Source organism: Amaranthus tricolor, chromosome 1 (assembly GCF_026212465.1).
Source record: "Amaranthus tricolor cultivar Red isolate AtriRed21 chromosome 1, ASM2621246v1, whole genome shotgun sequence".
Classification (NCBI taxonomy): Eukaryota; Viridiplantae; Streptophyta; class Magnoliopsida; order Caryophyllales; family Amaranthaceae; genus Amaranthus; species Amaranthus tricolor.
Genome location: NC_080047.1, coordinates 37,824,460 through 37,938,484, shown reverse-complemented (window position 1 = coordinate 37,938,484; position 114,025 = coordinate 37,824,460). Strand labels below are relative to the sequence as shown.

The following is a 114,025-nucleotide window of genomic DNA, read 5'->3' as shown; positions in this document are numbered from 1 at the left end:
TAAAGGCAATGGATAATTTTTATTTATTATATTAAGAGATAAATTGTTTGCGATTTTTTAAAATGAGTCCTTAAAGACAAAATATGTTGTAATATTATATTACTTCAAATAAAAAAGGATTTATAAATAAATCACTAAAAAAAGTGTAGCTCAAACTCAAAGCTAAATAACACTATTTAATATTAAGACCCTTTATTTTTAAGAGGACCTAGACGATTGGCTATCTCAAATAGCCTAAAAAATAAAAACCTACCCTTGGAGAGAGTATAAAATATCAAGTGCTCTATTTACTTTGTTTTTCAATAAATTCATATCCTATGTGAAAAAAATCTTTAAAACTTAACCTTTTAAGGTGGGAAATTTAGATTATTTTAGCATTACCTTAAACAAAAAATGACTTTTTTTGGGAATGGCACATTAGAATTCATGAAAAAATAAAAGAATATCCATTGGGAAGTTGGGCAACCACAGCTTGAGAATTGAGATCCCTTTGAACGGCCTTCATAATGCATTCATGTAAAGGAGAGTGGACACGTACACATAACACATGCTTCACCAAAAAGTTAAATGCGTCCTCCCTCGATTTTACGTATGAAGTAATTTGTATTTTGATCCGTTTTATTGATTTTGTATTATTTTTATTTTAATATATAATATTATTATTTTTAATTTATTTATTTATTGTGTTTTTTAAAGTTTTTAAATAACTCTCATTTTATTTATTTATAGTAATACTCAATTGTTTAATTTTTGTATTATTTATTATAAATGGGACAAAATAAAAAGGACTAAAGGACTAAGAAGGGATAAGATGATTCTAGAATGAGAAATTTGAAAATGATGTGAACATAAATCATTTCTTTATTGCATAGTAAATACTTCTCTACCAAGCAAAGAATCCGGTGATAAATTTAGTAGGAAAAGTTATATTTAAAAACATTTAATTTTGGGAGTTAGATCGTAATTTTGAGGATATTTTATTTTTAAAATACATATGTCCTTTCTCTTTTAAATTACTTTTTTGGCATTAAATATATTGCACTATTTATTTATTATTTTTAATTTGTGATATTTTTACTTTATAAGTTAGAATATAATCAAACGAGATCTTATTTGATTCGTTCCAATGAAAAAATTATTAATTTTAAATTTTTATAATTTTTATCATATATACTTAAAAATAGTAAAGATTGAATTAGTCTGGTGAACAGCGTAAAAAAGCAAACGTTGCAAGTATTTTAGGATGGAGCAATTATATATATTAGGAGTATAGTAAAAACAAACATGACATGATTATATTGGTTCATAAATATTTTTCTTTTATTTTTATTAGAATTATAAAATAATACTAAAGCTAAGATTTTTAAAATAAATTGCCTTCAAAAATTAACATATTTAAATAATATTTTAAAGTTAATTTTTTTTGATTATAGAGTAGAAAGAAAAATACTATAGTTATTTAGTTGAGATTGGATACCATGACTTCGATGATTTCATTTATTTACGTAAAGACTTTAAACAAAAAATAATAATATTTACTCCGACTATGACAAAATATTTAATGAATTTGAATGTTAACAAATTTGAGATTTTTCATATTTAAAAAAGAAAAAACAAAAGTTGAGATTTATTATTTATTTATCCAACACTTAGGATTTTGGACGACCAACTTCTGCAGACGCCAGTCGGCATGAAATGAATGTTTGAAAATTCTTGCAATTCCAAGTAAACCGAAAAACCCCTAATTCCAAATCAATTTTAATTGTTCTTCTTTGTTTCTTCGATTCAAAATCCGATTTGAATTCATTGAAATTGTGGCGTGATGGTTCAAAATTTCTCAAAATCAACATCTTTAGCACCAGGTTTTCGATTTCATCCCACCGATGAAGAGCTTGTTTGGTACTATTTAAAGCGTAAGGTTTCCGGCAAGCCTTTCCGTGTTGATGCTATTTCTGAAATCGATATTTACAAAGTTGAACCTTCTGATCTTCCAGGTATTGTGTTGCCTTTCTAAAGACTGATCATTATTTGATTTTTTCTTTATCATGCTCAGAGTTTTCAGTTGAAGTTTTTGTTTTTCATATTTTAATGGAAATTAGGCTTTTAGTAGTAACTTGTTAGAAGGATAGCCAAATTTTTGACTTTTTGTAGTACTTTTGTACATGATTGCAGCTGCAAGGAGAAACTGTTTGGTTTTGATTGAAATCTTTAAATATTATGTGGTTGGATTGAATGATTGATTTATTTAGGTTTATCAAAGCTGAAAACTAGAGACCAAGAGTGGTATTTTTTCAGCGCCCTGGATAGGAAATATGGAAATGGCTCAAGAACTAACCGAGCAACAAATGAGGGATACTGGAAAACAACTGGGAAGGATAGGCCAGTTTACCATAGGTCTCAGGTTGTTGGGATGAAAAAGACTCTCGTCTACCATAAAGGTCGAGCTCCACGTGGTGAGCGGAGCAATTGGGTGATGCATGAATACAAACTCAATGATGATGTGCTGGGAGATGCAGGTTTTTCTCCGGTGAGAATATGTATTTGTTTTGATTTGATTTAGGTGTATATTCTTAGTGAAACACTATGGGGGTATAAAGGTTATGCTGTTACTGAAATGATGTCTGCCACTGTGGTAGGATGGATTTGTTTTGTGTAGAGTGTTTCAGAAAAGTGGGACAGGGCCAAAGAATGGAGAGCAATATGGAGCACCACTGGTGGAGGAGGAGTGGGAAGATTCCGAAGAAGTTGTGGTGCCCAGTGAGGTGTCTTTTGAAGATCCATATGTTGATGATGATGCATACATTGAACAAAACGATTTGAATCAGGTTTGCTTCTCATATCCTAGTTGGTCTTTTGTGCATTATCAGTGAAGTAGACTAGAGTTTTTTCAGGAAGAAATGTTGTTACGGTACATTGCAAGATTTGGGGCTTAAGGTATGGGACTAAATTCCCTCAAGTCATGTCATATGGAGGTTGATGCTTGAATTGCACATCATTACATCAATGTTGGGATTTATATAGGATAAGGGGCTCTCCTCCCCTTAAGCTAGCTTTTGGGGTATCACTCCAATTGTCCTCTGACATATTAAAATGCTAATGGCCTAAGGCTAAAACAAGAAATAGATATCTTTTTGTAGTCTATGCCCAGTTGGATCTTATCTTTACTATGAATGGATTTCTACTGTGGTAAAGAAAAAGAGGTATGAAAATCATCGAGGATATTTTTTCTGAATATCTCATCCATTATGATTAAAGAAATACTACACTATGTTATCAATAATCAATTGAATCCTTTATCGTTTACTGATTTCTAGAGTACTCTTAAGTTGTTTATATTAATTGTCAATACTAATCTTCCATTGTTCAAAATCTTAAGAATCTATATTGGGCAAACATAACATAGGACTTCATGTAAATACGACAAACATGACATGGGGAAACACATCTAGTATAAACATGGAAATCTTAATAAGTGAAGTATATATTAAGATTCGATTACTGCTATTATTAGTTGCAAGTGAAACTACTGTGTAACCTTTGATTGTGCTAATGAAATGGTGACAATGCAAAACAACCGTGTGACCTTCTAATGTGCCGATGAAAAAGACGCAGATTTTGTTGCAATTGCGGTTATGGTTGCGATGTCACTAACGCAACACCTTGGCTCATTTCGCGTCATCATCGTGATGTAAATTTTGAACTAGAAAAATACTCATTCTATATAATAGTTTAAGTTTTCTAAAACACAGATTTAGATTGAAGCTTATATAACTTTTAGATTCTAATAAATATCTAAAAAGATTATAATTGCTAATATATATTACTAACTTATTTTGGTTGTTAGTCCATGATTATTATGTAACATGGTTTCACCAGATGGCAAGCTTAAATCCTTTATAAACTGACCTTTATTAAACAGAATGACATCATTTTTATTCTATGAATGGCTGTAGAACTTGATGTTAAAGTTTAATTATTTCCTCTAAAAAATAAGTTACTTTTACAAATTTTTATTTTAATATTGAATAATTTAAGTTTTATTATTTACTCCCTCTGTTGTTTTTTGTTCTTCTCGTTTTCTTTTTGCACATTTTTCAAGAAAATTTCAAACCTCGATATCTCTAAATATGCATAATAAAAAATTTTAAAAATACATAAGAAAAAGTATTCATTAAAACGAATCTAACAAGTTCTCACATGGATATATTTTATCTTTTAAATATGTGCCTAAAACATTAATAAATTTTTCTCTCCTTAAGGTGGAATATTCCAAATAGGAAGAACATTAGAGAACGGAGGGAGTACAATCTTTGCACTATAATTAATATTTCCTAAAATTGTATTCCCCGATAATCGTAACGGAAAAACAAGATTGCATTGTATCGTATCAGTTGCGCTGTTAAGGTTTTTAAATTTAGCGAACTGATAGTACCTGCATCATAAAAGGAGTTAAAAAATCGCGTTTTAGGCTGCTTTAAGGGATATTGGTTGGTGACCTATGTTACTCGGACTCTTCATTTTGCTTCACGTATCCATGTCCGATCCTTGATTCTCAGACATTGGTATGACACTTCGACACTTCATTTTAGGCGTAAAATTGAATATTTAGACGTATCCGACACTTGGACACGTACCAGTACCTAACATCAGTACCCGAGTCCAAGTAACATAGTTGGTGACAACCGCAACACCTCCATTAATGCATTACCGTATTATCGGAATCGTGACCATTTCTGGATTTTTGCATTGCCTATAGTCCCTGTCAATTCTCATAGGATACTTTCAACTCATCTTAAGATAGTTCTTTTCTCTAAAATTTAGACATCAAGCATTGCCCTATGACATACTTGATTTTCTTTATTTTTAAACAGAAATGTGGTGACATTTATTTATATGTTGTGCAAACAAAACCTATGGTGGGCTAGTGGGTATATCCATTCCTTATATAGCCAAAAATTTATAGTTTTTTTATTTTAGATTATAAATTATGTTAAATTGACTCATTAAATCATTTACAATTCTTACATATGTGAAGTCGCACTCAATACATCTTATTCCATAAACCCTTGCCTTATTGGGTGCCACTTAATCGCATTGGGGTAGTTATTTTTTGGTGGGCTAATGGGGTATTGAGTGACCGTATGGAATAAAATTGATGTCATTATTACATAATGAACTTTTTATAATGGGTTGAGTTTGCCGTTGTGCAAAGGCATGTTACGTAACTAGTGAGTTAATAATCATTATAAGTTGTTCTAACATATTAGTAAATATAATCTTTATTTACTATATATTAGGCTCTAAAAGGTCTATCATTCAAGTTAACAACTGATAATTTGCAATTACTGCGGAACGAGTCGTTGCACCGCAAGGTGCCCATCTATGATATTGCGACCGTGCCGCAATTGCAACGAAGTCTGCGACTTTTTATATGAGTAATAATCATGGAACTTGTAACTGCTTGCTTCTTGCACATTTTTGTTTGACATATGATTACTGCCAGGTCTCCCTACTCTCGGAAAATGTTCCTTTACCTGTCAGCTTTGATCATGCTGACATCAACAACTGTCTTGAAGGTTCCCAGCATATGCCTACAAATGATCTACAGTCTGTAGAAGAATTTGAAGACAAGTATAGCTTGGAGGCTTTGGATGATCAGAAGTTTTATGTTGATATGCATGATGGAAGCAATGCATTTGTTGTGAAGAATGAGCACATGGTTCAACCAAATGACTCGAGTAATGAGGATCCTGTCAATTTGCATACCCTTGATGAGCTGCTCTTTGATGCTACAAATGCAGACTCAGATAATGGACTATACTTTGATACTAATCTTCCTGATTTTGACTTATTTGAATCAAATTTTGATAATTCAGATTTTGATATTGCACCTTATCTGAATGATTCTCTTTTTGGAGTCATGGATGATAAGGTTGATGAAGTTTTCTTTACCAAGCAGGTTGCAATTATTTTCAGATTTGCTTAAATTTACTCTTAGATTACCAGTTTCAACCTTTAATAGATATATCATTATTAATATTAATATTAATATTCTACAGGATTTGATTGATGAAACCTCGCAAATGTCTGCAATTCAGAAACCACCTGTAATTGGTGATGATGGTAGTACATCCTCATCCTGTCGATTCATGGACGTTTCAAAGGTTAAGCCGTCTAAGAATGGTATGTATGCCTGGATCTTACTGCACATAACCCAATTTTACTATTTGATTTTTGCATTTTAGTAATATTTCTGCTCCTCTCCTTCAGATTCTTTTGCTCGAAATTTCTATATTTTTTTTTTTGCAGATATGCAAACTCCTTGTCTCTCTCAAGCAAACTGTTTCTTGAAGGACATCCCAGCTCCTTCTGCATTTGCTTCAGAGTTGCCATCCAAGGACGTGACTGCACGTCTGAATGCCGCTGTGCATTCTTCGAGCTCTGTTCATTTACCTGTCGGTATGATCAGAATCTGGGACATGCCTTCAGGGGTCAACGGAAGTGGAGTGCAGTTGTCATTCGATAAAACTGGTTCCCTCAATGTTCTCCTTTCTTTCGATCTTCCTCACTCTATTTATCCTCTGGGACTGGAGTCGTTGACTGGTATGTTAAGCAAGATGTCCGCAGCTGCTTCTCGGAGATGGCTATGTTTTACCTTCTTTCTAGTCTTTCTTTTTGGCTTGAGCAGCAAAATTGGGACATACATCTATGCAAAGTGACTTGATTATTTGCAATGAACCAAAGGAGATATAACGGTATATGTGAAGTATATGCTCGTTACAAAGTCCCGTTACATACCCAAGGATTTATGTACTAATTGCATCAATGTAGACTAAGGATTGCTACTTGGTTGGATTGTTTAGACATTCTTCTCGTATCGTCCAGTCACTAGTCGTGATGGTGGAAGAAATTGGGTGGTAATTTGCTGTTTCATTCAGCAATTGTTACGGTATCCCCAGGAACATGTCTAGTGAGCCTGCAATGCTGTTATTCTATTATTATGTGATATCAGTCTTAGTATCTAACAATACAGATAGCTCGAGCAGGAACTATATATTTTCTAACTTGAAGTCTCCTTTGTGTTTTGATTTCTGTTTAGCCAATTAATGTTGCATGCCAAAATTGTTTATGAGAATCCTTTTGTGCACTGTCGGTCAAAAGCTCTACAGGATAAAGGTCAAGTTTCAGATTCCGTTAAGCGGTAGTATTTAACAATCACAAAGACAAACCTCGTGTAAGATAATTTTTGACATAAAATTCAATTTGTTAGGTAGTTTTTCATAAAAGTGTGCCCCATTGAGTTTGATACTAAAGGTAATATTTAACCTTTTAATATATTATTTTTAGTAGTAAATCTAAAAGGACAAAGGAATAACTTTTTAAAAAATTATTTTCTATTCTAAAGTATTTCTAGTTTGTTTGTTTTGGTTGTATGGAATAAAATGAAGGATGTGGAAGGGAAAGAATTTGGAGGATGAAGTATTTTTTGTTTCGATAACAAAATGTGAAAAGGGCTATACAATCTGGAGAGCCTTATTTATAGATTTGGCTTTTATCCTCTAACGGCTATACAATCAAGAAAAGGGCGCCTAAATTCTAACGGTCATAACAGACGTCTTAAAATAGAACGTGCTAGTTCTTCTGTCAGAATTTGGGAACACCAAGTTGTTCCTTATTATTATGTATGCGTATTTGGGAACACCAAGTTGTTCCTTATTATTTGGGAACACCGAGCTGTTCCTTATTCTTCCTTTTCCATTGGACTATGTATGCTTTCCTCAAGGCTGGAGCATGTATGTTCATAGTATTGAGTAATTGTTCCTTAGCTTCATTTGCTTGGGCTGGGCTGGGTTCAGTCCTCTGTTCCCTAATACTTAAGTCTTCATTGTTCCCAACATCATCCTTGTGCTGATCATATGCAGAAGGTGTACTTGTTCCATTCCCTCCTCCTTCTTCAGTTCGAATTGTCCCCAATTCAGAATCAGTATAGTATGCGCAGATCCCCTATGTTGAATATGGGAGAGACTCCATGTCGATCAGGAAGACCTACTTTGAACACATTATCTCCATATTTCTCAGTAATCTGGAATGGTCCATCAGCTCGTGGCATTAGTTTTTTTCCTCTACTTTGGGAACCTTTCCTTCCTCAAATGGATCCATACCCAGTCCCCAATCTGAAATTTTGGTGTAGCTGTGTTGTGCTTATTTTTCTTTTGTTGATACTTTGCAGTAGCTTCCTCTATATTCCTCTGTGTTTGCTTATGAATGTGCATCATATTTTCAGCGTGTTGCTTAGCATCCCCATGTGTCCTGTAATGTAAAGGAAGATCAATTAGTGAAGCAGGTACTATGGGATTCATTCCATACACACATTCAAAAGAGGAGATCTTAGTATCTACCTTACTATCCTCCTGCTTTACTTCCTTACTAAACAAGAGAAAGGCTTATCCTTCTCCCCTGATCTCCTTAATACTCACCTTTCTGTTTATCAAGGACACACTACCTACAGGTCTTTGTGGAGGTAAAATGCCTACTGACTTTTGTGAAGGTGAAGTGAAGTCACTGCCTGCTGGTTCTTGTGGAGGCAAGTTTCTGTGAGGTGGCAGGGGCATAAGGTCCTTAAGTTTTCCCTCATGTCTCAGGCTATAAACATTAGTGTAGCCATCATGTAAGGTCCTTCTGTCATGCTGCCAGGGTCTGCCTAAGAGCACATGACAGGCAGTCATGTCTAACACATCACGAAGCACTTTATCCTTGAATGTTCCTATAGCAAACTGAATCAAGCATCTCTTCTTCACGTAACCACTAGCTTTGCTATCCAACCACTTTAGTTTATAAAGGTGTGGATGTGGTTTAGTGTCTAAGTCCAAGGTTTGAACTAGATCCTTACTAACACAATTAGTTTCACTCCCCCATCTATGATTAAATCACAAATTTTGCTCTTGATTTTGCATTTGGTTTGGAATATGTTTTCTCTTTGATCATTTGGTTTGATCCTTGGGGTAGCATGGAAGTTCCTTCTAATCAACAAATTTTGCATATCTGGTTCAGGGTAGACTTCCTCTCTGTCCCCTTCTTCCTCACTGTCCTCAGTACCCTCAAAAGTCTCCAAGACTCCTTCATCATTCACAAAGTATGAGCCATCAGGATCTTCCTTAGATGTTGAAGGCCAAACTACCTCTTCCCTACCGTTCCTGCTAACCAACATGGCCCTAGGTCTACCTACTTCTCTGATCTCTACCCACTCCTGCACAATGAAGGCTCTAGCATTGGGACACTCATTCTTACTGTGACCATGTCCATGACATTTAAAGCAAACAACCCCCTTCAAGTCCCTGGGGTTTCTGTCCTTAGTGATATCAGTCATTGGTGGAATCCTATCTGGTGCAATGGTCTGAGTCACAGTGGGTGTTGGTGTTGCAGCATTTTTTGGGTTATAATTCCTTACTAGTCTGCTATATGTGCTGCCTATGCTTGGTTTCTTCTTGGAGTACTTCTCTAAGGTAAGAGCATTGCTACAAGCTAGGCTAAAGGTAAGATTTGGGGTCAACTCTAACTTTCTCCTCAAATCTTCCCTTAGACCACCTATGAATTTCCCAACCTTCATCTCCTCAGTTTCATTAGTGTCACAAACAACAGACAACCGCTCCCATTCTTGAATATACTCTGACACAGTCCTATTCTTTTGTCTCAATGTTCCCCATTGTATACATAGTTGTTGCCTATAATTGCGTGGAACATACTTCCTCCTTAAGTGTTTCCTTAACTTTTTCCATGTACTGATTCTGCACTCCTTCTTTGCTTCCGCACTCCATCTAACCATACTGCAGCAAGCTTGGTCAGTTTAATCTTAGCTAGTTTAAACTGTTGTTCAGGTGTGGTTTCCTTAAAGTCAAAATACCTTTCCATGTTAGCCTCCCAATCTAAATACACCTCTGGGTCTGGGGAGTGTCCATCAAAGTTTGGTAAATCAATTTTCAAGGTTTTATCCTCACTGGTTCTATGGTGTTGAAGGTACTGTTGTGGTCTTTCCCCTGGATTTCCCATATTGTTGGCCACTGTCAAGGCTAATTGTTGTACTATATTGGTAAGAGTCTCTAATTTTTCATCCACATTCATCTTTTTCAAAGATTCACACACAAACAACACACGGATTTGAAAACAATCAAACAAGAACCTGCAAGAAAATTTCCAATAGCTAACTCCCAGCACACAACAATGAATATATAGATACCAAACCTTAATTTCACAGAACAATCTTCAAGAATCAGATTGTATATACCAAATTTTTCAAAAGGAAACGTAAAGTTTAGAAATTTGTAAGCAAATGCTGTTAAATTCCTATTAGTGATCACAATCAAAACAATCAAGAATTGAATGATATAAGTCAATTTATGCGAAAACTCAATAATTCGATCACCAGACAACAATTTGATACGCATGCAATGATATTAGAATTAGATTTCAGAAATCCTTTTCCACAATCAAATTCATATAATGATAAATCAAATACTACAACCCTTAACACATAAATTAATAACAAGGAAGAATTGAATTTATACCTGTGATCGCCAATTGAAACAAAATGCGTACAATACCTGATTTTCTGATTACTTTTCTCAGGAAACGCAAAATTGCCTATTACCTTGCTTCCCTTGTATCCTATCTTCGTGTCCTTTATCAGAACACGACTCTGATACCAAGTTGGACCAAGTTTGCAGCGGAAGATGTCGTTTATTACCATTATTCTCACGAACACTGTACAGGCGATCAAGACAAGAAGGTTTCTTGATCAATTGGTTTGATTTCTAAGTAATCTTGATTGACTACTTATCCTGGAAGAAGACATTGATTCCCCTAAGGAATGCAAGGCCTTAATCCTCACAATTCTCTCAATGATCAACGTGATATTTACAATTCTCTAAGGTAATGATATTTACAATTCTTAGGGTTGTACATAAAAATTAACAAAATTTTTTATTATCAATAATTTTAACTTTTTAGGAGAATCTAATCTAGAAATTGAAAAAAAAATTAATATTTTAAATAGTTATTTTAACTTTTCAAGAAAGAATAAATGGTAAACTAATAAAGTATAACTAAATTCTTATGTTTTCAAAACAAAAATAATTTAGAATCATTCTTTCTTATATATCATTTTCCTATCTTTATATTAAAAAGTCCAATTCTAACCTTGAAAAAGATGAATATAAAAGTTGATGAGGTATATGATAAGAAAAAGTGGGAGCAAAATATACATTTGCATAATTATTTTTTGCGAAAAATAATAATATAGCAAGTAATTTAAAACAAATTAAAAAGAAAAATATAATAAGTATAATGAAACAAAGAAGATATCTACTATTTTTTTATTTGTAATATAATACTTATGTGAAAAATGAATATTACTATTGACTTTTCGTCGATTATAGGTTAGGTTGAACCGCTAAAGAAAGGAAAAAACTAGATTAGAATTGAACCCATGATCTTATTCTTATCTAAGAAAACTATATCACAAGGATAAATTGGGCAAAAAGTAAATTAAACTAAGATTTTATTTAGTTCAACTGATTGTATCTAATTTAACTAATTTTTATTGATTGAAAATTAATTTTACTAATTGTAATTGATTTTTAATGATTGATACTGATTTTAACCATTAAAATTGATTTTTACCAATCATAACTAATTTTTAATTATAAATTATAATTGAGTTTTACTAATTAAAACAAATTTTATTGATTGAAACTTATATTTAATACTGCAATGAATTTTTATTGATTCCAACTTATTTTTTCCGATCAAAATTAATTTTTATTGAATAAATTTTTGTTAGTGATTACTTATTAGAAAAGGCAAATTAAACATGAAAAGTATATCATCAAATATATATATATATATATATATATATATATATATATATATATATATATATATATATATATATATATAAAATTTGATCTTGCATTATTTTTGGAAAAAGTACAAGATAGTGGACCGACCAAGTCCTCGATTACGGGACTTCCATTTCTGCAACTCATTCCATCAAAAATCCCAAACCACTTCCTCTGTAATCGTCGGTAGATCTTCGTCTGCCAATGGGTTGCTCTTCCTCAGTACCTGGTACTTCTTCTCTCATTCTCCTTTTTTCTGTTAAATTCATTCTAGGGTTCATATTACTTGATCTGATTGATTCAGCTTCTCAATTTGGTGGCAGATAGAACTACTAGAGGACGGATTGGTCTTAATCCTGGCACTGAGCCTGCATCTGATGCCAAAAACTTAAAAGTTAAGGTATTTCTTCAGCGAATCAATGTTTTTCGTCGTTTATATTTCTTTTTTTTTTTGTTGAATTTGATTGAATTGAGGTTTTCAGCTTGTGCTTCTTGGAGATTCTGGTGTTGGAAAAAGCTGTATTGTTCTTCGTTTTGTGCGTGGTCAGTTTGATCCTACTTCCAAGGTTGGAGTATTGATCTTTTCAAAATTTTTCAACAACTTATTTGATTGTGATCGGGAGGTTGTGAGCATGTTGAACACGTTCCACCGCACAGTCCCTGGAAAATTGGAAGCCTTAATATCAAATTTTAAAGATACAAAATTATTAGAAAAATATCATAATTTTTGAAATTACACAAGACCTTCATAGAACTTTTCAATTTTTGCTCTCCCCGATTGTGATTTGTGATTTGTAATTTAAATTGATTGAAACTTTTAGGTGACTGTTGGAGCATCTTTTCTCTCTCAAACAATAGCATTACAGGATTCAACTACTGTTAAATTTGAAATATGGGATACTGCTGGTCAAGAGAGGTACTGAAGTTTTCTATTTATTTGAATCTTTGTTTTTGCTTGGTTTATTCTGCTATTACTTCAATTTAATGGTGGTGTTGATAGGTATGCTGCGCTTGCTCCCCTTTATTATCGAGGAGCTGCAGTTGCAGTTATTGTATATGATATAACAAGTCCTGAATCTTTTACAAAAGCGCAATATTGGGTAAAGGTGCGCCTTTATTCCTTCCTTTTTGGACTAATTCTTTTAATCAATGCATGAATTTTGCTTCATTTTGTTATTAGGCTGTATCTTGGGTGAGGAATTAAAAATTGGAAGTCGTCTGGCCATGTTTAGATTTCTAGTAATTGTGTGTTTTTAGTGGCTTTGGTAATTACCTATTTGGGGGTTGTAAAGTGCAATAGTAGTATGGCATTCTGAACTGTGAAGAAATGTTAGTTTGGAATGAGGAAATTCAACCATTAGGTTTTATATTTTGTCTTCCATTCCTGAGATAACATTGAGACAAATTATAAGAATGTATATTTTGCTGCCCATAGCATAGATTTGGGTATATAGAGTATTATAAAGATTTAGCATAGCAATCCAGAGGGCATCATCATATTGGATTTCATATGCGTAAGCATCACTAAAACTTAGTACTCGGGACTCAAGAAAAAGTTGCTTTTGAGCTATCCTGTACCGTTTGAAGTATTATTACTCATTTGACCTTTGCAAAAGTATTGCAAGCATGAAGATCTATTCTTACTAAATGACATTTCATTTTCTTGCCATTAGTTCGCCTTGGCTCAAGGAATATTATCTCCGGGTCTAAATTTTGGTTCACACTTCATCCGTATCCAAAAATAAAGCATTCATTGATAAGATAATCCAAATTTGGTTTATAATGGATCATTTTGTGCACGAAAATGGTCTAAGAGTAAGTTCACACTATGAACTTATGAAAAAAGTTGGCCAAAAGCCAAAAACACTAATTTGGACATGTTTTGGTTGGTCAAAAGCACAAAGTCAAACCTGCTGAATATTTAGAATTCATGCAATAAAGTTTTCCTATCTTGTAATCATGTAAGGGGTTGAAAAATCATCAAATATAAGAATGAATAAGCAAATTGTTGAAAAGGCACATTCAATCAATATCATTAATTATAGTAATAGGAGTCGGCAGACTCTTCATTTCAGCTACTCTTTGTTTCAGCACCCGTTGTTAGCTAATGTATCTGTCCTAATGTTTTAGCTTTGCTATATTTCTCTTAATAGATAGGTTAGAGTGGAGGAATATCAACAAGTGAGTTTATTAATCCAAATCAGTTCTCCATTGTGGAATTGTTTTTAGTGAAAGCATACGTGACAATGTTCCTCTGACAATACATCTTGGTGTTTGTTGTTCTGATTATTAAGAGATTAATCTACTTGAGTTTTTATCAATCTAGATCTTTTCTTAGATATGACTTTGTGTTTGCCTAAAAAATAGTTTTCTTGTCTAAATCATTCCAAATTAACCTAATACACTTCCAAGTCTCACACCAATCTTTTTCATACTTGATCTTTATCCTGATTCATCTTTTTAACATTAGAGGCCTGAAAATTCAGATTAGTTCAGGATGATGCTTCAAGTCTATCTTGAACTTGATTTTCTCCAGCTTAGATGCCCGAGACAAACGTATAATGTGTTCTTCAAATTCTCTTCACGTGGCTAAGGTTACACTTTTGCTTCCTAAGTGGATATTCTTTGTGATTGTAAGGCTGAGGGAACTACTCGTCATAAGAAATAAGTTTGTGCTGCTTATGATATTCATGCTTCACATGTTTCTTATTTATTTTATTTGCTCCTAGAAATCTCATACATCGATTGTTTTAGGAACGTGAGAGATCAAGATGTCTGTGGTTATTTATACCTAAGAACTTAAGAGCGTTACTAGTGAGGATTTTCATAATACTCCTTGAAAAAAGTATTATCAGAACTGAGAAGCAGGTACAGGGACAGTTCACTGAAATTCTTATTCCTCATGCAGTATATGTGAATACCCACAGATTGCGATTTTTATTTATTAGGTGTTGGACATTTTTTGGTCCTTGAATTTTAGAGGCTCAAAAGCTTCTTGTGTTCTTTTCTTAGTTGTGGCCTGTGGGTTCCTATGTTATTCATCATACCGGAATTCGGAACTAGTTCTTGGCATGGATTTTTTTTACACTGGCATCTTTGGTAACTTCAACCATTATAAATTTCCAGTACCTCTGTTTGTGTACATGAATATTTTATAGTCCATCACCCCAGGAATTGCAAAAATTTGGAGCTGTGTGATCTTGCATCAAATAATCAATACGATACAATTTTTTTGAATGTTATATGCATTGGAATTGGTTTCTTGACATGGATTTTTTTAAATATTCACCCCTTCATGACTTCAACCAGTACATATTGCTAGTACCTTTGTTTGTATACATGGTGATTTCTCATCCATCACCACAGGAATTGCAAAAGCATGGGAGTCCTGACATAGTCATGGCTTTGGTTGGAAACAAAGCTGATCTTCATGAACGCAGAGATGTACCTACGCAGGTGAGATTTTTAATACATGACATATACAATGCATTTTGTAATTATAATTTTTAATTTTTATATATATGTATATATTAAATGGATTTTCTACAATGATTTTAGGAGGGGATTGAATATGCAGAAAAGAATGGAATGTTTTTTATTGAGACCTCCGCAAAGACTGCTGATAACATAAATCAATTGTTTGAGGTACATATTTCAACATGATTCTTTATCTTAATAGTTTTTATTCAGTTAATATCTTATTGTAAAGGTACAGTGTTGAGGTACTAAAGCTCTGGAGAAGGGAGAATAGAATTGTATTCTCTGTCCTGTTATGACTTATGACAGAGTATTCCTTTTGATTGGATACATATATGTATGCATGCACACACTCTATGTTTATGTGTCTATTCTAATTTTTTGTTGCTGCACTGCTCATTTCCATGCAATCTAATGCTTTATTTTAAGCCTGCAGATCTAAAGATTTCAGAAAGTTGATATGTCCACGTTTAGATTAGTATGGTTTCATTCTCGCATGTACTTGCAAAACACCCTCAAACAAATGATAAACAAGTTCGTCTATAGTTTTAGAGCTTGCACTCATGCAATGTGGTGCAACACAACTAAAATGGTTACCTTTATTCCAAATTATGGGGTTGGGTACATGAACCAAATTAAACATGTTGCTTTAAATTTTATTCAACTCTTAACACTATATTTACATGAACTAAAAAGTCAATCTAAATGGTCATCCAAATATATTTTCCTCTTTGTTTCATTCTTATTTGCAATTACATGTCCTAGATTGCAGTCCCTCACATCATTCTTTGGCCTACATCATCCTTTTCCAAGATCTCCAAAATTTTAGCTTTCCATCTTTCTAAATGTGCTGGTTGTCTTTGCACATGACCATACAAACGTTAGTGGTTCTCTTTTATTGTCTTTTCAACTCCAAGATTCTTTCTTATGTCCTGATTCGAATGCTTTCCTTAAGTTTATGTCCACTCATGTATGTTAGCATCCATGTCTCAAATAACTACATCCTAGTACAATCGTTTTTAAAAACTCAACACTCACAACCATATAGAATGTTTGTCAAATGGATGTCTGCTAGATTTTCCCTATAATTACCCAATAAAGGTACATATAAAGATAAGGATGAGAAGGTTTTTCAATGTGGCTTATTGAGTCGAAGATCTGCCAGCTATTTGAATATTTAGCTAATTAATGCTTTTGATTGGACTTTGAAACTCAAATTATCGAGAGAAATTGCTGAACATTTCAAGAATACTAGATAATAACGCTCGTATGTTTGCATTTGGGTTGCTTTTGAGCTTGGCTTTTACTGACACCAAGGCCAAACCAACATTTTAACCCATATAGTCCAGTGCAGGCGTGATTTTTGTCAAGTCGAGCAGAATCTTCAACTTAACTTTAGTGGTTAACCTCTTAGTACACATCTCTCCGTTCTACCCTCACTAAACCTTATACTTTACATATAGATCAAATATCTTCGTTCTCGTGAAAATTTATCCATGGTACTTTTAACATTCACTTAAATGGAGTCCTTTTGTATCTAACTTCACTACACCTTTGCGCTAGTCATCAATTCCAAAACAACATTCTACAATCTATGTTTTTTTTAGATTTGCTATGGCTTAGTTTAAATCCTTTTAATATGCCAAGAAAATTATTTGCCATGTAGAATTTGCTATACGGGTATTTTTTTATTTCAGGGTATAGAACTATACAATGCCAAATCCTTAAGCCCGACTTCATCAACTAAAATAAATCAATGGAAGAGATCTCCAATAACAAAGATTATAATTTGTTTGACCCTATTTAAGTCTAATCTACAACTAAAAAATCAATTCCAATGATAACCACATATATTCTCCTTCATTCATTCCACTTTATTTTCATGTACTCTTGTAAATTCTAATTGTTCATGTCATTCTTCACACACGAACTCATCTTCGGCCTGCTTCTTTATAGTCCAAGCTCCACAACTTTTTGGTATTCCATTTTTCTAACTAGTGCATTTTTCGGTCTTTGCATGTTCTCTCATTTTATGTTCAATATCTGCAACTTTAAGACCCTTTCTTAGGTCTTTAATTTGATTTTCTCTTTAGCGTATGTTTATTTATCCATCTTGACATATACTTGTCAGGTACTCTTATTTTCCTACTATGATCACTTCTGAAAGCTTAACGATCTAACCCACATAATAGTGTTGGTACAAAGTAACTCTTAGAATTCTCCTTTTATCTTTTGTGATATGGGACGTGATTTTCCATTTGAGCCACCCCCATTAAATCATATGAGTTGCATCATATGATTGATACCTTTCTTGTGAGAATAGTATCCAAGACATTTTAAGCACTCACTTGAAAATTGCTCGTTCCTATCTAACTTTACAACACCTCCGCTATGATCATGAGTTCTTAAAAGCGTACAATGCTAAAACTGGAATTCTGGCTCAAAGTAACGCTTTAGTTAACCAGATTTCCCACGCTAGTCACCTTTTTTATTTTCCTAATATGCTGTCTTCGGCTGAATGGTATTTGAATATTTGTTTTTTGAGGATCAGTAAGCTAATAGAACCGCTGACATTGTGTTAAAATTTTGATTTTCGAATATCTCCTATGTGGCTGTGGAGTGGAAATTTCAAAAACGACTCTAAAATTAGGAATTTTGTTTTTTTGAGCACTACTCTAAAATACATTTATATCTTGTATGTGTGACTTTGAGATTTAAGTCGACCGACTTATGTGGTTGTGCACTTTTGCTGCAGGAAATTGCCAAACGACTACCCCGGCCTGATTCGTCATAATAAGTGGAGCTCCCTTCCTGCAAACTGTTAAATTTCAGAATGCCACCCTGTATAAAGGTCAATTCTAGCTTGTTTCTAGTTTAAATGTATGTTTAAGTTGCTTTTGGTATAATTTACTATTGGGATAATGATTTATGTACCCAAAAGCGATTGCTAACACGTTTTCATTATTTGATATTCATGTTTATTAAGGTCATGATTAAGTAAGGTTTTCTCTTAGTCTCGTGTATATCGGATGAAAATCTGTTCTGTTCCACGTTGGTTCAGCTGAAATGGTGATTTATTAAAGACTGTATTATGTATCGCTTAACTGTATTTTTGGAGTTGGGTGCTTATTATTATTTTATTCCAGTAAGGCAATAATTGAGGTATAACTCATGGCAAATTAAATTTATGACTGAATTCCATTTTCGTTCTCATATGGTTGCTGTTAAAACTCTATATTATTCTGTCCCTTTGATCTAGTATCAAAGAAAATAAGGTATTTTTGAGAAAATGTGATTATTTAGTAATAAATAAATTGTGTGGATCAAATTAAAAGAAAGTTAGAATGTGAGATTGGAGCTATAGTTAGATTGGAGCAAACTCAATCGCACAACTATTGTATAATGAACAACAAAAGTCTTGTAGTCATGGGGAATCTCAGATCGATTAGTTGTCAGTCTAAATTATAACTCAGACTATTTAATTGAAAATTCTATTAATATTGAATTGGTAATATATAATACAAATAGAAATAAGCATTTGATATATCTTTATATATAAATATATATATTAATATTTTGGATTAACCTCTACTTGTAACAAAAACTAAAAAATCGGGCAATTTGGCCAAACAATTCAACCCAAACATTCGGGATCACATTACACCGCTAAAACCATACTAATTTCTAATCACCAAAATGCGTCACTAGTAAACTAATTACTTTATTAAAAATGATTGTCAAACTCAAAGATAGTTTAATGTTTCAATATCATGATAAAATTATAGTAATCATCCTTGCTACGTTTGAGCAATAAGGTAATGAAACTCACGTCCATCACCAAGTGGTTTGGTTCTTGATACAATACTAATCAATTTAAGTCAAATTTATTAATCGGATTAAAACTAAATTGTCTAGAATCAAACACATTTAAAAAAAAATAGTACATGTCCCAACTAATATGCCCCATTCTCATAAAATTTGAAACAATTAAGCAATTTTAACAATAAATAAATAAATAAATGTGCTTCGGGTAAACTTAATTCCAAAAATAAGTGTTTTTATGTCCGAACCTAAGGTTAGGTATGTTCGCAATTATTAACTGCGAACAAAAAAATTGATCAAAAAAGTCAAAATTGTTTATTCGCACTTAATAACTGCGAACAAAAGAAAGGCAATGTTATAACATTAGAAGGGACGGAAAAAAACAAAAACATTGTTGTTCCCGTCCCTTCTAACGTTATGACATTGGCTTCTTTTTGTTTTACTAACTGCGAACAAACAATTTTGACTTTTTTTGACCAATTTTTTTGTTTGCAATTAATAACTGCGAACATACCTAATCTTATGCTTGGACATAAAAACGCTTATTTTTAAAATTAAATTTACCCGAAGCTCATTTATTTATTTTTTTTTATTAAAATTGCTTAATTGTTTCAATCTTTCCCGCTTTCATATATCAGGCTCAATTGATTTCCTTAACATTACACTCATGCCAAACTATGTAGTACATTTTATGCAAAAGATTACAATAAACAAGTGCAAAGTTTGTGATTTTCCAATACTTCTATATCTTTCAAATCAATGGAGCCTATTAACATGTACAACTCAATTTATACAAAATGAAGATTTTGTGAAACTTAAAACACAAATTTGTGGGATTTCATAACAACAATCAAAGCCCTCTAATTATATCATCCCTCAAACTTTGAATCATTAAAATATTGGTGAACTAAAAATGCAAATAATCAAATTTATAAATAAGAGACTAATAATTAAATTTATAATCGCAAATAATAGACTAATGATCAAATTTATAATAACAAATAACAGATTAATAATTAAATTTATAATCGCAAATAACAGAATAATGATCAAATTTATAATCACAAATAACATACTATTCTAAGTATACACATCCTAAGAGATCAGTTCCAATAATCAATTGTCATATCTAAGCCGTAGAAACCTGCATGGACTATCAGCTAGAAACTCATAATTTGTACTACTATATATTCTAAACCAAATGCAAGTAGGAATCCGAAGCTCATACAACAAGTGCAACAATGGAAACAGCGAACGCGATCATCCCGTACGACAAGACTCCGTGTTTCTGCGAGTTTGCTGAAGTTGAACACAAAGAAAAGCAAACATGAAACAAGTTACATAGCTAAATTTTTCCGCACAAAAAAGGATTAACTACATGTAAATCCGATGAAAATCTATCTTAAAATCATGTCAAGGAATCAACCCAATCAAAAGCTTAACGTATGATTGAGACCCCAAAATATATTATATACATTAACACGTCCCCTCACGCGAGAGCCTTTGGACTAGAAGTGTGGATGCAACACAGACACTTGTCATACCTGGCGCTGAATATTTGAGGGGTGGTTGAAATTCGAATTCGTGACCTCTTGTCACGCTGGCTCCTAATACCATGTCAAGGAACCAATTTAACCAAAAGCTTAAACTTATGGTTGAGAACTCAGGATAACTTATATATTCTAACAAATCAATTTATAAACAGAGAAGTAGTCCATCAAACTTATATGTTATATAAATCAAACTCTATTTAATTCCTCGATGTGAAATCACGTGTGAGTTATTTTATTTAACACTAAAAACGTTGAATAAAGATAACTTTTTTACCTTGATTGCTGCCTCTTTCAGGTAAACTGGGAGGAGCTGAAGTTGATCTGTTAGCCACAGAAAGGCCCAAATTGGGACAATCCCCACCAATTGAACCTATACAAGTAATTAAACAGTTTTAGTTTCTGTCCAAATTCATGTCAACTTAGATAGATTATCAAAAGTTACAAGAAACAAAAAACTAAAATCCCATAACAATATCAGATTCATAATTGCAAGAGATTGACCAATAGATAAATTTAGGCTTGTACACAAGAGCCACACAAGCCAAGAGTTGACTGCACACAAATCTGATGAAGTTCTATCCTAAAATCAATTGTTATTAAGAGGAATAGCCCATTAAGTATATATGTTAGCTAATTCTTCAATGTGGGATCACATGTGGGTTATTTTCCAATAGTTGTCTACATGAGTTTTTCTTGTTCAGTAGTTTCAATTTTTTACCATTTCAACTCGTATCCTTTTCTTCTTATGTCCTCTCAGTCATCTACAATCTTTTCTTGCCCTCTTTTTAAAACCGGAATTTCAACTTCTTATCTTATTTGCTTGTTCGTTAATAACATACAAAGTCATAATGAAATCCGAGACACATGAAATAAAAAGACTAAAAATATTACATTCATTGAGACAGGGGAAAGCAGTATTATTGAAGAGATTGTTGTATCCCTCTTTACAATGGCATTGATATGTGAGCTCTGATGTTTTGTTGCACAAACCTCCACCACAATTAGCCCACCTGCAAGCTATTTCAAACAAGACAACATCAGCTATTCTTGATAGATTTTCTCTAAAAAAAACGACTTCAAAACAAGAAGCCTACATTTTTATTTTCTCTTTAATTTCTATTTATTAGATTATTTTGCCCATTAGATATAGATTATTTTGCCCATTAGATTTAGATTATTTTGCCCATATATCTAATGCATCTCTTGAATATACTGCCTTTCATAACAATTTGTGTTTATCTAATAATCACGTCCATTTTTTAAATTTTGATAGCATAAAGGCGAAATTAAATATAAATTATGCGAAATAAATAATGTATTAATCGGTTGCACAAGTCAGTATGAAACTCAAAAAGATAAAAAATTAATTACGACTTACGATCATTGGTCGATGTATTTGATGGAGTTTGTTGTGTAGTTGGTGTTGCTGCACACGAATAATTCAGAGTGCCTACATAATAAAATAGAAGTAATTAAATAATCCTATTTATTAGAAATTATGCAAATTTTTATAGCACATCTTACTCTTAAAGTCAAAACTATATAAACTTATCATCATCTAAAAATAAGGCTGCATCACAGTATCGCGATTATATTATAAAGTTTTTTTTTATTTACCACGACCGAAATATAGATCGTGTTGACCACAAAATCATTCGTATTAATCGTATATCTGTTTCACAACCATTAACGCAACCGTATCGTTGCTCTATACATATAATATCCATAGGTGAACTTTGTCACGTTGTTGTTTATACTATATATATATAAAAGTAAATCAACTGAATTAAATACTCAGATGGATGATGATAGAAAACTCTTGATACAAAATCAACCCTCAATTTCAGATATATTAATAAAATAAACTCACCAAATACCCGTAAATGACTATTCATTATATAATACTCCCTCCGAACCAATTTAGATGTCCCATTTGCTTGGGCACGGTTATTAAGAATGGTGTGGGGTCCATTAAAAAGGGTAAGTAGTAAAGGTTAAGTAGTGAAGGGTAATCGGGTAAGTAAGCTATATGAGGGTATATTTGTAATTACTTGTGTGAACTAAGGATATTTAGGTAAAAAAAAATTGACAAAAATAGAAATGGGACAACTAAAAAGACTTTGCCAAATAAGGAAATGGAACAACTAAATTAATTCGGAGGGAATATTAAAACTGCGGAAATTAACTGCTTAACAATCAATAAATCATAATATATTCTTGTAAACAGAAAATACAAATCATACTACTTACTCTGTCTTAAGGAGATTATAATATAGGATCGGTGTAATGTACGAATTTTTAAATACGTTAATATTTTAATGAATTTAGATTGCAAATTATATTTTATATTTTTTTTTTAAAGTTTAAAATTGTAATTATGGTAGTCTAATAATATAAATGACTTATTTTAATGATTAATTAATTGAATTTTATGTCATTTTAGTTTTAAATAACAATTGATGGAAAAGGGGCTATTATGTAATCTAAGTAATTTCCTAAATTCCTATATAATTTTGTAGACAGTGTAATTTTGCAGTATAATTTTTTAAATTGTGCAATTTTAATTACACTGAAATAAATGTAATTTATTCCGTAGTATGATTTCTATGCGGTGTAATGCCAGAATTTTATCAGCAATATATAATGTTCTACACAACCATTATATATTTCCCGTTATAATTTTTTAAACAATGCATTTATATATAACTGTGTATTTGGAATAATTGTGATTTATTGCATCCATTAATATATGAGTTTTTCCGAAAATATAAATTTGTAAATATAGTAAGTGTAAGAAATGCAAATCAGTCAAATTTCATTAATACTAACCAATGAAAAAAAGGCAAATGATATGCTCACAATCAAACTTCATTTTTGCTATTATACAATAAAATTAATAGAATGTATAATTCTTGTAAATAGAAAAATGCAAATCATAATAATTTTTTGTCTTTGCTAGATTTTCACACCTTTATTTTAGTCGTGTTTTTTTTTATTTTATAACATTTCTATTTTAAGAAGTGTTCTTTCGCTTTAATCTTTTGGTGGAAAGTAGTTCCTTGATATAGTATCATCAAGTGAAATATTTAGTACCATGTTTGAGAAGGACGCATTCATACTTTTATCCCATATAGCTCTTGTATAAGGAACCGTCTTAAAATATAAAATATATTTAAAACCTCAACCATCAACTAAAGCTTTAATTAAATTGATTTAATTCATTGACATATTCATACATATTAGTGCAATTACTAACGAAGAACGTAGTTATTAGTTTACTAAAGGAGGTTGGTTTCATATTTTAAATTTAAAAACAGAGTAAATTCATGATACTTGAATTCATGATATTTTAAAGGAAAAATAACTTTAAATAATACCCGATAATGATACTAATTTTTGATTAATTAGATAATATAGTGCGTTTTACTAGAATAACACCAATTTTTATTTAAGCATTAATTTACTTTAGTTTTTTTGTCAAATAATCTACTATAGACAAAAATTGGTAGTATTCTAAACCAATATCACCTAAATTGGTATTATTACTGTAATTTTTTGTATTTTAAATTTAATTTCTTGATATAACCTAGTAATATTTATATAGTTGAAAGTGAAGCAATAAGTAGAATTATCAATCAAAAAGAAGAAAAGAAAAAGAAGACTAACAATTGGGGATGACGCAAGGCAAGAAGTTGAGATGAGTAGAATTATCGAAAAGTGATTGTTTCCAACCAGGATCACATTCACATTTATATTCAAACACGCTATTTTCAGACATCTTACAATTGCCTCTTCCACATCCTACTCTTTTGCAGATATTACCTGTTCATAATTATTATCATAAATTATAAATATGAATAATAAATTAAAAAAAGTGAACATATAAAATTCAATTAATTTCAAACAAGAAAACAGTAATAGTAAAGTGAAGAGAGAAACCAATAATAGGAGAGAGAAGAGGAGATAAAAGATCTGGTTGAGTGGAAGCCATAAGTACTAGAGCTGATAACTCAGAAATCAATAATAGGATCATCAGAACAGATTTGGAAGCAGCAGCCATGGTTATGATCAGTAATAAACTTCGGAACAAAAAATGGTGGAATATTTAGGAAGAAGAGAGCGAGATTTGGGAGTTGTTGATATTAATTTAATGGAGGGTTTGACGAATTGGAAATGCTGTTTCATGTCATTATTGATTATTGAAGCAAAGACTAGTTTCGACTTCCATATTCCAATTTTATTAGGCGGTTAGAAGTTAGGAGTAGGCAGCGGGGCTTTTATTATCTACTGACTACTGCTGAGTGTCTCTTTTTTTCAAATCATACAACATTTTAATTATCAAATTTAAATTTAAATCGTTTTATTATGAGATTGATTTATATAATTAATTTATTTTTTTGATTGATCATTTTAAAATTATAAGCAATCACTTTAACATACTAAATGTACATGTGTCAGCTCAATAAATATGATTTCGTCATGAGACTGTTTCATTTAAAAATTTTTGAAATAAAAATTAAGAAGATAAAATTGGGTTTAGTTGAAGTGCAAATACTAAAATTTATCTAGAAAAATTTACCAAATTTTTGATTTTTCAACAATGATCACAACTTTGCACTAAAAAAATAAAACTACATTAGAAAAAACAGAGAATAAACAAAATAAATAAGGTAATTTATTTTTTATTTTTTGTTTATCTTTGATTAATATTTTTGAATTTTTATTTTGGTTTTTCTAATTTTGAAACCAACATGTAAAATGTGGTAGCCAGTTGAAGACGCTTCTGGGTAAGTAATCCTAAAATTGAGTTTATTCACGATTAAACAAAACTTGAGATTATTGTACAGTGATCAAAAAAGAATTAAACTATTCTAGAAAAATTTTCATTTAGTTAAGGGTTATAAGTTATTAGACCCATATTTTAGTGTGGGTTAAGTCTATACATGACTTTTTACAAAGAATTAAAATGTTCTCACACCTTTGGTGGCAATTTTTTTCATTTAGTTACATTTATTTTTGTTAATCTCTAAGAATTATGTCTAATTCAGCTAATATAACTTCCAACATCAATTCAATTTCTTTGTTGAATGACAAAATTTTAAAGTACGAAAAGAAATATTTCTACTGTTCTTGGAGTTATGGATCATAACCTTGCATTACTAAATCGAGTACATCTAATCAATAGAGGGAGTTTAAAAGATGAAAGAGGTCAAATCGTATGTGTATGAATTATGATGATTATTAAAAGAGTTATTCTTGAAGCATCAAGGGGTATAATATTTGATGACATAACTACATCTCAGTTTTACTTGCAGATATTGAAAAAAGATTTGTCAATAAAAGGCTAAAATTGGTACAATGTTGAAAATTTTAGTTTCATTAAGATATAACGACATTAAGATATAACTGTAATGGTAATATCAGAGAGTACATAGTGAAAATGTTTCAAAAACATTAAAATTTGAAACTCTAAGAATTTAAGAGTGTATTTGGTTTTGATATCTCTTTCGACAAGTTTTAACTAGTTTAAAGTGAGCTATAACTGTTAGAAAGAGATGTTGTCTATGAATTAGGTCATCTTCCGCTATGTACAGAAAGAGGAAATGTTGAAGTTAGAAAAGATAGAAAGTGATCATCTTGCCTTTACTTCAAATTCTAAAAGGAAAAGGCCAAAGAAGATAGAAGCTTCGGAAAAGGAACCTCAAAAACAACAAAAGGATACATCTACAAATGCTAAAAATAAGGGGTTTTTTTTTGTGGAAATCATATTCTTCGAAAGAAGCATTGCAACAATTATCACGCCTGGTGTGCTAAGAAAGGTATGCTTCTTAGTTTTGTTTGTTCCGACTTCTGAGTTTAATTTAGTTTCAATTCCTAGACACACACAGTGGATAGATTCTAGTGCAACAACTAACATTAGTGTGTCTTTGCAAGATTGTACGAGTTGTCGAAAACCAACTGGTGGTGAAAAATACATTTATATGGGAGATGGCAAGACGGTTGAAGTAGAAGCAATTGAAAATTTAAGATTATTGTTAAAGATTGGTTAGATTTAGATCTTAGTGAAATATTTATTGTATTGTATTGTCTTGTCGACGAAATTTGATTTCAATTTCTGATTTTGCAAATTTGGTTGGAAATGAAATTTTTTGTTTATTCATGATTCAAAGTTAGTTGGTTCTCGTTTCTACAATTGACTCTATTGCTTTATATAATGAATCATTGCAATTATTTTCACGATGAACAAAAGAAAGAAAACTAGTGAAAATTCAACATTATTATGGCACAAGAGAATAGGTCATATCTCCAAAAGGAGAATGGAAAGGCTTGTATTTGATGAAATTTTAGTACCTTTGTTTTTCACATACATGGATGTGTGTTGAAATTATTAAAGGAAAACAAACCAATAAAATAAGATATATAGCCAATAGGTCTTTGGATGTCTTAAAACTTATTCACTCACCATCTTCGAGTCCTTCTTGGAATGGGAAAATATTTTATCATGTTCATAAACGATTATTCTAGATATGGATACCTATATCTCATTCATTAAAAGATTCAATCACTAAAGGTGTTCAAAAATTATAAGGCTGAAGTTGAAAATCAACTTAGCAAAAGATTAAAGCCATCAAATTTGATTGTAGGGGGTGAATATTATGGTCGCTATGATAGTTCAGGTGAACACATCCAAGTCCTTTTGCTAAAATGTGGTATTGTTCCTCAGTACACCATGCCTATTACTCTAACTATGAATGGTGTTGTTGAAAAATAAAATAGGTTATTAGGCTTCTTAAGGAAATAGTAAGGAGCATGATTAGTCATTTTACTTTACTGGAGTCACTTTGGGGGGAAGTCTTTAAGACCACAACTTATATTCTTAACAGAGTACCAACAAAAAGCAACTTATAATAAGTCCCCTCATGAATAGTGGACTACCAAAAAGCCGAATTTAAATCATTTTCACATTTGCGGATGTCCTACTGAGGCACGAACTTACAGTCCAATTGAAAAGAAATTGAACTCCAAAATAGTTAGTCGTTATCTTGTTGGGTACTCTTAAAGGTCAAGGGGTTTAAGTTTTATGATACTAAATCTATATTAATTTTTGAGACGACTAATGCTAGATTTCTTGAGGATGTCGATTTTTTTAGGGGGATGAGATACAATTAGGAACATTGTCTTTGAAGAAGATGATATTCCTCCAGATGTTATTGGTATTGAATCGATTTCCATATCAGATAAAACTTATGACGCATTTTAAAACAATGTTGTTGGAGAACCTCCCAGAGAACAAGCTTTCACTTCACAAGAAGTTATGCCATCAACAATGTAACACTTTGAGATTTAATAACGTAATTATTTAATATTTTAATGACTTTTGAAGATTTTATAATTATATTAATTTTTTTTGAATTTGTTTTAATAAATTTCTTTCATATACGAGTTTAAATATTAACATATTTATACTAAAAATAGATTTGTAAGTACTAAAATAAAAAGGTTCGAATCAAAGCTATTCTATTTATTAGAACTTGTGAACACATATAAATGAGATTTTTTAGTTGGGCATTTCAAGAAGGTTAATAAATAAGTAACTAAATAAATAAATAAATAAAATAAAAGAGGAGGTAGGGTTTTAAGTAGTAAACACACTATCTCCCTCAAGACACGCCTCCCCCTTCCCTCTACTCTCCTCTTCCCTTCTCTCCTCCCTCCTCCACTGTCGGCACACCACCACCACAAGCCACCTGCTTTTTTCTCCATCATGTGCAGCACCGGCAGCAGCATTCGGGTGCTACCCCACCAACAGCAGCCACAAGCTGCGTCAGAGACCAGCTGAGTGTGTGCCGCCAGCAAGCAGCCGGTTTAGGCCCTCCCTCCAGTCGATTATGGGCTTTTTCCACCACCACCACAACCTTCATTCCCCTCTTCACTCTTCTTACTAGTTTTATCTTGGTTTGCCATCTCCTCTTCCCCTATTTGATTCTTTCTTGTTTCCAATTGAAATTTATAAAGTTTAGGAGTTAATTTTTGAATTTTGTATTATTTTTCATTGAATCTTGTTATGGGTAAGAGTTTGATTGATGATTTGAGTATAATTATTAATTAGGGTTAGAAGCATGAATGAAAAAGAAGATGGTGGTACTACTTTTGGGTTGAAAATGTTTGGTGAATTGAATAGAATGGTATAAGCTTTGAATATGTAATTATATGGTGAATGGTGATAGTAGTATTTATAAATGGTTAAGATTATTAGTCACTAAAAGGGGTTGTGAAAAGATTATTAGTCACTAAAAGAGGTTGTAAATTGTCACTTGCTTTATAAAGATGATGGTGGATATTGTTTATATTATTGAGTATTATTGTTAGTTAATTGTGGTGTAGTCGTAGTTATTAGAGTGATTGTTGTTAAGGATGCTCGACATGATTGTTTCGGTCAGTTGTTGTAAGCGGTATAATGATGGCCAAATTAAAAGTTATTATTGATGTTTTGTGATATGAGTAAGTGTTAGTAGCCCGTGGCATTACATGGTGATGTGGGTATAACTTGAGTCTCATTGGTTTAAAGAAATGGTCATAACGTACCCCTTGTTGTTGTGAAAGCTTATGTGATTGTTGGTGTAGTGAATGTGAAAGCTTATTAATTGTTGAGTTAATGTCATAACTTATGAACAAGTGCAGATTGAGTAATGTGAATCGATTAAGTGCGTATTAGAACAATTGAAAGTTACTTGGAATAGGTTAATGATAGCTTATTCTAGCTTTTAGTCCCTCTTAAATGGAGAAAAGTAGGCTTATTAGTTCTACTTCAAACTTGTATAGGTTCCCATTTCATAAGAGGCAGATATAACTTTAATTGGGTGAGTTTTGTGACTTTTGGTCGTGCAGTGACGCTTACAGGTACGTACACGCAGTAATTAACTATCAAATTCATTGTTTCATAGTATCATCAATATTTCGTGGTTATATGCATCGTATTGAGCGCCAGAAAGTAAACTACGTTATCGAATAGTCATAATAATGGTATAGGCAAGAAGAATCAAAGCATTAGGAGACTACGAGAACAAATTCCTAAATAGTAGAGAACGCACTATGGTTGTGTGTGGTATCAAAGTGATTCCCTAGTTATTGAGCCTTTGGTTTTGATTAATCAGTGTGACTCAGCTGTATTTATGTCCAGTTAATTTAGTAGTCCCTTAGGTGAGATCCGACGGGATCACTGTAAGGGGGTTATGAGCATACTTTTGTCATTGGGCGCCGGGTGGCCGATACTGCCCCTTGACCGAGGTGTTACCATTAGGGCCTTGCAAATCCCAATATGGTGGCCTCTTCACTGGATTGGTACCCCAGTGTGTTAGTTTTTCCCAAAGGTAGGACCCGAGAGGGTCAACTGGAGGGGGTATGAGCTCATACTTTGCCATGGGCACCGGGTGGCCGATAACGCTCTTAGCCGTGTCACTATACCATGAATAGAGCAAAGATCCACTACTTTTGAATATAATTCAAGAGATTAGTAGTTAAAAGAGAAATCATGAGTAAATATAAGTGTTTAGACATATGAGTAGATTCATTATTGTTGTGCTATGTCGTCATCTATTCCCTTATTCTATGATTCTATTTGTTATAAGTTCATTGATTACTGACGTGTATGTGTTTGTTGTTGTTTGTTCATGGCTCTCTATGATGTTCCTGCTATGATACATTTGGTTGTGGTCATTATGTGGAGCAGTAGGAGGATCATAGTTTGGCATAACATGTATAAGTGCTTCTTTTGTATTACATTGGGGGAAAGAGTGGAGTGCGATTGTAGCAATCGTTATACAAGTTGCCGAATGCTTTGTAGCTTTTACATTACTTGTAAAGTTTTCTTTTTGGAGTTGTATAAGTCTTTTGTATGGAGCCATGTGACTCCTTGTATGGTTCATAGTTCCGCTGCATGATATTTGGATGTACGGTCGTAGGTATACTTCTTTTATTGCTGTTAAACCGATGTGTTAACACTGGAACCACGATCCGTGTTAGAATTGAGGAATTGATGAGCCGGCGATGATTCATTTCGTCGTGACATATTCCGGAGGGCTTGATACCTTCGATTAGTTTAGTTGAATTACTCTATTTATCGATCTGCATTATATCCTCAATTTTAATAGAGATGTTGTCGAAATTTCCACTCACCTTTTTAAGTTAATCTTTAAAGCATATGTATATTTTCTTTTCTTTTATTTTTCTTTTCTTTATGTAACACCTGAATTTCTTCCTGTCCTTTACGATTTTGATTTCGTTTAAAGACTTGGAAATTCATGGGTGTTACAAAGAAGATCCACTAGAGAGAGAAAAAGTGTGTTGCCGGAATGCATATCTTTAAGAACATGAAAGTTCTACCTCTCTAAAGTGGATAAATGCCGAAAAGGATGGGTATGAACACATGGTATTGGAATATGACCCGGTCAACTTTCACCAATCTATGAAAAGTGTAAATTCTCAATAGTGGCTTGATGCCATAAATGAGGAAATGCATCCTTGAAGGACGACGATATATGTTTGAGATCTCATTCCACTGCCAAAAGGTATAAAATCCATTGGTAATAATGGATATTTATAACAAAAAAGGATTCAAATGATAATGGGGAGAGATTAAAAGCCGGTTTAGTAGTGCAGTGTTTTATACAAAAGGAAGGTATTGATTACAAAAACTTTCTCTCGAGTTTTTTCGAAAGACTCTTTGAGGATTATAATGACATTAGTAGCTCATTTTGATCTTGAGTTTAATCAGATGGATATAAAGACAATATTTTTCAATGGTAATATTGATGAGACAATTTATATGAAGCTACCTAAATCTTTGTGGTAGGTGACCCAAAGAAGATAATTTCTAAACTTAAGAAATCCATTCATGAACTCAAGCAGGTGTCTCGTCTAATGGTATTTGAAGTTTCATTAAGTGGTTCTCTCATTTGGTTTTGAGATGAATTTGCTTGATGATTGTATTTACCCTAAATTTAGTGGAAGAAGAAAAAGCATATTTTTGGTTTTGTATGTTGATGACATATTTCTTGTTAGCAACAATATGAGTTTTTTGCGTGAAACTAAATGCATTTTATCAAAGAATTTGAGATGAAAGATCTTAGTGACTCCTCTTTTGTATTAGGTACTAAAGTACACTCGATCGATCTCGGTGTATTCATGGATTATCACAAGAAAGTTATACCGAAAATGTGTTAAAAAAGTATGGCATGCAATACTACAAACTAAGGAGATACCCCTATAGCTAAAGGAGACAAGTTTAATCTTGATCAATGCCCTAATAATGAATTTGAGAAAAAAGAAAGGGAAACTATTCCTTATGTTTCCTTTTATTTTTACGGTTATTATGGAGGAAATCTCTAAATCCATCTGGGAGACCGTACCATGGTGCATGCTTTTCGCCGATGATATAGTTTTGGTCACAGAAACAAAGGAGCAGGCTAATAGTAAATTGGAAGAGTGGAGGGAAGCCTTGGAGGGTAAGGGGTTGCGCATAAGCCGTTCGAAGACAAATACTTGCAATGCAATTTCAGTGGGACAAAATCGATAGAGGAGCCAAAAGTGACCATAGGGGGAGAAGTTGTCGCGTGTACGTCCAAGTTCAAATATTTGGGATCGGTGATTCAGAGTAATGGGAGATCGATGGAGACGTTACTAATCGTATACAAGCGGGTTGGCTTAAGCGGCGAGCAGCAACTGGGGTGCTTTGTGATAAAAATTTTTCGAGGAGATTAAAAGGTAAATTTTATCGCATTGCAATTAGGCTGTTGTTGTATGGGACAGAATATTGGCTCATAAAGAAGGTTTTCGAACAGAGGATGGAAGTAACAGAAATGTGTATGCTAAGGTGGATGTGTGGTAATACTATGAAAGATAGGATAAGAAGCCAGGAGTTCAGGGAGAAGTTAGGGGTTGCACCTCTCTCCGCAAAGATGCGGGAGAACAGTTTTAGATGGTTTGGGCATGTGCAGAGAAAGACACATGACGCCCAAGTAAAAAGGATCGAATGCATCATAATAGAGGGCAAGAGAAATCGAGGAAGACCTAGGAGAACGTGGGAGTAACAGATTAAAAGTGACATGTATGAACTTTACCTCTCCAAAGACCTGACTAGGGATAGAGATAGTTGGCGGCGCCTTATCCACGTCTTAGATTACTTAAAATCGTCCCTTTTACCCATTGTTTGTTATTGTTCATTGCCTTTAATTATCACGCTTTACCATCTTCTTTACTTTTATCTTTATTTTTAGTTATTTGTATGTTTTCTATTTATTCTATTTGTAAGTTGCAGGTTTCTCTCTCTTTGAAGACCTTTCTCGAGCCGAGGGGCTTTTTGACCACACTCTCCTCTATGGGTATGAGCTGCCGTCTTTCTTCCCTCCCCGAACCCTGATCATAGTTTTTTATGAGCGGGATACACTGGTATAATGATGATGATAATGATGTTTCAGCAATATAAAGTTTAATATATGCTCAAGTCTGCACTCGTCCAAATATAACATATACATAATAGGGATGTTGGGACGTTATTTGAGCAATATTCTTATGTTTGCTTGATATTGCAAGCAATTTCCTTGTGGCTCTGTGGTCTTTATTGCTGAAATAAATATCTTCTCCATAAAAGTTATGAGTTTGATCCTGTTAAAGCAAGCTTTTAGTTTTTTAATTGGATTGCATGGGCAACCTAGGCACCTTAATATGTCCGTCTCTAATAGCAGTTGTGGTCTCTAGGTTTTACATATTCTATCTAACCTCGTCATTCCATTATTAGAGAGAATTAAGGTGAGAACATTAAAGTAATCACTACAAAAAATACGTATCAATCTAGAGGATCTAACCGCTCTAGTTTTTAAAATTTTTAGATACTAGAAATCAAGTAATCTTTAATTTTATCTTTTAATTTGTTCAACTAATGCAACAAATACTGTTTGTTAGTAATGATTTTTGCCTTTTTTGCCCCATCACATATAAAAAAAATAGTTATTATTTATTTCATGGTAAAATGAATAAAAAGAAAGAACTAAGTGAAAATCGAACTTAAAATCTTTCATAGAAATAATACTTTTTCGTTCTAAATTACTTGCAATATTAGAAACATTGTACTATTCACTCATCATTTTTAATTTGTAATTAATTTTTAATCTGTAAGTTACAATACAGTCAGGTGAGATTTTATTTGATTCGTCTTAATGCAAAAATTGTTAATATTAAATTTTTATTACTTTCAATTATACATAATTTTAGATATTAAAAATTAAATTAGTACATTAGAATATATGAAATAACCAATATTGTAATAATTTTGTGAGAAATTACTAATGGGAGTTATTAAACTTCGCCACCTCTTTTCATTTTATCGCCACCCTCTCTCCCCATGAAATTTCGAATTTGCCCTTGATTTTTAAAAAATTACAACTTTGCAACTCCCTACAAATTTCTTATTTATAATAATAATAATAATAATAATAATAATAATAATAATAATATCAATAACAACAATAATAATAATAATTAACTTTTTTATATTCAAAAAGAATATAAATAAAATTAATAATAATAACAGTAATAATAATAATAATAGCAACAATAATAAAATTTAAAATAATAATAATTATTCAAAAAGAAACGAAAAAAATTAATAAAAATAAAAATGAATCGCCCAGATCTAGGCGATTCATTTTTAATTTTTTTTTTTTTGGAAAATTTATATTAATTTCATTATTATTATTATTATTATTATTATTATTATTATTGTTGTTGTTGTTGTTGTTGTTGTTGTTGTTGTTGTTATTATTATTATTATTGTTATTATTATTATTATTATTATTATTATTATTATTATTAACTTTTTTATATTCTTCTTTAAATTTAATGTTTTTAAAATGATAATTGTGTTATCAAGTGCGATTGGCTCGCGGTTTTTCAGCGACTGTCTTTTTTTTTTTTATTTGAATTTCGAATTATAAATAATATATTATTATATTATTATATTATTAATAATATAATAATTAGTTTAATTTTATATTAATATATTATTACATTATGATAATGTTATTATAATAATTAGTTTTGAATTTAAATAATTTATTTGAATGTTTAATTATTTTTTAATATAATAATAATATATTAATTAAAATTTAGTTGTTAATTAATAATTAAAATAAAAATAATAATAATAACAATCACAATAATAATAATAATAATAATAATAATAATAATAACAACAACAACAACAATAATAACAATAATAATATAAATAAAATTAATAATAATTTTTTTAAAAAAAATATTCATTCGCAGGAAAAACTGCGAGCCAACCGGGGTTTAGTTGCGGAAAAAACCGCGACTGGACCATGGTTCAATCGCACGAAATTGTGCGACTGAACCGTGGTCCAGCCGCGGTTTTTTTCGCGACTGAACCCCGGTTGGCTTGAGGTTTTTTGTGCGACTGGGTTTTTTTTAAAATATTATTATTAATTTTATTTATATTATTATTGTTATTATTATTATTATGATTATTATTATTATTATTATTGTTGTTGTTGTTGTTGTTGTTGTTGTTATTATTAAATTTTTATTTTTGTTTTAATTATTATATTTAATTTATTTTTTTAAATATTATTATTATTTTTATTATTATTATTATAAATAAGAAATTTTAAGGGGATGGTAAAGTTGTAAATTTTTAAATTTAGAGGCAAATTCGTAATTTCATTTAGAGGGGTTGGCGATAAAATAAAAAGGATGGCGAAGTTTAAGGATTGAGATTACTAATTAGTCAAAATTATATGAGGTGTTCTCCCGGGTACGTGTTGAGACCAATCAGTAATTGCCACGTATTCAAACCCGAAAAAAGAACATGGACATCCGAAGTCGGACTCCATTCCCCTTCTCCTCTCTTTTCTCGCCCTCTTAAAAACCACAGACCGGGGAAAACCTTTCGTCGGAAAAAATGGAGGATAAAAGACATGGCAGAAGATCAATACAGATCTACATGGTATTAGGACTCTTATTTAGCTACTATGTGTCGGAGCTATCTGGTCTCGCCGTCACTGTTAACGACATGGAGTGTGTGTATGAGTATGTTCTTTACGAAGGTGACACTATTTCTGGTAACTTTGTTGTTGTTGATCATGATATCTTCTGGAGTTCCGATCATCCCGGAATCGATTTTACTGTATGTACCATTAATTTCTTACATCTTCCTTTGAATTATATTGGATGGTTGTTTGCTAGTTGTTTTGGATCTTCGGATCAATATGGATTGATTGAATTGAAATTGTGTGGAGTTTTACTTCATTTTGCTCATTTTCATTTTTTGTTGATTGGTTGGTCCATTTGTAACTGTAATTTGTTTGTAATTCTTCAATAATCTTATTACTCGTATTCTGTTTGTTCGACTCAATCTGCTACATTTTTATTTAGGCTGTCCATTGATTTCGTTTGGTTTCCATTTTTGAAAATAATCCCACATTCTCTAGTTATTGTTTCTCACATTTCGTATCTCAATTTATACCAATATACCATTTACACATTTCAAACGATTTGTCTTATTATTCCAATACAAAACCAACCCTTAATTGTGTGGGCTGCACTAAAGTTAGCAATCTCAGCGGGATATAGACGAGTATGCAATACCCAGAGATTCAATTGTGGTTCAAAGGATGCCGCATTTACACAGCCTTTCATTTAGACAACAGGTGCCAATATTATTCTTACTTTACGTTTATGGAATGTTGAACCCTTTGTTTCATTTGAACAACAGGTGACAATACTATTTTTGAGATTATTACAATAAGTTTATGTTTATTAAGGTTGATGTAGCACCAGACGTACAAGCCTGAGTAATACATTTTTTCAAAACTGATTTGGATTTCAGCTTGGGTTTAGGTTATTTGGACGATATAGGGTTAGGATTAGAGAAAAGGTTGAGACTTTTTTTGTGGTCTAGGAATGTTGGAAGAATTGTACTTACGGTTTTGGGAATTTGGATGGGTAGATAGGGTTTTTGCGATAGTAGGGTTTGGACAAATGGTTGTTCTTTATGGGTGACGATTTTGAGAGGGATTTGAAGTTTTTGATGTTTGATGAATGGATGGTTGAATGATGGAAAATGAATAATGGTGAATGTCAAATGACGGAGAGGGATAGTACGAGGTTTTCAAGGTAATAGAGCTAAACAAGAACAATGTTCTCAATGTTTTTTGATCATAAACTCGTGTGTCATTTGTTTGATGAGTAATGAATATTTATAGTACAAGTTTTGATCAATTTTCCTACAAAAGAAAATGCATTAGTATAAATGAATATTAACTAGCTAAGAGCTTTCTTCAAGTTACAGCCTCTTCGTACATCCATCCTTATCACGTCTCCAATTAGGAGCTTCTTCGTGTGATATTTCTTTGACGAGGATGAATATTTAGAGTAAGCAACCTTGTACTCTATGCATGTATGCTTGTAAATATTGAGCATGCTTTTGAAGCTAAATACAAATTTCTACCTATAAATTATTGATACATGTAAGATATATGCCTAATTTTTCAACCCTTCACTTTGTACCATGTCGGTACTTTGTATAATTTATCAAGGTTCCAAGGATAAAAAAGAGTTGACGATTATTTATGCATGTACCAATGTTCCATCATCGATGCAAATTGATAAAACCTGTAAATGCTATATGGCATTGAGTTTTATTATATCATAAGTTTCTCTTCAAATTTTTAGGCGAGAGCGTATGAAAGGAACTAGATTAGGGAACTTTACAAACTTCATTATAGCTGCAACTTAGAATAATAAAGACGGCGTTTCTTCTAAGTAAATGTATAACTTAATTTTTTGTCAGAGTAATTGTTCATTGTGGAAGAAAGTTTCTTGAAAAACTTAGTGTAACAGTTTTTCAAGCCTAGGCGAGATATTAGTGGAAATATTTTCATGTTTTAATCCCAAAGCATGCTATATTGAGTTATTCACAACATCAAAAACAATAGATTTAAAAGATGAAAAGAGAAGGGTGCCAACTTTTGTTGTTTGTGTTGTTAATCTCTAGTTTTGATTTTCATTTTGATTTCTCGGTAGACAAATTTAAATTAAGTTTAGTAGGCGGGAAGGGTTGCATGTTATATTGAATTTCCTAAGAATTAGATTCATTGTCCCTACCCCACTTAAATTTACAAACGTTAAATTGCACAATTTTTCACGGGAGTGTCTGGAAAAATACATGACACTAGACATAGTGGATAACCTTACTATTCAAGAGGGAGAGGATCGTTTATGATTTGAGAATAGTTGGATAACGGGAGAGTAGATTTGGTGGAGTTTGTGGGTTATATTATATTGAGAGGAAGTAGATGTGACGGAGATAGTGGTTCTATGCTTGATTAAGAAGTGTGAATTCCTTGGGTGGACTTGAAAAGGTCACTTTTTAAACTAATGTGGGACTCATGGAGTTTGTTTACAACACTATCTTAAGAATCAATTTGAACGTCATATTCCCTGATACAAAGCTAATATCAGATGTTTGACTGCTTATAGTGTTTTGTGCTTGCAAGATTTTTCAGGTGCTTTTGCAAAGTAAAAAGTCCAGGGTAAACTTTTGTCAAATGCAAGGGTTTAAGGTTTGAATTTTAAGGGTAAATTGAGATTTTGTAGGCTTTAAAGAGATAGATCACTAGTTTTCTGGTTGGCGGAGTTGTTACATTTGCCTCATTAGTATGTCCCTGAAATTTACGATCAAATTATCAAGAAAAATAAACTCTTTTAAGATTTTGTTTACGGAACTTTTTTCATGGCAATGTGGATGGTTGGAAGCTTTTCACGTCTTGTGTCGCAATCGTTGGAACATTTAGAGTGCGTTAGAAGTATTCCCAAAGGCCAAGTAATGGTAAAATGTTTGTTGGAGCATTTATGTGCTCATTCGAGTAAATTGTAATTATATATTCATAATAGCAGTCGTGGTAGGCTCAAAAGCCTATATAGTGAAGTCACGAGGTGGACAGTATTGAATACTTTGCTGATCAGAGGGTGATTAAGTGTGTTTGGATGTAGCATTTTTTTTTTTTCAGAAGCTCTATTATCTATGCATAATGTGAAAATTTCAGTAGCCAAGAAACAGACTGTTCCTTGGCCTCTTTTGTGAATGATATAGAAAAGGGCAGTAGGCAGCAGGTCTGTAGGGGAGGTGTTGGGTGAGTGCAACATGCTCAATTGCACATGGACTAAAAAATAGGGAGCTTTAGATATTAAATGACTCATAAATTAGACAATGTTTATGTAAGATAGCTTACACCTTATCAACTTTTTTGTGAAGGACAGTTTTACGAATATGTATTAATTATACTTCCTCTGGTTTGTAATAATTGCTACACTTCTGTTTTTCACGCTATCCAATACATGATTTTACTCTTTAATATCTTTAATTTCATATGGTGAAAAATTCTAAAAAGTTAATATTATGAAAATACGCATTAAGACAAATCAAACAAGATCCCACTTGACTATGTTTTACATTATACATGGAGAAATATATACCAAATAAGATCAGTTAATGAACAATAATTGCTACAGGAATTGTAGCAACTAATAAATTCCAGAGGAAGTATTAACATAGCATTAATTAGACCACATTTATATTTGCAACTTTTTTGAAATTTTATTACCAAAAGGAAATATTACAACCTAACTAATTTATGAAAAGCATTAGTATGGAAGTATGAAAAGCATTAGTATGGAATTAGACCCACCTTGACGGAAGGGTTGCTTAACCCACTCCTCATGTGCAATAAATCATAAAACTTCATAATCAACGGTAATCTTTTGAGCTTAGGTTGTAAAAGGTATTGGTAGAAACAACATAACTTGTTCTCAATGCTCATCAAAAAAATTTTGAAAACGCACAGGCTCGTATACATTTTTATCAAGCTTTGCTCTGCCCCTAAGTAGGAGTATGTTAATGAGGCCATTCTAATTGCCTAATTATTCTGAGCTCTTGCTTTCACATCAGTTCTTATAGATGGAATGATGGATTATTACAAACGTAAATGAAATCCACTCTCAATATAAAGTTTTAAACTATTAGTAGCACCTGTGGATTATAATTTGGTTGAGCCTATAGAAATCAGATGATACTTTCACTTTGGGAATGAATTTGATTTCTAATAGTTTCCTAGCTTTTGTTTATTTGTTGGAGGACCTTTTCCGTATATAACCAAAATTTAATATCAAAAGCTGTCCTCTCTGCCTTGAGCGTCCATGAATCATGCATACTAATTGCCATTCAATTGCAGGTGACATCACCAGCAGGTAATGTTGTCCACACTCAGAAAGGAACATCTGGTGACAAGTTTGAATTTAAAGCTCCCCGAAGTGGGATGTATAAATTCTGCTTCCACAACCCGTACTCAGCACCAGAGACTGTCTCTTTCCACATTCATGTTGGGCATATTCCAACCGAGCATAATCTTGCAAAAGATGGTTTGTGCATATTTTCTTCAATCAGAATTTTACTCTAGATAATACGCTGCTCAATGTTACCTGTTGTCAATTTATCCTGCTGTGTGTACTGTGCAGAGCATTTGGATCCAATCAATGTAAAAATTGCTGAGCTAAGAGAAGCATTAGAGTCTGTAACATCAGAGCAGAAGTATTTAAAAGCACGTGATGCACGTCATCGTCACAGTAAGTTCCTGTGGTTATCTGCTAAAGCTATTACCAAAATTGTGTGTGTAGGGAGGATCCATTGAAAACCATCTTATAGCTGAATACCTGTGAATATCATCTTTAGGGGTATAAATGAGTATCAAAGGGTACTTTTTCCAATATCTATGGGATGCCATTAATAAGTTTGTCTTTTTCCTTCAATAGGAAAATGGTTTTCATACACACATATGCACACACAGACACACATTATGTGTGTGTATATATATCATGTATATACACATATATATATGTACGTATTTATATTTGTATAATTAGTGCAGAAGAGAAATATTTTGGGCATGGTTTTGTAGTGAACCAGAAGCCGCCAGCACTAAAAAAGGGGATTAGAAGTATGAAAGAGAAAGAAGCAAAGGTGAGGAGAAGTTCAAAAGCAGAAAGAGAGAATTAGGAGAATAAGAGTAAAATTGCTGAGAATAGAAAGTAGGACGGAGAAAAGAAGAATATGAGATGGAGGATTCATAGACTTTTTTATTGCAGAGAAAATTGCAATGAATATACTCTGAATCCTCCCTCTAATATTCTTCTATTCTCGGTCTTAATGTCTATTCTTTGCAATCTTACGCTCTTCTAATTCTCTATTTCTTATTCTGAAATTCTTCCTCACTTCTGCTTCATATCTCTTTCTGACCTCTAATCCTCTTTCTTGTCTTGGCAGTTGCTGGTTCACCACTGGTTCCTATCAAAGCAGGGAACAGCCCGATTATGTGCAAGATAGAGAGAAACATTGGATCATAGCAGGGTTTTCTTTTCGAATTTACGTCTATGTGACAGAAACCGTTTGCCAAAAGACTGTGCCACATCAGTGCTTTGCGGTATTTCTTATGCCTTTCATCTATCAACTGTTCTTTAAACTGAACTGGTGTGTACTAGCTCCCTTTTCGTTTAGACTTTTAACCATATCTTTAGTGATCTATTACGTTGAAAAATCAAAATTATGATTGTTGCTACATCATTTAAGAGCTTGAGCTTCAAATTTTCTGCTTTTTGTTGTTTTGCTTGATTGTTTGTAGTCATTGATAAAAAGCCCCTGTATATGTGCAGTTTCAGTTTTTCTATGGGACTATTGAACTTTTTATCTGGCATATAGTCACTTCATTGACTATTTCCGTAAGTGCTAGTGTGTGGAAGCTTAACGATTTTACTCGAAAAGGATCATGTCATCCTTCTATCCAACAGGGTTACCACGTAGGAAATCTTTTGTCCATGCAGAAAAGTTTAAAACATAAGATGCTTACCATATAGAATCTCCATACTTTCTTTGGCTGAGCTCCGTACATATTCTTTGTAGATGATTCAAATATCAAATATGTATGTTTTAAATTTCTGTTAGTGTTGCAAAATGTCGAATTCACTTCTACTTTCAACCTCTGGCATAAGCTCGTTGTCACTTTTTTTTTTTTGAGGAGGTTACATACTTTACATGTAAACGTTCTTCGTTTGATACGGATTCTTGTTATACATGTAATATTTTCGTCTAGCTCGAGTAACCTTGCTTGTTTCTTTGCTGCAGCAAACGAGAGTACTAGAAAGCGTGTCATCTTTTATACATTAGCTGAATACTTGATGCTGATAGTAGCAAGTGGGCTTCAAGTGGTATACATACGCCGGCTCTTCAACAAGTCTGTAGGTTACAACCGTGTTTGATTTGTTACGATTCACTAGTTGTAGTTACGAAATTGAAGTTCACGAGTTATGTTTTATCGACGTTTTTTTGCTACACATATATGTTCGCCATAGTTATGTTTTATGTAAAGAGTTTTATACATCACTGAAACTTTCATCCGTTATAGCTTGCTGAAACTGGATTACTGTGTTTTTTCTCTCAATCAAAGGGAAATGATTTCTCAGAGAAGCAGCAATATTCTAAAATCATCCTGTGAATCACAATTGCCTTCATGTAGAAATCAAAGGATTACTCGTCTCCAACGGATGTATCATTGTCCTAACATTTTACGGCAAGTCTTGTATGAGATCGTCTGACCGTGAGATAAGCCCGTACAAACAGCCCATTAATAAAAAACATAAAAAGAAAAACAATGAAATTTGAGTTGTACGGTCTCAATTAAGAATTGGTGAATATTTTATGGGCCCTAGGTTAAATGAGAATGTGGGCCTCTCTTATAAGGTTTCAAAAATGTGGAAGTAAATTAATTGAAAATATGAAACAAATAAGCAATTTTAACAAAAAAAAATAAAGAAAATGAGTTTTAGGCAAACTTAGTTTCAAAAATAAGCGTTTTTATGTCCGAGTTTAAGGTCATGTTAGTTCCCAATTATTAACAGCGAACAAAAAAGTTGGTCAAAAAAGTCAAAATTGATTGTTCGTAGCTATTAACTACAAACAAAAGGGAGACAATGTCAAACTATTACAAGAAACAAAAAAAATAGAAATTATGTTTGTTCGCAGTTAGTAACGGCGAGCGAATAAGTTTTTAGTTTTTTTTGTCCATTCTAGTGTTATGACGTTGTCTTCTTTTTGTTCGCAGTTATTAACTGCGAACAAACAATTTTGACTTTTCTTGACCAATTTTTTTTCGTTGTAATAACTGCGAACTAACCTAGCCTTAGGCTCGGAGATAAAGACGCTTATTTTTGTAATTAAGTTTACGTGAAACTCATTTTTTTTTGTTAATTTTGCTTATTTGTTTCACATTTTCTTGTTAGGGACGGTCTCTCTCTTTGAGAGACCATTTATAATTGAGCTGGCCCTAAAAGGAAAAAAATATAGAGTACGTTTCTCGGATGCATTAAGAATATTGTAAGTACTTAAGTACTTACTTGGTGGGCATTAAGTATATTGTAAGTAGGCATTAAAGATATTGTAAGTAAACATTAAGAATATTGTAAGTAGGTTAGTAGGCTAAGTTTCTCGGTAGGCATTAATAATATTGTAAGTAGGCATTTTAAGTTATTTTTTGGTGGGTATTAAGTATATTGTATGTAGGTATTGAGGATAATCTAAGTAGACATATCTAACTAGGCATTAAGAATACAATAAATAAACATTAAAGTTTAATGGATTAAGTCTAAAAGACGTCTCTCAAAGAGACGATATCTCAAAAGACCGACTGTAGGAATTTTTTAAATTTAACATAGCGAAAATTTGAAATAACTAAATTTTTGATTAAAAATTTTTAAGAGATTAAAAAGCAAAAAATGAATAAATTAGGATCCTGCACTATTAGTAACAACAAGCAATTCATGACTTATTTTTCTATTCAAGAATTCATGAGAAGGTTCAACTTCAAGCAGAGGCGGAACTTTGGTAGAGGCGGGTAAGGGCTTCGGCCCTTCGAGATTTTCGTCAAATTTTTTTTAATATATAACTGTTATTTTATATTTTTTTAATTTTAGTCCAATAAATAAAAGCAACACAATTAAAGGAAGAGAATAGCTAAAGCAAAATAAAAAAAAAAGAACTTATAAGTAATAATGGCTTATCAAATTAGGAATGAAATTATCACATTTTAACAACTGAAAAAAACGAAAAAAGAAAAAAGGGATTGAGAGGAAATTGACAAAATCAAAAATTAAATTTACTATCTACAATTGAAGGATAAAGATTTGTTTTATATTTTAATTAAATTATCTTATCTATATTTGATAATTAGTTCGAATAAGTAACTATTTGAATAACTGAAAACTTTTACAATAAAATAATCTATTATGAAGATGGTAAAGACAAGACTTCAAAACAAAATGGACGACCATTTTCTTGTTGATAGTTTAGTAATATACATTTAGAGAACAAATAGCAAAGACATATAATGTCAATAAGATTATAGGCAATTTTAAAGTGCTAAAAGACTGTCGAGTTTTACTTTGATTTAAAATTTACATTATGATTTTTGGTTGTATTGATTGGTTGTATTTTAGTTGAATTTAATTTTTTTGTTAACTCCGCCCTTAACATTTTATTCAAGTTTTTTAAGAAGGACGGATGGTTACTGAGAGGGAAAGAGAAAATTTGAAAAAAATAAGATTTTTTAATAACTTTAATCAAAAAATAAGCTTCGGCCAAACTTTATTCCCAAAATAAGCGTCTTTAGCCCTAAAGCTAGGCTCGATATGTAATCGCTGTTACTAACAGCGATTATAAAGAAATGGTCAAAATTTTAGTCAAGCTATATGTCGCTGTTACTAACAGCAAAAGAAGGCTTTGACTGGTCAATGGTCAAGTCGCTGTTAATAACAGCGACTTTAGGTAATTGGTCCAAAAAGACTTCAAAGAAACTTGATGGTCTTTCCCCATAGAAAGAATGCATGAGAATTCAATTGCCTTTCTTGTTTCCTTGACCTTTTTATTCTGTGAATTGAATGGCAGTGAAAGTCACTTTCAGAATAAAAAAATTTAACTCTCAAGCTTACTCAAAAAGAAAATTTAACTCTCAAGCTTACTCATTTTCAGAAATGAAGAGCATATAAATGCATAAAGAGTAGGGCTGAACAGAGTTTGGTCTAAACCGTAAACCAAACCGGACCAAACCGTAATTTGAATATTTGGTCTGGTCTACGGTCTAAATGGTCTGGTCCGGTTTTTTTTATTTAAAAAAACGGTTTCCGGTCCGGTCCCGGTTTTAAAATTTTCAGACCAGACCGGACCGAAAAACCGTAATAAATTCCGGTCTGGTGAAAACCGTAAACCGTAATTTCCATTTTATTTAAAATTTTAAATGATACTATTATAACATTATGATTGGGTTTCTATAGACCATTAGTAGCAAATTTCATTTACAACTTCATAAAAAGCGCACAAAATTTATTGAGTCGTTATAATAGAGTCCATTATAATATAAACAAAAGAACTAAAAATCTTTCGGGCCATTTATGCAACTATGGTGAAGTACATATGACAATGGCGCTACAAATAGTTTGGAAGGAGTAAAAGAACTGACTTGCCCTTTTAGTTTAGGCAAATTTGTGATCCGAACTTCTGCAACGAAGGATAGTTTTATAATTTTAAGTGCTCAACTTTTGTTGGTTTAGCTATTGTTGCTTCTGTAGCTAACTTTCAGTTCATGCTGAATATTATTTGGTTCTGTAGTAAACTGTCCCAAGACTGCGTATATGCCTAATACCGTTTACAGATTATTGTTTATTTTAGATTCTCAATTAAAAAAATAAAAAAAATCATAGACCAGACCAGACCGTTCTCCGGTCCGGTCTGGTATCTTGACTGGTCTGGTCTGGTCTGAAAAATTTCCAAACCGGAATTTCTAGTCTGATCTGATTTTTCTATCAAACCAGACCAGACCGGACCGTGTGCAGCCCTAATAAAGAGAGAGATAATGAGTTGGTGAAAATTGAAGCTAAAGATCTGCCCTCTAATATCTAAATACCAAGTATTTTGGATATAGATGTATGAATACATCATCCATGGAAAGACCATGGAATAAAAAGGTCAAGGAAACAAGAAAGGTAATTGACCAGTACTACCTAAAGTCGCTGTTATTAACAGCGACTTGACCATTGACTAGTCAAAGCCTTATTTCGCTGTTACTTTATTTCGCTGTTAGTAACAGCGATATATAGCTTGACTAAAATTTTGATCATTTCTTTATACTCGCTGTTAAAATTTTGACCATTTCTTTATACTCGCTGTTAGTAACAGCGGTTACATACCGAGCCTAGCTTTGGGGCCAAAGACGCTTATTTTGGGAATAAAATTTGACCGAAGCTTATTTTTGATTAAAGTTATTAAAAAATCTTATTTTTTTCAAATTTTCAGGGAAAGAAGGCAAAAACACCGCAAGAGTAGGAAAAAAATTATTTTCCAAAATAAATATATTTCCGCGTCTGAAACTGTGGTGGCTAACTTAAAATCAGCTCGGCTAGTTTTAATGGATAAACAAGTAAAAAAAACATTTATAAAAAATAAAAAATAAAAAAATAAAAAAAAAATAAAAAAAAACTTACTCCTTGATTTTACGTTTCCCTAACAACCCCAAGGCATTATACAAGTACCTTCTCTTCCTATAATCTCTTCATTAGTTGATGTTTCACCAAAATAAATTTTATCATCCTTAAACTTTGCCACTCTTTTTATTTTATCGCCACCTCTCTTGAAATTACGAATTTATACCTGAATTTTAAAAAATTACGAATTTACCCCTGAATAATAATAATAATAATAATAATAATAATAATAATAATAATAATAATAATAATAAATTTAATATTTAAAAAAAATTTAAAAAAATTTTAAGGGGTGGGTCGCGGGTTTTATACGACTGAGTCGCGGCCGAGTCGCAAAAAACCTGCGACTCACCCCTTTAAATATATATTTTTTAAATTTTTTTTAAATTTATTATTATTATTATTATTATTTATTATTATTATTATTATTATTATTATTATTATTATTATTATTATTATTATATTTTATAAGTTTAGATTTTCTATATTAATCTTAAAATAAGAAAATTCACACATCTTTAGGTAAAATCTCATTTGCAGGTTTTATTCAAAAAGAGTAAAATCTCATAAGTTTTTGAGTTTTGACCCTTATAAAAGTTCAAAGGCGAGTGACTTTGTTTATGTAGGCAAAGTCATGTGCATACATCAAGAATAAAACAAAACAATTAAAGTGATAAATCTCATCACAAAATGAAGTAACTAACTTTCAAACTAATTTACATAACTATGTAGATATCTTCACATCATAAATCATAAATCATAATCATAAATCATAATAATATAATATATAATAAATACTAATAAAAGAACTGAAAAATAACACATGGTGATTTCTTAGAGTTTTGCCAAATGTAAAAGTATTAAATTAATAGAACTATAATTGTGCATGACAATAATTTAATTTCCTAAATGAATTTAAATTTATTTTTACATTAATTCTTTATATTTGAATAAGAATCATAAATAATAAATAAATAAATACTAATAAAAGAACTGAAAAATAACACATGATGATTTTTTAGAGTTTTGCCAAATGTAAAAGTATATAAAATATATTTTTATGTTAATTCTTTATATCTATATAAGAATCTTAAAGAGATTAATAAGTAAGTTATATGGTTATCTAATGTAATTATGTACATATTTTTCTCAAATAAAAGAGTGATTTTCTCTCTTAATAATCTTTAAAAAATTTTATTTATGTCTCTATACTAAACTCTTTGCATTGCACGAGCTTCTAAACTAGTCTATTCTAACTAGGCATTGACCGAGGTTGTATAAGTGTTAAAGTTTGGATAACAAGTCTTGAAATTATGTTGATGGAAAAATTTATAGGCATTGTTATATATCGCCTCCCTTTTTATTTTATCGTCACCCCCAATGAAATTATAAATTTGCCCCTGGACTTAAAATAACAATAATAACAATAATAATAATAACAATAATATTTAAAAAAATAAAATAAATAATAATAATAATAATAATAATTATTATTATTATTATAATAAAAATAATAATAATGACAAATAAAAATGAAAATAATATTTTAAAAAAATAATAACAATAATAATAATAATAATAATAATAATAATAACAATAATAATAAAAATAATATTTTAAATTTAAAAAAAATAAAAATTAAATATTATTATTATTATTACTGTTGTTGTTATTATTATTATTATTATTATTATTATTAACAATAATCATAATAATTATAATAAAAATAATATTTAAAAAAATTTTAAAAAAATAAATAATAATAATAATAATAATAATAATAATAATAATAATAAATTTAATATTCAAAAAAAATTAATTTAAAAAAATTTAAAGGGGTGATTCGCAGGTTTTGTGCGACTCGGCCGCGGCTCAGTCGCACAAAACCCGCGACTCTCCTCTTTAAATTTATTTTTTTTAATTTTTTTTAATATTAAATTTATTATTATTATTATTATAGTCCAGGATAGCGAAGTTTAAGGTTGGTGAAAATATATTCCCTATTTCGCCTTAAAACAACAAATTTTTCAAATCTCCTTGATCAATAATCTCCATTCGTCAATATTTTCCAAGAACCCCAACCCTTTTTTGTAACATAATTTCTGGTAAATTCTCAAAAATTTTTTTGAAATTTTGATTTGGTTTAGACAAATACAACAATGGGAAAAGGGGCAGCAGGCGACATTGAAACAGGGCAACTCTACCCAAACATGATGGAAAACGCACAATTTCGATGGGCATTCATTCGTAAGGTATACGTAATCATCGCTATCCAAATGATTCTCACCGCCATTGTTGCTTCTGTTGTTGTCTTCGTTCGACCTATTTCGCATTATTTGATTTCTACACCTTCCGGTCTTGCAATTTACATCGTCATCCTGATTTCTCCCATTATAAGTAATTTCTCGATTAATCTCGTGTTGATTATTTATTCTTAATCATTTTTTAGATTGGATTTTAAATTTTATGATTTAAGAGGTTATATTGTTGATGGTTAGGGTATGACATTGATGATTGTTGATTATTGTGCAGTAATGTGCCCGTTGTACGCTTACATGAAACGCCATCCGATCAACTTTATTCTTCTTGGATTGTTTACTGTTGCAATTGCTTTTGGCGTTGGAATGACCTGCGCTTTCGTTAAAGGTAATTAAACTTCTGAGACAATTTTTTTAAAATGTTAATATGATATTGACGGAATTACATTTTGGATACTATCATTAAATTTTGGATGATTGCGTTAAATTGTTTTTGTATTAGTTGTTACGTATATACTAAGGTTTATTATGCTTGAAATGTTGGGTAGAAGTCTAATAATGATGGATTTTAATTTATTCTATGTTTTATGAAGAGTCAAAACAATAATGTAAATTATTATTCTTGGAAGTAGCTACTCCCTCTCTTTTGGTGGTATTGCATCAAAGAGAAATTGAGTGTTTTTAAGAAAATATAATGAGCTGTAATATTTTATTCTTTAGTGAATTAAATGAAGAGAAAAAAAGGATTGAATAGTGTAGATTTTGAAAGGAGTTTAAATATACAGATGAGATTAAAAAAATGTAGAAAGTTTGTTTTCAAATGAGAAAATGATGCAAAACGAATGAAAAAATTAAAAATAAAAATTAAAGTAAATTAAGAGAGACGGAGGAAGTATGAAATTGATCTTCTAAAGGGGAAACATGTATTTGAGCTTTAACAATGTTCATCATTGCACACTCTACATGTTACAATAGGCCAATGGGTGATTCATACATGGGAATAGAAATTTATGGATAAGGTGGGTCGATTAGGAATGAAAATATTGTTGGGAATTGATGAACTATATACCAATTCCATATTTAGTATATTAGTGGAAATAAGTAAGGAAAATTATTATATCCTTTGTTTGAAAGCGAATATGAAATTAGAAATAAATATAAAATTTATTATTTTACTCTTATCATATTTTCATGCTAAATTACGTTTTAACACTCATGCTATGAAAAGTATGAACCACCTACCCTAGAAAGCTTACAACAAAATCACCATTTAAAGAAAATTTCAAAAGAAAAAAAAGGGAAGATGAAGCTTACCTTGTCAGCACAAAAAAATTGACGTAGAAATGTAGCAATGTGAAGTGAATAAGCAACATAAATCCCATTCCCAATTTACATTTTAATCTCATTCCCATAAAACAAAGGATAACTACATTTTGGGATTTTAATCGATTTCAATGGATAATTGCCTCCTACCAAACAATCTATAAAGACTATCGGAACGTAAAATGTGGTAGCACACATGATTCTGTACAACGTCCACTCACCTTTTTTTCTTCGTATGTACTTTTTTAAGGGTTTGTTCATTGCAAGTTTAAAGTGCACAACAATAATTATTACTATATTTATACAAGTTTATGTGATATTTAATACTCCCTCCTATTCAGCTTATGTGTCCCATTTTTTTTATAGTCAAGTCACCTTAATTGCTCCATTTTTATTTTTGGTATGGGTTTTTGACTTTTATGCCCTTAGTAACTTTATCCTATTTTCAATTATACCCTCCATTACCCATACTAATTTTCCTCCCTTACATTAAAAAACCCATAATACCACTCTTTCCTACTTTTAGGGTCACACTTTTGACTTTCCTTAACATCCGTGAAAAGTCAAATGGGACTCCTAAGGTGAATAGGAGGGAGTACTATAATATGCATGTTAACCATCACTATTCATATGCTGATTTTGATTCATCGAGTATATTATAGTTGATCTTAATTAGGATCAAATTTTCATATATAGTACATTTTTCCATTTTAGATTATAATCGACTAGCTAGAGCACTATAACTTAATAAATTAAACTGCTTATGATTATGTGAAGTTGCATATAATATTAACAATTAATACTGGTTTGAATTATATGACGGTTTTTCTTTTAAATTTGTGAAAAAAGGTTTGATTCTCACCGCTTAATACAAAAAAGAATAATTCTGTAAAGAATCAACTATATCAGAGTATAATGAAATCAGTAATGAACTTTCCAGAAATAATCCACACAAAATTGATTGAGTATATTGCTGTGAAAATCAGAGTAACAAAAGTATACCCCACTTCGAGAGGAGGCTCTCTCCAAAAAACAAACTCAATAACAAACTTTCTGATGCCCATTATAATCCATGCCTCAAGTATTTAAGCAAACAGAAATAACAAACTAATGACATCACTCACAAAAATAATGACATCATAAAATATTCAAAATATTAATTAACTAATTCTTAGCTGTCCTTTTCCTTGAGTATGTGAATACGATCGGTGGTTTATTGGGCCGACCCTGTTGAGTCCTTGCATCACCTCCGCCACAAAGAGCCACCTTGTCCTCAAGGTGAAAATCAGGAAAGCGAGCATCCAGAGAAGCATAATCCTCCCAAGTGGCCTCAAAATCTGGCAGACCTGACCATTTAACCAGCACCTCCGCAGTTGCAACTCCCCCATTAGATTCATTACGAACCCCCAATACCTCCTCTGGTTCAGCCACCAAGATCATATCCTCCGTAAGTTGAGTAGGAACAGTAGGGTTCACCTGAGCAGAACCAATGGCTTTCTTGAGTTGTGAGATGTGAAAAACCGGGTGTATCTTGGCTTCTGGAGGTAAGGCTAACTTATATGCCACCTTCCCCACTCTCTCCAATACTTCAAAGGGTCCAAAGTAACGAGCAGCCAGCTTTTCATGTAGCCTGGTAACCATCGATTTCTGGCGGTAAGGTTGTAATTTCAGGAACACACGATCCCCCACTGCAAATTCCATATCCCTTCTTTTAGCATCAGCCTGTTTTTTCATGATTTGCTGAGCCCGAAGTAAATGAGCCTTCAAATCATCGAGTATGGCATCCCGTTCCTGCAGCTGTTCTTCAAGAGATGAATTGGCAGTACTACCCTTCTCAAAACGGATCAATGCAGGAGGATCTCGCCCATATAGAGCTTTGAAAGGGGTACAAGATATTGAGTTGTGATGGGAAGTGTTATACCAGTATTCTGCCCAATCCAGCCATTTACTCCAACTCTTAGGCTTATCTCCAACGAAGCACCTTAGATATGTTTCAACTCCCTTATTCACCACTTCGCTCTGACCATCCGTTTGTGGGTGGTACGCTGTACTTCTTTTCAAGTGAGTGCCTTGAAGGCGAAATAACCCCTGCCAAAAGTAACTCATGAAGATTTTATCGCGATCAGAGACAATAGTGGAAGGAAAACCATGTAATCTGACAACCTCATGAATAAACACTGCTGCTACTCCTTGAGCCGTAAACGGATGTTTGAGAGGAATGAAATGAGCATATTTAGATAGGCGATCCACTACCACTAATATCGTATCGTAACCATGTGATTTCGGCAGCTTCTCAATGAAATCCATCGATAGGTCTTCCCAAACCTGAGATGGGATGGGTAGAGGTTGTAGTAATCCTGCCGGGCTGAGGGTTGAGTGTTTGTTGCGCTGGCAAATAATGCAGGAGGATATATACTTAGAGACACAACGCCGCATTCCCGGCCAATACCATTCTCTAGCCAAACGTTGATAAGTTTTAAAATCCCCTGAATGACCACCAATGGCAGAGTCATGATATTCCGCCAATAATTTAGTGACCAATTGCGAATTACCAGGAATAACCAAACTCCCTTTGTATTTAAGATTTCCATGCTCAATATTATAGCCTTTAGGCACCGTTTCCCCTTGTTGAATAGCACGAACCAATTCCTGAATAAATGGGTCCGTGTGCAGTTCCTGTTGAAATTCTTCCCATTTGATCCCACCAGCTGAGATGAGAGCGTTGCAATCGAACTCGGGTTGTTCCTTACGTGACAAAGCATCGGCCACCTTGTTATGAGCCCCCGGTTTATACTGAATTTCAATTTCATACCCCAAGAGTTTACTCATCCATCTTTGATACTCCGTTCCCACTTCTTTCTGAGCCATGAGAAACCTGAGACTTTGTTGATCTGTGCGAATAATGAACTTCCTTCCCAAAAGATACTGGCGCCATTTCATTACTGACAGAACGATTGCCATCAACTCCTTCTCATATATTGATTTTTGCCGCGCTCGTTGCCCTAAGACTTTGCTGAAGAAGGCTAGGGGATGATCTAATTGCATAAGCACCGCTCCTAGCCCAAATCCAGATGCGTCTGCTTCAATGACAAACAACTGGTCAAAATCTGGTATGGCCAATACTGGCACCTGGGTCATAGCGCACTTCAAGGCTATAAAGGCTTGGGTGGCCTCCTCACTCCACTTGAATTGATCTTTCTTGAGTTGGGCAGTGAGGGGTGCTGCTATGGATGCATAACCCTTCACAAATTTACGATAATAGCCCGTTAAACCCAAGAATCCTCGGAGTTCCCTAATGTTTGCAGGAATAGGCCATGAGGTCACTGCTGATACTTTTGATTGATCCACCGCCACTCCCGCTTGTGAAATAACATGTCCCAGGTACGCCACCTCCTTCTTCCCTATTTCACATTTCTTCCAATTGACGAACAATTGATGACTAGAAAGTAACTCTAATACTTGTTGTAAATGCAGTATATGGGCATCCCAAGACTTGCTGTAAATCAAGATGTCATCGAAAAAGACCAAAACAAACTTCCTCAAGCACGGTCGGAATACCTCATTCATGACTGCCTGGAATGTGGCAGGAGCGTTAGTCAATCCAAAAGGCATCACCAAGAATTCGTAGTGACCCTCGTGTGTACGGAAAGCTGTTTTGTGAATATCTTCGCATCTCATTCGTATCTGATGATATCCCGATTTTAGGTCTAGTTTACTGAACACCTCAGCCCCATTCAACTCATCCAATAATTCATCTATGACCGGAATCGGAAACTTGTTTGGGACAGTCGCCTTGTTGAGTGCCCGATAATCCACACAAAAACGCCACGACCCATCCTTCTTCTTCACCAACAAGACCGGACTGGAAAAAGGGCTCCTGGAAGGTTGAATTATACCAGCTGTCAACATATCTGCAATTAAAGACTCTATCTCATTTTTCTGTCCTTGAGGATATCTATAAGGTCTCCTGCTAATAGGATCGGTGCCCTCTTTGAGTACTATGGCATGATCGTGAGTTCTCTTAGGAGGTAAACCCGAAGGCATGTTGAATACGTGTTTAAACTCCTGCAAAACCATACGTAGTACTGAGGGGATTTGCCCCATATCCAACTCATCATTCTTCTGTTGGTCACTTGACAACTGGTTGAATTCCACTAAGTACCCTCCCCCCTCTTTCTGTAAGGCTCGTATCATGGCTTTCAATGAAATTTTTGTTCTCCCCAGTGAAGGATCCCCCTTAAGTGTTATATGTTCACTCCCCAGCTGAAACTTTAAGGTTTGGGTTTCCCAATTAGTCATTATGGTTCCCAATTTCTCGAGCCATTGAATCCCTAAAATAACATCAGAATTTCCCAAGGGAAGAGGGAGGAAATCCTCCATAATAGTCACACCTGGAAGTTGCAGACTCACCCCTTTGCACAGCCCAGTACCCCTTACTGACTCCCCTGTTCCCAACGACACACCAAAGGATTTTGTTGGGGAAAGTGGAACCCCCAATGTTTCAACAACTTCCCTTGAAATGAAATTGTGCGTAGCCCCCGGATCGATCATCACTACTACTTCCTTGCCTAGTATAAGACCCAGCATTTTCAAAGTTCGAGGGCTCGTGAAACCCATCACTGAGTTAAAGGATATTTCGGGTTGTATTTCTTCCACTAACTCATTATGCGCCAACTCCTCGGTTTGCATCTCTGTATTTAACTCTAACTCCTCCCCGTGTTCATCATCCTGCGAAATCAACACACTAAGTTCTTTTCGTCGACATCTATGGCCAACCATCCATTTATCATCGCATCTAAAGCATAAACCCTTCTCTCTCTTCTGTTGGACCTCCCGTTCCGTCAATCTCCTTATTTCTCCAGGTTTGTGGTGTATATTTGTGGAGGTGTAAGTTTTAACTTGGGGTGTAATTTGGTTCTGGGTGGAAATGGGGAGACTCGTGGAGTAAGAGGATGAGGGAAAAGTGTTTAGGGTTTTTGGGTTGTGTTTTGAAAAAGGGGAAGTTTGGTATTGGGCTGAATGTTTGCGGGAAGGCCCAATTCGTAATTTCTCTTCTATTTTTGCCGCCAATACCATTGCATGGTCCAATGTAATTGGGCCTAATAATCTGATTTCGGCCCGTATCTCCTCCTTGAGGCCATTATTAAACTGACCCATTGCAATTTCTTCGGGAACACCTTCCAAAGGAGCCAAGAGTTCAATGAACCTTCTTCGATATTCGTTCACTTCCCCTACCTGACGATTACTCAACCATTGTTCATGGAGAGTGCCGGTGGAGGTAGATCGGAACTTCCTCAGGATTAACCCTTTCATTTCGCCCCAAGTGGTCATAGGATGACGCTTGTGCTCCCATTGATACCAAAATAACGCGTCTTCCTCCAGCGCCACCACCGCCGCCTCCAGCCTGTCCTCCTCTGAGAGCCTATAAAACTTAAAGAAGCGTTCAGCCCGGAGGATCCATCCATCTGGGTTCTCTCCATTAAAGGCGGGCATGTCCAGCCTCTTAAACCGCCAGTTAGCACCGTTGCCTTGGTTCCCTCCCATTCCACCTTCATCAAGAATACGATTAGGAATGGGCGTACCTCTTGCTTGTGCCCTAGCATCCGATTCCCCTGACTCTCCTTCGACACGCGAACGAAGGGCTCCCAACGTGTCACGCACCTCTCGCTGGAAGTGCTCCTGGTCATCGCGATTGTGCGCTACTCGCCCATCTAACTGTAGTGAAAAAGCCGCCAGTTCTCGCCGGAGATGTTCAGAAAGCTGTTGCTGTTGTTCAGCTCGAGAAGTGGCTAGGGCATTTGCAATCTCCTCAGCCACGATTGCACGCATTTCCGTCATCCCCTGCTCCAGTTGTTCGATTCTCTGAGTTACCGTTGATGGCGCCATCGACCTGTCCCTTGATCGACGATGCTCTGATACCAGGTTTGAAAAGAATCAACTATATCAGAGTATAATGAAATCAGTAATGAACTTTCCAGAAATAATCCACACAAAATTGATTGAGTATATTGCTGTGAAAATCAGAGTAACAAAAGTATACCCCCCACTTCGAGAGGAGGCTCTCTCCAAAAAACAAACTCAATAACAAACTTTCTGATGCCCATTATAATCCATGCCTCAAGTATTTAAGCAAACAGAAATAACAAACTAATGACATCACTCACAAAAATAATGACATCATAAAATATTCAAAATATTAATTAACTAATTCTTAGCTGTCCTTTTCCTTGAGTATGTGAATACGATCGGTGGTTTATTGGGCCGACCCTGTTGAGTCCTTGCAAATTCATTATTCCCCTTGCATGTAGAGAACTCTTCAGACTCGACCCCGATCAAAAAAATTACACATTTTCTCTTTCTTTTAGTCTTATTCACGCAATTTTAATGTTCCCACTTTTTTTAATATTTGTACATAGATCATGTGTTGTAGCATTCTTAAAGGCACTATACATGTAATCTTCTAAGCCACATTCATGACATTGTGGGGAAATATAAATAGTGAATTATTATTTATTTAGACGCTTCATTGTTCTTTATATACTGTTTGAGAAGATGCAGTGAAAATATTAATTGGTTACGCCTATAAAATATTGGTGATTTAACAGGCAGAATAGTACTGGAAGCTTTGGTGTTAACAAGTGTAGTAGTGGTGAGCCTTACTCTTTACACATTCTGGGCAGCAAAAAGAGGTCAAGATTTCAGCTTCTTAGGCCCTTTCTTGTTTGCTGGCCTCATGGTCTTGATGGTTTTTATGCTCATCCAGGTATGCATAACGCCGTACTGTTCCTTTAGCTTTTATCTATTCACAAATTCTCAAATGCGACCGTCTCATGTGAGACCATTTTTATTGAGCTGATTTAATGTATATTTACGATTTTAAAGTGATTACTTATAATTTTTAAGTAATTACTTTTTATAGTCTTATAGTGATCACCTATAACCTTAAAATGATCACTTACAATCTTAAAGTGATCAATTAAACTAATTATTCGTTTCATGATGAGACAGTTTCATCATTTACGATCTTAAAGTTATAAATCATTAGTCGACCCATTTTAAAACCCATCTTAATCTGCAATGTTTTTAAATGCATCGATTCAATTATAATCCGATCCTTTACCAAAATAACAGGTTTGACTCCCTTTGACTCCCTTTTAAATGAGTAGGATAGTACTCTGTCTCGTTTGACACCTCTAATTATAGTTATAATATAATCATTTTATGGTGTTTGAATATTTGTTTTAATTTGTACAGATTTTCATTCCTCTTGGAAAGCTATCTTTGATGATTTATGGGTGCATAGCCGCCATATTATTCTCAGCTTACATAGTGTATGACACAGCCAACTTGATCAAGCGTTACAGTTACGATGAGTACATTCCAGCTGCAGTTTCTCTTTATCTTGATATTATTAACCTTTTCGTCGCCCTCATGGCTATTTTAGAAGGATCTGACTAGTCATACGTAGTACAACTATACATTTCCATGTTTGGTCAGGTTTTAATATCCTATGTTTATATTGAATTTGTTTTTTATTCTTTAGTATTTTACTATATATTAGATAGAGTCACGTGATATATGGTTTTCAAACATTTTATTAATACATTTAATTTAATTTTTTATAAAAGAATTTTATAGGTTCTGTAAAATAAAAACTAAAATAAATATAATGAAATTAAGTATACTTCAATTTGTTGTACAAATTTGTTATACATTTATATTTTAGGGAAAAATTTTGCATAACGTACAATTTTAAAAAAAATTTGCAAAAAGTATTTGTATAGTTCTAGAAAAAATTGGAACTTGATTATTAGTCTTTAAATTTAAAAATTCATTTAGTAATGTAAAATTTTAGTTTATATCAAATACTTACTTTTTTGGTGACATATTTTTTAAAAAGAATGTAGACAATTATTAGAAATGATTTATTAATTGATGTAGTTGATACTAGTTTTTGGGGATTAAGATTTTTGCATTGATGTATATCCTTTTACAAACTAGATTTATACAATATTTTTCAATTATTTAATTGTTCAGTCACTATCCTAAAAAAAAGTAAAACATTCAATATCTATAATAGTTACTCATTATTATTTCAAAATATCAGATTATTTTGGAGGGAATTATTTCATAAGAATGCTACACATAAACAGTTTTATGAAAAATGATAATGGCATTTTTTTAAAAATTAAACCTATAGCTTATATTATTGATAATGGCATGTTTTGATATTGCTATAATTATAGATTTTGCATTTTTAAGCACGGAAAGTGTAAAAGATATAAAAATAAATTATCCTCAAAAATTTTAGCTCTTAAACAAAAATAAAAAAGCATGGAGAAAATCACATCCAACAAACATAAAATTTGATTTCTCCTATATATGCATTTTATATTATATCTAAACGTTTTACTATCACCGGCTAAGAATTCAGTTATTAATTATTATTATGTTGCGTTTTTATTATTAAAGAGTAAAACCAACTATTTTTCATTTTGGATCTCTACAATTTTATTAAAGTGAATTGAACTTATTATTGCATAATTCATCTAAATTTCTTACTATTGAATATAAGTAATAAGCTTATGTTCTAAAATAAAAATTTTAATGAACTAAAAAAGAAGGTAAGTATTGAATTATTGTTTAGTAATAAACTCATCTTATTTGAACTTATTATTTGAATGGCATCCACTATAAATGTATTGTGTGCTGACACTAAAATTACATTTTTTCACATTAAAGTCAACATTAAAATATCTTATTTAAAAATTCTAACATTTGAGAGTTTTATTATAAAATTTTCAACCTAATTGATGACCACTATAAAAAGTTAAAATAAAATAACATCATTTTAATGATCCATCTTTTTTCTTGAACTGTTTTTTTTTTTAAAAAGTGAAGATATTTAATTACTTCTTTTGTTTCATTTTAAATATCCCATTTGATTTTTGCACATTTATCAATACACTAATTTAATACTTAATAGCGATAATTGTGTATAATTAAAAATTATAAAAACTAAATATCAACAAACCTTATGTTGAGACGAAGTAAACAATATCTCATTTGACTATGTTTTGATGCATAGATTAAAAATAAAATACAAGTTAAGAGTAATTGATGAATAGAACTAAAATGCAAATAAAACATTTGAAAAGAAACAAAGAAGTACTTTAATATTAAGATTTTTAGAATAACATGTGGCATCTCTCCTCTTTCGACATTTATTTAGAACAGGAGGGAGTAAGTAATAATAACCCCTTCCAATTTTGGTTCAAACAAGATTTGTGTAGTCAACTACCATGGTAGTAGTACTAGTAGCACAACTCACACAAGTGCACTTTTACTATATTCTTAGAGGTTTAATTCGTACCCAAAAAAACTAAAAAAACCTAAGTAAACGTAAACTGAATACACATTGACCAATTCCACCAGCAATAGACTAATAATTAAAGATTGTGGCCAGAACTAAATGGATAATCACATTTCACAACATTTACAACAGCCCAACGCTGGTTTGCGGTATGCCCCCTCTACCTTCCCCCCAAGTACACTAGAACCAAAATAAATTTATAAGAAAAACCCTAAAAAAGTTAAGGTCAAGAAAAAAGGGGGAATAATGAGAACAGACTAATATGCCTAAGAACATAACTTTCAGTAGCAAATTAAAGCTTCTGATAATTGTCAAAACAGAATACAATGTGGCTGCTGATTCGGGAAACACAAAAACAGAACCAAATCACCTTTTAGCAGCAGCATTGAGCAGGCAAGGCACAAGGACAAATTGGCATCATATATGACTCTTCAGAGCTAATCAGTTGGCACAACTGAATCGTGGTAGGCTGTGTCCTAGACGAGGTTTACCACAAGCACTTATGTGGCAGCCCTGCTTGTCATTTAGACCAAGCTATTTTGATGATCCTAAGATGATATTGGTTCATATGGGTATGAAAGCCATGGGTGCTTCAAGGCCTCAGATGCAGAAGGACGCTTTTTTGGGTTTATTTCAAGCAAATGTGCAACAAAATCTATGAAGCCTTGGTCTCCCATCGGCAGCCGATGTCTTAGGGACGTCTTCTTAGGAATCAAGTATTCCAACCTGCTTGTTTCCTGAAATGTAACATGTATTCACCCATAAACTTAAGACACGGATCGAGGAAGTGGAAACATGTATCACGGAGCATCAAACACATGAAGCACTTTGTTATGTCGTACCCACAGGTTGAGGTAAGCAGGAAAGAGAATCCTAATTAGGAAGAAAAACGGCTAGATTGAATTTAGACTTTAAAGTTAACCGAGACTAGTTTTCTAAAACTATAAGGAATTTGTTGAGCATGTCCATAGACATTCTGAATAGAATATTGTATCACGGAACAAATTAGCAGTCCCAAGCTATTAGAAGTAGACCACCAAAGATGTAGCAAAGAAATGCATTATAAAAACAAATTTTTACGGAGTTTGTTCCCATTCTTAGGGTGTCCAATGGCCTATGCTTCATTACATTCTCCACTCTTAAATCTTGATATATGCAATGAAATAGGCTCTGACATTCGACCAGATACCAAAAGAAAAGGAAGAGATATGTCAACAAATTCACCTTGTTGATTCCCAAAAGTAGACAAAATAAAATTAAAAAATCCCTTACCTGATTTCGTTCATAAAGCATGTGATTCTTGGAAAAATATTTGTATGTATCTTTTCCCTTTGCAAGCATCCCCTGGTCAATCGGGCCAATTATACCAATGACTCGAGCAAGTAATGTCGCTGGAGAATCATTTTGGAATAGGACCTATGATACAAAACATGTTAGTTCTTACTACGAAATCAAACCCAACACTCAATCTAGAAAATTGAATCTCATCAGAAGATAATGCAGGCCAAACCAAGTTTAATTGGCATCGGAGCTCCACCCATCACAGAAAAAACAATAATAGAATTTGTCTTATGAGGCATGACCGCATGATTCATGAAAAGGAGTATTAACAAAAGTGGAAGACCAAAAGAAATTTTACATTACATTTTACTTAAAATCTCAGTAAAAATCACTTCCAATGGCCATTGCAATGCTAATTGAACCCATATTCAACCCTTAATTGCTTTTGACTCAAGATATAAGGTATCGCGTTACAAACAAAACATCATTTTCTTGCCCCAAAGCAAATCAGATTCAAAATTCCGTACCACATTAGAAAACTAAACCACAACAGACTTAGAAAGATGAAGATTAAATAAACATGCATAACAGATCACATTAGAAAGATGGCTCTTTGACATAAGAGATTGTATTTAACTTATTAAATAGGTTCATCACTAACCCACAAAGGGGTCAAAGAGCAGGTAGGTACAGCAAAGTTTGAACTTAAATAACACAGAACTTCTGATGCATTGAAGATTCGAAGTACAAAAAGCATATATTCAACCATCTTGAACCCAGACTCTTATGAAATGGAATTAAGAGAGCCACACACCCAACAGACTTACATTGCCTGTACAAAGCTCTGCCAAGATGCACCCAAGAGACCAGATATCTATCTTTTTGTCATATGGCAAGCCCAAAAGAACCTCTGGTGCTCGGTATGACCTCGATTGAACATATGAACATAGATGATCTGTTTCAAAACAACTGCTCCCAAGGTCAATTACTTTCACTTCACATCTGCTGTAGCTCTTTACTAGGATATTCTCAGGCTTCAAGTCACAATGTATAAGCCCAAGGCTGTGCAGAAACTGAAGAGCTTCCAAAACTTGAATTGTGATTGACTGCAGAAATGAGAATTTAAACTTAGAGCACAAAATTAAGTCTCAGACAAAGAAACATACAGGAGATTAGCACTCTCTTAACCTGCAATCTTGGCATAGTAAAATAAACCTCTCCACCAGATTCCCTATTAAATTTGTGAAACTCGTACAAGTTTGCCTTGAGAAGCTCACAAACAATTAACAAATGTTCCTGCAACAAGTCATTATTCTTTCAGCTTACATCAATAAGGAATAAACTTTAAAACTATGTGGACACCTTTTATCTAGCTCTCAGTTAAGTAGTGTGAGATATGCATTGAAAAAATTGGGAGAGATGTATGGACAAACCAATTTATAAATGTAACATCCTATATGTAGGTCTATATAGTATGGTATAAAATTTATCTCTTCAGTAGTATTATTCTTTTTCTTGTGTCCATGTTCAATTTTGAAAGACAGCCACTGTCTCCAAAACAATTCTTAACAAGCATTAAAAATAGTCCAACACAGCCCACCTCTTTAAATCCAATATCAACCAGCTAACAACGGAGGAAACGAAATAGCTAGTCAAGGGAACAGATTTAATATGCATGCACATAACATTAGTTGATTATGCATGCTCAGCAGCTGCAGACAAAGCTTGAAAGAGGAATTCTTGAGCAGAAAAACATTGTATGTCTGCACACTAATTGTCCAGCACATCTCGACTTGTTACATAACTTGATTCCCACTTGAAATGGCCTATTCAGACACAGTCCCCCTAACAATACACGACAGACCATCTACTTCAGACACCAAACTCCATTACGGGCAAATCTGGACTCGTGATGACAGGAGAAGGCTATGCCCCACCATTAAATTTGAGCATTTTTGGGAATAAAACAACACTAGTAAAAAACAAAGAAAAACGTTTTTGGACTTTGAGATCATTGTATCCACTATCCAGAATGCAGGACGTAGGCCTGTAGCACAATTTGAAATTTTTGTCCCGAAACGTAGAATGAAATCCAGCTGGGTTGTCAAGAGTCGCATTCCAGTACATTGACAGCATTGATCCTATGTTCGTTTCTAGGCCTAAGAATTGGGACCCTAGATTTGGAATTGGGGGATTTCTAGACACCGATGGAGCGTGGACCATAGGGCTTTTGGTCGTCAGAATGACGCAGGCCTATGATGTATTGATGGCATTAGAAATCACATCTGAAATCTATGAAATTAAACCTCACAAGAACAGAGAGACCTTCTTGAATGTGGAGTATTTAGGATAGGTAGCCTTTTCTAGGGAAATTGGATAGGCAGTACTCATCAAATTATAAAATCACTCTTCACGTTCCCACTTGACTTATGATTTTCCAGCTTTTCTTTTCGTTTTTTAACTTGCAAGTTGCAAGCCTCTGTTTTTATTGTTTTTCTTTTTAAGAGGAAGGTGGCGGTCTGTTTTACTCCTTTTTTCTTCCAAAACCTGAGGTCCCCACTTCATCTTTCTTAAGAGTTCTATATTGTATCAATGGTTATCAAAATCTCGATTCTCATCTACGATTCTACTCTACATTCCATAAAAAACAAGCGATCTAGATCATAAGTAGGATGTTAACAATGGTAGGATCGTACGATTCTACCAAGATCAAGAATATGGGTGAAAGGATCATAACACAATTCTACGATCCTACAATCCGATCTGATAAGGGTAGTCTCAATTATAAAAAAATTTCTTATATTCTAGCTTTTACTTGCATACAAATACAAGTTAAAAATATATCGTCATTAAAATTATGAAAATTCATGTACTTACTCATTCGCAGCTCATAAATGATGATTAAAAGTATTCCTTAATCAATTAAAAGATGAAGTCACATAAATCTTTATTTACAGCACAAAACTTTAAAGATGAACTAAAATGAACAAATATGACTAGGAATCAATCATTCTATAGCATATTAAAACATATTAGTAGGATCTTACGATCTTACGATCCGATTCTACCAATTTTAATCCTACCCCCTTATCGTTCCTAGGTAGGATCCTGATTCTAACAATCTTGATATTATCTTAACCTAATTTTTCTATACCTGATTCTACCAATTTCAATCATAATTTTTTTAATCCTCTAGGAAAGATTTTAGAATTTTTGGTACCCATCGTTTCAAGGCCGTCTTACAGAGCGTCCAACATTTTGGTTTTCGTTCCACATGTCGCACCGTATTTCATTCTGGAAAACAATAATAGAGAGAAACAGGATCGTACACAATAAATGATAAGGTATTTGCATTGGAGATCACCACCAAATGAATTATAGTAGTGCACATCAAGGTGGGGTATAGTCAGCATTTACATTGCACCTAGTGGTGTATAAACAAGCCAAGTCAAGCCCGAGCTAGCCTGGTTTGGCTTGCATTGCAGCCACAAAATTTGAGCCTAAGCCCTAACTAAACTTGAGCATTGCCAGACCTAGAACTCTAAGGCTCCGGTCAATCCAATCTTAAAATCGAGGTTGAATCAAGCTTGACCAAATGTATAATATTCTAGTAGTATATCATAGTTACAAATTTTTCAATATTGCGTTTATTTATATTTAAAATAAAGCACATGATGCAAATTTTATTAAAATCATAGATAATTTACAAATGTGTATTCTATTGATATATTAGATTTTGTTAGTTGTTATCCGATCGTTTCACCAAAAACTTTCCCTAATAGGCTTAACTAATTTAAGTATCAAACCAAGCTCAAACTTGAGTTGAGCTCACTCGAGCATTGCATTAATGTTTTATTATATAAAAAAAACCTACATGGCAAATAAATTGGCCCAAAGAAGACTATGCAAGAAAGCTAAATAAAGAACTAAGGTCCATTGCATCGATGATATAATTTAAACTAGAGTCTTAACAACAAAAAAATGTAGCAAATCACGAGGAAAAAAATTGTACTCTCTCACTTGGAGAGAGAATAATGGAACAAAAACGAAGGAAAATGGTATAAAGAGAAAGCAAGACGATAAAAGACGAGAAACCAACTAAGTTGAAAAAGACCACAACATAGAAAATAAAAAGGCCAAGTAGAAATTAAGTGCATCCACCACTCCCGTTATTTACTTTTCTGCATAACAGTCCAAAATGACGACAGCGGTACAAAGCAATACAAAATGAAAACTGGACCCATATCTACAAGTGCTTCCTATTCCTCAATCTGGATCTATTATGAAATCTTAAGAAATGTCAGTATGAGTTAGTAGGTAGGCTCACTTAAAATGTGAGTAACCTTGGATGCACATTGCCTAGACCACAATGTGCTATTTCTTTTCATCTCTTCAATCTTGTTTGGGAAAGAGTAGCAAACTTTAACCCATCATAATAGTAGTCTAGTAGAGATGAAATATAAAAAATGCCAAAAGTAAATGAAAGAACATAAAGCAAAGCACACTATGAATAAAGGATAAAATCATAAGACAAGGAAAAAAAAAAAAAAAAAAGAGAGAGAGAGGGGAAATCAAAGGTATGCAAGATAAGAACTTACACGGTAGTAAAAATAATCATATAACCGGAGAATGTGGTACTTGTCAGCGGGATCATGTTTGTTTACAAACTTGAGAAGCTTTATCTCATCAAGACTCTGATCAAAAAAATCCTTATTATTTTTTATAATCTTCACACAAACATCCATGCCTGTATGTAGATCATGTGCTTGAATAGCTTTACTGAATGCAGCTGATCCAAGATACTCGGTAACATGGTAGCGTCCTGCTATGACTGAGTTAAGTACTACATGAAAATTTTTGTCTTCTTCAAAGCCAGTTCTGGAAAAAGGGCAAAACCAGTGGAACCATAATCAAAAGCATGAAACATTGTAATAAGTAGGTCTAAGAGCCATAAAAACTCAGAAAAAAAGACAAAGCAATGAGCAAGAGGCTTTTGCACCGTTTCTAACAATGCAATGATAGAGGAAACAAAGATTAGAAAGATTCACTCAAATGGGTTGGAAAGAAGTATGATTTATTTATGACAGCCCATTTCCTCAAGACCCAAACTCTTTAGAAGTAGTGCAAGCATAAAAATACAGATAACAAGAAAAATAAATTAATATAACTTTCAGGGTTCATATTTCATCACAGCTACTCCATTGTACAACAGAGATGGTACGTTTGACACAAACACTCTCACATTAACATGTTAAATGTAGAAATCTCTATGGGACAGAGGAAAAATGTTCTTCAGATTCATTTACAAGACATGTTCAATTTACTCCGATGAACAAGATTTGACTTCATTTTATTGTCGTCACTCAGCACTTTGAAGTTTACAGAATTCTTAATGGCAAGCTAGAACCCAATAAAATTTCATAACGAGGCAAGAAGTTATAAAGCAATACAAAGGTATCTGATTCACAAAAGATTTCATCCAACTACCACCACTTCCCCTCCCAAATCCCATATTGAAAATGGTTTCAAACATTGGAATCATGAAAAATAGTCTTAGATTTCAAGTTGGAGCTACTATCAAACCATAGTGCAAAATCTCGGATGCGGGCGCAGGCGTGATAACGATTGTGAAACGGATTACGTGTGCAATACAGATGGTTTAGCAATTGTCTCGGCCTATATATTGGTCGCAATAAATGCAAAAATCTTTACAATGTGGTGATAAGGGCAACATTTTGTCCTATAATCAGAATCCAATTAAGTGATAACCTCTTTCGAGCTTTAAAGAGGAAATCTTGTAGAGTTCGGTGTACATCTGTCATTAAGTTCATACAATCTTAGATTATGCTTTACAAACTAAAGATTAATACACACATTTGCCCCCTCACAGTTCTCAGAATGATGGCTTTATGGGGTTGGTGGAGCAAACTCACTAGAAAAAGAATAGTCGGACTGTTTCCAAGTACAAAAAGTAATTTCCTAAACTCTGTTGTTCACTTCATTTTATTTAACAAACTATGAAACAATCAAATGAAATCACATTAACGCCCCTAACCACATGGAAAACAAATAGGACAAGAAAAACACTCGGCCTTTGCCTTTTGCGGAGATGTAAAAAAAGGAACCTGAGTTATAATCTGAAAGGCAACCAAAGTTTCTACAAAACAAAATTCGCTGTAGGATTCAAATTCACAGCTAAAGCCCTCAACCGACTGCATGAACAATCAATAGCCCACTAAATTGAAAGCCACATTTGGAAGAAACCCCCAAACAAAGGCCAATTGCAAATTGGTAATCAAGGTATTCAGTTTTTTTAAAAGAGATGACCACAAGCATCTTTTGATGATTGCATACACCAAAACATCACCATCCAAATATTTCAAAATATTAAAAGGAAATAGAGTCATGCAAGTAATCTCATATAGAATTCACTTTCTTAACTTTGTACTGTGCTTTAAAGGTTGACATGAATGTCAATTGTCCAGTGGTTATTTTCCTCTTTCTTTCTGCCTCCATACAAAAAAGGTTTTCTTCTGACCAACGATCCACATGATGCAGTACCCCTCCCTCTTCTTAACTTTATCTTTCCTCTCTTTGGGCTCTGCTTAAGTTTTACTAGAAGTTTATTTCACAAGCCAAAAAAAAAAAGACAGGGTAAACCGACAAAGAGCTAAAGTTGAGCAGAAGGGATGTACTGTCACCATACACCTCGCGGTGCATCCCAATTTTGAAAGCTAAGCCTCATTTAAGACGAAGCAATCAGTAGGCCTACCTACTTTGTAGCATAAACAATATAAAGACACTTTAATGAAACCTATGATTCAGTAAATTATAATTCCAAGCTAAACCTTTCCACTGAACAATAGTGTAGCACAAAATTAGACACAGTTACACAGTAATTCAATAAGACTATTGGCACTTAGACATGTGGTAGTGAATCCCAATAATTTAAGGGACCGTATCCACTAAAAAACCAAGTTTTCATAAATCGAAAGTCTGCATATTGCAAACTTTATCCCACATATTTCGCTTATGAACCACTCCTATCACATAGCCAGGTTCATTAAGGCTTTCAATGAAAAATGGACCAAATGATAACAACTCAATATACTCAATAAAGTAGAGTCAAGAGTACACTCAATTAAGCATTTCATGGCTCAAAGGGATCAATTTGATTCAAATAGAATACAAAATTACAAACATGCAGGCAACAACCATATTTATTACACAACAAATGACTGAAAGAAAGGTATGTACCTGTTTTTTCTATGCACTATTTTCAAATTGAAAGTCTCGAATTCCTCTTCCTGTGCCTTTATCTGCCTCACTTGTTCCTGAACAGCAGCTGCTTCTTCATCCTCCAAAGATGCTCCAACATCATCTTCTCTCAAGCTTGCCGTTTTTTCATCAACTGCTCTTTTTACACGAACCTTTTCAGCATAAGCATAATCTGAGAGAGTAAAAGGACTAGATTCAGCTGATCTATCAATAGGAGGATTATTTTCATTTTCAGGACTCCTGGTTGGTGAAGAACTGCTACTTTTTTGTCTCCATGATGCAAGCATATCATCATTTCCTAAACTATAATTACATTCATCACCTACACTATTGTTGTTGCTAGACCATAAAGGTTTATTAGAGCCTGCAGGCTCACCTCTCATAGGAGGCACAAATGAAAACCCTACATCTGAATGATTTCTGAGTTGTAAGCATGTATCTTTATCAGTTTCCATCAAATATTGATCAGCTTCATGCTTAAACACTTTTTTCCTGTCCTTGGTAGTCCTTTTTTGAAACACTTCATGATCATGGAAATACTCAAAGTCCCCCTCACTACTTCCACCAATTAAACTGTCACGTACTTCACTACCAATGTCAGCAGCATCACTGTTGATTCCCACACCAATGGATCTAACAGTACCATGTTGGTCATCGTCAATGGATCCATCATCCAGCACAGGCCTCCCACATTCATTCATGACCTTGCCATCACCCAGCATGATCAGATCATCTGACTGTGTCACAAAGCCTTGCCAAACAGGTTCAGAACGCATAAGGTTCAGCTCTTCCTCATCCATCAATTGACCGTCATAATGACCTATTATATTATTACCATCAGATTTCTCATACACTTCTGTAACAGACAGCCCAATAGGATCATTCAAAGCTGAAATAGGCTCCATGGATTTTGAATGGATATATTGCTCACCAGAAAAATAAGAATCCTCCTCCTCAAAGGATTGATCATCCTCCTCCACCTTGGTTATAGCCCTCTCTTGGGGATCCGGTATACTCCCTTGTCCCGTTCCTTTTTCATTATCGCTTGGATAATCAATTTCATGAGCTAAAAACCAAGTCTCATCCTCAATAGGTTGTCTCATGTATCCCACATCATCGTCATCATCATACTCATCAGAGTCCCAATAGTCATTCGGGTAGTCAATAGATTCGCTTAAGCCATCACCAATGGTAGCAAAACCAGAGACTAGATCAGAAGCATCTTCTGTTATACCCCGACTTACAGATAACCAATTGCCTCCATTCACTCTCTTGGCACCTGGATCATCATATCAAATCTCAAGTTAGCTCTAAATAAGATGTCATAGCATTTTACCATGAAACCATGCCAGACAGCTTGGAATAACAAACTAGATAAAAAAGAACAGAAAAAGAAACGGGATTAGAATTATATTAAATAAGTAAGCATTAGAAACGGGACAAGAATCCAGTAAGCATTGCTGTTTCGTCCAAGCATCATCCACACATACAACTTTGTTAGATATTCTTAATAAGTCCAAATGATAAACAAAATTCAATACTTCTCAGTCCTTACATCTTGATGTCAGCGCTATACAGACAAGTTGGGCTTTCATCCATAATAATTTAACTCTTCCACGTAGTGATTTTTCCTGACTTTCTTTCTGGTATATTAAAGTATTACGGAATGTTTATATTTGTGTTTTAATCCCTGCACTATTTGCTTTGCACGCACTCTAATGGACAACTTTGACCAATAATATCTTCAATAAAAATTTGATGTTTGGATGATATAAAATAATATAAACCCAACATTATCCTATATAACTTTTGTTTTTATATATTTACTATAAATGTACTTTTAGACCAAACACTATTCACGAAAAAAAGTCTAGAAGTCAGTCTTGCAACTTGCAAGTATTAAAGTTTAAAGACCAAAGCAAGTGCAACAATTGGACTTTTAGACCTTAGTTCACACATTCATTAACTAGGGAGGTTCAACCTCTACTTACATACCAAATTGAAACTTAACACTAAAATAGCTGCTTCTATCAAACATTTTCCCACTTAGCACTCCCGGCAAAACTCATTCACCATTGTCTTCATGTTATGCATTTAATTAATATTTATATAATTGATCAAATGCCAAAACAAAATGACAGTATTGTAAATCTGAGTTCAGTTAACTAATGCCCAAACTATTTATTATAAAGTTAAATTAAATTGAGCACACTAGGAAATCACCTGCTGGAATAACCAAACAGGATTCTCAAATAAAACCTAGATGCTAATTCCTCCGTTTTAGGGTCAAACTTTCTATCTTTGTCCGTTCTTCATTTTTTAGTCCACTCTAAAATCTTTTTATAACGCATCTCATGTTTATTAGTATATACCCTTACTTTTCCTTCTTTGATCCCACTATTACCCAACATTATCTCTATCCCATCAATTAAAATCTCCTAATGTCTTAATTAATTATCCAAAATATCAAATCCCAACTACTCACTTCCTCATCACTACATAATTATTACCAGTAGTAACCAACCCAAACTACCAATCTCCTCCCACATAACCTCCCATAAGGAAAGCCATCACTAAGCTTTCCCGCTAACCCACCATGATATTTATTAGCCTCCTAGAAAGAATCTTTTTTGACACAGGGCGCCACCGAGGTGAGTAAAAATGCCTTTTCAAGTCCAGGCGAGGTGCACAAGGCGGAGGCATCAAGAGGTACAAAGCACTAATTCAAAAAAGTTGAAAAAAAATCAAAAACATTACATGTTTTGGTGTGCGCTTTTATCCCAATACTACACCAAGTCGCGTCCAAGCATGAAATAAAAATGAGGTTGCTCTGTTATGAAGGATTTTGAGTTACCAAACCGCAAAACCCCGCCCGTGATTTAAAATCATGAAGTAACAACCACGAAAAGTTGTTATTCAAACATATTAGCCGTTATTATCTTTTTTTAAAGTGTACTAGGTTCTAAAAGGAATACATATGTTCTACAAAACTATGATAAATGAATTTGTTTCAAGTTAACAATCCACATCTGCGAATTTTTTTATGCGTTTAGCACATAGAGGTAAGGTGTAGCCCTTTTATGACTTAGTGTACCTCGCACTTTTTAAAACTAAATTTGTTTGTACCCATAGTACACAAACAAGGCCGTATCATATCATATCGATCGTATTGTAAAGATTTTCAAATTTACTAAACTGAGATCACCTGCATCGTAAAGGTGAAACAAAACCATATTTAGACCATTTTAAGCGATATTTCATGGTTTAGATAATTCGACCGAAATTTGACGATACGAAAATCGCACCACCCTCGTTCCTGTACTACTATATTTGTTACCGCAACCGCAGCAGCAACCGCGACCACAACCGTTACCTTATTTTTGCACCATGTTGGTACCTCTGCCAAAGTGGCCAAGAGTTTGGCACCACATGAAGAAAAAAATGGAAATAAATTTTGAACCGCAAACTATTATTAATATGTGCAAATGTGGAATCTTTGTCATCATATTCAAACAATTGTGGCAATGCTTTACGCTTTTGTATTTGTGGTTGCATAGAGATCATATTTAACAGGGTCTAGTCATTTTGGGAAGTTGTGGTGATGATCAATGTGATGGTTGATCAAAACATATCGTTTCTCTTTATTTGATTGTGAGTTCTTAGGTGGATGTATATGTGAATGGTGGTGGGGGCTATTAATTTCTTTTGTATTCTTCTAAGTGGCAGTCAACGGTGATTAGTGAATGTTTAATGGTGGTGAAAGTGGTGCCTTTATCTAAGTGATGTTAATACTTAATAGATAGTAGCAATGGTGGAAATGTAAGGTGATTTCGGTGGAAAAGGTTGATGGTGAAAATGGAAATTGGTTGACGGTGGTGTATTTACACTGCGTGGTGGTTTTGTCGCTCGGTGAAGGTTGGTGCTTAAATGTTTTCTTAATATGTGAAGCTACCATAACAAGGAGTCAAGGACAACAAAAACAAAGGTAGAATAGCTAATAAGTAAAAAGGTCAAGACGATCTCACAACAATCAGAACACAATAGGGCCTCAGAACTTAGATGTATTTTTCCTTTCTTCCCTTACCATTCCAGCTAATCATTATAGCATCCCTACCTAATTTTTACAAGTCGGGATAAGGTTAGAAGGAGAAGAATGAGTTAAGGGGTAATTCGATAAGTAACTAACTAAAAGGTATTGGTAGGTTGGGGGAGGCGGTTGCCAAGATCTGAAGGGGGGAGAGAAAATATCATTTTGAGCTAAAAAATGAAAAAAGTCTCAAAGTCAGAATCCATGCTACTTTGAATCTTTATTTTACCAAGTCAGACAATTCAAACTTTGACAAGGACATGAAATATACACCCAAAACTTCAATTATCACCTTTACAATTCAGTTTCGTCAAACATAGGCAGCAAAAAGAAAATATACCAAAAAAAGGGAAAATAAAAGAAGGTTGTAAAATATGTGTTTATGAATAAGCTTGAGATAAGAATATGGAAAAGAAATTTAGCAGGAAAAGTCAAATAATGTGTGCATGTATTTTACAGCATGTAGTCACATGAAAAGGTGATTCTAATCAGGAATGCACTTCATAAACATGGTTTACTAATCCGTATTTGCAAAACGAGGCCTCTATCCCTACAATTATGAGTCTTGGCAAGCTCGACACTTTGACATGCACCCATTTTACACTACAATCAATATTATATGATACTTGACCTTATCATATTAGTTTCTAAGATAGAATCATTTCTTTAGTAAAACCCTTCGTTCCACGCATGGTTCTCCAGAAAGTATAAGATTAGGAACTAGCCCCCTCCCCTTTCTTTCAAATTATCCTGGATGAGATCAATACCCTTTATAATTTTGAAGCTGTATAAGTCACTTAGAAGCTGTCACATTTGGCTTACATCTGACTAAAATTCAAATATAAACAGTTTCATTTTCATAACATATGCAAAATTCAGAATCATAACAGAATATACAATCTTATAACTGAGACAATGTGCCACAGCATCAATTTTCAGTATACTTCGCAAGGATCAGAAAGCTCCTCCAATAAACAGAAAATATGTTAGATTTTAATTACAAAATAACAGGCAAATGCCTACTCTCGTTACTTAACATGAGATGGAGAAGCTTTAAATAAGCAAATGTAATACAGTAAGTTTAGAAAGCAAAACTATAAATCATAGTTGAGATATGTATGCAACTAAAGCAAAACATATCAACTAAAAGAAAAGGTAAATAGATAAACAGACAAGAATCAACTCATCAATGCACTAACCTGAAGAACTGATCTCTTGACCAACAGGAACATCCAAATACGAACCCAAAAGATAAGCACTATCAGAACTACTCAACTTCAAACTCGGTCCATCATTATCAAATCTTTCCTCCCAATTAACACTCAACGGCTTATCTTCAGACTTGAGTCGAACAGGAGGTAACCTAGGGTATTCTTCCTTCTGAGTCTCTGAAATCAAAGGCAAACCTGAATAGTCTACATCCTTTTTGTGACAAATTCCTTGAAGCTTCGAGAGATATAGAGACCTTCCAACCTCATCCACTTGTTCCTTAACAGCAGCTCTAATGTCGTCCATGTTTGATTTCCTAGATACGTCCTTGTTTCCGGAAACAAGAGCACTGTCACTGTTGGTTGGAATATCCATGTTAGAAAATGACAAAACAGTCTTGACGGCACAATCGTTCGATTTGCCCCGTGAGGAACAAGAACCGGCTTCGTTTCTAGCTTTAGTTTCATCTGCAGAGTTGCCTTTAGATTGCAAAATGTCACTTTGTTTGTGTTTATCAACATCTTTAAGATCAATTGGCTGAGACTCCCAGTTTGCATCAGTACTTGCTTTACCAGAACCAGAAACCCAAGATAATCGCTTTTCCGAGAAGATGATATCATTAACTGGTTGCAAATCAACTTTTCCCATACCACTTAAGGACTCAGAAACACGAAAATTTGAAGGGCAGCCAGTCTGTAAATCAGGGGGAGCAGGATCTATAATACTACTGCTGCTTTTAGAATGATCCCCAGAGCTGTTCTTTTGATCATACTTCCAGGAACATAAATCCAGAACTGTATCATCAGAACCTTTTGAAAAAGAGAAGCTTTTGTCGACCGCAGTTTTTGGGTCATCTATAGAAGTTGAGTTCCACTTGCTTTTCTTGCCATGACTAGTTGTTCCACATTCTATCTCTTTGACAATAAGCTCTTTAGAAACCTCACCACTACTCCAGGAACTAAAATCTAATTTTCCAACTGAAATCTTCTCCACATTTTCTTCTACAGCTTTCTTACCCCTTTCCTTCTCTTCAAGGCTTAATTTCTGAAACCCATTATTATCAGGACGATTATTCAACTCATTGCGCAACGCAGCTTCAGCCCGTGAAAATCCATTCTTTTTCAAAAATTCCAAAATAACATCAACTGAACTTGCAGTATCATTCTCCATTTCCAGCATTTGCCCTCCAATCCGGATTCAAATTCAATTTACAGAAATCATCTCATAAAACCTAATAACAAATTGAAAGATATCAATCCAAGTGTGGCTCTAAGTAATTAAGTCACCGTGCAACATAAACATCTTTTAACCTAATTTAATTCAAACATTTCGAAAACCAAATTAAAGGTCCATTAAACCTCAACCAAAAACTGAAATAGTAAAATCACAGAAATGTAAACTTAAGAACATGAAAAGTAACAAATTAAGCACCACAATTCAGATCTATAGTTACTTGAAAATTTTAAAAAGACAGTAAAATTCAAAAGGAAATGGTCAGAAAACCTTAGAAGCAACGCCGCGCAAAGAATCGCATATGGCGGAGATCCGGTGAGAAGTGTGTTGTAAGCCGGTATCAGCGGCTCTCTGGACCGTGGGTGGTTGCCTTGCCTAGTTGCCTGCTTGCGAGAGGTAGAAAATCCGGCCTTTATTTTTGGTGTATTGAATAGCCCGGCCTTTTTTTTCGTATGAAGACCGGTCTTCTTATTATTTTATTTTTGTAATAATAGACCGGCCTTATTATTGAAATTTGAAAGTTAAAAGGAGGTCGCACGATGGAAAGAACACTCATTCCATATCATCTCCCTCCAATTTTAGATGAGCAACCTTAGATTTTGATAGTCTTTGATCGAAAACAACATTATTATCACCAAGTCATGTCATTTATTTTTTCGAACAAATATATAGATTATTTGTCAATTTAACTATTATTATTTTTTTAGAAAAAATAATATATTAATAATTTCACATTTTACTCATTTGTTATAATCTCATATTTGGATTATTTGCTAATAATCAATCCTTTTCTATCAATTTGCTCCCAACCTACCTTTTTACATGTATTCCAATTATAATAGGTTACCATAATAAAATAAAAAAGGAAAAACAAAAAAACAAAAAAAATCCTAATTACCTAGCCCCCTTCCCTTCCTACACCTCAACCCAGCCACCTTCACCAAAACTAGCCACCCCCTCTCCTCGCCTAGCACCGACGGCCTCCCACAGCCCCTCCTCCCACACTTTGGAATCCCCTTTTTCCATTCCTACGAATTTTCTAAACCCACTATTTCTACTCTTGAGTCCTAAATAACTTGAAAATAATATAGATTTATCTTGTACCCCTCATTGAGGATTTAAGAAAAATGTTAGATAAAGTACATTTGATGACTTGCTGAAGAGGTGTTCACATTGCATGCAATGCTCTTATGCGATATTGCGGCATACGAAAACTTATTAGGGTATATAAGAACAAAGGAAAGAAATAATGTCCAATTTGTATCCATAATCATAAATTCCTAAGTGCAAATATATATTCAAGTCCCATCCAAAGTCTATACCACATGATCACGCCTATTGTAACAAGAAGAACGTGTTCAACGAAGAGGTTGAAGAGCATGTAGCTCGTCAATCGTTAACCACTTATGAGATCTACAAGCAAGTCAAGGGTGTTGAAACAATATTTGGTAAAACATGGCAATAGCATGTGATGAAAGCATACTATGGAAGAAAGAGTCAATCTTTGGAAGCTTCCATATTATAGAGATCTACAGATTATGCATTGTCTCGATGTTATGCATGTTGAGAAAAATGTATTTGATGTCATACTCGGGACGTTCATGAACATCTTAGGAAATGACAAAGAAAAGTTATATAGAAAAAGAAGATGAGCAAGGATGTTGAAAAGACTTATTTGCCTTCAACTTGCTACACATTTTCCAAAGAAGAGTCTTTTGTGAGTCTTTGTATGGCATTAAAATTCCATCGGGGTACTCATACAACATGAAAAGATTTGTGCCCTTAAATGGTGAGTTGAAGAAAAGTATGAAATCTCACGATTGTTCGTTCTTCAACAAAATATGTAGTAAAGTGCTTGATCCCTTGAAACTTAATACACTTCAAGTTGATGTGATGAAAGTTTATAAAAGTTATATATACATGTATTTTCCACCTTCTTTTTTCAACATAATAATTCATTTATTGTCCATCTTGTTCGTAAAATTAAGCTTCTAGTCCAAATTTTTTTGACGTGGGGTTATCCTTTTGAAAGACAAGTGAGAGATTTACAAACAAAATGAGGAATTTAGCCCAACTCAAGGATAATATGATTCAAGACATTCTGAATTATGAGATTGGTAATTTCATAGTTGAGTATAAAATACAAAAGTTTCATTATATTAAAAATTTTAATTATTGAATTCTTTAATCTAAGTATCATGATGAGACGATCTCATACAAGAATTTATATTAACCTATTTATAAAGTTCATCTCACAATAGGATTTTCACATACAAGAATTTATAGAAGAATTTGTATACTTAAAAGGATGGGTTTTAAACCCACATTTAAGACTCTTAGTCCTTTGGAAAAAGACTAATTCAATTGGGCCTTGAACCGTCAATTTGGATGCTATTAATAAAAAAATATCTGAACCGGTAACTTGGACCAAATTACTAAACATGTGTGCACACATAGACTTGTAAGTTGTAACATTAAAAATTCATCATTGAAGACTTAGAAGGTATGGAATATTTTATGCCAATTATGAGTTTGTGCATCCTTACACTCTTGAACGGTTATTGTACATATAAACCTAATAGTCTAATACAATATCAAATACATCTTGAAGTCACGACTATCAATCCAACTTCAAAATGAGATCAAGGTCGAATTTGAGATTCTAATTATGAATATAAAAAGAATTATTATTTACCTACTTTAAAAGTTGACTGTTAAATACTTTTGACTTTTATATTATATTATTATATATTATTAATAGTTTTTTAATGGGACCGCTTACTTATTGTAAAAAAAAAAGTTTACTATTGAGATGGTCACTTGAAAAAAACAATAGAATTTAAACTTTCATTTTGCATTTAGATGGCTAAGATGGAGTACTATATCAAATTAGTATAGAAATTCATGCAATGTATAAAGTTTTTGGTATGTAGATATTTATAAATAATTATTATCATCATGTCCAGTGTATCTACCTCATAAAAACTATAATTAGGATCTGAAAAAGGAAAAAGGTGACAACTCATACCCATAAAGTAGAGTGGCTCGAGAAAGATGCATAAAAGAATCCTCAGTAGTCAAAAACCTATAAACAAATAAAAGACATACAAATAAACAAAAATAATTAGGTAAAAACGAATAAAAGAAAACTATGTAAAAAGACAAGTAAAAACAAGAATACCAACCAGTAAACGAAAGATAATTATCAAATAGTTATATGTAGAAAAATATAATATTAGTAAACCCAATCAATATAAAATGAAGTGAATAAATTGATTGAAAGTACTCGTACAATGTACGTATAAGTAACATTGGTTAATTAATATAAAATGAAGTGAATTGCAAATGTTGAAAGATCGTTATAGAATTTTTATATGTAGGAAAATATAATATTAGTAAACCTAATTATTCCCTATCCACTCAAAATACACACAATTACAAATAATTTAAAATATACTCAATTATTGGGGTCAATCAACTTTTAGTGAATCAAATTTATCTTTAACAATAATAATAATAATAATAATAATAATAATAATAATAATAATAATAATAGTGTATTTTGAGTTGACAAGAAATAATTGAATGTATTGTGAGTTAACAAAGACTCTATATACTTAATGTATCTCAGGTTAATTGATAGTTAAGTGTATTTAAAGATGAAGAATAGTTGAATTTATTAATATTATATTTTCGTTTTATAAATCACATTATTAGTATCGTAAACATGACAAAATCAAACACACGATTGTTTATTACAAGATAAGATTACCAAGCGTAAAATATTTCAAATCCACCATAAAAGGAAAATTCTACGTGGTAGCCTTGAGGTTTTGGATTTTCCATGTAGTAACCAAAACTTTTAAAAAATTCACGCGGTAATCATGATGTTTACCAAATTATTCTACCGTGATCTTGTTGCACATAAAACGTTACCAAACGTTAATTTCGAAGCTTAAAGGTTGTTGTGCACCTATTTATACGACTCACCATTTTAAATTTTATCAGTTTCAACCTTTTCCCCCAAAACATAAACCCTACTCTATCATCTTTCATTCAAATCAAATTTTTCCCCCTAAATTCAAATGTGATTTGAAATAGTGATTTGGATGAAAGATGCAGAGTTAGGGTTTATGTTTCAGGAAAAAAGATTGAAACTGATGGAATTGAAATGGTAAGTCGCATAAACAGACGTACAATAGCCTTTAAGCTTTAAAATTAACGTTTGCTAACGTTTTATGTGTAAAAAAGTTACGATGGAACAATTTGGTAAACCTCAGGGTTACTGCATGGATTTTTAAAAAGTTTTAATTACCACATAAAAAATTAAAAACCTCAAGATTACCACATAAAATTTCCCTAAAATAATATTTGTTTTACAAACTCATCACCTTATGCACAATATTATCGTCGCTACTCGCTAGTGCATGAGTTTGTATCTTTATCACAATACTTGCAAACTCTTCTCGTTGTAACTCTGAAAAAATGCAATATGAACTTGTACACATTGTACTAATAAGCTTTGACAAACTTTTAGATTGATAATTATACCAAATCACTTGCAATTTACTCTATATTTGTATTTGTTATATAATTCTATTATTTGTCTCAAAAATTTATATCAATATTATTTCTGACTAAATTTAGTTATAATTTGTTTACATCCACGTGTCCAAATACAGGTTAGCCCAATCTAATTCTTTGAAGTTGAATGTGATTGAAGATCTTCGAATAAACCTACAAAACGAACAAAGGCTATTAACCCGAGACGACGCCCGAAAAAGCCCCTCCAATGCTTAAGTTAGATAGAGTCTACATATAAATATAAGTGAAAGTTAAATGACTTAAGAGATAAATTGGGAAAACTTGTAATGAATTGTTATTGTCACTTCTAAAAGACTTAAGTCATGAATTTTTGATGGTGTTATAGTAGTTGGATATTTATTGATAATGAAACTAATTACATCTGCTCTACAAACTAATAATGGTATGATACATGATCTGAAATTAGGCTTGAATGATTCATTGACTTAGCTTGACCAAATCATAGGCTTTCTTTGACTAAGTTGTGAGGCCCAATTATAATTGGGACCTTGGTCCCAAAACAAATAAATTATGAGATTTTGTATTTTATTGAATAATTTGTATAGTTTTTATTATATTTAACACTATATTTGAATTTTATTTTATGATTGATAATTATACCAAATAAATTTTATAATAATTATACCAAATCACTTGGCGTTTTAAAAACGCTATATTTGCATTTATTATATAGGAAAAATTATTATGAATAATCTAACCTATTTTCAATTACCTGCCAATAATCCCACTTTTTGAAAAGTTTTTAATAATCCAACATTTACTTTCAATTTGTTGCCAATAGACCCTTCAAAGAAATGACCTGCTATATCAGGTTACCTTTCATCTTCTTCCTTCTTTATAATAATCCAATCTATTTTCTATTATCTGCCAATAATCCCACCTTTAAAATTTTGTTCAATAATACTTTTTACTTTTTGTTTGTTGCCAATGGACCCTTCAAAAAGCTAAATGAAATTGCTATTACTTTCCAAGCTTATGAAATTGATCATTGCATAAATAGTAATTGTCTTTACATACATATCCCTTCAACTAGGGGTGTTAAAAAATTAGACCCGTTTGACCTGACTCGCCGACCCGCTGACCCACATCGTAAATGGCGGGTCAATTTTTTTTTTTAAATATAATTTGGGTCGAGTACCCGATCCGCCTTAACCGGGTTGGGTCTTGGGCCACAAAATTCATTGAGTCGGGTACCCACCATCCCGTTATATATTATCTTTATCAAGTTGAAATTTACACGTTAAAGTTTTGTAATCAATATAATTATAATTATAAAAAATTAATAAGTCGTAAGTTTTTCACTTCCCTAAAATATCCCTTTTAATCAGTGGCAAAAAGAATTTGAGTATTTTAAAAATTGTGGACTTTTTGAAAATAATTGAAGAGAAAATGTGTTGAAAAAATTAAATGAGACTTAACATGTGTGGTTGAGATATGTTGGATTATTATAAACTAGTGGCAAAGAAAAATTGAGTATTTAGCTTCTTGAGGGGTCCATTGACAACAAAATAAAAACAAAGGTTGGATTATTAAAAAAAAAATTAAAAGATGGATTATTGACAGATAATGAGAAATAGGTTGGATTATCATAAAGAAGGAGAAGATGAGATGTAACCTGATATAACAGGTCATTTTCTAAAGGGTTTATTGGCAACAAACTGAAAGCAAATATTTGATTATTAAAATTTTTCAAAAGATGGGATTATTGACAAGTAGTTAAAAATAGGTTGGATTATTCATAATAATTTTTGCTATTATATAATTCAATTGTTTGCATTTAATTAGTCTTTAATTTAGATCAGTAATCAATAGGTTGAGATGTTTATCCTACTCTCTCCGTTCCTTTTCCACTTTATGAAAGAGAAATTTAAATTTAATTTTTGAAGTATATATTCAAAACAAAATATATTCATGTGGTATCTTGTTAGATTTATCTTGATGCAAAGAATTTTAATATGTAATTTTTACAATTTTTTATTACACGTACTTTGAGATATCGAGGCACAAAATTTGCATTGAATACGTGAAAAAGTAAAGTGAACAAATTAAAAGTAACGGATGGAGTATTTTATAATTATTGACTTATAAAATAATTTATCTTTCAATTTGAATTTATGTACTTTTTAATAGATTGATACCTTATCTTATTTTTTAAAAAATAAAATTTGAATCACAAATTATTGTATGAGATATGTCTCATACTTGGATAAAATAGCCTAATAATAAAAACTTTTAGCTTATGAACTACTTTTTTTAAAACCGTATCACTATGAGAAGGTCAAATACAAGACGGGCTGAATCTGAATTGCATATATTAGACATGCTTCATTGAAATGTTCTCATTTAATTAGTCTTTAAAATTAGATCGATCATCATTATTAATTAAGACATTTTTCTCATTTTGTAATGATTTATATATAATAAAATAATAAGCTTTCATATTTGAATTTATTTACACTTTTAAAAATAGATTATATATACAATGTACATATTTATATTGCATGATCATTTAATAATTTCTTAATTATATTTTTATGCCTTATTATGTAGTAGAAGTTAATGCTTTAGATTCTTTGTATATAAAGATTTGAAATAGTAAACTTTTTTAAAAAACTTAATCTATTTAATTGTCAAAGTTCAACCAATAAAATTCAATCTTCTGCCAGACATCTTAAAATGTAATATTATTATTTTTTAATTATTTTAATAGTATTTATAGTTTATATGATGAACATTCAATTTTCTGCCAGACATCTTAAAATGTAACATTTATTATTTTTTAATTATTTTAATAGTATTTATGGTTTATATGATGAACATTTTGGATTAACTATAGGGAGTAGTGAGTTTAAAAGCAAGTTAGACATGATCATTTTCAGAATTAAACTTAGAATAAGGCCTTAAATCACAAACTAAGTGGAGTATCAACAAAAACAAGAATAATAGTTGCAAGATTTGTGTTTACATGGAATGTTTGTCATACTAAAAAGATATAGGATGAATATATGGAAAAAGTTATTTTTAGAATTTTATTTTTTTATTTAAAATAAGTGTTAAAATCTTAATATAAGTACGTACCAAGTATACATAATGAAACAATTTCCTCCGTTGCTCTCATTTAGCTAATATTATTTTTCATTTTGGGTAGTCCTTATTTTGCATTATTTATATTTTTGATAATAAACCTACAACTTTTTAAAATCTCATTCATATCCCATATATTTTAATTTTTATTTAATTTCATTCACAGAATTTAATCTCTCTATAGTTTATTATTAAATATCCATCTTTTCATTTATAATCGTTTAGGGTTTGATCTTTACTTTACGGAGGTATCAATTGGAGGGTTTTTGACTGCGTACATCTCTCTTTACTCTCTTTTAGGAGAACGGGTATAATTTGTGTTTGATGTTAAAAGGAAAAACGAGTGGCTGATATAATTAAATTGGTAATACAGAAGTGTGGAGCCGTTACTTATCCAGTAGAGGTACCCCAGCACTAGCAGTAAGTGATGAGACAGCTACCAAGTTTTAAATGCAAATTGGGGACTTAGGTGGGTAGTAGTGTTAAGAGTTTAATTAATTACTCCTATATGAAGTATACAAAACTATGGCCTCAAGCTTTAGGAGCCGTATATTTTGGATTATACGTTAATTAAGATTATAATAATAGTAATAATTATATTGGTCTAATAATAAGTTTATAGCTTTACTTTTAGTCTTAAGATTTGCATATTCATATCATCATGTACTATAAATTATTATAGCCTATATTGCTTTGTTTAGATCAACTAGAGAATGCGGAAAGCTAACCACATTATTTCCGTTTAAAGGACTTAAATAATATATTTACTTGTTCGTTTCAGATTGTTAGAAGATGTCATTATTAGTAGCAATTTCAAAGGAACGAAAATGTATTATTTTATCCTTTTAGATAAATTATTCGGATATAGCAGAATGGTGAATAAGAAGGTGGACAAGAAAGAAAAATAGAGCACAAACAATAAAGTAATCAGACAAACTAAGTAAGAAATCAAACAAGCAAGAACACAAGTTTTACTAGTGTTTTGGACACATTTCCTTCAAAAAAATATATATTTCATCTACTATTCAACAATACATCAATGTAACATCACTCACAAAGAAAAAACTCACTCTTTAGAAGTCAAAGTTTTCACTCTAATATATGAAAGAAACTCAAAGGCTTTCCAAAACTCTATTTTCTCTCTATTAGGTATTTGCCACCATATTGCATATTTACTAATTTTGGCCTCTTAAATAATCCACAAAATCAGTCAAGAAATATTCACCAATGGATAATATATATCACATAAAATTCAGCAAAAGAAAAATCGTGTCAGTGCATCCATGCACTGAATTGCTCAAATAAGCACTCACGCTGCTAGGACGAGCAGTGCGCATACATAACCTATTGTGTGTTTGCTTCGTACAAAGACTCAAACCTCTAGTACTCATGACCCTATGCATATCCATCATCTCCCTCTAATATTCATGCCATGGAGTGAGCTAATATATAGTTGAGATGACCCTCTATACTAGGTAATTTGACTCTTGCACTAACAAGTTATTTGATCTTTATCAGGTTGGATATCTAGCTAGAAAGGGATGTACTACAACAATAAAGCAATCCAACTTCACCTGAATAGAATTTAATATGAAGAGAGATAATAAATTATGTGAATGACATTAAAACAGAGTTAAAATGCATGGATGAGATTGAAAGAAAGTGGTGGGCAATTGTTTAAAAATAGAGTTAATGCAAATAAAATAAGACTATAATATAAATTGAGAGTAACAGAAATAAGTTGGATCTCTATTTCTGATGATCCAAAACTGCTCAAGTGGAAAAAAAAAGTTGTCCTTAATGTGTGTTTCTTCCAAGCATGCAAATGAAGACCAAAATAATGACCTCCTTTAATTTTGTTCCTAAGCAACTGTGCTAAATTAGGACACTTTCATATCTTGGAGTATTTTCCTCAATTACAGGATTAGGTTCAGATTACTAGATTAGGAGTAACATCAATAAAAAAAAGTCTATGGAAGCAAGGTTGATTTTAATGTGTTGGAATAAAATCTTATCATAAATCATATAATAATAATAATAATAATAATAATAATAATAATAATAATAATAATAATAATAATAATAATAACTATTATTATTATTATTATTATTATTATTATTATATTCCTTTCGATTTCTAATGTTCTTCCTATTTAGAATATTCTATTTTGGAAATAGAACTTGATTAAGATTTTTAAGACATATATAGATGATAAAATATATTCATGTGAGATCTCGTTATATTCGTCTTAATGTATATTTTTTTTATCATTTATAATTTTTTATTATGCGTATTTAGAGATATTAAAACTCAAAATTTACTTTGAAAACTGTGCAAAAAAATGAGAAAAACATTAGAAAATAAAGGGAGTATTATTATTATAACAACAACAGTAATAATAATAATAATAAATAGAAGAATGAAAAGGGAGAAACCCTTCCTAGAAGTGATCACGTATAATCTTAAAGTAGTTAATTATAACCTTAATAAAGTGATCACTTACAATTGCAAAATGATCAATTTTTATAGTCTTATAAAGTGATCACTCAATCATAAATTGACCACTTATAATTTTAAAATAGTTAATTACATAAATAAGTTGATCGTATAGGTCTATCTCACACAAAACTTGCTTAAAAAAGTTATGAAAAAAAGTGTAAAGTCAAATGCAACATAAATAAATAGAACAAGTGTAGAAACCCATGCAATGTACGATTTTTTTAACATCGATATGTATAAATATAAGATATTAAAAAATAAAGTCAAAGATATTATGCTGTAAAAACACTCAATTTAATAGTTTTATGTATAAATTAACTCTATAATTTTGAAAATTAATGACAATATACTATGCCATACATTATAGTTTCTAATTTACTGAATCTAAATATATAAATGCTAGTCAATAGTATTTTAATGGTAGAGATATCTGTGAAGATCAAATGCCATATTTTTTTCTTTAGCTATTAAATAAATTTCATTTGGCAAACACTTTTTAATATAGTATAGTCTATGATTAAATTAAAAAATATATAACAAATTACATATGATTGAGAAATTGTATTTTAGGTGATTTTATGCTTTTTCACTTATGAGGGCTCCCTTTGTACCTTATATTCTTTCTATAAATTTGATATAACTTTTAAAATCTTGAAGGAAAAGCATAAAGAATATGGTTACATAATATACTTTGTCTCTTCTTTACAACAAATAATGGGATCAATAGCTTTTCTCTTTTTTGACTGCCCTAGTCCAAGATCCTCCTTTTCTCTCCTCAATGTGTTATTAGAACAACTTTGGTTCAATTAGAAATTAACCCCACAACACAAAAATAATACAATATTTTACACAATGAGCTACTCTTACGAGAAATCGTTTTTCAATAAGACAACTTCAAACAAAGGTTTATATTTTCATAATATGCATGAAATAAACTACTATTTAACTTATGCATAAACATATCTCTTAGTAAAACCGTCTTATACAATAATTTATATTTTATATTAGCAGCAATAAAGATTAAAGAGACTAAAAAACAGCCCATTACATAATCTTTTGCTTCTTTAATTGTTACTTTTTACATAGGATACATAAGAAATTTACTTTCAAACAAAGCCCAAAAACCATTCCCCCACCAATTTTAAAACATATGGTTCTTAGTTGTTACCAATGTCCTACATTCTTTTTTTTTTCTTCCACTATACCCATCTTCCCAAGTCATTACCTTGCAAAAAAAAAAAAAAAAAAAACAAAAAAACCATCATATACTACAACGGTACAAAGATCAAATGCATTAACCCATTAAACACATTAATCCCAAAAATATATTGGTAGTACTAAGTCTCCTAGATCCTTTGCCTATTGTTCTTTTCGGCGGAAAGAGCAAGTAGCCTCGAGACTCCTTCAGTCCAAATCTCGTATTCCCTTTGGTCGCGGCATTCAAATTCTACAACACCACGCAAGAGCGTTTTCAATCCGAAATATCTCCTGTAATCTCCGCCCTCCAACAAATGGCGACCAGGCCAAGCTGGCATATCTTTGATGACTTCAATTACAATATCTACACAAAAGAATAGATTAAGGTGTAAATATCCCATGACTCAAACTCCAATCTTACACATCAAACATCAACTAATTTTATATACTTGTCCAAATTCATACACTTTATCCCTAAACTCAGTTTGGACTTAGCTTTATTTATCAATAATTGCGAAAAATTTAGAAATTTCCCCCACTTCAAGAGTCTAACAAAAGGTTTCATTTATCAATATTGTATGCAAGACTTGTCGTTATTTTCCCTTCACCAACTCAAGTCTTGTGAACAAGACTCGCTGCAATACCGACTTACATCATGTGTTGAAAAATAATAATATGTGATTCCACATCGAATAATTAGAAAGAGGTTGACTAACATATAAACATGATAAACTACTCTTCCTATTACCAATTAGTGTTAGGATGGAACCTTATTGGGACTTATATGCAGCCAACTCTCCTCTTATACGGGTTTTGTTGTCTACCGGCCCAATAAAAAATTTATGATTGTGAACACCTTAAGAAAACCTAAAAAGGAAAAAAAGAATCCAAGATTAAGAGGGTGTCTTTTGATATTTACAACCTCATCAAAACAACCTTTTTAAGATCCCAATGAAAAGAGATGATGGCTTCAGTTTAGACCCACACTTAAAACCCTTTGTTTCACATTATGAAAGTGAGACAAAAGCAAATGAAAACTTACTCTTTTTCTTCTTAGTGATGGTCCCAGCAACGTGCCTACTCTTCATCTTTAGTATAACCTGCAATCAGATTTATAAAGAATGTTTCAAATTTTTTTTATGATAGTCATGATGGCGGATTCATCTTTGATCAACTGTATATGCTTTTACTTTTTACTTTAAAAGCTTTTGTGGATTATATAAAGATAAAGATTATTCTCAAGATACATGATGTACCTAATCAAATCCTGAATTATCAACTAATCACTATCCTTAACTTTTCTTATGGATTTTCTTGTAAGATATTAGAGACAATCTAGTGCAACAATTTGTAAATAAAATGTCGGGTTTGAACTTTAAGGCGTCTGTTTGACTAGGTCATCATTATGGAGGAACCAACTCAACCAAAAGATTCAGCTAATGGTTAAAACCCTATGATACGTTATATACTTTAACACGCTCCCTTATATGAGAGCCTTTGTACTAGAAGTGTGGATGCAGCACAGGCCCTCCTCATACATAACGCTAAATATTCCACTTTAAATGAGGCTTTGATGCCATGTCAATGAACCAACTCAATCAAAAGTATAAGCTGATGGTTGAGCTTCATAATATGCTACATACTCTAACAGTCATTGTTAATAAAAGAACGTACCTGGTTAAGTCTATTGATGTAAACGGACACTATTTTCCAGTGAAGATCGCCTGTATTATGGATGAGAAAAGGGAACTTAGTAAAATGTATAACTGATTAAGATTTGGTGAAGTTGTGAGATTTAAAGCCAACAAAATAGTTAACGAAATAGCAAGCAGCATATACCTTTCCGAGTGCGTTTCAAAAGCTCAGAGCCTCGAGCAAGTAGCTCTCGGCTGCAGATCCCTAGGAAATTCTCCTCAGGCAACAGTTCACCACTGTGACTGCCACTGGAACCATTGCTGCCATTGCTTTCAGTGATCCCTTTCTCGGCTGGTATCACGGCTGCAATATTCCACACATCCTTTAATGCCCTCGCTTTCAGTGTGGCAGCTCCACGCAACGCTGCAAAATGTTGTTAACATTACCAAATTTCATAAAAATAATGGTACCATACTACTTGAATTTAGGAAAAATACTGCCCGAATGATGCGATCGGTGTTATAAAATTCGCTTTTTGAATTCGTGATTTGCTCAAATTTGCATAGCCCAAAACCGACCATAATTTGTTTTTTCCGATTTGCGTTTCGCGAGAAGATTAGAGAATCACTTGATGCATGAACATACAAAGCAAAAAAATAATTACCAGTGGCAGCAGCAGCAGTTAACGTCATGATATCACCAGCCGATCCAACATTAACCGCAGAGCTAACAACAGAAGCTAAATGCTCCCTGTCGGCACCCATGGCTTCAGCAGCCTCGACACATTGAGCAGCCACAAGGGTAGCGGCAGACGCAACAGCCATATCAGTCCGTGCAGCTTCTTGGTCCTTACGACTACCTGACGTTGCAGCAGTTGCAGCTGCCATTGCAGCAATAGCTGCTGCGACACCTGCCACAGAAACTGCAGCGTGTAGCTGAGCATTATGAGCTCTCGTTTCTTCCTTCTTTTTTTCTCTCCGGTCTTTAAGCCATCTCCCAACAGTCTTCCCTGTGGCAGCCGGATGGGTTACTGCTGTAGGATTGATAATTGATCGATACTGTGAATTTGAGTGGTTGTTTAGGCGACCATACTGCATTTAACCCGAATCGGATGATTAATATTAGTTTATATAATTTCATGATCAAACATTTGTTTTTTATTAAATGTTCATTGAGAATTATGATAATTTGTTTCAAAAAACAAGTCACCTTATACATATTTTTTAACTTATATGACCATTTTCATTTCAAATTAACACCGCACATACTTCCTTAAGTTACTATTAATAGTCCACATTTCTATAACGAGTATTTTCAAAGATTTCATTCATAAATTTTTTTCAATTTAAATCATGAATGAGCCATGATACCGAAATATATGACTTCAAAACAAAACGGAGGAAATATAATATTAATTTCATTTATTTATAAAAAAATCAATAGTAAATAAACGATTATATTAAGAATGATCTATCGAAAAAAAATTACTTTTGTTAATCCAATACTTGTTACATTATTTCTTTTTGCATGTAATTCAATGATATTAAAAAACCTTTATTTTGACTAATCGAAAAAAGAAAAATAATATATTAAAAAAATATGTTTTAAGAAGGATAAAATAAAATCTAACATGTTTATATTATTTCTTATACATGAGCGGGAAACAAGATTTAAAATGAATAGTGTTACTATTCAAATGTTGCTGAGCATCGTGGAACAAATAAAGTATTATAAAAGGAGATTTAGTACAAGTTTTTCCTAAAATAAAAAAAAATGGGTTAAGGAGTATTCAGTGTAAGGTTTTAGCTAAGGGTCCCACTCCCAGCTTTGAATGAGGTTTAGCACAGAAACTCTAAAAATCAGGGATGTGTACAGTGTTAGTGTTTGTGTTTCATTGCATCAAGTCATCAACTAAACAATAAGTCTAATAAATGGGTATGCCAAGTGGATTGTCATCTCAATAATGCATGTCTCGAGGTCATCATAATAATAATCATCAAAAAAAAAAAAGAAAATTAAAAATAAAAATAAAATAAAAAAAAGTGGTCACAACATTCTTTTCAATTTATTACAAATATAAATGTGAGATTTTCAGTATTGAAATTGAAATTGAAATCACTCAAAAACACGCTTATCACATACCCCAATGGAATTTAATGCCCAATGTCCTACGTCTTTCTTCTTTGTTTTTGGTTGTTTCATCCGATGGTGACTTTGCTTTTTTCCTATTTATATCTTTAAATAATTTATCTAATATATCTCAATATTTAGCAACGTTTGCTTTTTTATACAGTTTAATGTACTAATTCAATCTTTAATATCTCTAATTATGTATTATAAAAAATTATAAAATTTGATATTAATAATCTTTGCAATGAGACGAATCAAACAAAATCTCACTTGATTATATTTTAACTTATAAATTAAAAACTAATTACAAATTAAGAGTGATGAATAAATAGTGTCAATTTTTCTAATGTAACTAATTAAAACGGAGGAAGTGGACATTAATAAATAGTAAAATCTTACCCATCAACAACAAATACTTTATACTTCTATTTTACTATTGAGACTAAGTAAAGTTAAAACATTCATAATTATTAGATATTTAATAGTCTAAAACATTGATTCTAATTTTGGGCTAAATATATAAGTTATAACCTCTAAAGATTACTTAAACTGATACTGACTATTGTGCTTATATTACTATATTTTTTGTTTGATTAAATCCACCAATTTATTTATTTCCTAATCTAATATGCATATTTTTATCCACACTACAATTTCTTTATTTTTATCCACAATCTCAGTCTCTTTTATTTACAATTAAAAGATAATTAGGAGTAATTATTCCCAATCCCACTTATCCACAATTTAATCTTAATAAAGATTCCGAATACATTGTTCATTGTTGATACCAATTCATAAAGTGAAGTACTAATTTTCCCCCGGAGTGAACAAATAAAAAAGTTTACTTATATCTACACAACGGATAAATTACTCATTACTAATAGATATCAAAAAATAGTGAAATCTAACTCACAGATGAAATACTTCCTCCATTTTCTTAGTCCCACCTAAGCCCATTTCAACAATTTCTTATTTTGCATATTGCGGCTAGTATACGGAAAAAAAAACATAATCACGTGAAATCTTGTTTAATTCGTGTCGACGCATAGTTTTATAATATCAAATTTTTATAATTTTTAGTGTATATAACTCAAAATATAAACGATTGAAAAAAGCGTAAAAAAATATTTGAATACAAAAGTAAAATTTAATTTGTCAATTGACTATTAGTACTAAATTATTTACCCATCAAATCAATTAAATATTTTTCAATAAAAAAGGCTATAACATAAGTTTGATGAAGTACCAAAAAGAAATTACTTCAACGGTGAAAGTTGAAACTATTTGCGTTTCCTATGTTCATTAATGTCATGAATAATACTTCACTTTTTGCAGAGCAAATGGGAAAATTTACAAAAGTAAAAAAGAAAACTGACGGTTTACCTTGATTATTACAGTTTTGAAACCAACAAATCATTAAGTTTGTAGGAAGGGTGCAACACAAACCCACTTTTTCTTTTACAACCACTATAAAACCAAAATATATTTCACTTTTTTAATCCATTTTTTTTCCGTAGACATTTGTCAAGCCCAACTCACTAAAGTTAATACCTATTTTTATTTTATATTAATTTTTATAGACTGATCCAATTAGAGATTGTCTCTCAAAGAAATCTTCTCTTACAAGATTATATGCATAATTTATACTCTTTAAAAATCTCTCTCGTTTTGTATTATGATTCATGTTGAGTTGTTCCTCTCATTTTATATTATTTATATATTTGAAATAAATACATTAATTACTTTTAATCACATTCATACTTTTTAACTATCTTTCACTATAATTCATACAATTTAAATATTTCTTTATCACATCCACACATTTAACATTCAATTTAATTTTATTCACAAATTTTTTCTCCTACTACTCAACAATATTTATTGTTTTCTTTTTTGTTTTTCAATCAAATACTTATGTGGCAAATATAATGAGACAACAAAAAAAATTCTTATCATACCCTCTCTTATTTATTGTTATTGTCTTATTTTACTTTTAGTTCATTTGTTGTTACACATATTCAATACTAAATATGTGCATAATAAAAAAATATTAAAAGCAAATATTAATAAAACTAATATTAAAATGAGTTAAATAAAATTCACTTGATTATACATTAAAAAATCCAACAAATAGAATAATTAAACTGTGTAGATAAAATAAAATGTAGAAAATATATATAGATAAGAATTAATTAAGATAAATAAAAGGGACATTTCTTAAAATACAAATATCACCAAAAAATAAAAACCAAAATAAAAATATTTAAAAACTCATAAAAAGAAAAGTAGTATGAATTGGAGAGTATAATAATTTTCACTCCCGGAAAAATTTTAATTATTTTAAGATGGGATATAGTCCTAAGAAAGAAAAAGGCAAAAAAAAAAAAAAAAAGAAAGGGCAAAGATCACAAAGAATCGTCCTCCTCTTATCGGTTCAGTCTTCGTGCTTATAACCCCGGACAGACCACTAGACACAACCTCTGCGCTCTTCTGTTTACTTTTTAGAACCCTCCCTACCCTTTTTCACGCTCATATCAACTCATACTCCAATAATTTTCACAAGTGTATTTTTGTTATTATTTATATTATAAAAAATTAGAGTATTAAAAACTTAATATCTTAATCGGAGCATGTAAGCTCAAAATTGCCTGGGCCATAATCCGCTTCATCAATAATACAACCTTTCACTAATTTTCATATAATAATACGAACTTTTGATTAACCCTAAATAATGCTAACTTTAATACGCATTTCCCTCCAACATTCTTAACCCATTGGAAACCTACAATAGTAGATCAACTTGCAAAAAAGAAAATACAAACAATTAAAAATGCAATTCTCCTTGATCACTAAAAATTATGTATTTTTTTCATTTTTTATTGGGTGAAATTTGGAAATTATGTCCTCCTTTCATCTTTTCTGTGCCATTCTCCTTGATCACTGAAAATTATGTCCTCCTTTACTCTAGAACCACTCTTTCATCAACCTTTTAGAAAACCCATTTCCAAATTTAAATCAAGTGAAATTTTTCACCATTTTCACTTAATTTCTCTTCTAGGGATGTCAAAATTGGTGGGAGTTTTTCTAGCCATAGACCCATTAAATATCTCTATGTTACCGCTTCATCTGCAACTTTTACTCTTACCCATGACCCACAATCTACTGAAGTTACTTAGAATGCTTACATCGAAAATTATGAGTTGCCATGGATAAAAGGTCTGAACTTTGATTACCCATTTGATTTTTCTAGCTTTTCTGAAGTGGGTTCATTTTGCTTTGTGGAAATTTCAATGCTTTTTCTTGATTTGGGTTGTTGGGTATGATTAAAATTGTTTTATTTTTGTTTAGGTTTTTGATCCAGTTTGTTATATGAATTGCGTTCTTTCCATTTAATTGTAGGTGTATTGTTGAAAGAGTGGTGGTGTCTGGTGGGATCTGGATGTGGGTTGTGGTGGGTAGCCGGAAATGGTGGGCTGGTAGTGGGAGGATAGGTAGGGTTGTGCAAGGGTGTTGAGATGGGTGGTGCACATGAGAGAAGGGGAGGGGTGAGATTTTTTTAATTTAAATCTAATTTATTTTTTTGGATACAATTGATCGGTAATATTGGTAATAAGTTAAAATGGATATTAGCGGAAAACTTACCTTAAAGGTCGTATAATTCAAGGTTAATAAAAAATTCGTATCATTGTAGGAAAATCAGTAAAAGATTGTATTATTTAAGGTAATTTTTCCTTTTATTTTATAGAATAATTTATAAATTATTGTCTTAAAATTTAAAACTTTTGCGAATTACAGTTTAATGTTTATTTTTTGCCAATTACGCTACCAAAGTATTGAAGTCTATATTGTTCAAACCAAATTAAAGAATTCTAACCACTTAATCTAAAATTTCGTATACTAAAATGGCCAGAATTCTATGATTTTGCCTAAATGTCAGACTTTATTACTTTGGTGGTTGTAATTTGCAAAAAAAATAAACATTAAGGTTGTAATTCGCAAAAGTATCAAACTTAATAGACGATAATTCATTAATTATTCTATTTTATATAACAAAAATATTAAATTGTTATTTAAAATGCATGTTCGGCCCAACTTGCCATCATGTGGTGATTTGTAAGGGATATATAAAACACAAACACAACATTTAAATAAATTAACAATAAAAATGCAACAAAATTCATGAAAACACACAATTAATTCTAATAAATTAAAATAAGGAGAAAAAAAAATACCTTGACATCGTCCATTTCGGAGGGAGACACCGGAGGACTATCGGTTAAGGAGCCATTGAGTGGGCCACTACTATGCGAAAGCCGACCAGATGTGCGCGGAGATACCTCTTGCTGTGTTATGCACAAAAACTATTATCATGATCTACTCTTACAAATATTAAAATTTTTGAAGTGTAGTTATTACATTAAAATTAAAAAAGTAAAAAATAGTAGAATTATTGTTATAATAGACCGACTTTCAAAGAGACATCTAAAAACAAAATACTTAATGCGCATCTTTCACAATATTTTGTGAAATTAGTATTTTTTCATTTTTATTTATTCTTGCCATTTACTTTTTTCAACAGATTTCAATGCAAACTTAAAAGTTTGAATAATTTTAATTACAAGTTTTTAATTTTTAATTAAAAAGTACTCCATATATAAAATCCCACATTAATATATTATTATATTATTTCAAATAGATCGATGAATGGTAATATCAAATTGTATTAATGAAAAAAATGTAGAAATAGAAAATATTATTATATTTGACAAATAAAAAAACAGTAATTAGATTTGGACAGACTAATCCTGTAATCCAATACATTCCCACTTTATCAGGAGTATAAGATTAAGCTTAAAACGCAAGTACTACTTGGATAAAGACAAAAAGTAAATTATAATATTCCTTCTAGAGAGTTGAGTTGGTAGAATCAAATCTTTCATAAAAACTACAACACCACAGCTTCAACTTCAAGCTTAAACCCAAAACAAGGCTTATAAATAATAAGTAATTTTTCTAATTAATTATTTTAAGATTATAAAATAATCATTTTAAAATTTTTAAAAAAATTACTATAAATTGTAAATAAAAAAAACATTATATTTTTCTCATTCAAACCCCATTTATTTGAAATATAAAGGCTTATAAATAAATAATTAAACTAAAACTAGAATTAGACGGTTTAACATTCAACAATCTAATTTCTTTAAAATAAGCTAAATACTGTAAAATGACTACTCCCTATTTTCCTGATGAAATTCCCATAAATAATGTTAACCGAAATTTAAAAAATAAAATCTTTTAAATGGTGAAATATTATTTTATTAAATAATAAATTTAAAAGAAGAAAAATAAGAACCACAAATATTAAAAAAAATTAATGGAAAAAAAATATAAAAACAACAACTAATTAAAAAATGATTTTATAAAGTTAACGAGTGAAGATTATAAGAAATATGAAAAATACATAAAAATTATAATTATTATTAAAATATTAAAATGAAAATAAATAGGTGATATGAATGGAAAAATTACAATTAAACAACCAAAAAAAAAAGTGAGCTTAATCTCATTTCATTTGAGCATGTATGCCAACATATACAATGATGTCCTGATAATTCTAACAGAATATAACTAAATATAATAAAGAGTTAATATTAATAATTCTCACTTTATTTTAAATTATAAATTAAGAATAAAAAAACAAATGGGAAAAAGTTTAGCATTAAAAATTTTGGCTTGTTTTATGAAAAAATATTTGGTTTATTCTTTTTGAAAAGAACCCATTTGCCCAATTCTACAATACTACAAAACCCATGAATAATTTCCTAAATTGATCAAAACCCCAGTTCATTTCTGCAATTGAAACCCGAAACACCTGAAGAAAACAACCTTACAACAAAAACAAAAACATCTTACAGATTGTGACATAATACGCTCCATAATAAGCTGAGAAGTTTCAGAAGAAGCGAATGAGAACGGATTTCCGCTTACAACCGCCGCCACTTCCTCCGCAACATCTTCTAAAATGGGCCCATCACCACCACCACTACCACTACCCCCGACGCCAATCATACCCTTAGGAAAAATCAGTTTAGAAGGAGTAAGCGCTTTAGAAACTTCTAGAGCTGACACACTCCAAGACCGTGAGAGAAACTCCATGGGCTCTTTCGGAGTTTCAGGAGGTTTAAACAAATCGGATCTCACTGTCGGGTCGGGTCGCCATGGTTCACCGACGGCTACTCCTCTGTCCATGGAGGTGGTTACCTGATCTATGAATTTTTTTATTATTATTTTTTTTTAGAATTGTTAGGTGGGGCCCTCAAGTGGAGATTGTACTGGTAGGAGTGGAGTACTTGGTGTGTATTTTGTGTGTGAGATGGAAAGAGGTGTTTGGCAGGTACAGAGAAGGGTGCGGGGGATTTTATAGGGTAGATGAAGAGTGAGGGGAACGTGTCAGTGTGATGATTTATTGTTGAATAAATATTTGGATTATTATTCCACTTTGTTTAATTTTTTTTGGGTTTTATCTTATTCCTCGTATCTTAATTTTGTCTCTTAACTTATTTTTTTTAGAAGAAATTGTCTTCAACTAGTGGCCTAACGCTTCAATTCGTACTCGTGCGTTCAAATACTCGCTGCATAATAATTTTTGATATTATTTATTATTTAAATTTATTTTATATATTTCGGCTAATATATATAAAAAAAATATAGTTAAGTGAGATTTTATTTGAATTATTTAATTACTTTCAAAATATTAACTTTTTATAATTTTTAGATGTGTATAGTTTAATATACAAATAATAAAAAAAACACATTAAATTGCGTTCAAAGTCAATTGTAACAAATATAATGGAACGGAGGAAGTACTTGACTAATAGTCTCTTTACTCATTATATTTCCTATGTTCTTTTTTACTTAGAAATAAAACTAACTTTTGTATTATTTGTTATTTGAAGTATTTTGCGTATTGCGGCTATCATACGAGAAAAAATATAGCCATGTGAGATTTTTTTTATCCATCTTTTCTGCGTATTTTCATAATATCAAATTTTTAAAATTTTGAGTCATTTATACTCAAGTTATAAAACAATTCAACAAATGCATTAAAATGCGCAAAAAATATTTCGGTGCAAGTAAATAAGAACAAAGGAAGCATGTATTTTATTTGCTTTTTAAGACTCTAGTTAATGTATTTTCAATTTAAAATATATCTAATTATACATAATTATAATTTATTAAAAGTTAATATTTATAAAATTTACATTAAAATGAATCAAAACAAGATTCATCTGGCTATATTTTAACTTATAGACTAAGAATAAAAGTATATTAAAAATAAATGATTAATAGAGTCCAAAAGTGATGGAAAAACATGTTGAATAGCAGAGTATTTTTTGAAGAAATTGTCACCAACCATGATCGTCTCAAATTTCTAAGGGACGTGAGCAAAAATTTATATATAAACATGCATTTTTCATTTTATAAAGAATTCATTGAGAGAGTATTATTTTTTTTTTCCCAATTAAATAAGATAATACTTTGCTTATTTAACACAATTAACCAATAAAATACAATAAATTAACAAAATATGTACTTGGCTAATTAGATATAATTATTTTCTCTGGAAAAGAAAATACCAAAGAATACTAAGTAACTATTAACCCAAAAATAATAATTGAAAAATGCTACTATGTAGTCATTAACAAAGTAATGATTAGCTATTATTTATGAAAATTTTTGACATGAGTTATACAATGACTAACACATGTTGGTGTTTTAAGAAAATAATAATAAATAATTAAAAAAGTGTATACATTAAATAAATTTAGACCCTTAAAATAATGGGCCTTGAGCTATAGCTCATGTGGCTCATGCTACAAAGTCGACCTTGTCTCCAACTAATATTTTATCTTCGTTGTCGATCCCAAGTTCGAATAAAGAAAGAGTGATTGGTAGATTTGTGACAACGGATATTGTGGACGTCCCCTATTAAGTAACACATAAAACTTTCTAGGCCTAGTGTAGTGGCCTAGTGGGAAGTATACAAAGGCTACCCGAGTGTGGTATCACAAGACTAAGCGCATATAGATTTTAAATATAGGAGGTTAATGAAAAATCAAGGATACCAACTACGATTGAAATATTGGACATTGTGAAAATAAGAAAGATTAACATTCTATGAGACAATGCAAATCAAATGTGAGATAGACTTAAACAGAATATGGTCGCAACCTTGTCAAGCAAGATCAAGCAGGCTACCCAAGTATAGCAGATGATGCAAATCAAATTTGGGCGACCATGGCGGAAACCATTAAAAAGGTGGCAAATAAGACTTTAGGGGTGTCGACGGGAACCCAAAGGTGTACAAAGAGTCGTGGTGGTGGAACGAAGAAGTGCAAAAGAAGATAAAGGACAAAAATAGGATATTCAAGGAGCTCATGGCTTGCACGGAGGAAGAGGATAGGACACATAAGAAAGAGAGGTATAAAGAAGCAAAACGGGCGGCAAAGAAAGCAATAGTGGAGGCAAAAGATCGTGCGTTTGAAGCCTTTTATCAAAAACTTGATACCAAAGAAGGGTAGAAGTATATTTTTAAGTTGGCAAAAGCAAGATCTAGGTAGAAGGACTTAGGGACAGTGAAGTTCATTAAGGATGAAGGTGGACGAGTACTCCTTAGACAAGAGGACATCAATATTTTTCCCAACTGCTCAATGAGACTAGGGGTCCAAAGGAGGAATTCGAAAAACTTCGGACATCCAAAGAACACAAGATCATGAGTCGATTATTGATATTACCACGACATAAGTAGGAGAAGCTCTCAAAAATATGGGGGATCAAAGGCAGTTGGACCTGATAACATTCAGATTGAGGTATTTGTATCTTTTGAGGGATCAAACCTCTAAGCCGCACTATGAAACTGTGGGAAAGAGTGATTGAGAAAAGAATTAAACGAGATACAGTAATTAGAGAGAACCAATTCAGATTCATGCCGGGAAGATCAACCACCAAGGCAATTCATCTTTTGAGGAGACTAATGAAAAAGTATAAGGAGCGAAAAAAGGATTTGCATCTGGTGTTCATTGACCTGGAGAAAGCGTACGGTAGCATACCATGAAGCATCCTTTGGGATAGCCTCAAGAATAGAGGTGTTTCACGAAGATACAAGAAGTAATACAGGACATGTATGACAAAGTGTCGACTAACGTACATACATCGGTGGGTATGACAGAGTCTTTTCCAATTAAAGTGGGACTACATCAGGGATCAGCACTAAGTCCTTTCATTTTTACGGTTATTGTGGAGGAAATCTCGAAATCCATCTGGGAGACTGTACCATGGTGCATGCTTTTCGCCGATGATATAGTCTTGGTCGCAGAAACAAAGGAGAAGGCTAATAGTAAATTGGAAGAGTGAAGGGTAACAGGTTCCGCATAAGTCGTACGACGACAGAATACTTGAGATGCAATTTCAGTGGGAGATAATCGATAGGGGAGCCAGAGGTGACCATAGGGGGAGAATTTGTTGCATGTACGTCCAAGTTCAAATATTTGGGTTCGGTGATTCAGAGTAATGGGGAGATTGATGGAGACGTTACTAATCGTATAAAAGCGGGTTGGCTTAAGTGGCAAGCAGATTCCGGGGTGCTTTGTGATAAAAAGTTCCCGAGGAAATTAAAAGGTAAATTTTACCGCGTTGCAATTAGGTTGGCGTTGTTCTATGGGACAGATTGTTGGCCCGTAAAGAAGGTTTTCGAACAGAGGATGGAAGTAACAGAAATGCGTATTTTGAGGTGGATGTGTGGTAATGCTATGATGGATAGGATAAGAAACCAGGAGTTCAGGGAGAATGTAACACCCCGTTAAAATATCGAAAAAAAATATAATTATTTAATTTAATTAATTATTTGATTATTTAATTTAATTAGTTATTTGATTGTTTAATTATTTAACTTAAATTAATTATTTAAGTGGTACGCGCGTGTTATCGCGTAACAAGTTTATCGCGTAACGACTTTTCGTCTAACAATTAAACCGAACAATTAATAATTAATTAATTAATTAATAATAATAATAATAATAATAATAATAATAATAATAAATAATAATAATAATAATAATAATAATAATAATAATAATAATAATAATTTTGGGAAGGGGGAGCCGGTTTTGGAGTGACTTTTGGGGAGTTTGTAACTCCTCCCTTAATGCGAATTAAGGGGGTAATTCGTTAGGCTTTAAGGAGTGGAATTAAGATAGATAATTAAGCTTTACTTTGAATTTTTACTCACAACAAAAAAATCAGAAAATTTTCTCTCATTTTATCTCAAAATTTTCAGCCAACGTAGGGTATTGAGAGAAAAAGTGAGGCAAATTCTTAAGTTGAGTTTTGGGTGTTCAATTGTATTAATCAATCTTCAATCCTTGAAATTGTAAGGTTTGAAATTTTAATTCTTTAATCAAAGTTTTGTTTTTATTTGTATTAAAAGAATTATTGTTCTTAGTTTTATTTTGGTTATTTTCATAAATTATACATTTCTTTAACAAAAATTTAATTTGTTATAAGGAATTGTGTTTATGTGTATGTTTTTTTTTTTAGTTTTCATGATTTCTAATTCTTTAACAAAAATTTAATTTGTTAGAAGAATTATGTCATGAGTTATTTTATATAATTCTTTTCCCATGATTTACAATTCTTTAACAAAACTTAATTTGTTAGAGGAATTTTTGTCATGATGTTTTTTTATATAGTTCCATGATTTATAATTTTTAACAAAAATCTTGATTTTGTTAGAAGAATTAATTCATGAGTTATTTTATATAGTTTCTATGATTTATAAATCCTTAACAAAATTTAATTTGTTAATAGGATGAATTCGTGATTTTTTTTATTGCTTTCCATGATTAGTAATTCTTAAACAAAATTTAAATTTGTTATAAGAATTATATTCATGTTGATTTTAAATAAGTTCTTATGATTTATATTTCTTTAACAAAATTTTAATTTGTTAGAAGGAATTTAAATATATGGGTCAATTTATATAGTCACTCATGAGTTTATAATTCTTTAACAAAATTTAATTTGCTTGAAGGATTGTGTTTATATATCTTGATTGAGGAAGTTGTTTTTAGATTATGATTCTCTAATAAAATCTTAATTTGTTAAGAGAATTAAGTGTTGTGGAATTATTTTATTTAATTGTCACAACTTATGGGTTCATGATTTTTCTTTTATGTTAAAAGGGAAAAAAAAATTGATTTATGATTTGTGGGAATATTTTAATTTGATGATTCTTCATGTCTTGATTATGAATTGGGTTAATAATGAAGTTTTGTATATGAGTAGATGTATATATATATATTGAGTTGTATAAGTGTTAAGAGTTTTGGTTGGTTCACTATTGATATTCAATTAGTAGTAGTGAATGTGGGTTTGTATGTATTGTGGTTTAGTCATGTAATTATAAGGATGAGATTAAAAGGATTATATAATAAAAAAAATATATATAAAAAAAACGGGACAGCAGCTACTGTCTCGGCAGTCGTGCCCCGATCCGAGATGTCGAGTGTGTTTTGTTGTCTTTTCACATATCCGTTGTAATCAAAACTCGTTAAACGCTAAAATTTATTAAAAATAGTAAATGGATGTTAGAAATTATGAAATTTGATACCCAAGGTAATTGATGCCTTCCGGACGCAGTGGCGAAGTCAGATTTTCCGTTTAAATTTTCTAAACTGTCCGAAATGGCCGTTTAAGTTACTGGTTAGATTTTAAATTTTGAAAATTTTGAAATTTGGGTGAAATCATTTAAAATTATAATGTTTTTGTAGTGCCTTAATGGTATGGAGTGGATTAAATGTGTAAAGACGTTCTAATACGTGATTTTTGTATGTGTGTTTTGTTTAGGACCCCGATTCATAAGAGGTTGAGATTCAAATCGCGAAGCGTTTGAGTTGCTTTAATCGTGCTACTAAGGTACACGCTTAGACTGTACATTTGTGATCGATTATGTAAAGTAATGTTGTACTCATTCTATATTGTGATGTTGTATATCACGTAAGATTTAAACCCCCAAAATAATTTGTAAAGAGTTTTAAATTGAAATTTGAGGATGGTTGTGTAGTTACCCAAATTGGGGCTATTTAATTGGAATTGGAATATCATTGTTATTGTTCCTATGACATTTTTGGATCATTACGGTCACCATGGGAGTATGCATACTTTTGCCTTTGACGACCCGAATAGGACGGGCAACGTCTTAGGTCGGAGGTTGTCTTGAGATTAGCTCTCCCTTGTGTATTCCTCCAAAATTTTGAGAATACTCTGTCGACCCGAACTGGACGTGCAACGACATGATTTGGAGTTTGAAAGTCAAACGTGACATTTAACTAATAGAGCCTTCGCATGCTAGGATGAACTCATTGCTTGTATGTAACTCATAAAATACATTGTATGTTGTCTCTGACGTGTATTGTTATGTGTTTTGGAACTTGCTATGATGTTGTCATTCGACGACTAGTAAGTTGACTTGCAGGTGGGGACTAGTGTGTGAGGACTCTTCTAATAGTTACTGTAGTCGAGCAGACTATCGTGCCCAGAATTACTATTAGATTTTTATCCATCCAAACTTTATTATTTTTATTTCAGTAAGTACATTTTGAATTGGATTGTATTTGGTTTGAAGAGGCCAGTGGGTTCTCAAGTTGTAATTTTAGACTTTCGCTGTTTTATTATTTCGTAATTACAATTTTACTTCTTTATCACTAGAACGTCGTCGATCTTAGAAGTGGTTTAATTTAATGTCTGATGTGTGTACCGAAATTCATACTTGTATGAATTTATCCGGTTCACTTTAACCCGGACTATTACAAAGAAGTTAGGGGTTGCACCTCTCTCCGCAAAGATGCGGAAGAACAGGTTGAGATGGTTTGGGCTTGTGCAAAGAAAGACACATGACGCCCCAGTAAGAAAGATCGGGTGCATCATAGTGGAGGGCAAGATAAGTCGAGGAAGACCTAGGAGAACGTGTGAGGAACAGATTAAAAGTGACATGCATGAACTTCACCTTTCCAAGTACCTGACCAGGGATAGAGACATTTGAAGGCGTCTTATTCATGTCTTAGATTACTAAACCCGTCCCTCTTACCCATCGTTTGTCATTGTTCGTTGCCTTTAATTATCGCTCTTTACCTCCTTCCTTACTTTTATCTTTATTTTTAGTGATTTGTACGTATTCTATTTATTCTATTTATAAGTTGCAGGTTTCACTCTTTTTAAAGACCTTTCTTGAGCCAAGGAACTCTTTGACTGCACTCTCCTCTATGGGTATGAGCTATCGTCTTTCTTTCTTCCCCAGATCCTGATCAAAGTTTTCTATGAGCGGGATGCACTGAGTATAATAATGATGATGATGAACATTCTATGAGACAAAATAGATTAGAAATAGACCAAACAATAATAGAAGAAAGGCATGAGATACATTAAGGTGTTCGGGGCAAGATAGTAGCTAAAATGGAGTGGTTGGTGATATCATGGATGAACGAAGGCTAAGGAAAGGTAACAGAGGTTCTATGAAAAATGATAAAATCTTGAGCCATTTTATATTTTTATTATAAACCACTTTAGTTATCAGTCTTTTGGTCTAGTCATTAAGAGACTTTTAACCAACCTTTTTATCTGAGTTTCTCATATTAGACGAGATTTTTTTTTTTTTTTTTTTTTTTTTTTTTTTTTTTTTTTTTTTAGAATTTATTAGACAAGACATTTGAGAAAATACAAATTTTGGAATTCTTAGGTGACCAATAGATGCGTTAGAATGTAATATTCGTGTACTTATGTTTACCAAATTTTCTAGAGGGACGTACACATTCTATTATAATTTTGAATTTGCTTATTAAAATTTATCTAAGATTATGGTACATCCTAATTTTGCATTCTCTCCAATACCTTTTAAATGTTCCATTTGATTTTGGTAAATTTGTCAACGCAGATTTTCAATCTTAAATATTTTTAATTGTGCTTGAGTAAAAATATAAAAAGTTAATATTAATAAAATTTACAATAAGACGAATCAAACAAGATCCCACTTAACTGTGTTTATTAACTTATAGATTAAAAATAATAAGAGTAATTGATAAATAGTGTTGAAAAACCAAATAGAACATTTAAAGGATATTGGAGGGAGTATTATTTTTCCTACCTATATGATTTTTCCCTCAATGAAGAACTCATGATAAAAGAAACCATTTATACATTTCTTCAACTGAAATAAGACTCACTTCATCTCTTTTGAGTTTTAAGTATTTATTTTACAAAGAAACATACTCTCTCCATTTTCATGAATTTGTAATATATTTTCTATTTTTATTTAGTCTTTCAACTTTTTTTTTTTTAAAAAAAAAAATTCTCATATGTTTTTTTTCTCTCTGTAAAAAAACATCAATACAATTTAAATGTTCAATTATTTCTAAGCAATTGCCATTTAATGCTAGAGTAATAATGCAATTGTTCATCAACCTTTTTGTTTCTATACTTCTTTACTATACTTACTCTGTTCAATTGATTATGTTACAAGAAAATAAAGTTGGTTATTTAGTGTTTGGAAACAAGTATTTCATTTCAAATTATAAATTTTAATTATGAAATCATAAATGAAAAATTTGAGAATAACAAGGTTTGAATAGTCATTCTCAAATTCTCAACTTTAACTTTAAAAACAATGGTAAAATTTAATCCAAATTCAAATTTGAAAATTTTTTATTTGTCAAACAATAAATTTGAATCAATTCTAAATTTTCAAATAAAATCATCGTTCCCAAACATAACATAACGAAATTCTAGCACGACAATAAGACAAAAAAAAAAGAAAAAGTATGAGATGAAAAGGATAATGAATTCGTTTTAAAATTTAGAAAAAATATAAACCACTTTTAAAAATAAGAATGCGTTAAAATAGAAAAGCAAAACTAAATAAAAAATTATTACAAAATTAAAAAAATGAGTAATATTATAAGGTTTGCAACACGATGGATGTTTCAACAAGTTTCCAATACAACCCTCAAACTAAACTTCAAAATCTTAAAATAAAACCAATCAAAGAACGAAACCTGATGAATTTTGTATTGATTTAACCTGCATCCTCAAGAAAATTCTAGAAGGGTTCAAACCCAATATGCAAAATTAATTATAATCTGTTGATGATTTGGAGATAATCCTTCAGAGTGACCAAATCTAGATAATGAAATCCACAAAACTACAGCTCGTCGTCTATAGCACTTAACGACGTCTAATGCAAATATGTGTGACAACAATGGCACGGGTTTAAGCTAGTAGCAGCATACATATACGAACATTGAAACCAAAATTGAAAGAGGTAGAACTCTGAGTCTCTGAGAGCAGCAGCATGTTACAGGCGAACAATACCAAGTGATCTCGGTAATGTCAATTGTAGCAGCGGTGGTCAACAAATTTAAGAACCCCTACGCGGAGGAACATAGCGAGGCCTTGAACTGCCACCAAAAGCACCAGAACCCGAGGATTGACGATCATCACTTCGCCATCTATCAGCCGAAGGGCGGAGATCATCCCTTCTTCCCCAGCGATCAGGCTCAGCTGGTGGAGCCTGCAAAGAGCTAGAAACTTCAGCAGCTTTTTCACGCAAGTGTCGAGGGACATATTTCCCAGGTGCAGGAGCAGCAGCAGCTGCTGCTGCAGGAGCAACAACTTGTGCAGCCTCTGGCTGAGGCCTATCAGATGTCTCGGAAGGACGAGCAGCTTCACCAGCAAGGATCTGCTGTTTACGCAGCCTCTCCTTCTCTTCAAGTTCCCGCTCTCTTTGACGTTGCTTCTCTGCAATTTCATCCAGCTTAGCTTTGCGCTCAGCCTCTTCCTTTCTTCTTCTCTCAGCCTCTGAAGGTGTGAGTAGAAACATTAACAAGCAATATTATATTGCATAACTAGTTGAGTACGAGATGAGTTGTGAGATAAATGTATTGTAGACACATCAGGTCGGCATCAAAATATAGTGTGCGTACCTTCACGCTTCCGTATTTCCTCGTCTTCACGCAGCTTGTTCAATCTTTCCTCTTCAGCCTTCAAAAAGAACAGCATCTTGCGCTTAGTTTCCCTTTCTTGTTTACGCTCTAGGAGAATTACACGGATATGCTCCTCCCTCTCCTGGCGCCACCTTTCAAATTCAGCTTGGCGGCGGTTCACGATTTTTTCTTGTAAAATCCTCTGAAAACAATGAAAAGGTGTGAACATTAAAATCAAAATTGGTCACATCTTATCCCAATCCCCAAAATTACAAGCTCGAAAAGAAACGCAAATACTCCGTTCCCAATCAGAATAATTCAATTCTGAAATAGGATTCACATACAATTATATAGTGACACAGCATCTATACATATACTAGGCAAGGAGCAAAAGCATTTGCAAAAATTCAAAAATTATCAAATAAACAAGAGTTCGAAAATCTACAAAATGCAGTAATTTACAAATGATGAGCTACCAACCTTGTTTTCCAGTACACGAGCTAGTCTGTTCTTTTCCTGAACATCACCATCATGACGTTGTCTGCTGAGTTCAACCTCAAGCTGTAATGTTTTAAATCAAGATTGATCAGTTTCCTTCTATTAAGAAAAATGTAAAATAACAATAAAACTGCAAGACAAGTTGACAACAGCATTTGCACCAACAACAAGCTATATGTATCCTTAAAAGAGCATCCTAGCATCAGAAATATAGTCTCAGCTTCGAGTAGCATATATATCAACATCCAAATAATTGAAGACAAAGATGGTATAAGATCTAAGTCAGAGTTACTTGTCTGCCCCAAAATATGATTCAACTGGAATCTCCTTTCTAAAACCATGCCAAGACAAATATTCCAATTGTCTCCTTCCACAAGTTAAACTGAATACCAAAAATGCCTATTTTTTATGAGTACAATAAGAGACATATGTCTTATCAAATGTCATCTACAACAGACAAGCATTTGTAAAAATTAAAGATAATCTACAAAGTGCAGCATAATAGCACATGAACTCTAATGAAAATTGTGTAATTGAAGTTCTTCACAGGTCTCATTCCTATGGAAGCGTATAATTAGAAAGCTTTTGGTAGATAAGAAAATAAAAATTGCATTTCCTGAGAAGGGAAATCCTAACCACAACATGGCAGTAATCAGCGCCCCTTAGTAAGTAACACTTTGCACCCCTAAGAAGCGCCACTTCATATGGTGGTAAACTAAACAGTTACTTCACTAATGGACTCTTGGGAGAAGTAAATTTCTTGGATGTGCAATTTCCAGTGTCCAACAAATGCAAACAGCAAAACGTTCAACTGGCCATTTGTCACCTATCTATGAAACTGTCCTGGAAAATGTACTCAAGTCTCCAAATAGTGTCAACAATATTGTAGCATCCCAGAATAATATCACACTTCTGTGTATAACTTAATCAAATGCACCTTCTTCTGTCCAGCTTGAAAAACCATTGGAAATAGCAAAAGTTTATAAGTATGACAACCAAAAATTCAAAAGATATTATAAAGCAAGCAATGCAAACATCCAACAAACTATGCATTCCTTTCAAAAAAGTATTTACAAGAACTTCAACTTTGATAATTTAAGTAATCTTGTGGGATTATTGTTGATTTTCACAAGTAAAAACCGCATTTGATAACAGGCACACACTATATATTTAAACTAACTTTCACGCATAGAATATTCTAAACAAATTTTCATTAAATGGATGGTGTAAATACTATATATAGTTTTGCATGGATAAAGTATATTCTAGTTAAAAAATCAACCTGTTGCTCGCGTTCATGCAAAAGCTGTTCCTCCACTAGGCGCTTTTGATATGCATCATCAATAAGTGGAGCTTCCTCCTCTCGTTTAGCTCTCTCCAGGTAGTCCATCTGCTTGCCTAACTTCTGCAATTTTTTCTCCATTTCTTGTTTCTGTTTCACCCCCTCATTGAGGGCCAGCTCCATCAATTCTTTTTTTGTCAACTTATCCTGAATAAATAAACAACACAATCAAAATACCAAATATCAAAAAAAATCAAAATATACGTTTAAAAAAACCACTCACCCCCTCCAGAACTGTTTTCTTCACTTTTTTGCCAAACTTATCAAACTTCTCCTGAAGCAACGCTTTTGCTTCTTCAATCTCACGCTCCTCGATTTCCTTTTGAATACGCTGCAATTTCCTCCTTTCAAACTCAAAAGCAAGTCTTTTTTGCTCCGCTTCCTCGTTATTTTTCTGCTGCTGTAATCTCCTCAACTCTTCCTCACGTTCCTTAAACACACAAAACACATGAAGTCTCCAAAAAAGTTAAACTCGCCAACTATAATATGCAGAAAGATATTTGAAAATACCTTCTCCAAAATTTGACGTTCTTGTTCCTCCTTGCGCTGTTCAATAATTATTTTACGAGCAAGAAGCTTCTTGTGTTCCCTTTCCACAACCTCAGCTAAACCAGGCAAAATATCTCCAACCTTTGAAGCCTTGTTTACATAAGGATATATCATAGATCTTACGTTATTCAGAGATTCAGCAAACACTGTGAGGTGGTTCCTGAAGGTATCAGATTCGGGATCCTGCACAAAACCGACAAACTTGATCAAACTGATTGACCTCGTGACCCTAAAAATTTTGAAAGTTACAATCTCAACTAAGCCATAAGACTTAGAAGAACAATGAAGGTACAAACATTTGTCAACTCTACACTTCGCCATAAGTCGAGATACATAAAATTATATCACAATGTTGGGAACACTTTATACTAGTCGGGCATCCCTTATAGCGGATTCAAGATTCAATCAACGAAGGATCACATCAACATTGAAAATTTAAAAAAGATGATTCCAAAAACAACCGATTGATCAAACCAAATCAATGGATGACTTGAGAACCAAACAAAAAAGAGAAGAACCAAATTCTAGAAATTAAGTATTGTCTGCTTATTGTTATAAAAAAATTCTGAGAGATGTACTTCAATGAACGAGTATCCTAGAAAATCTATGCATTACCCCCCTCACAATTCTAAAAAATTAACTTGAAGCGAAAAGGAGAGAAACCAATCTCTCTGGTATCTAAGGTGAAGGAAAGAGTAGCCATGATGTGCGATTACAACAAAAATAAACATTAGAGAGAATGATACTACTAGAATTAACTTCTCACCTCGCCTATAGGGTTAATATTCTGATTAATCATCCTAAAAATATACAAAAGAGCATTTATAAAAAAAAAAAAAATACAGCTGAGACTGACACGTATATGTTGGATAGCATAGCTTACCAAAATACTGAATGAAACAGCACCATTCATGTGATCAATCTTCATGGTCAAAAACTTGTGCTTGACAGCATCAACAGATATTTTTTCCACAACAGAAAAATCAAAAAATGGAATCATCTTGGATAAACTCTCAATAGTCATTGACTGATAAACTTGAGAAGCCTGCATTGTGAAATGCAAAAAATAAATAATGAAGGATAACATAACTTAATACATTAAACCAAACTTGCAAAAATGCACGTGCTGCAATGCAGAAAAATGAGAATGAGAAAAGTTAACAGGGTATTAGCAATATAAAACACATCGTTAAGGATACCATGGCATATTAAAAGAGACTACGAGGTATTTGGCAAATGGTTGTTGGTTGTTTTAGTTGACTTGTTTAACTAGCTCAAAGTGTGGGTTTTTTAAACTAGCTGGATAAGCCAGTTGTTTGAGGAGATCTTTGGTAAAAATACAAGTTATTTTTTTCATTTAGGCTTAAAAGCCAACACGTTTTTGGCTTTTTGAACAACCAAAAAGCCAAAAGTCATGAGCCAACCCAAAGGCATTTACCAAGCGACCTCTAAACCTGTAAAAATTATCCATATTGCAGAAGCAAAAGGATTATGAAATATAAACAGTGCACCTGCTGCAGCAATCTCAGGGTTGCTAGCTTCTCCAATGCAGGAACATACTTACACAATTGCACTTCTGGTACAGAAGACGCTGAAGCAAGTTTGCCTCCAAGCTTAGAAATTGTATTCAACAATGGCTGCACCTTCAAAGGCAAATCTAAGGGGAGAAACTCATGCTCTAGAAGATGATATAGATCTTTTACTTCTGGAAGCACACAAGACATTACACCTTTGGACACCTACCAGTAACAAAAACATATGACATAAAACTATGTTAAAAGAAAATTTTAAAACTTCTAAAACCCATAATGGTGCTCTATATCTCAATTGAGAAAGTCGTACCAGTTCCAACAAAAGAGCTGAGCGCGAGAGCTGTAAAATTTAAACAATGGATATGTTATTAGATTAGAAATATAGGTGATACACACCAACATATTAATTGTTTCAAAAATGGTAACGGAAAACAATCTGACTTACCACTTCTCTGCTCTCAGTTTTGGGATCAAGATTAAAATTGATAAGATTCGCCATTTGCAGGTTGCGCGCTTTCTCATTTTCAAGTTCCAAACGAGATGCAGCGCGTGCATGATCATAAGGAGGAACCGAAAGGGCAGCCAAAACAACAGATGATGCAATCGTTTGCAAATCCTTTTGACTCAAGTTCTTGTTGAATTTCTTTTGAAGCAAGAAAAGCTTGAGCCAAGCATATGCATGATACAGATGGCCTCCGGAAATCCAAAATATCTCAGTGAGTTTGGCATAGTAAACAACCATCAAAGAAGACTTGGGGGTCTTCTTAACCATACACATCAAGCCATGAATATCTTCAACAGAACGAAATGCTTCCTAGAGTGGAAAAGAGCTTTATTAAAAAATAAATGTGATCCAATCACAAAATAATATACCAATTACCAATATATATCATTTCCACTGGAAAGTTGAATACTGCACAAAACATTTAAACCCAACATCGTATACTATTATGATCTTCAAATGATGGGTCATTATTCTTAAGCTTTGTATTATAATGGACTAAATGAAAATTTGAAAAAAAATTAAAAGATGGGTCATTTTTCTTAAGCATAGCTAATGTTTGGCAAATGATTATTGGCTTTTTCAGGTATTGATTGTTGGCCATTTATATACTAAAGAAAAAGTGGGCAACCAAGCCCAAAGTTGACCAAGTTAGCTTTTTCATTTTGGCTTAAGATCTATCTTTTTAAGAAGCTAAAAAGTCATTTACCAAACACGGTATTTGGCTTTTTGCCCAACTTAAAAGCCAACCTAAAGCCATTTGCAAAGCAACCTCATTACATTAGAACGGACTGAATGAGAATTTTAAACAGCCTGCAAATTCTCGCTCATCGTATAAATGTATCAATTATCAAAACCTGCAATATCAATTCTAGTAAAACAAGGTGCAAAAAGGAAGGTTCACCACGATTGCAACAACAATCGTGGTGATTTCGTAAAGCAGTAAAGGTGTGATGCGGTTTTTGTACCACCAAACATCGATCAAGACCACGAGATGTCACTTGAGCTGGCTTAAAACACGGTTGTTTACACCTTTACAAAGTGGGTCTTATTGGTTCGATGAATATGAAAACCGTAACAAATCGGGCGATACAATATGATGCAGCCTTGTTTTAGCACTATGCATAGAAACAAACCTCTCCTTTAAAGGAGGGCTTGCATGCATATGACCATTTAATGCCCCCACCAACAGTTGAATCCCCAAGAAAAGTAGAGGTTTCATGTTACAAACACCAAACTATCACTCCACATTACCACACATCAATCATTGATGATAAGACAGGGCCAACACATAGCAATCATAATCAATAGAACCCAGCAAGTAATAACCCACTAATACAAATTTTGAAATGTAACAGAACAAGGATTCCTTGCAGTCTAACCTGCCAAAGTTCAAGTTCTGTGGCAATCTTTAGTTGCTCAAATCTTGTGTCAAGATACAATTGTAAAGTTTCTGGAGCTGTTAAATCAGGTCTATCTCGTTGATCTTTGTATTTATTCAGATTCGACAAATGATTCCTGATTATTTCACAGAGTCTACGGAACTCTGTGGTACGTTTATATTGCTTGCAAAACTGAAAAGCACGATGTGCTGTCATCTGCACAACAATACGACAAAGTTTTAGAGCTCAAGTATAATTATTATCATACAAAACCAAACAAAACAAAACAAAAATAACAAAGAAAAACCAAAATCTTATGAATACTATAATCAGATACACCAAACCATGGAATGTCAACATATCCTAATAACTCAAATTTAGCAAAAACTGTAAAAGAAGAATGACTATATCCAAAAGTAAGGATGTCCTATATATAATAGATAACTTTTAAACCAAAAGATTAACAAGCAAACGACATGTAGGTTTAATCCAGCCCCAGGGAACTAAAGAAAAACTACCAAACATCAGATAGAAAGTCTGCCAATCCTAGCTCAAGTTTCAAATTTACAAACAGGATACTGTCCTCTTTTTAACTAGACAAATTACAAATTTGACAAGGACCCAGCAGTAATCTTAACAAAGAAAACATTATTATTATTAAAGCACATAAAAAAAATATTCATCTGAAACAAATAATTAAAAAGTTCACTTAAAAAGGCCATAAAGCACTTACCGCATAAAGACTCTCCAATTTTGAATTGTTACGTAAAATTTCCAGGACGGTTCTGTATGTCTCCCACAAAAATTTGAACCATGGTGTAACAAGTTCACGGTCAGACCTGTCTTTCCCCTTCTCTCCACTAACATAGCTTAGCATTAGATCTTCTGGACGCTTATCTGCTTCTAAATCTTCAACATCAAGTGCTTCTTCAAGTGCTTGAGCTTGATTACGAGCAACCTCAGCCTTCTCGGTAGAAAGGTGCATGAAATGCTTGATAACGTCCTCCAAAGAGCTCACATTCACTTGTTGGCACACAATTCGATATTGAATTAAACCATCTTTGGCATAGCGGCCTTTCCTCATGTCGACACAAAGTTCCATGTATTTAAACATAATCTTCTCCAACGTCTTCTGCCATGTTCTATACCTTTTTGATGTAATAAGGTCATGAAGTGCCTGCAACGCATCTTGCTTCTGACCAACATTGATCAACTCTGTATCAAACCATAACAGGGTTAATGAACAAAGTTAGCACAAGTGTATACAATGCCAAAGGCTTAATCCCAACAAATGTGGTCGAAGAAAAGCACATCAAAGACAAAATAGAAGAGGGGAAAACAGTGCACGGTAAGGGAGTGTGATATTGTTTTGACAACAAGAACCATAGATAAACAAAGACCCCGACTTGAAAAGAAACTGTTCCACACACAACCACAGAATAAAGAAAACCAAACAAAAGATTAAACAAACAACGCAGAGTAAACAAAATTCCTACCATGTATACCATAAATATTAACCCCAACTTGAAAAGAAACCGTTCCACATGAAACCCACAGAGGAAAGCAAGCCAGACAAAAAGATTAAACCAACAGCGTAAAGCATACAAAATTCCTAATAGGAGTATATAGCTTTACATGCCATTCTAATCGTATAATACAATGGAAGATAGTACTTTGAGTAAAATAACATCTTCTAGAGTTACCAACCTTCAGCTCGCTTGAGTGCATTTTCGGGCTTCGCAAAAGTTGACATGATTGATCAATTGAGTTCTCAAATCTGCACAAAAAACAATCCCCGGTAAGCCATATTTGCACCCCCTTTTAAAAATATCATTTCTTACGCAGAACAATTAAGAGAACAAAACTCCTGAAAGCAAAACAACAACAAAAACAATCCCACAACATAAAACCTAATTTCCTCAAAGCAAAAGAAGGTTAAAATTCGAAAGCAAGGAAAGTAATTTAGCTATTTGGCAAATGAATTAGTCCGTTGGCATTAATACATCTAAGTAAAAAAAATTTACACCTTCATAATTCACAAAATATAAACCCTAATCATATAATCCCATATATTTCAATCAATACAACAATAAATCAGAAATAAACAATACGATTAACAATCGGAAACTATAAAATTCAAAATTGGATAACTAATTGTAAAATAATTGTAGAAAAAAAGTACCTGCATGTGGCAAAAGAGTGATGCTCTGTTCTCAAAATTGGTAGCCCTAAGCAAATAGCCCAATAGCCGATGATTAGAGAAGACGAAAATACAGCTTGACTCTTGAGCGGACGATAATATTCTTAGGGTTTACACCCCTGTAGTATTGACATTATTTGTTACGGATAAAAACTTGTAAACTACAAAATACAAAACAATCCTTTATTAAAAAAAACACAGCCATATATAAATAATAAATTATAATAATTGATGATTGAGATATACTCATAAAATTTAAAAGTCTTCAACCATAATAGGATATGACTTATTAGGGAGGATTTAGTTGAATAATAGCTAAATTAGTTAGCTTATTGATTATGTGATGATGATTTATCTAAGTTTAAATAAAGATTTACATTTTTTTTGGTTT

At 32.5% G+C, this 114,025-nt stretch overlaps 8 protein-coding genes across 11 annotated transcripts; 4 read left to right on the top strand and 4 right to left on the bottom strand.

Annotated features, from left to right (window-relative positions):
- Positions 1 to 1,634: 1,634 nt before the first annotated feature.
- On the top strand, positions 1,635 to 7,135 carry LOC130816916 (NAC domain-containing protein 78-like). The gene is made up of 6 exons (XM_057682880.1): positions 1,635 to 1,994; positions 2,250 to 2,527; positions 2,637 to 2,825; positions 5,504 to 5,959; positions 6,060 to 6,183; positions 6,310 to 7,135. The coding sequence occupies exons 1-6, from the start codon at positions 1,823 to 1,825 to the stop codon at positions 6,717 to 6,719; spliced, it is 1,629 nt and encodes a 542-aa protein (XP_057538863.1). The 5' UTR covers positions 1,635 to 1,822; the 3' UTR covers positions 6,720 to 7,135.
- Positions 7,136 to 11,967: 4,832 nt separating this feature from the next.
- Positions 11,968 to 18,480, top strand: LOC130816900 (ras-related protein RABF1). The gene is made up of 8 exons (XM_057682879.1): positions 11,968 to 12,123; positions 12,218 to 12,294; positions 12,377 to 12,460; positions 12,716 to 12,810; positions 12,895 to 13,000; positions 15,261 to 15,350; positions 15,453 to 15,539; positions 18,127 to 18,480. The coding sequence occupies exons 1-8, from the start codon at positions 12,099 to 12,101 to the stop codon at positions 18,163 to 18,165; spliced, it is 603 nt and encodes a 200-aa protein (XP_057538862.1). The 5' UTR covers positions 11,968 to 12,098; the 3' UTR covers positions 18,166 to 18,480.
- Positions 18,481 to 20,181: 1,701 nt separating this feature from the next.
- LOC130816874 (uncharacterized) lies at positions 20,182 to 24,998 on the bottom strand. 2 transcript variants are annotated; one of them, XM_057682878.1, is made up of 6 exons: positions 24,686 to 24,998; positions 24,413 to 24,568; positions 22,125 to 22,196; positions 21,638 to 21,756; positions 21,021 to 21,116; positions 20,182 to 20,492 (listed from the first exon to the last, which is right to left on the bottom strand). In XM_057682878.1, exons 1-6 carry the CDS (start codon positions 24,804 to 24,806, stop codon positions 20,454 to 20,456), a joined length of 603 nt encoding a protein of 200 aa, XP_057538861.1. In that variant the 5' UTR covers positions 24,807 to 24,998; the 3' UTR covers positions 20,182 to 20,453. The 2 variants fall into 2 exon arrangements, with proteins under 2 accessions (XP_057538861.1, XP_057538860.1); XM_057682877.1 differs by having other exon boundaries at positions 21,638 to 21,763; positions 24,686 to 24,996.
- Positions 24,999 to 35,402: 10,404 nt separating this feature from the next.
- LOC130816853 (transmembrane emp24 domain-containing protein p24beta3-like) lies at positions 35,403 to 42,275 on the top strand. 2 transcript variants are annotated; one of them, XR_009043402.1, is made up of 5 exons: positions 35,622 to 35,948; positions 40,054 to 40,240; positions 40,337 to 40,444; positions 41,142 to 41,298; positions 41,997 to 42,134. XR_009043402.1 is itself a non-coding variant. In XM_057682876.1 (4 exons), exons 1-4 carry the CDS (start codon positions 35,724 to 35,726, stop codon positions 42,128 to 42,130), a joined length of 654 nt encoding a protein of 217 aa, XP_057538859.1. In that variant the 5' UTR covers positions 35,403 to 35,723; the 3' UTR covers positions 42,131 to 42,275. The 2 variants fall into 2 exon arrangements, 1 of the variants encoding a protein (XP_057538859.1); XM_057682876.1 differs by lacking the exon at positions 41,142 to 41,298 and having other exon boundaries at positions 35,403 to 35,948; positions 41,997 to 42,275.
- Positions 42,276 to 48,438: 6,163 nt separating this feature from the next.
- Positions 48,439 to 57,558, top strand: LOC130816837 (protein LIFEGUARD 4-like). Its single transcript, XM_057682875.1, has 4 exons — positions 48,439 to 48,799; positions 48,935 to 49,048; positions 56,589 to 56,746; positions 57,238 to 57,558. The coding sequence occupies exons 1-4, from the start codon at positions 48,562 to 48,564 to the stop codon at positions 57,439 to 57,441; spliced, it is 714 nt and encodes a 237-aa protein (XP_057538858.1). The 5' UTR covers positions 48,439 to 48,561; the 3' UTR covers positions 57,442 to 57,558.
- Positions 57,559 to 59,439: 1,881 nt separating this feature from the next.
- On the bottom strand, positions 59,440 to 75,003 carry LOC130816811 (uncharacterized). 2 transcript variants are annotated; one of them, XM_057682874.1, is made up of 9 exons: positions 74,715 to 74,967; positions 73,202 to 74,442; positions 68,292 to 69,194; positions 67,895 to 68,087; positions 65,236 to 65,515; positions 61,826 to 61,933; positions 61,465 to 61,743; positions 60,629 to 60,772; positions 59,440 to 60,093 (listed from the first exon to the last, which is right to left on the bottom strand). In XM_057682874.1, exons 2-9 carry the CDS (start codon positions 74,388 to 74,390, stop codon positions 59,905 to 59,907), a joined length of 3,285 nt encoding a protein of 1,094 aa, XP_057538857.1. In that variant the 5' UTR covers positions 74,391 to 74,442; positions 74,715 to 74,967; the 3' UTR covers positions 59,440 to 59,904. The 2 variants fall into 2 exon arrangements, with proteins under 2 accessions (XP_057538857.1, XP_057538856.1); XM_057682873.1 differs by having other exon boundaries at positions 67,895 to 69,194; positions 74,715 to 75,003.
- Positions 75,004 to 85,660: 10,657 nt separating this feature from the next.
- On the bottom strand, positions 85,661 to 96,076 carry LOC130816795 (VAN3-binding protein-like). Its single transcript, XM_057682872.1, has 7 exons — positions 95,512 to 96,076; positions 93,828 to 93,938; positions 88,130 to 88,556; positions 87,670 to 87,888; positions 87,505 to 87,554; positions 86,873 to 86,930; positions 85,661 to 86,194 (listed from the first exon to the last, which is right to left on the bottom strand). Exons 1-7 carry the CDS (start codon positions 95,845 to 95,847, stop codon positions 85,980 to 85,982), a joined length of 1,416 nt encoding a protein of 471 aa, XP_057538855.1. The 5' UTR covers positions 95,848 to 96,076; the 3' UTR covers positions 85,661 to 85,979.
- An 8,508-nt stretch (positions 96,077 to 104,584) lies between these two features.
- LOC130816779 (eukaryotic translation initiation factor 3 subunit A-like) lies at positions 104,585 to 113,800 on the bottom strand. Its single transcript, XM_057682871.1, has 14 exons — positions 113,617 to 113,800; positions 113,142 to 113,211; positions 112,168 to 112,649; positions 111,435 to 111,650; positions 109,996 to 110,364; positions 109,861 to 109,890; positions 109,530 to 109,757; positions 108,902 to 109,063; positions 107,980 to 108,201; positions 107,693 to 107,899; positions 107,410 to 107,616; positions 106,110 to 106,190; positions 105,630 to 105,831; positions 104,585 to 105,504 (listed from the first exon to the last, which is right to left on the bottom strand). The coding sequence occupies exons 2-14, from the start codon at positions 113,185 to 113,187 to the stop codon at positions 105,065 to 105,067; spliced, it is 2,892 nt and encodes a 963-aa protein (XP_057538854.1). The 5' UTR covers positions 113,188 to 113,211; positions 113,617 to 113,800; the 3' UTR covers positions 104,585 to 105,064.
- Positions 113,801 to 114,025: the final 225 nt, after the last annotated feature.

Bases quoted from the DNA above. Each gene is read 5' to 3' on its own strand.
- LOC130816916 (XM_057682880.1), top strand. From the start codon at position 1,823: ATGGTTCAAAATTTCTCAAAATCAACATCTTTAGCACCAGGTTTTCGA. The intron at 2,528-2,636 runs GTGAGAATATGT...CCACTGTGGTAG, and splicing joins GAGATGCAGGTTTTTCTCCG to GATGGATTTGTTTTGTGTAG. The intron at 5,960-6,059 runs GTTGCAATTATT...AATATTCTACAG, and splicing joins AAGTTTTCTTTACCAAGCAG to GATTTGATTGATGAAACCTC.
- LOC130816900 (XM_057682879.1), top strand. From the start codon at position 12,099: ATGGGTTGCTCTTCCTCAGTACCTG. The intron at 12,124-12,217 runs GTACTTCTTCTC...ATTTGGTGGCAG, and splicing joins TTGCTCTTCCTCAGTACCTG to ATAGAACTACTAGAGGACGG. The intron at 12,295-12,376 runs GTATTTCTTCAG...TGAGGTTTTCAG, and splicing joins CCAAAAACTTAAAAGTTAAG to CTTGTGCTTCTTGGAGATTC.
- LOC130816874 (XM_057682877.1), bottom strand. From the start codon at position 24,806: ATGGCTGCTGCTTCCAAATCTGTTCTGATGATCCTATTATTGATTTCT. The intron at 21,764-22,124 runs GTAAGTCGTAAT...TGTTTGAAATAG, and splicing joins AAATACATCGACCAATGATC to CTTGCAGGTGGGCTAATTGT. The intron at 21,117-21,637 runs GTAATATTTTTA...TTACTTGTATAG, and splicing joins TTTCCCCTGTCTCAATGAAT to GTTCAATTGGTGGGGATTGT.
- LOC130816853 (XM_057682876.1), top strand. From the start codon at position 35,724: ATGGAGGATAAAAGACATGGCAGAAGATCAATACAGATCTACATGGTA. The intron at 40,241-40,336 runs GTTTGTGCATAT...TGTACTGTGCAG, and splicing joins GCATAATCTTGCAAAAGATG to AGCATTTGGATCCAATCAAT. The intron at 40,445-41,996 runs GTAAGTTCCTGT...TCTTTGCTGCAG, and splicing joins TGATGCACGTCATCGTCACA to CAAACGAGAGTACTAGAAAG.
- LOC130816837 (XM_057682875.1), top strand. From the start codon at position 48,562: ATGGGAAAAGGGGCAGCAGGCGACATTGAAACAGGGCAACTCTACCCA. The intron at 48,800-48,934 runs GTAATTTCTCGA...ATTATTGTGCAG, and splicing joins CCTGATTTCTCCCATTATAA to TAATGTGCCCGTTGTACGCT. The intron at 56,747-57,237 runs GTATGCATAACG...TAATTTGTACAG, and splicing joins TGGTTTTTATGCTCATCCAG to ATTTTCATTCCTCTTGGAAA.
- LOC130816811 (XM_057682873.1), bottom strand. From the start codon at position 74,390: ATGCTGGAAATGGAGAATGATACTGCAAGTTCAGTTGATGTTATTTTG. The intron at 61,934-65,235 runs GTAAGTTCTTAT...GACTTGTTGCAG, and splicing joins ATGATTATTTTTACTACCGT to GAACATTTGTTAATTGTTTG. The intron at 60,773-61,464 runs GTAAGTCTGTTG...TTTGTATCATAG, and splicing joins CAGAGCTTTGTACAGGCAAT to GTCCTATTCCAAAATGATTC.
- LOC130816795 (XM_057682872.1), bottom strand. From the start codon at position 95,847: ATGGACAGAGGAGTAGCCGTCGGTGAACCATGGCGACCCGACCCGACA. The intron at 87,889-88,129 runs GTAATTATTTTT...AACATTTTGCAG, and splicing joins AACTGCTGCTGCTGCCACTG to CGTTGCGTGGAGCTGCCACA. The intron at 86,195-86,872 runs GTAAGTTTTCAT...TCTTTTGTGTAG, and splicing joins CATCACTAAGAAGAAAAAGA to ATATTGTAATTGAAGTCATC.
- LOC130816779 (XM_057682871.1), bottom strand. From the start codon at position 113,187: ATGTCAACTTTTGCGAAGCCCGAAAATGCACTCAAGCGAGCTGAAG. The intron at 111,651-112,167 runs GTAAGTGCTTTA...ATTGTTGTGCAG, and splicing joins AATTGGAGAGTCTTTATGCG to ATGACAGCACATCGTGCTTT. The intron at 107,900-107,979 runs GTATTTTCAAAT...TGTGTGTTTAAG, and splicing joins AACGTCAAATTTTGGAGAAG to GAACGTGAGGAAGAGTTGAG.